At 44.6% G+C, this 141131-nt stretch overlaps 5 protein-coding genes and 2 long non-coding RNA genes across 7 annotated transcripts; 4 read left to right on the top strand and 3 right to left on the bottom strand.

Annotated features, from left to right (window-relative positions):
- Positions 1 to 26916: 26916 nt before the first annotated feature.
- On the top strand, positions 26917 to 48867 carry LOC145548892 (uncharacterized). Its single transcript, XM_081599973.1, has 8 exons — positions 26917 to 26927; positions 32230 to 46037; positions 46146 to 46210; positions 46295 to 46488; positions 46580 to 47238; positions 47947 to 48008; positions 48086 to 48234; positions 48360 to 48867. Exons 1-2 carry the CDS (start codon positions 26917 to 26919, stop codon positions 45896 to 45898), a joined length of 13680 nt encoding a protein of 4559 aa, XP_081456099.1. The 3' UTR covers positions 45899 to 46037; positions 46146 to 46210; positions 46295 to 46488; positions 46580 to 47238; positions 47947 to 48008; positions 48086 to 48234; positions 48360 to 48867.
- A 4097-nt stretch (positions 48868 to 52964) lies between these two features.
- Positions 52965 to 53923, bottom strand: LOC145548586 (uncharacterized). Its single transcript, XR_014084584.1, has 3 exons — positions 53563 to 53923; positions 53252 to 53357; positions 52965 to 53160 (listed from the first exon to the last, which is right to left on the bottom strand). It is a non-coding gene; the product is annotated as an uncharacterized LOC145548586 (long non-coding RNA).
- Positions 53924 to 54632: 709 nt separating this feature from the next.
- LOC103480916 (uncharacterized) lies at positions 54633 to 82017 on the top strand. Its single transcript, XM_081599972.1, has 8 exons — positions 54633 to 54638; positions 74792 to 79766; positions 79883 to 79947; positions 80034 to 80227; positions 80321 to 80709; positions 81406 to 81467; positions 81545 to 81693; positions 81819 to 82017. The coding sequence occupies exons 1-2, from the start codon at positions 54633 to 54635 to the stop codon at positions 79328 to 79330; spliced, it is 4545 nt and encodes a 1514-aa protein (XP_081456098.1). The 3' UTR covers positions 79331 to 79766; positions 79883 to 79947; positions 80034 to 80227; positions 80321 to 80709; positions 81406 to 81467; positions 81545 to 81693; positions 81819 to 82017.
- A 5675-nt stretch (positions 82018 to 87692) lies between these two features.
- On the bottom strand, positions 87693 to 90067 carry LOC145548891 (uncharacterized). The gene is made up of 3 exons (XM_081599971.1): positions 89988 to 90067; positions 88128 to 89875; positions 87693 to 87712 (listed from the first exon to the last, which is right to left on the bottom strand). Exons 2-3 carry the CDS (start codon positions 89305 to 89307, stop codon positions 87693 to 87695), a joined length of 1200 nt encoding a protein of 399 aa, XP_081456097.1. The 5' UTR covers positions 89308 to 89875; positions 89988 to 90067.
- Positions 89864 to 106368, top strand: LOC108167190 (uncharacterized). The gene is made up of 8 exons (XM_081599970.1): positions 89864 to 89877; positions 100106 to 103608; positions 103725 to 103789; positions 103868 to 104061; positions 104155 to 104462; positions 105451 to 105512; positions 105590 to 105738; positions 105864 to 106368. The coding sequence occupies exons 1-2, from the start codon at positions 89864 to 89866 to the stop codon at positions 103467 to 103469; spliced, it is 3378 nt and encodes a 1125-aa protein (XP_081456096.1). The 3' UTR covers positions 103470 to 103608; positions 103725 to 103789; positions 103868 to 104061; positions 104155 to 104462; positions 105451 to 105512; positions 105590 to 105738; positions 105864 to 106368.
- An 8351-nt stretch (positions 106369 to 114719) lies between these two features.
- LOC145548492 (uncharacterized) lies at positions 114720 to 115901 on the bottom strand. The gene is made up of 2 exons (XR_014084504.1): positions 115332 to 115901; positions 114720 to 115215 (listed from the first exon to the last, which is right to left on the bottom strand). It is a non-coding gene; the product is annotated as an uncharacterized LOC145548492 (long non-coding RNA).
- A 1654-nt stretch (positions 115902 to 117555) lies between these two features.
- Positions 117556 to 125601, top strand: LOC103480915 (uncharacterized). The gene is made up of 6 exons (XM_081599969.1): positions 117556 to 117563; positions 122498 to 122622; positions 123163 to 124557; positions 124904 to 124965; positions 125049 to 125197; positions 125485 to 125601. Exons 1-3 carry the CDS (start codon positions 117556 to 117558, stop codon positions 124479 to 124481), a joined length of 1452 nt encoding a protein of 483 aa, XP_081456095.1. The 3' UTR covers positions 124482 to 124557; positions 124904 to 124965; positions 125049 to 125197; positions 125485 to 125601.
- Positions 125602 to 141131: the final 15530 nt, after the last annotated feature.

Genomic DNA, 141131 nt, shown 5'->3' with positions numbered 1-141131 from the left:
TGCTCCAACCACAGCTGCAACAACCACAACCACAGCTGCTCCAACCACAACCACAACTGCTCCAACCACAACCACAGCTGCTCCAACCACCACCACACCAGCTCCAACCACAACCACTGCTGCTCCAACCACAACCACAGCTGCACCAACCACAACCACAGTGACTCTAACTACAACCACAACAGCTCCAACCACAACTACAACCACACCAGCTCCAACTACAACCACAACAGCTCCAACTACAACCACACCAGCTCCAACTACAACCACAACAGCTGAACCAACCACAACCACAGCGGCTCACATCATAACCACAGCTGCACCTACCACAACCACAGCTGTTCCAACCACAACAACAAGGGCTCCAACCACAACCACTGCTGCTCCAACCACAACCACAGCTGCTCCAACCACAACCACAGCTGCTTCAACCACAACCACAGCTGCTCTAACCACAACCACTGCTGCAAGAACCACAACCACAGCTGCTCCAACCACAACCACAGCTGCTCCAACTACAACCACACCAGCTCCAACCACAACCACACCAGCTCCAACCACAACCACAGTAGCTCCAACTACAACCACAACAGCTGAACCAACCACAGCTGCAGCTACCACAACCACAGCTGCACCTACCACAACCACAGCTGTTCCAACCACAACAACAGGGCCTCCAACCACAACCACAACTGCTCCAACCACAACCACAGCTGCTCCAACCACAACTACACCAGCTCCATCCACAACCACAGCTGCTACAACCACAGCCACTGCTGCTCCAACCACAACCACAGCTGCACCAACCACAACCACAGTGACTCTAACTACAACCACAACAGCTCCAACTACAACTACAACCACACCAGCTCCAACTACAACCACATCAGCTCCAACTACAACCACACGAGCTCCAACTACAACCACAACAGCTGAACCAACCACAACCACAGCGGCTCACACCATATCCACAGCTGCACCTACCACAACCACAGCTGTTCCAACCACAACAACAAGGGCTCCAACCACAACCACTGCTGCTCCAACCACAACCACAGCTGCTCCAACCACAACCACAGCTGCTTCAACCACAACCACAGCTGCTCTAACCACAACCACTGCTGCAACAACCACAACCACAGCTGCTCCAACCACAACGACAGCAGCAACCTCAACCACAGCTCCTACAACCACCACAACAGCCACTCCAACCACAACCACAGCTGCTCCAACAACAACAGCAGCGCCAACAACAACCATGGTTGCACCAACCACAACCACAGCTGCTCCAACCACAACCACAGCTGCAACAACCACAACCACAGCTGCTACAACCACAGTAACAGCAGCACCAACAACAACCATGGTTGCACCAACCACAACAACAGCTGCTCCAACCACAACCACAGCTGCTACAACCACAAGCACAGCTGCAACAACCACAACCACAGCTGCTCCAACCACAACCACAGCTGCAACAACCACAACCACAGCTGCTCCAACCACAACCACAGCTGCTCCAAACACAACCACAGCTGCTCCAACTACAACCGCACCAGCTCCAACTACAAACACACCAGCTCCAACTACAACCACAACAGCTCCAACCACAACCACAATAGCTCCAACTACAACCACAACAGCTGAACCAACCACAACCACAGCTGCTCCAACCACAGTAACAGCAGCACCAACAACAACCATGGTTGCACCAACCACAACAACAGTTGCTCCAACCACAACCACAGCTGCAACAACCACAACCACAGCTGCTCCAACCACAACCACAGCTGCTACAACCACAACGACAGCAGCTCCAACCACAACCATGGCTGCACCAACCACAACAACAGTGACTCAAACCACAACCACAGCTGCACCAACCACAACCACAGCGACTCTAACTACAACCACAATAGCTCCAAGTACAACCACACCAGCTCCAACTACAACCACACGAGCTCCAACTACAACCACAACAGCTGCACCTACCACAACCACAGCTGTTCCAAACACAACAACAGGGGCTCCAACCACAACCACTGCTGCTCCAACCACAACCACAGCTGCTGCAACCACAACCACAGCTGCTTCAACCACAACCACAGCAGCACCAACAACAACCATCGTTGCACCAACAACAACCACAGCTGCTACAACCACAACCACAGCTGCAACAACCACAACCACAGCTGCTCCAACCACAACCACAGCTGCAACAACCACAACCACAGCTGCTCCAACCACAACCACACCAGCTCCAACCACAACCACAGCTGCTACAACCACAACCACTGCTGCTCCAACCACAACCACAGCTGCACCAACCACAACCACAGCGACTCTAACTACAACCACAACAGCTCCATCTACAACCACACCAGCTCCAACTACAACCACACGAGCTCCAACTACAACCACAACAGCTGAACCAACCACAACCACAGCGGCTCACACCACAACCACAGGTGCACCTACCACAACCACAGCTGTTCCAACCACAACAACAGGGGCTCCAACCACAACCTCTACTGCTCCAACCACAACCACAGCTGCTCCAACCACAACCACAGCTGCTTCAACCACAACCACAGCTCTTCCAACCACAACAACAACTGCTCCAACCACAACCACAGCTGCTTCAACCACAACCACAGCTGCTCCAACCACAACAGCAGCGCCAACAACAACCATGGTTGCACCAACCACAACCACAGCTGCTACAACCACAGCTGTAACAACCACAACCACAGCTGCTCCAACCACAACCACAGCTGCAACAACCACAACCACAGCTGCTCCAACCACAACCACAGCTGCAACAACCACAACCACAGCTGCTCCAACCACAACCACAGCTGCTCCAACCACAACCACAGCTGCTCCAACCACAACCACAGCTGCTTCAACCACAACCACAGCTCTTCCAACCACAACAACAACTGCTCCAACCACAACCACAGCTGCTCCAACCACAACAGCAGCGCCAACAACAACCATGGTTGCACCAACCACAACCACAGCTGCTACAACCACAACCACAGCTGCTCCAACCACAACCACAGCTGCAACAACCACAACCACAGCTGCTCCAACCACAACCACAGCTGCTCCAACCACAACAACACCAGGTCCAACTACAACCACACCAGCTCCAACCACAATAGCTCCAACTACAACCACAACAGCTGAACCAACCACAATCACACCGGCTCACACCACAACCACAGCTGCAGCTACCACAACAACAGCTGCTCCAACAACAACAACAACAGCTACACCAACCACAACAACAGCTGCACCAACCACAACAGCAGCTCCAACCACAACAGCTGCACCAACCACAACGACAGCAGCACCAACCACAACCACAGCTGCACCAACCACAACAACAGAGGCTCCAACTACAACCACTTATGCTCTAACTACAACAACAGCTGGTCCAACCACAACCACAGCTGCTGCAACCACAACCACAGCATCTATGACATTTTCTACAACAGCAACAACTACAGTTAGCACAACAGTAATTACAAAAGTTCTACGTCGAATGACCTTTAGGTCTCCTGGCGAGAACTTTATCGACGACCTTGCAATTGAGTCTTCTGAAGCTTTTACCCAAAGGTCTCAACTTTTACGTGGTCGTGTAAGTATTGTTCTTCTTATAGCAGTAGTCCATTGTAGTAGATTTCTCCTGTCTTCACCTTGGAGCAAAAGGGTTCCAGTTTAAAATCCCTATTTGTGGCATCCCCACCAACTATTAACAATAAGCCAATGTAGACAATTTTTGAATAGATGAAAAGAAATGTTTAAAATATAGGACTTAGTGGAATTGAGATGCATTTACAAAACTAACATATAACATACAATTAAATATAATTGCCTTAAGGTGTTTTCATACCTCATTTCATATTGAAATCTGGAATGTCATTTTATAACTAAATCTTATATGTTTTTACTTCCCATTCTGATAAATGACATTGCAAAATAGAGAGTACAATTAATTTATTTTACATATTTTTCTGCAGCTTGAGCCACTCTACAGGCAAACATTTAGGGCGTTCCTGAGGTTGATTATTGTATCATTCAGGTAAATGAGCGGAAATCAAAATCTTCATTGAGACTTTTGAATATATTACTGATTATTTTACTACTCTTGCAGGAGAGGATCAATTATCAACACAGTGGACCTTGAATTTGAATCAGCCAATATACCACTTGATCAAGAAATTGAAAATATCTTAATTGAACAGGCCACAAACATTACTGAATTCACAGTTGAAGCGTCGTCAATTACTGTTGGAGGTAAGCAAAGACAACTCTCACTAAGGATGACGTTAATTGTTCTCAAATCTCACAAAACTTTAGTAAAGACTTGGCTTTCTGAAAGCAAAACAAAAGCGTTCTCAGTTAAGAAATAATGATTTACCCTAACTAAACAATCAACAGCTCCACTCAATACAACCACACCTTCTCCAACCACTACAACAGCTGCTCCAACCACAACAACAGCTGCTCCAACCACAACCACAGCTGCTACAACCACAACCACAGCTTCAACAACCACAACCACAGCTGCTCCAACCACAACCACAGCTGCTCCAACCACAACCACAGCTGCTCCAACTACAACCACACCAGCTCCAACTACAACCACACCAGCTCCAACTACAACCACAACTGCGCCAACCATAACCACAATAGCTCCAACTACAACCACAACAGCTGAACCAACCACAACCACAGCTGCAGCTACCACAACCACAGCTGTTCCAACCACAACAACAGGGGCTCCAACCACAACCACTGCTGCTCCAACGACAACCACAGCTGCTCCAACCACAACCACAGCTGCTTCAACCACAACCACAGCAGCACCAACAACAACCATGGTTGCACCAACCACAACCACAGCTGCTCCAACCACAACCACAGCTGCTCCAACTACAACCACACCAGCTCCAACTACAACCACACCAGCTCCAACTACAACCACAACAGCTCCAACCACAGCTGCAGCTACCACAACCACAGCTGCTACAACCACAACCACTGCTGCTCCAACCACAACCACAGCTGCACCAACCACAACCACAGCGACTCTAACTACAACCACAACAGCTCCAACTACAACCACACCAGCTCCAACTACAACCACACAAGCTCCAACCACAACCACAACAGCTGAACCAACCACAACCACAGCGGCTCACACCACAACCACAGCTGCACCTACCACAACCACAGCTGTTCCAACCACAACAACAGGGGTTCCAACTACAACCACAGCTGCAACAACCACAACCACAGCTGCTCCAACCACAACCACAGCTGCTCCAACCACAACCACAGCTGCTCCAACTACAACCACACCAGCTCCAACTACAACCACACCAGCTCCAACTACAACCACAACTGTGCCAACCATAACCACAATAGCTCCAACTACAACCACAACAGCTGAACCAACCACAACCACAGCTGCAGCTACCACAACCACAGCTGTTCCAACCACAACAACAGGGGCTCCAACCACAACCACTGCTGCTCCAACGACAACCACAGCTGCTCCAACCACAACCACAGCTGCTTCAACCACAACCACAGCAGCACCAACAACAACCATGGTTGCACCAACCACAACCACAGCTGCTCCAACCACAACCACAGCTGCTCCAACTACAACCACACCAGCTCCAACTACAACCACACCAGCTCCAACTACAACCACAACAGCTCCAACCACAGCTGCAGCTACCACAACCACAGCTGCTACAACCACAACCACTGCTGCTCCAACCACAACCACAGCTGCACCAACCACAACCACAGCGTCTCTAACTACAACCACAACAGCTCCAACTACAACCACACAAGCTCCAACCACAACCACAACAGCTGAACCAACCACAACCACAGCGGCTCACACCACAACCACAGCTGTTCCAACCACAACAACAGGGGTTCCAACCACAACCACTGCTGCTCCAACCACACCACTTCAAACCACTACAGCTTCTCCGACCACAAGAACAGCTCCTCAAACCAAAACAACAGCGGCTCCAACCATATCAACAGCAGCTCCACCTTCAACAACAGAAACCCCACCTCTACCCACAATTGTTCCCTCAAAACCCCCCACAAATGCCCCCACAGAGACAACTACTTTAAAAACTACAACAGAACCTCCTGCTCCAGTGTATGTTCTTGCAGCAACCATTATTGAACCATATGATGCACAACTAGAAAACAAATCCAGCACATTGTTTAAAGATCTTGAGAAAAAAGTCACAGAAACAGTAAGTACCAAACAGAAATGTGTCTATTTTATTTTTGCAAAGATTCAGTAAACATCGATTTTGAATTATTCAGATTTGTACATTGTTCTTATGGTTGCACTCAATGTTTTGTTCTACAGTATGACATGATCTACAGAAAGAAGTTTGGACTCCTCTTCATTCGTAGTTTTGTCATTGCATTTAGGTAAGATTTAAAATCTTTGATTGTTATGTCTTCTCTTTATACAAGCATTTTTGTGATTTGAATGATGATTTATGTTATTTGAAGAAAAAGAGTCAAAATAATATTGGTTGGTCCTTTTTTATTTTCAGTTTTTTTCTTAACTTTCTTTATTTATGGTTATGTTGCAGAAGTTCTCAACGATTTTTTCTACGAATGAATAGTACTGAAGCAGAAGTGGGATTGGAGTTTAATAAAACTACATCTGCTGAAATTCTCCCAAAAAATGAAGATGTACAACAAACCTTAGTCGAGGCGATAAACAGCACTACTTTCAATGTTACATTCATTCCGAGCACCATTAGTCTAATAAGTAAGTAAAAGAGTTCTACACTGCACAAGAACAGAGCATCGTATCTCTTTTTAGAAGCATTTATATTTGTGTTTTTGACCAGTCTGTCTACTTTTGATGAAAAACAGCAGTGACTTAATTTTTGACAACAAGCAATGGCTGATTTTGTGTTAATTATGTTTCTGGTAGAAACACCTTTGGCAACCGCTGCTCCCACTACGAATACTACAACAACTACTACAACTACGCCAACCACCAATACAACTACTACAACTAAGCCAACCACCACAACAACTACAACTGTGGAGTCAATAGTGACAAAGCGACTGACTTTTAGGTCTGCGGGAGAGATATTTACCAATGACTTGCTCATCACATCATCTACAGCTTTCAAAAATCGAGCTGAACTTTTGAAGACCCATGTAAGTATTATTTGAGATGGTTGTGAAATTTTTGCATTAGTCATTAGTGCCTAAAACATCTTATCTAAAATAAATAATACGTCAAGTTTTCTTTCTTCATATCTGCGTGCTTTGGCAGCAAATATAAAATTTCTATACAATGTCACACAGACTCAAAAACATGTTCCATCTTTATTTTTTGCATGAATCGAAAAACAATGATGAAAAAAAAGAAAATAAAATGGTTTGAATATTACGAGCTTGCAATATGACAGAAAAAAAATGGTCTGGACAGAATTGTATTCCCTTTACTGCTTTTTCACAAGCTTCAAGCCTGATTGGTGCAATTGTATTTGGAAGTACCCAATGTTAAAATTCACCATTAGTAGAAAACTCACACTTTTATTTTTCTTTCTGCAGCTTCTACCACTCTATCAGGCAGCGTTCTCTTCTTTCCGCAGTTTCATTGTGATTTCATTCAGGTAAGAGTTGCAGATAAATTCTGAAGACTGTTTAATATGAATGTGCATAGATTAACTGAAATGTTGTTACGTCTGCAGTAATGGATCAATCATCAACAATATTGGCCTTGAATTTGCAACAGCATCCCAACCTAGTAACACCCAAATCAGAGATGTTTTGGTGAAAGCAAATTCAACCGTCACAGCTTTCAACATTGACATCACTTCAATTTTTGTGGATGGCACACGTAAGCTAAACTACATTCAAACTATAGAAAAAATGTAGATTAAAATGTTAATGATACAAGACCTATGACATCAAGAAGGAGTTTGTTGATGTAAGGTGTTTTTTTTCTTTTACACACAGAAACGTCAAGTGGAGTAAGCCACACAATCAGCCTCATCACTGCATTCAGCTTGGTCCTGTTGTCATGGCTTCTTTCAACACAGCAATAACACTTCTGCTGGTTTCCAGGGGAAAATCTGCATGAAAATGTCAATTATTGCTTGTGGGAACAAGAATGTTGTTCTAATTCACTTCGAACTTTAAACTTTAAAACATTCACTGAAACTTGATAATTTCCTCATGTCAATTTTGTTTTATTTATTTATGAAAAACTAATTATTCTGTGTCATTGAATTAATTTATCATCTTTAAAATTAAACATGAAGGTATTTCTTGATGGATTATTTAGTTTGGTGAAGATTTCTCTCTCAATAAATACTGTAGGATTTACCAAAAATAAGCAACGTCCTGTATGATTGTCCAGTTTTTCCTTTCCTTTTAATTGTATTTATAACACAAAGTATTCTGTAAAGCATATACCTGTCAGTTTAATAAAAAATAATGAAAACACAATAATGCAAGGGAATTGTTTTTATATTTTAAATTATCTTCTTTTCTCCTCCCTGTCTGAAGTTACAAACCAAACTTATCTCGTTTTACCTTAGAATTACCAAAATTATTTCTATTTACTAAACTACATGATTTGTGTCAAGCCTTTGGGGTTTCCTTCCACAAGATTTCACTCAACATTTTGCTGGAGTTCTGGCCCATTCCTCCTGATCACAGAGTTAGTGGGTGGGTCTGAGTCCATTTTGTAGGCCACCTCCCTTGCACACACCTTTTCAGATCTTCCCACAATTTTTCCATAGGAGTGAGATCAGGGCTTTTTGATGGCCACACTAAAACACTGCAAAAAAAAATAAATAAATAAAAAATCAGTAAATTTACGGTAAAAAAATATATAAAATACCTACAGTTGCTGACTGTAACATAAAATGCACTTTATTACCATAGAACATACATGGAATTCAATAACCCAGTAAGCATATATTTCACGTGATTTTGACAGTCAGGAAACAACCCCCCAGACAGAGGGGCAAAAAAGCTGTGTAATATTCTTGATAATTTTGGTCTAATTCAACAACCCACAATCGAGGCCACACACTGGACCTGGTTCTCAGTAAGGGTGTGAATATTTCCAATGTTTCTGTAACTGATGTCGCCCTTTCGGATCACTTCCCTGTTATCTTTGAAAGAAACAACAAAGATTCACTCACTTAGCCAAAAAGCTACTATCACAAAACGTTCTTTCACAGAAAACACAACAGAAACGTTTAATCAAATCTATTCTTCTTCTTCGCCCTTAAGCTTAGTGATGTAGATGAGTTGGTGTATAGCTTTCACTAAATTTTCAGATATCAGATATCATAAACGACAGAGAACAGATTCGAGGTGAGGCAGGCAGTTTTCTTGCCTCATGGCAGGGGGCGCCCATGAGCCCAGACATTAGTCTTGGACTCCACGTCTGCAGAGCTAGAGACAGCGAGCTAGCAAGCAAAGAAGTCAAGTGCAGCGATATATTTATTGTTTTCTCCTCTCTTCGGACGTCAGCATGGATGCCTACATTTTTACACTTGGGCAGTTTTCTCAAGTGGATTTTCAATCGAAGCAGGAAATAAGTAAAGGAAGACCAACACCGGAGCTGAAAGGTCTACTTCAAACTAGAGACAGAAGGGTACCCGCTCGTTTCAAACGGAAAGACTGGCTTTGTGGATGTCCTGTTAGAAAAGGCCTTTTCTGCTTTACTTACCTTCTTTTCTCAACTTGTGGTACTGTGTGGACTCGGATGGGATTTTGTGACTTAAATAATTTGCTAAGAAGCCTCACCAAACACAAGTTGCAGATCAGTTTTGGCTTGGCTTTGGTTGAACTGATACTTTTGTGCAAAATGAACAGCGCATGGACTTCATTTATAAGTAAAGGTAAGACGACAATGTTGTTTTTTTTTTTTAGTTTAATGACAAGTGCGTTTTATTAGCTACAGTTTGTATGTGTAAATAATGGAGAAAAGAAACATAACCCGCAGATTAGCTAATAGCAGCGATAGCTATAATCTACCACATCGGTCACTTATTAACAATCACAAAATAAGCATTAAGCGTAAAAACACACAACTGTAACAAACTGAATGTTGTGTTCTTTGTGTGGGAAATATTTGAGAGTTTTTGGTGTTGAATCCTGGAAAATTTAATGACGTCAGTTTCTATGGCAACGAGTTTCTGTGTGGCTTGGCCAATACAGAGAGCGACAAAGAGGAGGTCTTAAATTGTCCTTCATCTGTGCGTTGCTGTGGAGCATACAACTAAATTAATAATACCTACATTTCCAAGTTTCATTGTGTTAACGGAATTATTTTAACGCGGCAGCGCGGCTATAGTCGTTTTGCCCTCCAGCGTTGTCCGCATGCACGACATTTCCGTATGTAAACAATAACATGCAAAGTGTCTAAATTTGTATAGTTAGTGCCTCACTAGCTCTGAACCTCGCCGCACGTCACTGGTTTGAGTGTAGCATTGATCCTGGATTTAGTGTGGGTGTGCAGATTAAACTTCTGATTTTTAAAAATTTTCTCTTGAAAAAAAAACTGGCAAATTGATTGTAGGCTGTAAAAGATTGAAAATCAGGCGGTAATATTGGGGGGTTTGTGAGCCTGTCAACTGTTGCAAATAAAGCTGGAGCTTTGTCAATAGTTTTTACTTAGGATTTCTACAAAGAATGTTTCTTTTGCATGTTTTAGTGTTGAGTGATAGCTACCCAATTTGTCTTTGTGGATTTCATAATAAACATGAAGTTGAGTTTTACTCTATTTACGTTCGGCTGTCCACTGCTGTCCTAAAATTTCCTAAGCAAATTTTAGGAAATGCGGTAATTTCACATATATTAGAAAATACGGAAAAATACAGGCAGCTGTGGTTGACAGAACTTTACCGTATTTTCTAAACTACGTAAAATAAAGACGAAATTCTTTATTTTTTTTACAGTGCACCGTAAAAGAAGAAAAAATGTGCCCGTAATTTTACGGTTGAATTATGGCAACTCAGCTGCCGGCGTTTTACCGTAAAATCTACGTCTTTTTTTTCTTTAACAGTGAAATGATAAAAAAAAAGACTATGATAATTTACTTTGTGATGCTAACGGGTTGTGTGTATGACCAGATGGTCTTAGACCACACGTGACACGTCCGCACAAAATGACTCTGCAGTTGTTGCCGTCTGTCAGAGATGCTGAGTACAGCGAAGGGCTGCTTTGTAAGCACAGTGAGGGCGCAACCATCTCAGCCGCTGGAAACGCTGAAAATGAAGCCTGTCCCTGTTCTGGGGACATTTCTGGAGCCTCTCAAGGTCATCGTAAAAAGGAAAACTGTTTCACAAGCAAATAACGAAAACCAAAGGAAAGACAAGGTGTCTTCAACCAGAGACTTCTTAAGATCTGGTGTAATACAGAACATTAAATAGATGTTTTGTTGTTTCTAAATTAAGCAAATCTAACCCTTGGGCACTGAATAAAGTAATAAAACAATCCTTAGAAAATGTCTTTCTAAATATTCTGGCATTAAACAAATAGAAAACGAGGAAATAATTATTTTTGTACCCGGTTAGAGTTTAGTCTCATGTAAAGTCAAACTGTCAGGGGAAAAAAAAAGTCATGTTTTTAAAAAGTAAATTTAAAACTTCCAATAGTGCCACCAGGTGGCATTAGTTATTTTCACTTCCAATGTCAAATCAAAGACTCTTTCAGTTGTGCGCCATCTTTCTCAGTCGAAAATCGACATGAAGGCGTCCAATAGGGAATGCCACCTTTTACTCGGCTTTTTCTGAACAGAGGAATCCTTTGTTTGCTGCTGACGTCGTTCACCCGCTCAAGCAAATAAAATATAAATCTCTATACCAGCATTGAAAACATACTTGTGTATTTATGGAATTCTCAGCTGCTGTTGTTACCGTAAGCAGGCTGCTGTCTTGTAGATCTTTCTTCCTGCACGTTTGCGGTGGTTTTGCCAATTTTTCTGCTATTTATATCTCCAGATGAAGACGTTTCCCAAAAATAATTTCTATTTTGAAATATGCAATGACATTGCATATATAAATAAAAAAAATCTTCCTGATAACGTTTGCACATATTTGAAATCAAAGATTTGGTATGTAATTTTAAATGGTTTTGGATTTAAAGTGTCCCGGATATTTCTGGTAAAAATCTTTCATATTGGTATTACAGAAAACAAGTAGATATAAATGTTTTGTTCTTATCACTAAACATATATTTGTCAATATTATTATTATTATTATTATTATTATTATTATTATTATTATTATTATAGTTTAACCACTAAACATCTTAACTAAATTGTATGTATACATGTTATCTTAAATCAGGGGTGTCAAACTCCAGTCCTGAAGGGCCGCTGTCCTGCAGTTTTTAGATGTGCCACAGGTACAAAACACCTGAATCAAATGGCTTAATTACCTCCTCAGTTCTCCAGAGCCTTGCTAATGACTTAATTATTCTATTCAGGTGTGGTGCAGCAGAGGCACTTCTAAAAGTTGCAGGACACCGGCCCTCGAGGACTGGAGTTTGACACCCCTGTCTTAAATGTTGGAAAATATAATATCTTTACGAAATTGTATTCATTCACTTTCGTATTTTTACTTGTTAAGTGGTTTGTGTAACTCTTTTCAAATGTTGTGGAAAATGAAAGATTTACAACTTTTTGAACAGTGGACTTTCTGTTTCTTTTTTGATCCAGCTGATTTAAAACTGTAAGAGCTCAAAATAAAATCTAATGTAGCAAAAACCTTTGTTTTAAACTTGAGGAATGTCTTAGTGACCACGTCTAAAACAGAAACGTCTTCGATTATTACTGTACATTTTATTGTTATACACTTATGCACGTTATAAAATACATTCCAGGATTGCTAGAAGCTGACCTACAACATTATTTTTTGTTGAATATAAAGTTTATTCCATTTAAAAAGTTTGTGCCGATATAAACAAATTTTGTAGTGTTTAAAAAACTAAACATGAGGTGTTAATGCTTGTATTCAATGAAGTGTTCAGTGTGACAGAAACATAACGAAGCAGCCACACCTTTGCATTCTTACCCTTGTTAATACTAGTGACAAAAACACACTTGTAGTTTAAAAGCTATTCATCTTTAACAAGAAGTCTGTTTAAAGGTATTGTTATCTGAGTTAGTTTTTAAATACATCAGACACTTTATATATAACTTAAACCTTTTTACAAAACAGTCTGTTCAACTTTATAGGATATAGATTTCATAGCGTCTTGCTAAAAATAAGAGACATACACATTTCTTTGAAAAGACAAGACGTTTTGGGGAAAATTAAAGTGTAGATTATTAAAACGCCCAAGTCATTCAGTACAATGCCTTATGAAACTATGAAACCCTCTTCTATTAGAAGGTGTTACACCCCGTTCCATGAACAAGACAAGTTAATGACGTCTGGTTTGTTCACTATGATGGAATGGTTAGACAATTGGAATGTGAACCAAACCAAAAATTACCGTTGCTCAAGGGAGTTGTTTTCATTCTTGTGACACCAACAACAGTTCAATTACGAATATTTTAACCTGCGTCATACTTACAATAGAAAGGTGATATATAAGGTTCAGCAGCAGACTGGTTAACCAAGAGTTAGAGGAGAAGCAGGACAGGATTAGAGGAACGTTTTGAAATCAGCTACTGCTTTGGGTAAGTACTTTTCTTTGTCTAATAAATACTGATTTTACATTAATGTACATTAGTACAAGGGTTTTTAATTTACATGTGCATAAGAAAATCAAGGTTTTACGTTTTAGCTTTTCTTTAATAAATAATGTTGATGTTATTTGTTTTTAAGATTCTCACTGTCATTGGTTAGCTGTAGTTTAAATGACTATGTTCCCCTCCCTTCATTCCCCCCAAAAAGACAAAATTCAAAAAGAAAAATGATTTTGCCAATAAATTTCCTATTCTATTTAATGCAAATGTAAACTGGAAGTAACGACTGGAGTTTTACACGTATTTATGTGTATTTAATATTAGCAAGGTCACTAAAAATTTAAAATTTTTCATACATGGTAAAATTGTGACTGGAAAGGGAAATCAGACTTTAAGCTAGATTAAAATATGGCAACAGAGTTTAACAACTTTTAATTAACAATAAAGTGTAAGGGAACTATATTTTGATTACAAAATGTGATCTACAGAATACATTGGCAAACCCTTAAATGACACATTAAAACATTTAGTTCTTAATTTTTAGAAATTTCTAATGAAAGTTTTTTTTTTTTACTTTTAATAAATATGGTAATAGGTACTGCATAAGGAATATTGTGTCTTGTTAAAAACTTGGAAAAAACTAAAAAGAAAGTATTGTAAATAAATAAACCAATGTGATGCGTTTTCTGTTTTGATAATTGTTTCAGGATCAACTCAGATCCTCACAAACTAGAATATATTTCTTTATCTAACTGTCAAGCCAGCTGTAGGCTGCTTTATTTTCTCTTTCTTTATTTAGATAGTTTACTATTTATTATAATTGATTCTATATGATTTATTACAACGTTGTTATTATTCTCAATAGGTCTACATAACAATTATGTTCTTTTGTATGTTTTTAAAAAGGCTGTTTTAAAGGAGGTTCAATTTATCTGTGGATGACTATTTAGATGCTAAAAGTAAATATATTCTGTAAACTTAATATATTTGTTAACATTTTCAGGTCAAACAATAAAAATGGGGGATAAAGGAATCTTGATAATTCTACTCATACTAAAAGGTAAGTTCACAAGTTTAAAAGGATAAAAGATTTGAGTAATTATGAAGCTGCAAAATAACAGTGTAATATTGTAAAACATTTTCAAAAATCTCCAAACAGCAAGTACAACAATGGTGGTGGCACAGAACACAACCACAGCAGCACCAACCACAACCACAACAGCTCCAATCACAACCACACCGGCACCAACCACCACCACAGCTGCACCGACCACAACAACAGCTGTACCAACCACAACTACAGCTGCTCCAACCACAACCACAGTTGCTCCAACCATAACAACAGCTACACCAACCACAACGACAGCAGCTCCAACCACAACGACAGCAGCTCCAACCACAACAACAGCTGCACCAACCACAACCACAGCTGCTCCCACCACAACCACAGCAGCTCCAACCTCAACCACACCTGCACCAACCACAACCACAACTGCACCAATGACAACAGCTGCTCCAACCACAATCACAACAGCTGCACCAACCACAACAACAGCTGCTACAACCACAACAGCTGCTACAACCACAACAGCTGCTCCAACCACAACCACAGCAGCTCCAACCACAACCACTGCTGCTCCTACCACAACAACAGCTGCACCGACGACAACAACAGCTGCTCCAACCACAACAGCTGCACCGACCACAATCACAGCAGCACCAACCACAACCACAACAGCTCCAATCACAACCACACCGGCACCAACCACCACCACAGCTGCACCGACCACAACAACAGCTGCACCAACCACAACTACAGTTGCTCCAACCATAACAACAGCTGCACCAACCACAACTACAGCTGCTCCAACCACAACCACAGTTGCTCCAACCATAACAACAGCTACACCAACCACAACTACAGCTGCTCCAACCACAACGACAGCAGCTCCAACCACAACCACAGTTGCTCCAACCACTACAACAGCTGCTCCCACCACAACCACAGCAGCTCCAACCTCAACCACACCTGCACCAACCACAACCACAACTGCACCAATGACAACAGCTGCTCCAACCACAATCACAACAGCTGCACCAACCACAACAACAGCTGCTACAACCACAACAGCTGCTACAACCACAACAGCTGCTCCAACCACAACCACAGCAGCTCCAACCACAACCACTGCTGCTCCTACCACAACAACAGCTGCACCGACGACAACAACAGCTGCTCCAACCACAACAGCTGCTCCAACCACAACAGCTGCACCGACCACAACCACAGCAGCACCAACCACAACCACAACAGCTCCAATCACAACCACACCGGCACCAACCACCACCACAGCTGCACCGACCACAACAACAGCTGCACCAACCACAACTACAGTTGCTCCAACCATAACAACAGCTGCACCAACCACAACTACAGCTGCTCCAACCACAACCACAGTTGCTCCAACCATAACAACAGCTACACCAACAACAACTACAGCTGCTCCAACCACAACGACAGCAGCTCCAACCACAACCACAGTTGCTCCAACCACAACAACTGCACCAACCACAACCACAGCTGCTCCCACCACAACCACAGCAGCTCCAACCTCAACCACACCTACACCAACCACAACCACAACTGCACCAATGACAACAGCTGCTCCAACCACAATCACAACAGCTGCACCAACCACAACAACAGCTGCTACAACCACAACAGCTGCTCCAACCACAACCACAGCAGCTCCAACCACAACCACTGCTGCTCCTACCACAACAACAGCTGCACCGACGACAACAACAGCTGCTCCAACCACAACAGCTGCACCGACCACAACCACAGCTGCATCGACCACAACCACAGCTGCACCAACCTCAACCACAGCTGCACCAACCTCAACCACAGCTGCACCAACCACAACAACATCTGCTCCAACCACAACAACAGCTGCTCCAACCACAACAGCTGCACCGACCACAACCACAGCTGCATCGACCACAACCACACCGACACCAACCACCACCACAGCTGCAACAACCACAACAACAGCTGCTCCAACCACAACCACAGATGCTCCAACCACAACCACAGCAGCTCCAACCACAACCACAGCTGCTGCAATCACAACCACAGCAGCTCCAACTACAACAGCTGCACCAACCACAACGACAGCTGCTCCAACAACAACTACAGCTGCTCCAACCACAACCACAGCTGCTGCAACCACAACCACAGCTGCTGCAACCACAACCACAGCAGCTCCAACCACAACTACAGCTGCACCAACCACAACTACAGCTGCACCAACCACAACAAGAGCTCCACCAACCACAACCACACCGGCACCAACCTCAACCACAGCTGCACCAACCACAACCACAGCTGCTGCAATCACAACCACAGCAGCTCCAACTACAACAACTGCACCAACCACAACGACAGCTGCTCCAACAACTACAGCTGCTCCAACCACAACTACAGCTGCTCCAACCACAACCACAGCTGCTGCAACCACAACCACAGCAGCTCCAACCACAACAGCTGCACCAACCACAACTACAGCTGCACCAACCACAACAACAGCTGCACCAACCACAACCACACCGGCACCAACCTCAACCACAGCTGCACCAACCACAACAACAGTTGCACCAACGACAACCACACCGACACCAACCACCAGCACAGTTGCACCAACGACAACCACACCGACACCAACCACCAGCACAGCTGCACCAACCACAACAACAGCTGCACCAACCACAACCACAGCAGCTCCAACCACAACTACAACAGCTGCACCAACCACAACTACAGCAGCTCCAACCACAACCACAGCTGCTCCAACCACAACCACAGCAGCTCCAACCACAACTACAACAGCTGCACCAACCACAACTACAGCTGCTCCAACCACAGCAGCTCCAACCACAACCACAGCTGCACCAACCACAACTACAGCTGCTCCAACCACAACCACAACTACAACAGCTGCACCAACCACAATTACTGCAGCTCCAACCACAACTGCTGCACCAACCACAACCACAGCTGCACCATCCACAACAAAAGCTTCACCAACCACAACAACTGCTGCACCAACCACAACTACAGCTGCACCAACCACAACTACAGCTGCACCAACCACAACCACAGCAGCTCCAACCACAAATACAGCTGCACCAACAACAACCACAACAGCTGCACCAACAACAACCACAACAGCTGCACCAACCACAACCACAGTTGCTACAACCACAACCACAGCTGCTGCAATCACAACCACAGCAGCTTCAACTACAACAGCTGCACCAACCTCGACAGCTGCTCCAACCACAACTACAGCTGCGCCAACCACTACAACAGCTGCACCAACCACAACAACAGCTGCTGCAATCACAACCACAGCAGCTCCAACCACTACAACAGCTGCACCAACCACTACAACAGCTGCACCAACCACAACGACAGCTGCTGCAACCACAACCACAGCAGCTCCAACCACAACAGCTGCACCAACAACAACCACAGCTGCACCAACCTCGACAGCTGCTCCAACCACAACTACAGCTGCGCCAACCACTACAACAGCTGCACCAACCACAACAACAGCTGCTGCAATCACAACCACAGCAGCTCCAACCACTACAACAGCTGCTCCAACCACAAGTACAGCTGCTCCAACCACAACCACAGCTGCTGCAACCACAACCACAGCAGCTCCAACCACAACAGCTGCACCAACAACAACCACAGCTGCACCAACCACAACAACAGCTGCACCAACCACAACCACACCGGCACCAACCTCAACCACAGCTGCACCAACCACAACAACAGTTGCACCAATGACAACCACACCGACACCAACCACCACCACAGCTGCACCAACCACAACAACAGCTGCTCCAACCACAACCACAGCAGCTCCAACCACAACTACAACAGCTGCACCAACCACAACTACAGCTGCTCCAACCACAACCACAGCAGCTCCAACCACAACCACAGCTGCTCCAACCACAATTACTGCAGCTCCAACCACAACTGCTGCACCAACCACAACCACAGCTGCACCATCCACAACAACAGCTGCACCAACCACAACAACAGCTGCACCAACCACAACAACAGCTGCACCAACCACAACAACAGCTGCACCAACCACAACAACAGCTGCACCAACGACAACCACACCGACACCAACGACAACCACAGCTGCACCAACCACAACAACAGCTGCTCCAACCACAACTACAACAGCTGCACCAACCACAACTACAGCTGCTCCAACCACAACCACAGCAGCTCCAACCTCAACCACAGCTGCACCAACCACAACTACAGCTGCTCCAACCACAACTACAATGGCTGCACCAACCACAATTACTGCAGCTCCAACCATAACTGCTGCACCAACCACAACCACAGCTGCACCAACCTCAACCACAGCTGCACCAACCACAACAACAGCTTCACCAACCACAACTACAGCTGCTCCAACCACAACTACAGCAGCTCCAACCACAACCACAGCTGCACCAACCACAACCACAGCTGCAACAACCACAACATCAGCTGCACCAACAACAACCACAACAGCTGCACCAACAACAACCACAACAGCTGCACCAACCACAACAACAGCTGCACCAACCACAACAACAGCTGCTCCAACCTCAACCACAGCTGCTCCAAACACAACTACAGCTGCTCCAACCACAACCACAGCTGCTGCAATCACAACCACAGCAGCTCCAACCACAACAGCTGAACCAACCACAACTACAGCTGCTCCAACCATAACTACATCTCCGCCAACCACAACTACAACTGCTCAAACCACAACCACAGCTGCTGCAACCGCAACCACAGCAGCTCCAACCACAACCACACCGGCACCAACCCCAACCACCGCTGCACGTACCACAACAACAGCTGCACCAACGACAACCACACCGACACCAACCACCACCACATCTGCTCCAACCACAACCACAGCAGCTCCAACCACAACTACAACAGCTGCTCCAACCACAACTACGACAGCTGCACCAACCACAATTACACCTGCTCCAACCACAACTACAGCTGCCCCAACCACAACCACAGCAACTCCAACCACAACTACAGCTGCTCCAACCACAACAGCTGCACCAACAACAACCACACCGGCACCAACCTCAAGCACAGCTGCACCAACCACAACAACAGCTGCACCAACCACAACTACATCTGCTCCAACCACATCCAAAGCAGCTCCAACCACAACTACAACAGCTGCACCAACCACAACTACAGCTGCTCCAACCACAACTACAGCAGCTCCAACCACAGCCACAGCTGCTCCAACCACATCCACAGCAGCTCCAACCACAACTACAACAGCTGCACCAACCACAACTACAGCTGCTCCAACCACAACTACAGCAGCTCCAACCACAACAACAGCTGCTCCAACCACATCCAAAGCAGCTCCAACCACAACTACAACAGCTGCACCAACCACAACTACAGCTGCTCCAACCACAACTACAGCAGCTCCAACCACAACCACAGCTGCACCAACCACAACAACAGCTGCTCTAACCACAACCACAGCTGCTCCAACCACAACCTCAGCTGCTCCAACCACAACTACAACAGCTGCACCAACCACAACTACAGCTGCTCCAACCACACCCACAGCTGCTCCAACCACAACCACAGCAGCTCCAACCACAACCACAGCTGCACCAACCACATCCACAGCTGCACCTACCACAACAACAGCTGCACCAACAACAACCACAACCACAGCAGCTCCAACCACAACCACAGCAGCTCCAACCACAACCACAGCAGCTCCAACCACAACCACAGCAGCTCCAACCCCAACCACACCAGCTCCAACCACAACCACTGCTGCTCCAACCACAACCACAGCTGCTCCAACCACAACCACAGCTGCTCCAACCACAACAACAGCTGCACCAACCACAACCACAGCAGCTCAAACCACAACAGCTGCACCAACCACATCCACAGCTGCACCAACCACAACTGCAGCTGCACCAACCACAACCACAGCTGCAACAACCACAACCACAGCTGCACCAACCACAGCTACAGCTGCTCCAACCACAACCACAGCAGCTCCAACCGCAACCACTGCTGCTCCACTAACAACCACAGCTTCTGCAACAACAACTACAGCTGTTCCAACAACCACAGTTGCTCCAACCACAACCACAGCTGCTCCAACCACAACCACAGCTGCTCCAACAACCACAGCTGCTCCAACCACAACCACAACAGCTCCAACCACATCTGCTGCTGCGACCACAACCACAGCTGCTCCAACCACAACCACTGCTGCTCCAACCACAACCACAGCTGCTCCAACCACAACCACAACAGCTCCAACCACATCAGCTGCTCCAACCACAACCACAGCTCCTCCAACAACAAACATAGTTGTTCCAACAACAACCACAGCAGCTCCTACCACAACCACAGCAGCTCCTACCACAACCACAGCAGCTCCAACAACATCCACAGTTGCTCCAACCACAACCACAGTTCCTCCAACAACAACCACAGCTGCTCCAACCAGAACCACAGCTGCTCCAACAACAACCACAGCTGCTCCAACCACAAACATAGTTGTTCCAACAACAACCACAGCAGCTCCTACCACAACCACAGCAGCTCCAACAACATCCACAGCTGCTCCAACCACAACCACAGTTCCTCCAACAACAACCTCAGCTGCTCCAACCACAACCACAGCAGCTCCAACAACATCCACAGCTGCTCCAACCACAACCACAGTTCCTCCAACAACAACCTCAGCTGCTCCAACCATAACCACATCTGCTCCAACCACAACCACAGCGGCTCCAACTACAGCTGCTCCAATAACAACCACAGCAGCTCCAACAACAACCACAGCAGCTACAACCACAACCACAGCCTATCAACCAGTGCCGGCTACTAACACAACTACGCCTACTACAACTGATTCTCCTGCTTCAGTTTATCATGTTGGAGTGGTTGTTTACGAACCATTTGATGAAGATCTCAAAGATGGCAAGAGCCAAAAATTTAAGGATTTTGCTCAAAGGATCACAGCAGTAGTAAGTACCATAGTAAAATTTATCTATATGGTCATATTATCCGACCTTCAATTGAAATATTACAATATTCAATATTCTTATCATGATACTTAATCTTTTGTCCTACAGTATGACATGCTCTACAGGAAGGCTTTTGGAGCCCGCTTCATCCGTAGTTACGTCATTGCATTTAGGTAAGATTAAATATGTATTCAAAAAAAACAAAATTAATACTGTATATGTTTTTCTAAACTTCTTCGTTATGTTTATATTGCAGAGTTACTTTCGCATCCCAAATTCGAATGAATATCACAGAAGTAGAAGTTGCTGTGGAGTTTAACAAAACCACACCACTTGTGGATCTCCCAAAGAACGAAGTAGTACAAAAAACGTTAGCAGATGCTATAGATACAGCCAATAATAACACTATCTTGGATGTCCCATTTTCACCTGGTTCTGTCCAAGTAATAGGTAAGTAAAATGTAGTCTATCACTACACAGAAACAGAGCAATGTAAGTTTTTATTTAAACAGCATTGTCTTTTTTCTTTTCTTTTTCTGGCAGGCTCTCCTTTGCCAACCACACTGCCCACTACAAATTCTACAGTCACTACCATGGCTCCAAACTCAACTACAACTGCTGCAGCTAAACCAACAACCACAGCAGCTACAACCACAACCATAGCAGCTTCTACAACCACAGTAGCTACAACCACAACCACAGCCCATCAACCAGTGCCGGCTACTAACACAACTACGCCTACTACAACTGATTCTCCTGCTTCAGTTTATCATGTTGGAGTGGTTGTTTACGAACCATTTGATGAAGATCTCAAAGATGGCAAGAGCCAAAAATTTAAGGATTTTGCTCAAAGGATCACAACAGTAGTAAGTACCATAGTAAAATGTATCTATATGGTCATATTATCCGATCTTCAATTGAAATATTACAATATTCAATATTCTTATCATGATACTTAATCTTTTGTCCTACAGTATGACATGCTCTACAGGAAGGCTTTTGGAGCCCGCTTCATCCGTAGTTATGTCATTGCATTTAGGTAAGATTAAATATGTATTCAAAAAAAAATTAATACTGTATATGTTTTTCTAAACTTCTTCGTTATGTTTATATTGCAGAGTTACTTTTGCATCCCAAATTCGAATGAATATCACAGAAGTAGAAGTTGCTGTGGAGTTTAACAAAACCACACCACTTGTGGACCTCCCAAAGAACGAAGTAGTACAAAAAACATTAGCAGATGCTATAGATACAGCCAATAATAACACTATCTTGGATGTCCCATTTTCACCTGGTTCTGTCCAAGTAATAAGTAAGTAAAATGTAGTCTATCACTACACAGAAACAGAGCAATGTAAGCTTTTATTTAAACAGCCTTGTCTTTTTTCTTTTCTTTTTCTGGCAGGCTCTCCTTTGCCAACCACACTGCCCACTACAAATTCTACAGTCACTACCATGGCTCCAAACTCAACTACAACTACTGCAGCTGAACCAACAACCAATACCACAACTACAACTACTGCAGCTAAACCAACAACCAATACCACAACTACAACTACTGCAGTTAAACCAACAACCAAAACCACAACTACAACTACTGCAGCTAAACCAACAACCAAAATAACTCCAACTGTGGAGTTAAGATTCACAAGGAAACTGACTTTTAGGTCTCGTGGCGAGACCTTCACCACTGACTTGCTGAACCCATCATCTGCCGCATTTAAAAGTCGAGCTGCACTTATAAAGTCAAATGTAAGTCTTATTTCAGCTGATAGTAAAATATTTGTACGTTGATATTTGCTGTGAGACAGAACCATAAAGCCATATAAATATGTCTAAATTATTTTGTATTCAAAGAATAAAATTTGAATGAAAAAAACTGATTTCTATACCACATGCGGGCAAAGGTTGTTAGGAACGAAAAAATCTACACTTTTCCCTTATGGTGTAATTTTATTCCCCAATTTAGAATTAGAATATACTGTCCGGATCCTAAAAGGGAAGTTGTTTATTTGTTGACAAGCTACTTCCGTCTAAACTGTCAAATACTGGTAAACTTAAATATAACCATATGTGATATAAAATTTTAAAATACATGCAGAAGTGTGAAATTATGAGCAAATTAAAAGACACAAATAAACAAAAACAAATATGTATGTTTGCATAAGTAAGGTAAGGTAATTTTATTTATGCAGCACAATTTCAGCAACAAGGCAATTCAAAATGCTTTATATGAGTTAAACAAAATAACAAACCAAAGGAAAGAAAACTAATCTAATATGTAAACTAAGTGCTCCTGTTCAGGGTTGCTAAGTATCTAATTCCATTTCTAAATGGTTATGTGTCAATATATAAATAAGTCCAGGCTAAATGTAAACGTAAAGTTACTCAGTATTGGATGTTACATAGAACCTTGTAGGTCAATTCTTAATACATATCAGGTGTATTTAAGAAATACACTTTATGACATGCATGGCAATAACGTGGTAAAACAATGTTTCTTCAGTTTGTGAATTCACGTTTTCCTTCAGCAAAAGTTAATATCTAATATTAATGAAATATCACACATACACAGGAGGTGATGATGTATCATGACTTTTTTTTTTTTTTTTGCCTTAAAAAAATTATATTTGGTGTAATTTCAGCATTTGGATGAATGACGTATATAAAAATTACAACTTTAATTTACATAATATTTTCTTTGTCTTCCTGCAGCTTGAACCTCTCTTCCAGCGAGAGTTTTCTACGTTACGCTACTTCGTTTTAACTTCATTCAGGTATGATTTGCAGCCGATTTTAAACACTGTTAAATATAAATGTGGACAAATTAACTAATAGTTTGTTTCATTTTTAGCAACGGATCAATTATCAACAACATGGACCTTCAATTTTCAGCAGCGTCTGTACCTAACAACATCCAAATTGCAGAGGTTTTGCTGAAAGCAGCTTCGACCGTCACAGCTTTCAACATCGACACTGGTTCTATTCTTGTGGATGACACAGGTAAGCTAAATTACATTCAAATAAAAATAAGTTGGCACTGCAATGATACAAAACCTGCAATATAACACTGGAGGGTTTTGTTCTCCTTCAAATAAGGCCATGTGTTTTCTTTTCCTCACTTGCAGCGGTTTCAGGTGGAGTAAGCCACAACATCAGCCTCATCACTGCACTCAGCTTGGTCCTGCTGTCATGGCTTCTTTCAACACAGCAATAACGACTCTGCTGGTTTCCAGAGAAAAATATGCATGAAAATGTCAATTATTGCTTGTTTGAATAACAATGTTGTTCTAATTCCAGATCAAGAGTCACTTAGAATTTTAAACTTTAAAACATTTATTCAAACTTGATCATTTCCTCTTGTAAATGTAATTTTATTTATTTATGCAAAACTAATTATTCTGTGTCATTGAATTAATTTATTATCTTTATCATGAAGGTATTTCTTTAGGGATTATTTAGTTTGGTGAAGATTTCTCCTCAATAAATATTGTAGGATTTACCAAAAATAAGATGTATGAGCAACGTCCTGCATGATTGTGCAGTTTTTATTTTCCTTTAAATTGTATTTATAACACAAAGTATTCTGTATATACCTGTCAGTTTAATAAAAAATAATGAAAACACAATAATGCAATGGAAATGGTTTTATATTTTAAATTATCTTCTTTTCTCCTCCCTGTCTAAAGTTACAAACCAAACTTATCACGTTTTACCTTAGAATTAACAAAATTATTTCCATTTCCTAAACTACATGATTTGTGTCAAGCCTTTGGGGTTTCCTTCCACAAGTTTTCACACAATGTTTTGCTGGACTTCTGGCCCATTCCTCCTGATCAGGGAGTTGGTGGGACTGAGTCCATTTTGTAGGACGCCTCACTTGCACACACATTTTCATATCTTCCCACAATTTCTCCATAGGAATGAAATCAGGGCTTTGTGATGGCCACACTAAAACACTGACTCTGTTCTCCTTTAGCTACTTTGTAACCATTTCGGCTGTAAGCTGAGGGTTGTTGTCCAGTTGGAAGACCTATCTGAGCCCAAGTTGTAAAGTCTGGGCTGATCTTTTTAAATGTTGCTTCAATATTTCCACATAATGTTCTTTCTTTATAATAGTATTTATTTTATGAAGTGCGTCAGTTCTCCTGCAGGAAAACAGCCCCAAAACATGACCCTGCCAACCATAGGCCTGAAGATCTATGTTCCTGTATGCATTTTCAGGCTTGATCATTTCTGTTTCTTTTGAGGGTTTCTTCCTCGCTGAGTGACCTTTCAGCCAATGTTCAATAATGACACTGTCTTACCACCCTGTAAAAAAAACTCCATAAATTTAAGGAAAAAAATTTTAAAATATCAACAGTTACAGACCGTAATATCCGAAACATTTTATTGCTGTAGGAAATACATGGAAATGCCATAAGTCAACACTGCAAAGAAAAAAATCTATAAATTTACGGTAAAAAAATGGAAAATATCTGCAGTTTCTGACTGTAATATAAAATGCACTTTCTTACCATTGAAAATACATGGAATTACATTAACCCAATAAGCATATATTTCAAGTGATTTTGACAATCATGAAATGTAGAAAACACAGAAATCTATTGTAAAAATCTAATTGTAAAATTAATAGAAAAATATTGTTGACCAGTTAATTACCCTAAAGGAAACGGTATTAACCGGACAAAATTTAAAATGTTGTTGATGTAAACATCTATGATGCAAAACCATAAACCAGACTGCAAAAGTAAGTTTTACAAAGAATGTAATGCTGGTGTGATATTTTGGTTTCTTAATAGTCAATGTAATTCATAATGACTGTTCTATATCAAACTGAAATCTCAAAGGTAGCCCAAGGATTGATCTGGTGATTCACCGATTGCAGGGCAAACTCCTTCAGCCGACACCACCATCATTTATGAGAGGCTTTCATTAAATTATGTGTTTGGGATCGTTTCATTTTATGCTACCATAGATTTGTCATGTATGTCAGGCCTTACTGCTTGGACGAAGCTGAAGTTGGTTTCCAATTGTAGCTTCCAATTCGAGAAATGGCTAAAGGGTGATTCCACCTAATTTTTCACTACGTTCAGCATCTTTAATTTACTCTGCCTAAAAAAACACCTAGACTCTTCAAACATGGACTAGATAAATTTTAACTAATAGCATAAAATATAGTGTGGGATTTGTGAAACCTTTGTCTGTTTTGTGAAACTTCAAGAAAGAGCAGTTCTAGTGTCATCCAAAAGCATAAAAATGGTGAAATCAACATTTTTTGTTTAGTTTCACAAATCACACACTTGGTTTTAAATATTATTCTATTAGTTGAGAAAAATCTAGAGAGTTTTTCATTTTTGTTATTGTGTTAAACAGTTAATGGAGTTTCTGTTGTTTGTCATGTAAACAAATAATTATCAAGTCAGGAACTATCTCCCACCAACTCACTCAAACTGGTTCTTTTAAATATTCAATGGTTAACACTAAAACCTTTACTAATTAATGAATTGATTAATCAATTTTTTAATTAATTTAAAAAAGCCTTAAAATGATAAAAATCTGACATTGTTATGTAGATTTATATATTTATTGTGTATATATTCATATATTCTTTATCTTTCTTAAGTTGTAAGGTATTGAAACAGATTGGACAATTTACCAAAATAAAGTGATTGCTTGATTGAATTAATGACTTCATCACCCAGCCTTATATTAATGTTATGTTCCTGACATAAATACCGTAAAACTCAACTTCAAGTTTATTATGAAATTTATAAGACTGGGTAACTATCACTCAACAGCAAAACATGCAAGAGAAACGTTCTTTGTAGAAATAATAAGTAAAAACATTGATAAAGCTCAAGCTTTATTTTCAACAGTTGACAGGCTCACAATCCCTCCAATGATATTACCGTCTGAATTTCAATCTAATGCAGCCTACAACCAATTTACCAGATTTGTTCAAGAGACAAAAAAATTTTGAAGTTTAATCTGGACACCCACACTAAATCCAGGACCAATGCTATACGCAAACCAATCAATGACTTGTGGTGAGGTTTATAGCTGGTGAGGCACTAACTTAATCATAATCGACACCCTGCATGTTATTGTTTATGTACTGTAATTTTGTACATGCGGACAATGCTGGAGGGCAAAAAAATTATTTTACATTTAGTCAAAATGTAATATTTTTCTTCTATAGCTTCTGGGTCATGTGACCCATTTACACTAAATCTGCACAGGCAGGCTGCGAAATGAGATGCAGGTGATCGGTATCGGCAACAAGAGCCAATGATCACCGATCATGCACTTTTTTACGAAAATCGGCCGAATATGATCGGTGACCGATCGATCGGCACACCTCTACTTTTAAGGCATTATGCGAATAAAAATGGCGAATTTGAACAGCGTCCGTTATCTTCCATGCTTCAAGTTTTTTCTTCTCTTTGGGGCGTTTTTTTAAATAAATGAAAGTGTGCAATACCGCCACCATCTGGTCGGGAGTATGAACTGGAGATAATGCTGTTGATTATAAGGTTTTACATCACACATCTGAAAATTGATGGGTACTTTCTTAAAAATTACATCATGATTATCATTTTTTTATTGTATGAAATTTTAATAAACAGTAAAATATTATTAATATTATTAAGGCACTTAAAAATTCATACATATTCATTCATATTTTGTTCACTTAAAGTATACTTTTATTTAATATATTAAAAGTGTATTTTGGTACAATTATGTTTAAGTGTGTTTAAAGTTCTAATTTCGAAATTGGTACAAGTGTATTTTTAGTATACTTCAGATATACTTATAGGTAGTACACTTAATATTTAGTATACTTAAAGTGTACTTTCACAAATTTAAGTATGTTTGAAGTATACTAAAGTATACTTTTTTTTCACCTAAGGGCACATGACCTGGAAGCTATTGAAGAAAAAAATTAACTTTTTAATATTACAATTATTAGAAGTATTGAGTATGACTTAAAAATTGAGAACAGTGGCTCTCGTGTAAAAGAATGAATTTTATGTCGGTCACAAGACAAGACAAGATACTATTTACATTTTTCTTAGGAGTGTTTGGTTCGGAAATTTGCTGACAGTCCTAGTGAACCTCCAGGCGCTTGAGGAGGGAGTGGTAGAGAACGGCTGGCCGAAATTAGCGTTCATAAATCAGATCAACCTTGAGCTAGGCGCCGCTCACTCTGTGGATCTTAATATCCAACTTGAAAACAACTTCGCTGCGGTAGTTTTAACGGCACAAACCTGCACTAACGGAGCACTAACAACTCAGACTATTTGCCGTGGGTGGGATCGACATGAAGGCATCCAATAGGGAATGCCATCTGTTACCCAGCTTTTTTTTTTTTGTTTTTTTTGACCAAAGGAATCTTCTGTTTGCTGTTGACGTCATTCACGCACTCAAGCAAATACAATAGAAATTGCATTTCTATTGTATTTGAAAACATACTTGTGTATTCATGGGATTGCCATCTGATGTTAACGTAAGCAGGCTGCTGTCTTTCTTCATAGATCTTTCTTCCTGCGTGGTGGTTTGACCAGTTTTGCTGCTATTTATATATTGGATGAAGAGATTTCCCAAAAATTTCTATGTCATTACATATTTAAATATGCAATGACATTAGTTACATAAAAAAAATAAATAAATAAAAAAAAAAAAATAAAATCTTGATAACATTTGCACATATTTGAAATCAATGATGTGGTATGTAATTTTGTATGGTTTTGGATTTAAAGTGTACCGGATATTACTGGTAAAGTTTTTCATATTAATATTAGAGAAAACAAGTAGATATAAATGATTTGTTCTTATTACTAAACATATTTATTATTATTATTATTATTATTATTATTATTATTATTAATTATTAATTATTTTAACCACTAAATATCTTCACTACATGAGGCATATGTATACATGTTATCTGAAGTGTTGGGAAATGTAATATATTTATAAAATTTTATTCATTCACTTTCGTATTTGTGTTTTTACTTGTTAAGTGGTTTGTGTAACTCTTTTTAAATATTGTGTAAAATGTAAAATTTAGGGCTTTTTGAACAGGGAACTGTCTGTTTCTTTTTTAACCAGCTGATTTAAAATGGCAATAGCTCAAAATAAAATCTAATGTAGCAAAAACCTTTGTTTTAAATTCGAGAAATCTCTTAGTGACCACATCTCCAAATGAAATGTCTTTGATTGTTACTGTACATTTCACTGCGATACTCTTAGCATTCTAAAATATATTCCAGTATTGGAAGAAGCTGAATTATAACATTGTTTTTTGTTGAATATATAGTTTATTCCAATTAACAAGTTTGTGCCAATATAGACAAATTTTATAGCGTTTTAAAAAAATTAGACATGAGGTCATGATGCTAAATTCGTATTCAATGAAGTGTTCAATGTGAGAGAAACATAATGTTGCAGCCACACCTGTGCATTCTTGGCCTTGTGAATACTATTCACGAAAACACACATGCAGTTTAACCCAAATGGGTCCAACCGAACCCACACCCGTGTCACTTGTCAGGTTAAAACAATTCATCTTCAACAAGAGGTCTGTTTAAAGGCATTTTTCTCTGAATTAGTTTTTAAATACATCAGACACTTTATATATAACTTAAACCTTTGTACAAAACAGTCTGTTCAACTTTATAGGATATAGATTTCATAGCATCTTGCTAAAAATAAGAGACATACACATTTCTTTGAAAAGACAAGAAATTGTGGGGCAAATTAAAGTGTAGATTATTAAAACGCCCAAGTCATTCAGTACAATGCCTTATGAAACTCTGAAACCCTCTTCTATTAGAAGGTGTTACACCCCGTTCCATGAACAATACAAGTTAATGACGTCTGGTTTGTTCAGTATGATGGAATGGTTAGACAATTGGAATGCGAACTAAGCCAAAAATTACCGTTGGTCAAGGGAGTTGTTTTCATTCTTCTGACACCAACAAGTGTTCAAATACGAATATTTCAAGTATAACCTGCGTCATACTTACAATAGACAGGTGATATATAAGGTTCAGCAGCAGACTGGTTAACCAAGAGTTAGAGGAGAAGCAGAACAGGATTAGAGGAGCGTTTTGAAATCAGCTACTGCTTTGAGTAAGTACATTTCTTAGTCTAATAAATACTGATTTTACATTAATGTGCATTAGTACAAGGGTTTTTAATTTACATGTGCATAAAAAAATCAAGGTTTTACGTTTTAGCTTTTCTTTAATGAATAATTTTGATGTGATTTGTTTTTAAGGTTCTCACTGTCATTGGTTAGCTGTAGTTTAAATGACTATGTTCCCCTCCCTTCATTCCCCCCAAAAAGACAAAATTCAAAAACAAAAATGATTTTGCCAATAAATTGTCTGTAAATTGACAGAGAAGTAAAACATATTGATACAGTTAGAAATACATTTCTATTTAATGCAAATGTAAACTGGAAGTAACGACTGGAGTTTTACACGTATTTATGTGTATTTAATATTAGCAAGGTCACTAAAAATGTAAAAGTTTTCATACATGGTAAAATGGTGACTGGAAAGGGAAATCAGACTTTAAGCTAGATTACAATATGGCAACAGAGTTGAACAACTTTTAATTAACAATACAGTGTAGATTATTAATGGGAATTATATTTTGATTACAAAATGTGATCTACAGAATACATTGGTAAACCCTTAAATGAAACATTAAAACATTTAGTTCTTAATTTTTAGAAATTTCTAATGAAAGTTTTTTTTTTTTACTTTTAATAAATATGGTAATAGGTACTGCATAAAGAATATTGTGTCTTGTTAAAAACTTGGAAAAAACTAAAAAGAAAGTATTGTAAATAAATAAACCAATGTGATGCAATTTCTGTTTTGATAATTGTTTCAGGATCGACTGTCAGATCCTCACAAATTGTGCAGAATATATTTCTATATCTAACTGTCAAGCCAGCTGTAGGCTGCTTTATTTTCTCTTTCTTTATTTAGATAGTTTATTATTTATTATAATTGATTCTATACGATTTATTACAACTTTGTTATTATTCTCAATAGGTCTACATAACAATTATGTTCTTCTGTATGTTTTTAAAAAGGCTGTTTTAAAGGAGGTTCAATTTATCTGTGGATGACTATTTAGATGCTAAAAGTAAATATATTCTGTAAACTTAATATATTTGTTAACATTTTCAGGTCAAACAATAAAAATGGGGGATAAAGGAATCTTGATAATTCTACTCATACTAAAAGGTAAGTTCACAAGTTTAAAAGGATAAAAGATTTGAGTAATTATGTAACTGTAAAATAACAGTGTAATATTGTAAAACATTTTCAAAAATCTCCAAACAGCAAGTACAACAATGGTGGTGGCACAGAACCCAACCACAACCACAGCAGCACCAACCACAACCACAACAGCTCCAACCACGGCAGCTTCGACCACAACAGCTGCACCAACCACAACCACAGCAGCTCTAACCACAACGGCTCCAACAACAACAGCTGCACCAACCACAACAACAGCTGCTGCAACCACAACAACAGTGGCTGCAACCAAAACAACAGCTGCACCAACTACGACAACAGCTGCACCAACCACAACAACAGCTGCCCCAACCACAACCACAGAGGCCCCAACCACAACAGCATCAGCTCCAACCACAACAACAGCGGCTCCAACCACAACAACAGCGGCTCCAACCACAACAGCATCAGCTCCAACCACAACAACAGCGGCTCCAACCACAACAACAGCTGCACCAACCACAACCACAGCAGCTGCAACCATAACAACAGCGGCCCCAACCACAACAACAGCGGCCCCAACCACAACAGCATCAGCTCCAACCACAACAACAGCGGCTCCAACCACAACCACAGCAGCTCCAACCACAACAACAGCGGCCCCAACCACAACAGCATCAGCTCCAACCACAACAACAGCGGCTCCAACCACAACAACAGCGGCTCCAACCACAACAACAGCGGCACCAACCACAACAACAGCTGCCCCAACCACAACCACAGCAGCTCCAACCACAACAACAGCGGCTCCAACCACAACGACAGCGGCTCCAACCACAACCACAGCAGCTGCAACCACAACAACAGCGGCTCCAACCACAACAACAGCTGCCCCAACCACAACCACAGCGGCCCCAACCACAACAGCATCAGCTCCAACCACAACAACAGCGGCTCCAACCACAACAACAGCGGCCCCAACCACAACAACAGCGGCCCCAACCACAACAGCATCAGCTCCAACCACAACAACAGCGGCTCCAACCACAACAACAGCTGCACCAACCACAACCACAGCAGCTCCAACCACAACAACAGCGGCTCCAACCACAACAACAGCGGCTCCAACCACAACAGCATCAGCTCCAACCACAACAACAGCGGCTCCAACCACAACAACAGCTGCACCAACCACAACCACAGCAGCTGCAACCATAACAACAGCGGCCCCAACCACAACAACAGCGGCCCCAACCACAACAGCATCAGCTCCAACCACAACAACAGCGGCTCCAACCACAACAACAGCTGCACCAACCACAACCACAGCAGCTGCAACCATAACAACAGCGGCCCCAACCACAACAACAGCGGCCCCAACCACAACAGCATCAGCTCCAACCACAACAACAGCGGCTCCAACCACAACAACAGCGGCTCCAACCACAACAACAGCGGCACCAACCACAACAACAGCGGCTCCAACCACAACAACAGCTGCCCCAACCACAACCACAGCAGCTCCAACCACAACAACAGCGGCTCCAACCACAACAACAGCGGCTCCAACCACAACCACAGCAGCTGCAACCACAACAACAGCGGCCCCAACCACAACAACAGCGGCCCCAACCACAACAGCATCAGCTCCAACCACAACAACAGCGGCTCCAACCACAACAACAGCTGCACCAACCACAACCACAGCAGCTCCAACCACAACAACAGCGGCCCCAACCACAACAGCATCAGCTCCAACCACAACAACAGCGGCTCCAACCACAACAACAGCGGCTCCAACCACAACAACAGCGGCTCCAACCACAACAACAGCTGCCCCAACCACAACCACAGCAGCTCCAACCACAACAACAGCTGCGCCAACCACAACAACAGCTGCACCAATCACAACAACAGCTGCACCAACCACAACCACAGCAGCTCCAACCACAACAACAGCTGCACCAATCACAACAACAGCTACACCGACCACAACAACAGCTACACCAATCACAACAACAGCTACACCGATCACAACCACAGCTGCTCAAACCACCACCACAGCTGCTCCAACCACAACAACAACTACACCGACCACAACAACAGCAGCTTCAACCACAACAACAGCAGCTCCAACCACAACAACAGCTGCTGCAACCACAACAACAGCGGCCCCAACAACCACAACAGCTGCACCAACCACAACCACAGCTGCTCCAACCACCACCACAGCAGCTCCAACCACAACCACAACCACAGCAGCTCCAACCACAACAACAGCTGCACCAACCACAACAACAGCAGCTCCAACCACAACAACAGCTGCGTCAACCACAACAACAGCTGCACCGACCACAACAACAGATGCACCAACCACAACCACAGCAGCTGCAACCACAACAACAGCTGCACCAACCACAACCACAGCAGCTGCAACCACAACAACAGCTGCAACGACCACAACACCAGCTGCACCAACCACAACCACAGCAGCTCCAACCACAACTACAGCAGCTCCAACCACAACTACAGCGGCGCCAACCACAACAAGCGCTGCACCAACCACAACAACAGCGGCTGCAACCACAAATGCTACACCAACCACAACCACAGCTGCACCAACCACAACCACAGCAGCTCCAACCACAACAACAGCTGCACCAACCACAACAACAGCTTCACCAACCAGCACCACAGCGGCTCCAACCACAACAACTGCTGCACCAACCACAACAACAGCAGCTCCAACCACAACAACAGCAGCTCCAACCACAACAACAGCTGCTGCAACCACAACAACAGCGGCCCCAACAACCACAACAGCTGCACCAACCACAACCACAGCTGCTCCAACCACCACCACAGCAGCTCCAACCACAACCACAACCACAGCAGCTCCAACCACAACAACTGCTGCACCAACCACAACAACAGCAGCTCCAACCACAACAACAGCTGCGTCAACCACAACAACAGCTGCGTCAACCACAACAACAGCTGCACCGACCACAACAACAGATGCACCAACCACAACCACAGCAGCTGCAACCACAACAACAGCTGCAACGACCACAACACCAGCTGCACCAACCACAACCACAGCAGCTCCAACCACAACTACAGCAGCTCCAACCACAAAAACAGCGGCCCCAACAACCACAACAGCTGCACCAACCACAACCACAGCTGCTCCAACCACCACCACAGCAGCTCCAACCGCAACCACAACCACAGCAGCTCCAACCACAACAACAGCTGCACCAACCACAACAACAGCAGCTCCAACCACAACAACAGCTGCACCAACCACAACAACAGCAGCTCCAACCACAACAACAGCTGCGTCAACCACAACAACAGCTGCACCGACCACAACAACAGATGCACCAACCACAGCAGCTGCAACCACAACAACAGCTGCACCAACCACAACCACAGCAGCTGCAACCACAACAACAGCTGCAACGACCACAACACCAGCTGGACCAACCACAACCACAGCAGCTCCAACCACAACTACAGCAGCTCCAACCACAACTACAGCGGCGCCAACCACAACAAGCGCTGCACCAACCACAACAACAGCGGCTGCAACCACAAATGCTACACCAACCACAACCACAGCTGCACCAACCACAACCACAGCAGCTCCAACCACAACAACAGCTGCACCAACCACAACAACAGCTTCACCAACCAGCACCACAGCGGCTCCAACCACAACAACACCTGCACCAACCACAACCACAGAAGCTCCAACCACAGCAGCTGCACAAACCACAACCACAGCAGCTGCAACCACAACAACAGCTGCAACGACCACAACAACAGCTGCACCAACCACAACCATAGCAGCTCCAACCACAACTACAGCAGCTCCAATCACAACCACAGCTGCTCCAACCAGCACCACAGCGGCTCCAACCACAACTACAGCAGCTCCAACCACAACAACTGCGGCGCCAACCACAACAAGCGCTGCACCAACCACAACCACAGCTGCACCAACCAGCACCACAGCGGCTCCAACCACAACCACTGCAGCTCCAACCACAACTACAGCAGCTCCAATCACAACCACAGCTGCTCCAACCAGCACCACAGCGGCTCCAACCACAACAACAGCTGCACCGACCACAACAACAGCTGCACCATCCACAACCACAGCAGCTCCAACCACAACAACAGCTGCGCCAACCACAACAGCTGCAACGACCACAACAACAGCTGCACCAACCACAACCACAGCAGCTCCAACCACAACAACAGCTGCGCCAACCACAACAGCTCCAACCACAACAACAGCTGCACCAACCACAACCACAGCATCTGCAACCACAACAACAGCTGCAACGACCACAACCACAGCAGCTCCAACCACAACCACAGGGGCTCCAACCACAACAACACCTGCACCAACCACAACCACAGCTGCACCAACCACAACCACAGCAGCTCCAACCACAACTACAGCTGCAAAGACCACAACAGCAGCTGCACCAACCACAACCACAGCAGCTCCAACCACAACAACAGCTGCACCAACCACAAACACAGCTGCACCAACCACAACCACAGCAGCTCCAACCACAACTACAGCAGCTCCAACCACAACTACAGCGGCGCCAACCACAACCACAGCTGCTCCAACCAGCACCACAGCGGCTCCAACCACAACAACACCTGCACCAACCACAACCACAGCAGCTCCAACCACAGCAGCTGCACAAACCACAACCACAGCAGCTGCAACCACAACAACAGCTGCAACGACCACAACAACAGCTGCACCAACCACAACCATAGCAGCTCCAACCACAACTACACCAGCTCCAATCACAACCACAGCTGCTCCAACCAGCACCACAGCGGCTCCAACCACAACAACACCTGCACCAACCACAACCACAGCAGCTGCAACCACAACAACAGCTGCAACGACAACAACAGCTGCACCGACCACAACAACAGCTGTGCCATCCACAACCACAGCAGCTCCAACCACAACAACAGCTGCGCCAACCACAACAGCTGCAACGACCACAACAACAGCTGCACCAACCACAACCACAAAAGCTCCAACCACAACAACAGCTGCACCAACCACAACCACAGCATCTGCAACCACAACAACAGCTGCAACGACCACAACCACAGCGGCTCCAACCACAACAACAGCTGCATCATCCACAACAACAGCTGCACCATCCACAAACACAGCTGCAGCAACCACAACCACAGCAGCTCCAACCACAACTACAGCAGCTCCAACCACAACTACAGCGGCACCAACCACAACCACAGCTGCTCCAACCAGCACCACAGCGGCTCCAACCACAACACCTGCACCAACCACAACCACAGCAGGTCCAACCACAACAGCTGCACAAACCACAACCACAGCAGCTGCAACGACCACAACAACAGCTGCAACGACCACAACAACAGCTGCACCGACCACAACCACAGCAGCTCCAACCACAACAACAGCTGCACCGACCACAACAACAGCTGCACCATCCACAACCACAGCAGCTCCAACCACAACAACAGCTGCGCCAACCACAACAGCTGCAACGACCACAACAACAGCTGCACCAACCAAAACCACAACAGCTCCAACCACAACAACAGCTGCACCAACCACAACCACAGCAGCTGCAACCACAACAACAGCTGCAACGACCACAACACCAGCTGCACCAACCACAACCACAGCAGCTCCAACCACAACTACAGCAGCTCCAACCACAACAACAGCGGCCCCAACAACCACAACAGCTGCACCAACCACAACCACAGCTGCTCCAACCACCACCACAGCAGCTCCAACCGCAACCACAACCACAGCAGCTCCAACCACAACAACAGCTGCACCAACCACAACAACAGCAGCTCCAACCACAACAACAGCTGCGTCAACCACAACAACAGCTGCACCGACCACAACAACAGATGCACCAACCACAGCAGCTGCAACCACAACAACAGCTGCACCAACCACAACCACAGCAGCTGCAACCACAACAACAGCTGCAACGACCACAACACCAGCTGCACCAACCACAACCACAGCAGCTCCAACCACAACTACAGCAGCTCCAACCACAACTACAGCGGCGCCAACCACAACAAGCGCTGCACCAACCACAACAACAGCGGCTGCAACCACAAATGCTACACCAACCACAACCACAGCTGCACCAACCACAACCACAGCAGCTCCAACCACAACAACAGCTGCACCAACCACAACAACAGCTTCACCAACCAGCACCACAGCGGCTCCAACCACAACAACTGCTGCACCAACCACAACAACAGCAGCTCCAACCACAACAACAGCAGCTCCAACCACAACAACAGCTGCTGCAACCACAACAACAGCGGCCCCAACAACCACAACAGCTGCACCAACCACAACCACAGCTGCTCCAACCACCACCACAGCAGCTCCAACCACAACCACAACCACAGCAGCTCCAACCACAACAACTGCTGCACCAACCACAACAACAGCAGCTCCAACCACAACAACAGCTGCGTCAACCACAACAACAGCTGCGTCAACCACAACAACAGCTGCACCGACCACAACAACAGATGCACCAACCACAACCACAGCAGCTGCAACCACAACAACAGCTGCAACGACCACAACACCAGCTGCACCAACCACAACCACAGCAGCTCCAACCACAACTACAGCAGCTCCAACCACAAAAACAGCGGCCCCAACAACCACAACAGCTGCACCAACCACAACCACAGCTGCTCCAACCACCACCACAGCAGCTCCAACCGCAACCACAACCACAGCAGCTCCAACCACAACAACAGCTGCACCAACCACAACAACAGCAGCTCCAACCACAACAACAGCTGCACCAACCACAACAACAGCAGCTCCAACCACAACAACAGCTGCGTCAACCACAACAACAGCTGCACCGACCACAACAACAGATGCACCAACCACAGCAGCTGCAACCACAACAACAGCTGCACCAACCACAACCACAGCAGCTGCAACCACAACAACAGCTGCAACGACCACAACACCAGCTGGACCAACCACAACCACAGCAGCTCCAACCACAACTACAGCAGCTCCAACCACAACTACAGCGGCGCCAACCACAACAAGCGCTGCACCAACCACAACAACAGCGGCTGCAACCACAAATGCTACACCAACCACAACCACAGCTGCACCAACCACAACCACAGCAGCTCCAACCACAACAACAGCTGCACCAACCACAACAACAGCTTCACCAACCAGCACCACAGCGGCTCCAACCACAACAACACCTGCACCAACCACAACCACAGAAGCTCCAACCACAGCAGCTGCACAAACCACAACCACAGCAGCTGCAACCACAACAACAGCTGCAACGACCACAACAACAGCTGCACCAACCACAACCATAGCAGCTCCAACCACAACTACAGCAGCTCCAATCACAACCACAGCTGCTCCAACCAGCACCACAGCGGCTCCAACCACAACTACAGCAGCTCCAACCACAACAACTGCGGCGCCAACCACAACAAGCGCTGCACCAACAACAACCACAGCTGCACCAACCAGCACCACAGCGGCTCCAACCACAACCACTGCAGCTCCAACCACAACTACAGCAGCTCCAATCACAACCACAGCTGCTCCAACCAGCACCACAGCGGCTCCAACCACAACAACAGCTGCACCGACCACAACAACAGCTGCACCATCCACAACCACAGCAGCTCCAACCACAACAACAGCTGCGCCAACCACAACAGCTGCAACGACCACAACAACAGCTGCACCAACCACAACCACAGCAGCTCCAACCACAACAACAGCTGCGCCAACCACAACAGCTCCAACCACAACAACAGCTGCACCAACCACAACCACAGCATCTGCAACCACAACAACAGCTGCAACGACCACAACCACAGCAGCTCCAACCACAACCACAGGGGCTCCAACCACAACAACACCTGCACCAACCACAACCACAGCTGCACCAACCACAACCACAGCAGCTCCAACCACAACTACAGCTGCAAAGACCACAACAGCAGCTGCACCAACCACAACCACAGCAGCTCCAACCACAACAACAGCTGCACCAACCACAAACACAGCTGCACCAACCACAACCACAGCAGCTCCAACCACAACTACAGCAGCTCCAACCACAACTACAGCGGCGCCAACCACAACCACAGCTGCTCCAACCAGCACCACAGCGGCTCCAACCACAACAACACCTGCACCAACCACAACCACAGCAGCTCCAACCACAGCAGCTGCACAAACCACAACCACAGCAGCTGCAACCACAACAACAGCTGCAACGACCACAACAACAGCTGCACCAACCACAACCATAGCAGCTCCAACCACAACTACACCAGCTCCAATCACAACCACAGCTGCTCCAACCAGCACCACAGCGGCTCCAACCACAACAACACCTGCACCAACCACAACCACAGCAGCTGCAACCACAACAACAGCTGCAACGACAACAACAGCTGCACCGACCACAACAACAGCTGTGCCATCCACAACCACAGCAGCTCCAACCACAACAACAGCTGCGCCAACCACAACAGCTGCAACGACCACAACAACAGCTGCACCAACCACAACCACAAAAGCTCCAACCACAACAACAGCTGCACCAACCACAACCACAGCATCTGCAACCACAACAACAGCTGCAACGACCACAACCACAGCGGCTCCAACCACAACAACAGCTGCATCATCCACAACAACAGCTGCACCATCCACAAACACAGCTGCAGCAACCACAACCACAGCAGCTCCAACCACAACTACAGCAGCTCCAACCACAACTACAGCGGCACCAACCACAACCACAGCTGCTCCAACCAGCACCACAGCGGCTCCAACCACAACACCTGCACCAACCACAACCACAGCAGGTCCAACCACAACAGCTGCACAAACCACAACCACAGCAGCTGCAACGACCACAACAACAGCTGCAACGACCACAACAACAGCTGCACCGACCACAACCACAGCAGCTCCAACCACAACAACAGCTGCACCGACCACAACAACAGCTGCACCATCCACAACCACAGCAGCTCCAACCACAACAACAGCTGCGCCAACCACAACAGCTGCAACGACCACAACAACAGCTGCACCAACCAAAACCACAACAGCTCCAACCACAACAACAGCTGCACCAACCACAACCACAGCATCTGCAACCACATCAACAGCTGCAACGACCACAACCACAGCGGCTCCAACCACAACAGCTGCATCATCCACAACCACAGCTGCTCCAACCACAACCACAGCAGCTCCAGCCACAACTACAGCTGCAACGACCACAACAGCAGCTGCACCAACCACAAACACAGTTGCACCAACCACAACCACAGCAGCTCCGACCACAACTACAGCAGCTCCAACCACAACTACAGCGGCGCCAACCACAACAAGCGCTGCACCAACCACAACCACAGCTGCACCAACCACAACCACAGCAGCTCCAACCACAACAACAGCTGCAACGACCACAACCACAGCAGCTCCAACCACAACAGCTGCAACGACCACAACCACAGCAGCTCCAACCACAACCACAGGGGCTCCAACCACAACAACACCTGCACCAACCACAACCACAGCAGCTCCAACCACAACCACAGCTGCTCCAACCAGCACCACAGCGGCTCCAACCACAACAACAGCTGCACCGACCACAACAACAGCTGCACCATCCATAACCACAGCAGCTCCAACCACAACAACAGCTGCGCCAACCACAACAGCTGCAACAACCACAACAACAGCTGCACCAACCACAACCACAGCAGCTCCAACCACAACAACAGCTGCGCCAACTACAACAGCTCCAACCACAACAACAGCTGCACCAACCACAACCACAGCATCTGCAACCACAACAACAGCTGCAACGACCACAACCACAGCAGCTCCAACCACAACCACAGGGGCTCCAACCACAACAACACCTGCACCAACCACAACAACAGCTGCACCAACCACAACCACAGCTGCACCAACCACAACCACAGCAGCTCCAACCACAACTACAGCTGCAAAGACCACAACAGCAGCTGCACCAACCACAACCACAGCAGCTCCAACCACAACAACAGCTGCACCAACCACAACCATAGCAGCTCCAACCACAACCACAGCTGCTCCAACCAGCACCACAGCTGCACCAACCACAACCATAGCAGCTCCAATCACAACCACAGCTGCTCCAACCAGCACCACAGCGGCTCCAACCACAACAACACCTGCACCAACCACAACCACAGCAGCTGCAACCACAACAACAGCTGCAACGACAACAACAGCTGCACCGACCACAACAACAGCTGCGCCAACCACAACAGCTGCAACGACCACAACAACAGCTGCACCAACCACAACCACAAAAGCTCCAACCACAACAACAGCTGCACCAACCACAACCACAGCATCTGCAACCACAACAACAGCTGCAACGACCACAACCACAGCGGCTCCAACCACAACAACAGCTGCATCATCCACAACAACAGCTGCACCAACCACAAACACAGCTGCAGCAACCACAACCACAGCAGCTCCAACCACAACTACAGCAGCTCCAACCACAACTACAGCGGCACCAACCACAACACCTGCACCAACCACAACCACAGCAGGTCCAACCACAACACCTGCACCAACCACAACCACAGCAGGTCCAACCACAACAGCTGCACAAACCACAACCACAGCAGCTGCAACGACCACAACAACAGCTGCACCGACCACAACCACAGCAGCTCCAACCACAACAACAGCTGCACCAACCACAACAACAGCTGCGCCAACCACAACAGCTGCAACGACCACAACAACAGCTGCACCAACCAAAACCACAACAGCTCCAACCACAACAACAGCTGCACCAACCACAACCACAGCATCTGCAACCACATCAACAGCTGCAACGACCACAACCACAGCGGCTCCAACCACAACAGCTGCATCATCCACAACCACAGCTGCTCCAACCACAACCACAGCAGCTCCAGCCACAACTACAGCTGCAACGACCACAACAGCAGCTGCACCAACCACAAACACAGTTGCACCAACCACAACCACAGCAGCTCCGACCACAACTACAGCAGCTCCAACCACAACTACAGCGGCGCCAACCACAACAAGCGCTGCACCAACCACAACCACAGCTGCACCAACCACAACCACAGCAGCTCCAACCACAACAACAGCTGCAACGACCACAACCACAGCAGCTCCAACCACAACCACAGCAGCTGCAGAAACCACAACCACAGCAGCTGCAACAACAACAATAGCTGCAACGACCACAACAACAGCTGCACCAACCACAACCACAGCAGCTCCAACCACAACCACAGCTGCTCCAACCAGCACTACAGCGGCTCCAACCACAACAACACCTGCACCAACCACAACCACAGCAGCTCCAACCACAACAGCTGCACAAACCACAACCACAGCAGCTGCAACCACAACAACAGCTGCAACGACCACAACAACAGCTGCACCAACCACAACCACAGCAGCTCCAACCACAACAACAGCTGCGCCAACCACAACAACAGCTGCACCGACCACAACCACAGCAGCTCCAACCACAACAACAGCTGCGCCAACCACAACAGCTGCAACGACCACAACAACAGCTGCACCAACCACAACCACAGCAGCTCCAACCACAACAACAGCTGCGCCAACCACAACAGCTGCAATGACCACAACAACAACTGCACCAACCAAAACCACAACAGCTCCAACCACAACAACAGCTGCACAAACCACAACCACAGCATCTGCAACCACAACAACAGCTGCAACGACCACAACCACAGGGGCTCCAACCACAACAACAGCTGCAACCACAACCACAGGGGCTCCAACCAGAACAACACCTGCACCAACCACAACCACAGCTGCAACGACCACAACAGCAGCTGCACCAACCACAAACACAGCTGCACCAACCAAAACCACAGCAGCTCCAACCACAACAGCTGCACAAACCACAACCACAGTAGCTGCAACCACAACAAAAGCTGCACCGACCACAACAACAGCTGCACCATCCACAACCACAGCAGCTCCAACCACAAAAACAGCTGCGCCAACCACAACCACAGCATCTGCAACCACAACAACAGCTGCAACGACCACAACCACAGCGGCTCCAACCACAACCACAGGGGCTCCAACCACAACCACACCTGCACCAACCACAACAACAGCTGCATCTTCCACAACCACAGCAGCTCCAACCACAACCACAGGGGCTCCAACCACAACAACACCTGCACCAACCACAACAGCTGCACCAACCACAACAACAGCTGCACCAACCACAAACACAGCTGCACCAACCACAACCACAGCAGCTCCAACCACAACTACAGCAGCTCCAACCACAACTACAGCGGCGCCAACCACAACAAGCGCTGCACCAACCACAACCACAGCTGCACCAACCACAACCACAGCAGCTCCAACCACAACAACAGCTGCAACGACCACAACCACAGCTGCACAAACCACAACCACAGCAGCTGCAACCACAACAACAGCTGCAACGACCACAACAACAGCTGCACCAACCACAACCACAGCAGCTCCAACCACAACAACAGCTGCGCCAACCACAACAGCTGCAACGACCACAACAATAGCTGCACCAACCACAACCACAGCAGCTCCAACCACAACAACAGCTGCACCAACCACAACCACAGCAGCTCCAACCACAACAACAGCTGCAACGACCACAACAACAGCTGCACCAACCACAACCACAGCAGCTCCAACCACAACAACAGCTGCGCCAACCACAACAGCTGCAACGACCACAACAACAGCTGCACCAACCACAACCACAGCAGCTCCAACCACAACAACAGCTGCACCAACCACAACCACAGCATCTGCAACCACAACAGCTGCAACGACCACAACCACAGCGGCTCCAACCACAACAACAGCTGCACCAACCACAGCAGCTCCAACCACAACAACAGCTGCACCAACCACAACTACAGCTGCTCCAACCACAACAAAAGCGGCTGCAATCACAACAGCTCCACCAACCACAAAAACAGCTGCGTCAACCTCAACAGCAGCTGCACCGACCACAACAACGGCGGCTCCAACCACAACAACACCTGCACCAACCACAGCAACAGCTGCACCGACCACAACCACAGCTGCACCGACCACAACCACAGCTGCTCCAATCACAACAACAGCTGCACCATCCACAAACACAGCTGCTCCAACCACAACAACATCTGCACCAACCTCAACCACAGCAGCTGCAACCACAACAACAGCTGCAACGACCACAACAGCTGCGCCAACCACAACAACAGCTGCACCGACCAGAACAACAGCTGCACCATCCACAACCACAGCTGCTCCAACCACCACCACCACATCAGCTCCAACCACAACATCTGCACCAACCACAGCAGCTGCAACCACAACAGCTGCACCATCCACAAACACAGCTGCTCCAACCACAACAACAGCTGCACCATCCACTACAGCAGCTCCAACCACAACAGCTTCAACAACCACAACCAAAGCAGCTCCAACCACAACAACAACTGCACCAACCACAACCACAGCTTCTCCAACCTCAGACACAGCAGCTCCAACCACCGCAGCTACAACCACAACCACAGCCTATCAACCAGTTCCGGCTATTAACACAACTACGCCTACTACAACTGATTCTCCTGCTTCAGTTTATCATGTTGGAGTGGTTGTTTACGAACCATTTGATGAAGATCTCAAAGATGGCAAGAGCCAAAAATTTAAGGATTTTGCTCAAAGGATCACAGCAGTAGTAAGTACCATAGTAAAATTTATCTATATGGTCATATTATCCGACCTTCAATTGAAATATTACAATATTCAATATTCTTATCATGATACTTAATCTTTTGTCCTACAGTATGACATGCTCTACAGAAAAGCTTTTGGAGCCCGCTTCATCCGTAGTTATGTCATTGCATTTAGGTAAGATTAAATATGTATTCCAAAAAAAACAAAATTAATACTGTATATGTTTTTCTAAACTTCTTCATTATGTTTATATTGCAGAGTTTCTTTAGCATCCCAAATTCGAATGAATATCACAGAAGCAGAAGTTGGCGTGGAGTTTAACAAAACCACACCACTTGTGGACCTCCCAAAGAACGAAGTAGTACAAAAAACGTTAGCAGATGCTATAGATACAGCCAATAATAACACTATCTTGGATGTCCCATTTTCACCTGGTTCTGTCCAAGTAATAAGTAAGTAATATGTAGTTTAACACTACACAAAAACAGCAATGTAAGTTTTTATTTAAACAGCATTGTCTTTTTTCTTTTGTTTTTCTGGCAGGCTCACCTTTGCCAACCACACTGCCCACTACAAATTCTACAGTCACTACCATGGCTCCAAACTCAACTACATCTACTGCAGCTACACCAACAACCAATACCACAACTACAACTACTGCAGCTAAACCAACAACCAAAACCACAACTACAACTACTGCAGCTAAACCAACAACCAATACCACAACTACAACTACTGCAGCTAAACCAACAACCAATACCACAACTACAACTGCTGCAGCTACACCAACAACCAATACCACAACTACAACTACTGCAGCTAAACCAACAACCAAAACCACAACTACAACTACTGCAGCTAAACCAACAACCAATACCACAACTACAACTACTGCAGCTAAACCAACAACCAAAACCACAACTACAACTACTGCAGCTAAACCAACAACCAATACCACAACTACAACTACTGCAGCTAAACCAACAACCAAAACCACAACTACAACTACTGCAGCTAAACCAACAACCAAAACCACAACTACAACTACTGCAGCTAAACCAACAACCAAAATAACTCCTACTGTGGAGTTAAGATTCAAAAGGAAACTGACTTTTAGGTCTCGTGGCGAGACCTTCACCACTGACTTGCTGAACCCATCATCTGCTGCATTTAAAAGTCGAGCTGCACTTATAAAGTCAAATGTAAGTCTTATTTCAGCTGATAGTAAAATATTTGTACGTTGATATTTGCTGTGAGACAGAACCATAAAGCCATATAAATATGTCTAAATTATTTTGTATTCAAAGAATAAAATTTGAATAAAAAAAACAGATTTCTATACCACAGGAGGGCAAAGGTTGTTAGGAACGAAAAAATCTACACTTTTCCCTTATGGTGTAATTGTATTCCCCAATTTAGAATTAGAATATACTGTACGGATCCTAAAAGGGAAGTTGTTTATTTGTTGACAAGCTACTTCCGTCTAAACTGTCAAATACTGGTAAACTTAAATATAACCATATGTGATATAAAAATTTTAAATACATGCATAAGTGTGAAATTATGAGCAAATTAAAAGACACAAATAAACAAAAACAAATATGTATGTTTGCATGAGTAAGGTAAGGTAATTTTATTTATGCAGCACATTTTCAGCAACAAGGTAATTCAAAATGCTTTATATGAGTTAAAAGGAAATACAAACAAAATAACAAACAAAAGGAAAGAAAACTAATCTAATATGTAAACTAAGTGCTCCTGATCAGGGTTGCTAAGTATCTAATATATCGTGACTTTTTTTTTTTTTTTTGCCTTAAAAAAATTATATTTGGTGTAATTTCAGCATTTGGATGAATGACGTATATAAAAATTACAACTTTAATTTACATATTTTCTTTGTCTTCCTGCAGCTTGAACCTCTCTTCCAACGAGAGTTTTCTACGTTACGCTACTTCGTTTTAACTTCATTCAGGTATTATTTGCAGCCGATTTTAAACACTATTAAATATAAATGTGGACAAATTAACTGATATTTTGTTTCATTTTTAGCAACGGATCAATTATCAACAACATGGACATTCAATTTTCAGCAGCGTCTGTACCTAACAACATTCAAATTGCAGAGGTTTTGCTGAAAGCAGCTTCGACCGTCACAGCTTTCAACATAGACACTGGTTCTATTCTTGTGGATGACACGGGTAAGCTAAATTACATTCAAATAAAAATAAGTTGGCATTGCAATGATACAAAACCTGCAATATAACACTGGAGGGTTTTGTTCTCCTTCAAATAAGGCCATGTGTTTTCTTTTCCTCACTTGCAGCGGTTTCAGGTGGAGTAAGCCACAACATCAGCCTCATCACTGCACTCAGCTTGGTCCTGCTGTCATGGCTTCTTTCAACACAGCAATAACGACTCTGCTGGTTTCCAGAGAAAAATATGCATTAAAATGTAAATTATTGCTTGTTTGAATAACAATGTTGTTCTAATTCCAGATCAATAGTTAATTAGAATTTTAAACTTTCAAATATTTATTCAAACTTGATCATTTCCGCATTTAAATGTTATTTTATTTATTTATTTATGCAAAACTAATTATTCTATGTCATTGAATTAATTTATTATCTTTATCATGAAGGTATTTCTTTAGGGATTATTTAGTTTGGTGAAGATTTCTCCTCAATAAATATTGTAGGATTTACCAAAAATAAGATGTATGAGCAACGTCCTGCATGATTGTGCAGTTTTTATTTTCCTTTAAATTGTATTTATAACACAAAGTATTCTGTATATACCTGTCAGTTTAATAAAAAATAATGAAAACACAATAATGCAATGGAAATGGTTTTATATTTTAAATTATCTTTTCTCCTCCCTGTCTAAAGTTACAAACCAAACTTATCACGTTTTACCTTAGAATTACCAAAATTATTTCCATTTACTAAACTACATGATTTGTGTCAAGCCTTTGGAGTTTCCTTCCACAAGTTTTCACACAATGTTTTGCTGGACTTCTGGCCCATTCCTCCTGATCACAGAGTTGGTGGGACTGAGTCCATTTTGTAGGACGCCTCACTTGCACACACATTTTCATATCTTCCCACAATTTCTCCATAGGAATGAAATCAGGGCTTTGTGATGGCCACACTAAAACACTGACTCTGTTCTCCTTTAGCTACTTTGTAACCATTTCAGCTGTAAGCTGAGGGTTGTTGTCCAGTTGGAAGACCTATCTGAGCCCAAGTTGTAAAGTCTGGGCTGATCTTTCTAAATGTTGCTTCAATATTTCCACATAATGTTCTTTCTTTATAATAGTATTTATTTTATGAAGTGCGTCAGTTCTCCTGCAGCAAAACAGCCCCAAAACATGACCCTGCCAACCATAGGCCTGAAGATCTATGTTCCTTGTATTCATTTTCAGGCTTGATCATTTCTGTTTCTTTTGAGGGTTTCTTCCTCGCTGAGTGACCTTTCAGCCAATGTTCAATAATGACACTGTCTTACCACCCTGTAAAAAAAACTCCATAAATTTAAGGAAAAAATTTTTAAATATCAACAGTTACAGACCGTAATATCCGAAACATTTTATTGCTGTAGGAAATACATGGAAATGCCATAAGTCAACATTGCAAAGAAAAAAATCTATAAATTTACGGTAAAAAAAATGGAAAATATCTGCAGTTTCTGACTGTAATATAAAATGCACTTTCTTACCATTGAAAATACATGGAATTACATTAATCCAATAAGCATATATTTCAAGTGATTTTGACAATCATGAAATGTAGAAAACACAGAAATCTATTGTAAAAATCTAAGTAATTGTAAAATTAATAGAAAAATATTGTTGACCAGTTAATTACCCTAAAGGAAACGGTATTAACCGGACAAAATTTAAAATTTTGTTGATGTAAACATCTATGATGCAAAACCATAAACCAGACTGCAAAAGTAAGTTTTACAAAGAATGTAATGTTGGTGTGATATTTTGGTTTCTTAATAGTCAATGTAATTCATAATGACTGTTCTATATCAAACTGAAATCTCAAAGGTAGCCCAAGGATTGATCTGGTGATTCACCGATTGCAGGGCAAACTCCTTCAGCCGACACCACCATCATTTATGAGAGGCTTTCATTAAATTATGTGTTTGGGATCGTTTCATTTTATGCTACCATAGATTTGTCATGTATGTCAGGCCTTACTGCTTGGACGAAGCTGAAGTTGGTTTCCAATTGTAGCTTCCAATTCGAGAAATGGCTAAAGGGCGATTCCACCTAATTTTTCACTACCGTCAGCATCTTAAATTTACTCTGCCTAAAAAAACACCTAGACTCTTCAAACCTGGACTAGATCAATTTTAACTAATAGCATAAAATATAGTGTGGGATTTGTGAAACCTTTATCTGTTTTGTGAAACTTCAAGAAAGAGCAGTTCTAGTGTCATCCAAAAGCATAAAAATGGTGAAATCAACATTTTTGGTTTAGTTTCACAAATCACACACTTGGTTTTAAATATTATTCTATTAGTTGAGAAAAATCTAGAGAGTTTTTCATTTTTGTTATTGTGTTAAACAGTTAATGGAGTTTCTGTTGTTTGTCATGTAAACAAATAATTATCAAGTCAGGAACTATCTCCCACCAACTCACTCAAACTGGTTCTTTTAAATATTCAATGGTTAACACTAAAACCTTTACTAATTAATGAATTGATTAATCAATTTTTTAATTAATTAATTTAAAAAGCCTTAAAATGATTAAATCTGACATTGTTATGTAGATATATATATATATATATGTTAGGTTCAAACCCCAAACATTTTTAAACATCACACTGAAAGGAAGAGCACAGAGACAAGTTATTTGGTTTTACTCGCGAGGAGAGTGCCCGGAGACTTGTACAGTTACAATCTCCCAACACACTCTTGACAAGTCTCCGCTCTGCCTTGCTTTTTATTTCTTTAGGAATGCCCTAATTACACTGTTGTTTCAACCGCTGAAGGTTGGGGGTAACCGGTTGGAACAGGAATATATTTCATTATCAGTACTATGCATATAAGCAAGGTTATAATATTATGCATGCAAGCGAAGGTTATAAGTAGAACATTCCATTCCGCTGATCATGCGGAGAGCGGCCGTGCCCGCTTCCCTATCTTAATGCAACATTCTAACTGTGATAAAAGTATGTATAATTTTTCTAACAATATATATTTATCTTTCATAGGTTGTAAGGTATTGAAACAGATTAGGCAAGAATAAGCTCAGCATCAGTCTATTTCTTTTATGGTAAATTGTGAGTTTGTTTATTGTTTTTTTTCTTGTTTCCTGTTTAATATGGACAATTTACCAAAATAAAATAATTGCTTGATTGAATTAATGACTTCATCACCCAGCCTTATATTAATGTTATGTTCCTGACATAAATACCGTAAAACTCAACTTCACGTTTATTATGAAATTTATAAGACTGGGTAACTATCACTCAACACCAAAACATGCAAGAGAAACGTTCTTTGTAGAAATAATAAGTAAAAACATTGATAAAGCTCGAGCTTTATTTTCAACAGTTGACCGGCTCACAATCCCTCCAATGATATTACCGTCTGAATTTCAATCTAATGCAGCCTACAACCAATTTACCAGGTTTGTTCAAGAGAAAAAAAAAATCTGAAGTTTAATCTGGACACCCACACTAAATCCAGGACCAATGCTATACCCAAACCAATGACTTGTGGTGAGGTTTATAGCTGGTGAGGCACTAACTTAATCATAATCGACACCCTGCATGTTATTGTTTATGTACTGTAATTTTGTGCATGCGGACAATGCTGGACGGCAAAAAAAATATTTTACATTTACATTTAGTCAAAATGTAGTATTTTTCTTCTATAGCTTCTGGGTCATGTGACCCATTTACACTAAATCAGTGTGAAGCCTTTTTCTGATTTGTGAAACTTCAAAAAAGGGCGATTTCACCACTTTTTGTATCTTGGTCACACAAGAACTTCTCTAATTCCAAATCTACAACACCTGGACTCTTCAAACATGGACTAAATTATTCTCAACTAGTAGCAGAATAATTAAAACCATGTTTGGGATTTGTGAAGCCTTCTTCTGATTTGTGAAACTTCATTAAACAGACCACTGCAGAAGAGCTTTCCTTCCAACAGCCATCACCATCTATAATAACTCTTTGAAGAATTCATGAGTTACACCAACATTTAATTTCCCATTGTAATTATACAAGATTATACACTATAGATGACAAATACAAACAAAACAACTAAATTTGGACAAAAAAAATGCTAATAACAAAAAAAGTTTCAAATGCAATAAAATGAGTGTTCCTCATCTCTCGAGTCTGGAAGAACAATTTCACATGGATTTTGAGTCAAAACCCAGGTGAAAAAAAGTATACTTTAGTATACTAAATTTTAACATACTTTAGTATACTTTTATCGATGTACTTAAACTGTACTATTTTGGAACAACTAATTTTGTGCTTAGTATACTTTAGTAGTATTTAAATTGTATTAAATTACAACTAATAGTATAATTTAGTATACTATACATACTTTTTTGTAACAACTTCAAGTGTACTTAGTGTACTTTTTAAATATTTCAGAGCTTTATTATATTTTGATATTATATTTTGAGTGTAATAATTTGTCTCAGAATTATATTAAAAATATATATTTCATATACTTCAAATATATTTTAAATGTACTGTTAATATATTAGTAATGTATTTAAATTACACTTAATTTTTATTATTGATTTCCTGCTATTGATAATAAACTACAATTTTAATTGCTCATGAGTCTTTATTCCTACGTACCTATTTTGTAAATGACATGCATAACACTACAGTACTTACATTGTTTTAGGCTAAAATTACATGGAAAGATTAATTACACAAGATGCCCAAGGTAATTCAAATATTTTGTTTTATTACTGACATTTTAAAATTGACCAATTTTACTCACAACTTTATGAACTTTACATAAATGATTAGTTTACACATCAAAAGTGAACACAATGAACATGAAAATTTAAGTGTGACAATAAAACATGACAGTGAGGATCAACGACAGAACATTCCCGTTCACTGCACCTTACAGAAACCTACAAAAAAAGAACAATAGAGCAATTAAACATAGAAAGCATTTGTATTTAAAGAGAACAGAAAAATGGCAAATAAAAAAATAATACTTACAATTTTAAGACGTTGTGGACTCACCATGTATGTGACGTCATAAGAACTGATGATCATTGGGACTGGATGCCTGAGGTGGAAAAACATTTCTGGGTGTTTTCTTTGCCTGTTTATGTTAGAAGTAGAAAAAAATATATACAAGTCGCAACAAACAGCCTCAATGCAGTTATAACATGAAGCTGAATGATTCCTATTGTAATAATCATACAAGTCACAATAAAATTGATACATTATTTAAGAAACCAACGTAAGATATACATCATTACTGCACTGTTTATAATTAAATGACGATAATTAATAAGCAAACTTACCACCAGCTAGCAAGACTTAGCAGCCTTCATCCCTCCCGGCTCCTTTTGTGACCCACATTTCATTTCCATCGGTTGTTGTCCCGTTGTGTTGTCGTCTAACTCGGATTAGAACGTCACCAGCTTGAATTTACCAAAATTAGTAACTATTGTCAAGGCCTTCTCTACTTTCAAGGCAATATGCGAGTAAAAATGGCGAATTTGAACAGCGTCCGTTATCTTCCCTGCTTCAAGTTTTTTCTTCTCTTTGTGGCGTTTTTTTAAAATAAATGAAAGTGTGCAATACCGCCACCATCTGGTCTGGAGTATGAACTGGAGCTAATGCCATTGATTATAAGATTTTACGTCACACATCTGAAAATGGATTGGACATTTTCTTAAAAATTACGTCATGATTATCCTTTTTTTTGTTGTATGAAATTTTAATATAATAAAATATTATTAAGGCACTTAAAAATTCATAAATATTCATTAATATTTTGAAAGTATACCTTTATTTAATATATTAAAAGTGTATTTTGGTACAATTATGTTTAAGTGTGTTTAAAGTTCTAATTTCGAAATTGATACAAGTGTATTTTTAGTATACTTCAGATATACTTCTAGGTAGTACACTTAATATTTAGTATACTTAACAAATTTAAGTATGTTTGAAGTATACTAAAGTATACTTTTTTACCACCTGGGAAGGGCACATGACCTGGAAGCTATTGAAGAAAAAAAACTTATTACAATTATTGGAAGTAAGAATTGAGAACAGTGGGTCTCGTGTAAAAGAATGAATTTTATGTCGGTCACAAGATAAGATACTATTTACATTTTTCTTTGGAGTGTTTGGTTCGGAAATTTGCTGACAGTCCTAGTGAACCTCCAGGCGCTTGAGGAGGGAGTGGTAGAGAACGGCTGGCCGAAATTAGCGTTCATAAATCAGATCAACCTTGAGCTAGGCGCCGCTCACTCTGTGGATCTTAATATCCAACTTGAAAACAACTTCGCTGCGGTAGTTTTAACGGCACAAACCTGCACTAACGCAGCACTAACAACTCAGACTATTTGCCGTGGGTGGGATCGACATGAAGGCATCCAATAGGGAATGCCATCTGTTACCCAGCCTTTTTTTTTTTTTTTTTTTGACCAAAGGAATCTTCTGTTTGCTGTTGACGTCATTCACGCACTCAAGCAAATACAATAGAAATTTCATTTCTATTGTATTTGAAAACATACTTGTGTATTCATGGGATTGCTTCATTCATGCTTCATGCGTCTTTCTTCATAGATCTTTCTTCCTACGTGGTGGTTTGACCAGTTTTGCTGCTATTTATATATTGGATGAAGAGATTTCCCAAAAATTTCTATGTCATTACATATTTAAAAATGCAATGACATTAGTTACATAAAAAAAAAAAATCCTGATAACATTTGCACATATTTGAAATCAAAGATGTGGTATGTAATTTTGTATGGTTTTGGATTTAAAGTGTACCGGATATTACTGGTAAAGTTTTTCATATTAATATTAGAGAAAGTAGATATAAATGATTTGTTCTTACTACTAAACATATATTTATCAAAAATGTGATTTTGTTATTATTATTATTATTATTATTATTATTATTATTATTATTATTATTATTATTATTATTATTATTATATTTTAACCACTAAATATCTTCACTACATGAGGCATGTTATCTTAAATGTTGGAAAATATAATATTTTTATGAAATTTTATTCATTCACTTTCGTATTTGTGTTTTTACTTGTTAAGTGGTTTGTGTAACTCTTTTTAAATATTGTGTAAAATGTAAAAGTTAGGGCTTTTTGAACAGGGAACTGTCTGTTTCTTTTTTAACCAGCTGATTTAAAATGGCAATAGCTCAAAATAAAATCTAATGTAGGAAAAACCTTTGTTTTAAATTCGAGAAATCTCTTAGTGACCACATCTCCAAATGAATTGTCTTTGATTGTTACTGTACATTTCACTGCGATACTCTTAGCATTCTAAAATATATTCCAGGATTGCAAGAAGCTGAAATAGAACATTGTTTTTTGTTGAATGTATAGTTTATTCCATTTAACAAGTTTGTGCCAATATAGACAAATTTTATAGCATTTTAAAAAAATTAGACATGAGGTCTTGATGCTAAATTCGTATTCAATGAAGTGTTCAATGTGAGAGAAACATAATGTTGCAGCCACACCTGTGCATTCTTGGCCTTGTGAATACTATTCACGAAAACACACATGCAGTTTAACCCAAATGGGTCCAACCGATCCCACACCCGTGTCACTTATATCATTTGCCTCAGTCTTTAAAAAGAAGTCTGTTTAAAGGCATTTTTCTCTGAATTAGTTTTTAAATACATCAGACTCTTTATATATAACTTAAACCTTTGTACAAAAGTCTGTTCAACTTTATAGGATGTAGATTTTATAGCATCTTGCTAAAAATAAGAGACATACACATTTCTTTGAAAAGACAAGACATTTTCAGACAAATTAAAGTGTAGATTATTAAAACGCCCAAGTCATTCAGTACAATGCCTTATGAAACTATGAAACCCTCTTCTATTAGAAGATGTTACACCCCGTTCCATGAACAATACAAGTTCATGGAACTTGTATTGTCTAACCATTCCTATGATGGAATGGTTAGACAATTGGAATGCAAACTAAGCCAAAAATTACCGTTGGTCAAGGGAGTTGTTTTCATTCTTCTGACACCAACAACTGTTCAAATACGAATATTTCAAGTATAACCTGCGTCATACTTACAATAGACAGGTGATATATAAGGTTCAGCAGCAGACTGGTTAACCAAGAGTTAGAGGAGAAGCAGAACAGGATTAAAGTAAATCAGCTACTGCTTTGAGTAAGTACATTTCTTAGTCTAATAAATACTAATTTTACATTAATGTACATTAGTACAAGGGTTTTTAATTTACATGTGCATAAAAAAAAATCAAGGTTTCACGTTTTAGCTTTTCTTTAATAAATAATTTTGATGTGATTTGTTTTTAAGGTTCTCACTGTCATTGGTTAGCTGTAGTTTAAATGACTATGTTCCCCTCCCTTCATTCCCCCCAAAAAGACAAAATTCAAAAACAAAAATGATTTTACCAAAAAATTTCCTGTAAATTGACAGAGAAGTAAAAAATATTGATACAGTCTGAAATAAATTTCTGTTTAATGCAAATGTAAACTGGAAGTAACGACTGGAGTTTTACACGTATTTATGTGTATTTAATATTAGCAAGGTCACTAAAAATTTAAAATTTTTCATACATGGTAAAATGGTGACTGGAAAGGGAAATCAGACTTTAAGCTAGATTAAAATATGGCAACAGAGTTTAACAACTTTTAATTAACAATAAAGTGTAGATTATTAATGGGAACTAAATTTTGATTACAAAATGCGATCTACAGAATACATTGGCAAACCCTTAAATTAAACATTAAAACATTTAGTTCTTAATTTTTAGAAATTTCTAATAAAAGTTTTTTTTTTTTTTTTACTTTTAATAAATATGGTTATAGGTACTGCATAAAGAATATTGTGTCTTGTTAAAAACTTGGAAAAAACTAAAAAGAAAGTATTGTAAATAAATAAACCAATGTGATGCGTTTTCTGTTTTGATAATTGTTTCAGGATCGACTCAGATCCTCACAAACTGTAAAATATATATCTTTATCTAACTGTCAAGCCAGCTGTAGGCTGCTTTATTTTCTCTTTCTTTATTTAGATAGTTTACTATTTATTATAATTGATTCTATACGATTTATTACAACTTTATTATTCTCAATAGGTCTACATAACAATTATGTTCCTCTGTATGTTTTAAAAAAGGCTGTTTGAAAGGAGGTTCAATTTATCTGTGGATGACTATTTAGATGCTAAAAGTAAATATATTCTGTAAACTTAACATATTTGTTAACATTTTTAAGGTCAAACATTGAAAATGGGGGATAAAGGAATCTTGATAATTCTACTCATACTAAAAGGTAAGTTCACAAGTTTAAAAGGATAAAAGATTTGAGTAATTATGTAACTGTAAAATAACAGTGTAATATTGTAAAACATTTTCAAAAATATCCAAACAGCAAGTACAACAATGGTGGTGGCACAGAACCCAACCACAACCACAGCAGCACCAACCACAACCACAGCAGCACCAACCACAACAACAGCTGCACCAACCACAACAACAGCAGCTGCAACCACAACAACAGCTGCATCAACAACCACCACAGCAGCTCCAACCACAACAACAGCTGCACCATCCACAACCACAGCTGGTCCAACCACCACCACAGCAGCTCCAACCACAACAACACCTGCACCAACCACAGCAGCTCCAACCACAACAGCTGCACCAACCACAACAGCTGCACCAACCACAACCACAGCAGCTGCAACCACAACAACACCTGCAACGACCACAACAACAGCAGCTCGAACCACAACAACAGCTGCACCGACCACAACAGCTGCACCAACCACAACCACAGCAGCTCCAACCACAACAACAGCGGCGCCAACCACAACCACAGCGGCTCCAACCACAACAACAGCTGCACCGACCACAACAGCTGCACCAACCACAACCACAGCAGCTCCAACCACAACAACAGCGGCGCCAACCACAACCACAGCGACTCCAACCACAACAACAGCTGCACCAACCACAATCACAGCAGCTCCAACCACAACAACAGCTGCACCAACCACAACCACAGCAGCTCCAACCACAACAACAGCTGCACCAACCACAACAGCTGCACCAACCACAACAGCTGCACCGACCACAACAACTGCACCGATCACTACAACAGTTCTTCCAACCACAACAACAGCTGCTCCAACCACCACCACAGCAGCTCCAACCACAACAGCTGCACCGACCACAACAACAGCTGCATCAACACCAACCATACCTGCACCAACCACAACGGCTCCAACCACAACAACAGCTGCACCGACAACAACCACAGCTGCTCCAACCACCACCACAGCAGCTCCAACCACAACAACAGCTGCACCATCCACAACCACAGCTGCTCCAACCACCACCACAGCAGCTCCAACCACAACAACACCTGCACCAACCACAACAGCTGCACCAACCACAACAGCTGCACCAACCACAACAGCTGCACCAACCACAACCACAGCAGCTCCCACCACAACAACAGCTGCACCAACCACAACCACAGCAGCTGCAAGCACAACAACACCTGCAACGACCACAACAACAGCAGCTCCAACCACAACTACAGCTGCACTAACCACAACCACAGCAGCTCCAACCACAACTACAGCGGCGCCAACCACAACCACAGCGGCTCCAACCACAACAACAGCTGCACCAACCACAACCACAGCAGCTGCAACCACAACAACACCTGCAACGACCACAACAACAGCAGCTCCAACCACAACTACAGCTGCACTAACCACAACCACAGCAGCTCCAACCACAACTACAGCGGCGCCAACCACAACCACAGCGGCTCCAACCACAACAACAGCTGCACCAACCACAACCACAGCAGCTCCAACCACAACAACAGCTGCACCGACCACAACCACAGCGGCGCCAACCACAACCACAGCGGCTCCAACCACAACAACAGCTGCACCAACCACAACCACAGCAGCTCCAACCACAACAACAGCTGCACCGACCACAACCACAGCGGCTCCAACTACAACAACAGCTGCACCAACCACAACAGCTGCACCGACCACAACAACAGCTACTCCAACCACAACAACAGCTGCACCGATCACTACAACAGCTGTTCCAACCACAACCACAGCTGCTCCAACCACCGCCACAGCAGCTCCAACCACAACAACAGCTGCACCAACCACCACCGCAGCAACTCCAACCACAACAGCTGCACCAACCACAACAACAGCAGCTCCCACCACAACAACAGCTCCACCAACCACAACCACATCAGCTCCAACCACAACAACACCTGCACCAACCACAGCAGCTCCAACCACAACAACTGCACCAACCACAACCACAGCAGCTCCCACCACAACAACAGCTGCACCAACCACAACAACAGCAGCTCCAACCACAACTACAGCTGCACTAACCACAACCACAGCAGCTCCAACCACAACCACAGCGGCTCCAACCACAACAACAGCTGCACCAACCACAACCACAGCAGCTCCAACCACAACAACAGCTGCACCAACCACAACCACAGCAGCTCCAACCACAACAACAGCTGCACCGACCACAACAGCTGCACCAACCACAACCACAGCAGCTCCAACCACAACAACAGCTGCACCGACCACAACCACAGCGGCTCCAACCACAACAACAGCTGCACCGACCACAACAGCTGCACCAACCACAACCACAGCAGCTCCTACCACAACAACAGCGGCGCCAACCACAACCACAGCGGCTCCAACCACAACAACAGCTGCACCGACCACAACAGCTGCTCCAACCACAACCACAGCAGCTCCTACCACAACAACAGCGGCTCCAACCACAACAACAGCTGCACCGACCACAACCACAGCGGCTCCAACCACAACAACAGCTGCACCGACCACAACAGCTGCACCAACCACAACCACAGCAGCTCCTACCACAACAACAGCGGCGCCAACCACAACCACAGCGGCTCCAACCACAACAACAGCTGCACCGACCACAACAGCTGCACCAACCACAACCACAGCAGCTCCTACCACAACAACAGCGGCGCCAACCACAACCACAGCGGCTCCAACCACAACAACAGCTGCACCGACCACAACAGCTGCTCCAACCACAACCACAGCAGCTCCTACCACAACAACAGCGGCTCCAACCACAACAACAGCTGCACCGACCACAACCACAGCGGCTCCAACCACAACAACAGCTGCACCGACCACAACAGCTGCACCAACCACAACCACAGCAGCTCCTACCACAACAACAGCGGCGCCAACCACAACCACAGCGGCTCCAACCACAACAACAGCTGCACCGACCACAACAGCTGCACCAACCACAACCACAGCAGCTCCTACCACAACAACAGCGGCTCCAACCACAACAACAGCTGCACCGACCACAACAGCTGCACCAACCACAACCACAGCAGCTCCTACCACAACAACAGCGGCTCCAACCACAACAACAGCTGCACCGACCACAACCACAGCGGCTCCAACTACAACAACAGCTGCACCAACTACAACCACAGCAGCTCCTACCACAACAACAGCGGCTCCAACCACAACAACAGCTGCACCGACCACAACCACAGCGGCTCCAACCATAACAACAGCTGCACCGACCACAACAGCTGCACCAACCACAACCACAGCAGCTCCCACCACAACAACAGCTGCACCAACCACAACCACAGCAGCTGCAACCACAACAACACCTGCAACGACCACAACAACACCTGCAACGACCACAACAACAGCAGCTCCAACCACAACTACAGCTGCACTAACCACAACCACAGCAGCTCCAACCACAACTACAGCGGCTCCAACCACAACAACTGCTGCACCGACCACAACAACAGCTGCACCAACCACAACCACAGCTGCATCAACCACAACCACAGCGGCTCCAACCACAACAACAGCTGCACCAACCACAACCACAGCAGCTCCAACCACAACAACAGCTGCACCGACCACAACAGCTGCAGCAACCACAACCACAGCGGCTGCAACCACAACAGCTGCACCAACCACAACCACAGTGGCTCCAACCACAACAACAGCTGCACCGACCACAACAGCTGCAGCAACCACAACCACAGCGGCTGCAACCACAACAGCTGCACCAACCACAACCACAGTGGCTCCAACCACAACAACAGCTGCACCGACCACAACAGCTGCACCAACCACAACCACAGCAGCTCCTACCACAACAACAGCGGCGCCAACCACAACCACAGCGGCTCCAACCACAACAACAGCTGCACCGACCACAACAGCTGCACCAACCACAACCACAGCAGCTCCTACCACAACAACAGCGGCGCCAACCACAACCACAGCGGCTCCAACCACAGCAACAGCTGCACCGACCACAACAGCTGCACCAACCACAACCACAGCAGCTCCTACCACAACAACAGCGGCTCCAACCACAACAACAGCTGCACCGACCACAACCACAGCGGCTCCAACCACAACAACAGCTGCACCGACCACAACAGCTGCACCAACCACAACCACAGCAGCTCCTACCACAACAACAGCGGCTCCAACCACAACAACAGCTGCACCGACCACAACCACAGCGGCTCCAACCACAACAACAGCTGCACCGACCACAACAGCTGCACCAACCACAACCACAGCAGCTCCTACCACAACAACAGCGGCTCCAACAACAACAACAGCTGCACCGACCACAACCACAGCGGCTCCAACCACAACAACAGCTGCACCGACCACAACAGCTGCACCAACCACAACCACAGCAGCTCCCACCACAGCAACAGCTGCACCAACCACAACCACAGCAGCTGCAACCACAACAACACCTGCAACGACCACAACAACACCTGCAACGACCACAACAACAGCAGCTCCAACCACAACTACAGCTGCACTAACCACAACCACAGCAGCTCCAACCACAACTACAGCGGCTCCAACCACAACAACTGCTGCACCGACCACAACAACAGCTGCACCAACCACAACCACAGCAGCTCCAACCACAACAACAGCTGCACCAACCACAACCACAGCAGCTCCAACCACAACAACAGCTGCACCGACCACAACAGCTGCACCAACCACAACCACAGCGGCTGCAACCACAACAGCTGCACCGACCACAACCACAGTGGCTCCAACCACAACAACAGCTGCACCGACCACAACAGCTGCACCAACCACAACCACAGCAGCTCCTACCACAACAACAGCGGCGCCAACCACAACCACAGCGGCTCCAACCACAGCAACAGCTGCACCGACCACAACAGCTGCACCTACCACAACCACAGCAGCTCCTACCACAACAACAGCGGCTCCAACCACAACAACAGCTGCACCGACCACAACCACAGCGGCTCCAACCACAACAACAGCTGCACCGACCACAACAGCTGCACCAACCACAACCACAGCAGCTCCTACCACAACAACAGCGGCTCCAACCACAACAACAGCTGCACCGACCACAACCACAGCGGCTCCAACCACAACAACAGCTGCACCGACCACAACAGCTGCACCAACCACAACCACAGCAGCTCCTACCACAACAACAGCGGCTCCAACCACAACAACAGCTGCACCGACCACAACCACAGCGGCTCCAACCATAACAACAGCTGCACCGACCACAACAGCTGCACCAAAGACAACAACAGCGGCTCCAACCACAACAACAGCTGCACCGACCACAACCACAGCGGCTCCAACCATAACAACAGCTGCACCGACCACAACAGCTGCACCAACCACAACCACAGCAGCTCCCACCACAACAACAGCTGCACCAACCACAACCACAGCAGCTGCAACCACAACAACACCTGCAACGACCACAACAACACCTGCAACGACCACAACAACAGCAGCTCCAACCTCAACTACAGCTGCACTAACCACAACCACAGCAGCTCCAACCACAACTACAGCGGCTCCAACCACAACAACTGCTGCACCGACCACAACAACAGCTGCACCAACCACAACCACAGCTGCACCAACCACAACCACAGCGGCTCCAACCACAACAACAGCTGCACCAACCACAACCACAGCAGCTCCAACCACAACAACAGCTGCACCAACCACAACCACAGCAGCTCCAACCACAACAACAGCTGCACCGACCACAACAGCTGCACCAACCACAACCACAGCGGCTCCAACCACAACAGCTGCACCGACCACAACCACAGTGGCTCCAACCACAACAACAGCTGCACCGACCACAACAGCAGCACCAACCACAACCACAGTGGCTCCAACCACAACAGCTGCACCGACCACAACCACAGTGGCTCCAACCACAACAACAGCTGCACCGACCACAACAGCTGCACCAACCACAACCACAACAGCTCCTACCACAACAACAGCGGCGCCAACCAAAACCACAGCGGCTCCAACCACAACAATAGCTGCACCGACCACAACAGCTGCACCAACCACAACCACAGCAGCTCCAACCACAACAACAGCTGCACCAACCACAACCACAGCTGCACCAACCACAACCACAGCGGCTCCAACCACAACAACAGCTGCACCAACCACAACCACAGCAGCTCCAACCACAACAACAGCTGCACCAACCACAACCACAGCAGCTCCAACCACAACAACAGCTGCACCGACCACAACAGCTGCACCAACCACAACCACAGCGGCTCCAACCACAACAGCTGCACCGACCACAACCACAGTGGCTCCAACCACAACAACAGCTGCACCGACCACAACAGCTGCACCAACCACAACCACAGCAGCTCCTACCACAACAACAGCGGCGCCAACCAAAACCACAGTGGCTCCAACCACAAAAATAGCTGCACCGACCACAACAGCTGCACCAACCACAACCACAGCAGCTCCTACCACAACAACAGCGGCTCCAACCACAACAACAGCTGCACCGACCACAACCACAGCGGCTCCAACCACAACAACAGCTGCACCGACCACAACAGCTGCACCAACCACAACCACAGCAGCTCCTACAACAACAACAGCGGCGCCAACCACAACCACAGCGGCTCCAACCACAACAACAGCTGCACCAACCACACCCACAGCAGCTCCTACCACAACAACAGCGGCTCCAACAACAACAACAGCTGCACCGACCACAACCACAGCGGCTCCAACCACAACAACAGCTGCACCGACCACAACAGCTGCACCAACCAAAACCACAGCAGCTCCTACCACAACAACAGGGGCGCCAACCACAACCACAGCTGCACCAACCACAACCACAGCTGCTCCAACCACAACAACAGCTGCACCAACCACAACCACAGCAGATCCAACCACAACAACAGCTGCACCAACCACAATCACAGCAGCTCCAACCACAACAACAGCTGCACCGACCACAACAGCTGCACCAACCACAACCACAGCGGCTCCAACCACAACAACAGCTGCAACGACCACAACCACAGCGGCTCCAACCACAACAACAGCTGCACCGACCACAACAGCTGCACCAACCACAACCACAGCAGCTCCTACCACAACAACAGCGGCTCCAACCACAACAACAGCTGCACCGACCACAACCACAGCGGCTCCAACCACAACAACAGCTGCACCGACCACAACAGCTGCACCAACCACAACCACAGCAGCTCCTACCACAACAACAGCGGCTCCAACCACAACAACAGCTGCACCGACCACAACCACAGCGGCTCCAACCACAACAACAGCTGCACCGACCACAACAGCTGCACCAACCACAACCACAGCAGCTCCCACCACAACAACAGCTGCACCAACCACAACCACAGCAGCTGCAACCACAACAACACCTGCAACGACCACAACAACACCTGCAACGACCACAACAACAGCAGCTCCAACCACAACTACAGCTGCACTAACCACAACCACAGCAGCTCCAACCACAACTACAGCGGCTCCAACCACAACAACTGCTGCACCGACCACAACAACAGCTGCACCAACCACAACCACAGCTGCACCAACCACAACCACAGCGGCTCCAACCACAACAACAGCTGCACCAACCACAACCACAGCAGCTCCAACCACAACAACAGCTGCACCAACCACAACCACAGCAGCTCCAACCACAACAACAGCTGCACCGACCACAACAGCTGCACCAACCACAACCACAGCGGCTCCAACCACAACAACAGCTGCACCGACCACAACCACAGCGGCTCCAACCACAACAACAGCTGCACCGACCACAACAGCTGCACCAACCACAACCACAGCAGCTCCTACCACAACAACAGCGGCGCCAACCACAACCACAGCGGCTCCAACCACAACAACAGCTGCACCGACCACAACCACAGCGGCTCCAACCACAACAACAGCTGCACCGACCACAACAGCTGCACCAACCACAACCACAGCAGCTCCTACCACAACAACAGCGGCGCCAACCACAACCACAGCGGCTCCAACCACAACAACAGCTGCACCGACCACAACAGCTGCACCAACCACAACCACAGCAGCTCCTACCACAACAACAGCGGCTCCAACCACAACAACAGCTGCACAGACCACAACCACAGCGGCTCCAACCACAACAACAGCTGCACCGACCACAACAGCTGCACCAACCACAACCACAGCAGCTCCTACCACAACAACAGCTGCACCAACCACAACCACAGCAGCTGCAACCACAACAACACCTGCAACGACCACAACAACAGCAGCTCCAACCACAACTACAGCTGCACTAACCACAACCACAGCAGCTCCAACCACAACTACAGCGGCTCCAACCACAACAACAGCTGCACCGACCACAACAGCTGCACCAACCACAACCACAGCAGCTCCTACCACAACAACAGCGGCGCCAACCACAACCACAGCGGCTCCAACCACAACAACAGCTGCACCGACCACAACAGCTGCACCAACCACAACCACAGCAGCTCCTACCACAACAACAGCGGCGCCAACCACAACCACAGCGGCTCCAACCACAGCAACAGCTGCACCGACCACAACAGCTGCACCAACCACAACCACAGCAGCTCCTACCACAACAACAGCGGCTCCAACCACAACAACAGCTGCACCGACCACAACCACAGCGGCTCCAACCACAACAACAGCTGCACCGACCACAACAGCTGCACCAACCACAACCACAGCAGCTCCTACCACAACAACAGCGGCTCCAACCACAACAACAGCTGCACCGACCACAACCACAGCGGCTCCAACCACAACAACAGCTGCACCGACCACAACAGCTGCACCAACCACAACCACAGCAGCTCCTACCACAACAACAGCGGCTCCAACAACAACAACAGCTGCACCGACCACAACCACAGCGGCTCCAACCATAACAACAGCTGCACCGACCACAACAGCTGCACCAACCACAACCACAGCAGCTCCCACCACAGCAACAGCTGCACCAACCACAACCACAGCAGCTGCAACCACAACAACACCTGTAACGACCACAACAACACCTGCAACGACCACAACAACAGCAGCTCCAACCACAACTACAGCTGCACTAACCACAACCACAGCAGCTCCAACCACAACTACAGCGGCTCCAACCACAACAACTGCTGCACCGACCACAACAACAGCTGCACCAACCACAACCACAGCTGCACCAACCACAACCACAGCGGCTCCAACCACAACAACAGCTGCACCAACCACAACCACAGCAGCTCCAACCACAACAACAGCTGCACCAACCACAACCACAGCAGCTCCAACCACAACAACAGCTGCACCGACCACAACAGCTGCACCAACCACAACCACAGCGGCTGCAACCACAACAGCTGCACCGACCACAACCACAGTGGCTCCAACCACAACAACAGCTGCACCGACCACAACAGCTGCACCAACCACAACCACAGCAGCTCCTACCACAACAACAGCGGCGCCAACCACAACCACAGCGGCTCCAACCACAACAACAGCTGCACCGACCACAACAGCTGCACCTACCACAACCACAGCAGCTCCTACCACAACAACAGCGGCTCCAACCACAACAACAGCTGCACCGACCACAACCACAGCGGCTCCAACCACAACAACAGCTGCACCGACCACAACAGCTGCACCAACCACAACCACAGCAGCTCCTACCACAACAACAGCGGCTCCAACCACAACAACAGCTGCACCGACCACAACCACAGCGGCTCCAACCACAACAACAGCTGCACCGACCACAACAGCTGCACCAACCACAACCACAGCAGCTCCTACCACAACAACAGCGGCTCCAACCACAACAACAGCTGCACCGACCACAACCACAGCGGCTCCAACCATAACAACAGCTGCACCGACCACAACAGCTGCACCAAAGACAACAACAGCGGCTCCAACCACAACAACAGCTGCACCGACCACAACCACAGCGGCTCCAACCATAACAACAGCTGCACCGACCACAACAGCTGCACCAACCACAACCACAGCAGCTCCCACCACAACAACAGCTGCACCAACCACAACCACAGCAGCTGCAACCACAACAACACCTGCAACGACCACAACAACACCTGCAACGACCACAACAACAGCAGCTCCAACCACAACTACAGCTGCACTAACCACAACCACAGCAGCTCCAACCACAACTACAGCGGCTCCAACCACAACAACTGCTGCACCGACCACAACAACAGCTGCACCAACCACAACCACAGCTGCACCAACCACAACCACAGCGGCTCCAACCACAACAACAGCTGCACCAACCACAACCACAGCAGCTCCAACCACAACAACAGCTGCACCAACCACAACCACAGCAGCTCCAACCACAACAACAGCTGCACCGACCACAACAGCTGCACCAACCACAACCACAGCGGCTCCAACCACAACAGCTGCACCGACCACAACCACAGTGGCTCCAACCACAACAACAGCTGCACCGACCACAACAGCTGCACCAACCACAACCACAGCGGCTCCAACCACAACAGCTGCACCGACCACAACCACAGTGGCTCCAACCACAACAACAGCTGCACCGACCACAACAGCTGCACCAACCACAACCACAACAGCTCCTACCACAACAACAGCGGCGCCAACCAAAACCACAGCGGCTCCAACCACAACAATAGCTGCACCGACCACAACAGCTGCACCAACCACAACCACAGCAGCTCCTACCACAACAACAGCTGCACCAACCACAACCACAGCTGCACCAACCACAACCACAGCGGCTCCAACCACAACAACAGCTGCACCAACCACAACCACAGCAGCTCCAACCACAACAACAGCTGCACCAACCACAACCACAGCAGCTCCAACCACAACAACAGCTGCACCGACCACAACAGCTGCACCAACCACAACCACAGCGGCTCCAACCACAACAGCTGCACCGACCACAACCACAGTGGCTCCAACCACAACAACAGCTGCACCGACCACAACAGCTGCACCAACCACAACCACAGCAGCTCCTACCACAACAACAGCGGCGCCAACCAAAACCACAGCGGCTCCAACCACAACAATAGCTGCACCGACCACAACAGCTGCACCAACCACAACCACAGCAGCTCCTACCACAACAACAGCGGCTCCAACCACAACAACAGCTGCACCGACCACAACCACAGCGGCTCCAACCACAACAACAGCTGCACCGACCACAACAGCTGCACCAACCACAACCACAGCAGCTCCTACAACAACAACAGCGGCGCCAACCACAACCACAGCGGCTCCAACCACAACAACAGCTGCACCAACCACACCCACAGCAGCTCCTACCACAACAACAGCGGCTCCAACCACAACAACAGCTGCACCGACCACAACCACAGCGGCTCCAACCACAACAACAGCTGCACCGACCACAACAGCTGCACCAACCAAAACAACAGCAGCTCCTACCACAACAACAGGGGCGCCAACCACAACCACAGCTGCACCAACCACAACCACAGCTGCTCCAACCACAACAACAGCTGCACCAACCACAACCACAGCAGATCCAACCACAACAACAGCTGCACCAACCACAACCACAGCAGCTCCAACCACAACAACAGCTGCACCGACCACAACAGCTGCACCAACCACAACCACAGCGGCTCCAACCACAACAACAGCTGCAACGACCACAACCACAGCGGCTCCAACCACAACAACAGCTGCACCGACCACAACATCTGCACCAACCACAACCACAGCAGCTCCTACCACAACAACAGCGGCTCCAACCACAACAACAGCTGCACCGACCACAACCACAGCGGCTCCAACCACAACAACAGCTGCACCGACCACAACAGCTGCACCAACCACAACCACAGCAGCTCCTACCACAACAACAGCGGCTCCAACCACAACAACAGCTGCACCGACCACAACCACAGCGGCTCCAACCACAACAACAGCTGCACCGACCACAACAGCTGCACCAACCACAACCACAGCAGCTCCCACCACAACAACAGCTGCACCAACCACAACCACAGCAGCTGCAACCACAACAACACCTGCAACGACCACAACAACACCTGCAACGACCACAACAACAGCAGCTCCAACCACAACTACAGCTGCACTAACCACAACCACAGCAGCTCCAACCACAACTACAGCGGCTCCAACCACAACAACTGCTGCACCGACCACAACAACAGCTGCACCAACCACAACCACAGCTGCACCAACCACAACCACAGCGGCTCCAACCACAACAACAGCTGCACCAACCACAACCACAGCAGCTCCAACCACAACAACAGCTGCACCAACCACAACCACAGCAGCTCCAACCACAACAACAGCTGCACCGACCACAACAGCTGCACCAACCACAACCACAGCGGCTCCAACCACAACAACAGCTGCACCGACCACAACCACAGCGGCTCCAACCACAACAACAGCTGCACCGACCACAACAGCTGCACCAACCACAACCACAGCAGCTCCTACCACAACAACAGCGGCGCCAACCACAACCACAGCGGCTCCAACCACAACAACAGCTGCACCGACCACAACCACAGCGGCTCCAACCACAACAACAGCTGCACCGACCACAACAGCTGCACCAACCACAACCACAGCAGCTCCTACCACAACAACAGCGGCGCCAACCACAACCACAGCGGCTCCAACCACAACAACAGCTGCACCGACCACAACAGCTGCACCAACCACAACCACAGCAGCTCCTACCACAACAACAGTGGCTCCAACCACAACAACAGCTGCACCGACCACAACCACAGCGGCTCCAACCACAACAACAGCTGCACCGACCACAACAGCTGCACCAACCACAACCACAGCAGCTCCCACCACAACAACAGCTGCACCAACCACAACCACAGCAGCTGCAACCACAACAACACCTGCAACGACCACAACAACAGCAGCTCCAACCACAACTACAGCTGCACTAACCACAACCACAGCAGTTCCAACCACAACTACAGCGGCTCCAACCACAACAACAGCTGCACCGACCACAACAGCTGCACCAACCACAACCACAGCAGCTCCTACCACAACAACAGCGGCTCCAACCACAACAACAGCTGCACCGACCACAACCACAGCGGCTCCAACCACAACAACAGCTGCACCGACCACAACAGCTGCACCAACCACAACCACAGCAGCTCCCACCACAACAACAGCTGCACCAACCACAACCACAGCAGCTACAACCACAACAACACCTGCAACGACCACAACAACACCTGCAACGACCACAACAACAGCAGCTCCAACCACAACTACAGCTGCACTAACCACAACCACAGCAGCTCCAACCACAACTACAGCGGCTCCAACCTCAACCACAGCGGCTCCAACCACAACAACAGCTGCACCAACCACAACCACAGCAGCTCCAACCACAACAACAGCTGCACCAACCACAACCACAGCAGCTCCAACCACAACAACAGCTGCACCGACCACAACAGCTGCACCAACCACAACCACAGTGGCTCCAACCACAACAACAGCTGCACCGACCACAACCACAGCAGCTCCAACCACAACAACAGCTGCACCAACCACAATCACAGCAGCTCCAACCACAACAACAGCTGCACCGACCACAACAGCTGCACCAACCACAACCACAGTGGCTCCAACCACAACAACAGCTGCACCGACCACAACCACAGCGGCTCCAACCACAACAAAAGCTGCACCGACCACAACAGCTGCACCAACCACAACCACAGCAGCTCCTACCACAAGAACAGCGGCGCCAACCACAACCACAGCGGCTCCAACCACAACAACAGCTGCACCGACCACAACAGCTGCACCAACCACAACCACAGCAGCTCCTACCACAACAACAGCGGCTCCAACCACAACAACAGCTGCACCGACCACAACAGCTGCACCAACCACAACCACAGCAGCTCCTACCACAACAACAGCGGCTCCAACCACAACAACAGCTGCACCAACCACAACCACAGCAGCTCCTACCACAACAACAGCAGCTCCAACCACAACAACAACTGCACCGACCACAACAGCTGCACCAACCACAACCACAGCAGCTCCTACCACAACAACAGCGGCTCCAACCACAACAACAGCGGCGCCAACCACAACCACAGCGGCTCCAACCACAACAACAGCGGCGCCAACCACATCCACAGCGGCTCCAACCACAACAACAGCTGCACCGACCACAACACCTGCACCAACCACAACCACAGCAGCTCCTACCACAACAACAGCGGCTCCAACCACAACAACAGCTGCACCAACCACAACAACAGCTGCACCGACCACAACAGCTGCACCAACCACAACCACAGCAGCTCCTACCACAACAACAGCGGCTCCAACCACAACAACAGCTGCACCAACCACAACCACAGCGGCTCCAACCACAACAACAGCTGCACCGACCACAACAGCTGCACCAACCACAACCACAGCAGCTCCTACCACAACAACAGCTGCACCAACCACAACCACAGCAGCTGCAACCACAACAACACCTGCAACGACCACAACAACAGCAGCTCCAACCACAACTACAGCTGCACTAACCACAACCACAGCAGCTCCAACCACAACTACAGCGGCTCCAACCACAACAACTGCTGCACCGACCACAACAACAGCTGCACCAACCACAACCACAGCTGCACCGACCACAACCACAGCAGCTCCAACCACAACAACAGCTGCACCAACCACAACAGCTCCAACCACAACAACAGCTGCACCAACCACAATCACAGCAGCTCCAACCACAACAACAGCTGCACCGACCACAACAGCTGCACCAACCACAACCACAGCGGCTCCAACCACAACAACAGCTGCACCGACCACAACCACAGCGGCTCCAACCACAACAACAGCTGCACCGACCACAACAGCTGCACCAACCACAACCACAGCAGCTCCTACCACAACAACAGCGGCGCCAACCACAACAACAGCTGCACCGACCACAACCACAGCGGCTCCAACCACAACAACAGCTGCACCGACCACAACAGCTGCACCAACCACAACCACAGCAGCTCATACCACAACAACAGCGGCACCAACCACAACCACAGCGGCTCCAACCACAACAACAGCTGCACCAACCACAACCACAGCAGCTCCAACCACAACAACAGCTGCACCGACCACAACCACAGCGGCTCCAACCACAACAACAGCTGCACTGACCACAACAGCTGCACCAACCACAACCACAGCAGCTCCTACCACAACAACAGCGACGCCAACCACAACCACAGCGGCTCCAACCACAACAACAGCTGCACCAACCACAACCACAGCAGCTCCAACTACAACAACAGCTGCACCAACCACAACAACAGCTGCACCAACCACAACAGCTGCACCGACCACAACAACAGCTTCACCAATCACAACAACAGCTTCTCCAACCACAACAACAGCTGCACTGACCACAACAACAGCTGCACCGACCACAACAACAGCTGCACCTATCACTACAACAGCTGTTCCAACCACAACCACAGCTGCTCCAACCACCACCACAGCAGCTCCAACCACAACAACAGCTGCACCAACCACAACAACAGCTGCATCAACACCAACCACATCAGCTCCAACAACAACAACACCTGCACCAACCACAGGAGCTCCAACCACAACAGCTGCACCAACCACAACCACAGCAACTCCCACCACAACAACAGCTGCACCAACCACAACCACAGCAGCTGCAACCACAACAACCTCTGCAACGACCACAACAACAGCAGCTCCAGCCACAACTACAGCTGCACTAACCACAACCACAGCAGCTCCAACCACAACTACCTCTGCACCGACCACAACAACAGCTGCATCAACCACCACCACAGCAGCTCCAACCACAACAACAGCTGCACCATCCACAACCACAGCTGCTCCAACCACCGCCACAGCTGCACCAACCACAACCACAGCTGCTCCAACCACCACCACAGCAGCTCCAACCACAACCACGGCAGCTTCGACCACAACAGCTGCACCAACCACAACCACAGCAGCTCCAACCACAACCACAACGGCTCCAACAACAACAGCTGCACCAACAACAACAACAGCTGCACCAACAACAATCACAGCTGCTCCAACCACAACCACAGCAGCTCCAACCACAACAACACCTGCACCAACCACAGCAGCTCCAACCACAACAGCTGCACCAACCACAACCATAGCAGCTGCAACCACAACAACAGCTGCATCAACCACAACAACAGCTGCACCAACCACAACCACAGCAGCTGCAACCACAACAACAGCTGCATCAACCACAACCACAGCAGCTCTAACCAAAACTACAGCTGTACTAACCACAACCACAGCAGCTCCAACCACAACTACAGCGGCTCCAACCACAACAACAGCTGCACCGACCACAACAGCTGCACCAACCACAACCACAGCAGCTCCTACCACAACAACAGCTGCACCAACCACAACCACAGCAGCTCCAACCACAACAACAGCTGCACCAACCACAACCACAGCTGCACTAACCACAACCACAGCGGCTCCAACCACAACAACCGCTGCACCAACCACAACAACAGCGGCTGCAAACACAACACCTGCACCAACCACAACAACTGCTGCACCGACCACAACAGCTGTAAAAACCACAACCACAGCAGCTCCAACCACAACAACAGCGGCGCCAACCACAACCATAGCGGCTCCAACCACAACAACAGCTGCACGAACCACAACCACAGCAGCTGCAACCACAACAACACCTGCAACGACCACAACAGCTGCACCAACCCCAACCGCAGGAGCTCCAACCACAACCACAGTTGCAACATCCACAACTACAGCTGCACCAACCACAACCACAGCAGCTCCAACCACAACAACAGCTGCACCAACCACAACCACAGCAGCTGCAACCACAACAACACCTGCAACGACCACAACAGCTGCACCAACACCAACCGCAGGAGCACCAACCACAACCACAGCTGCAACAACCACAACTAGAGCTGCACCAACCACAACCACAGCAGCTCCAACCACAACAACAGCTGCACCAACCACAACAACAGCAGCTCCAACCACAACAACAGCTGCACCAACCACAACCACAGCAGCTGCAACCACAACAACAGCTGCACCAACCACAACAACAGCAGCTCCAACCACAACTACAGCTGCACCAACCACAACAACAGCTACACCAACCACAACCACAGCTGCACCAACCACAACCACAGCAGCTCTAACCACAACAACAGCTGCACCAACCACAACCACAGCAGCTGCAACCACAACAACACCTGTAACGACCACAACAACAGCTGCACCAACCCCAACCACAGCAGCTCCAACCACAACAACAGCAACACCAACCACAACCACAGCTGCACCAACCACAACCACAGCAGCTCCCACCACAACAACAGCTGCACCAACCACAACAACAGCAGCTCCAACCACAACAACAGCTGCACCAACCACAACCACAGCAGCTGCAACCACAACAACAGCTGCACCAACCACAACAACAGCAGCTCCAACCACAACTACAGCTGCACCAACCACAACAACAGCTACACCAACCACAACCACAGCTGCACCAACCACAACCACAGCAGCTCCAACCACAACAACAGCTGCACCAACCACAACCACAGCAGCTGCAACCACAACAACACCTGTAACGACCACAACAACAGCTGCACCAACCCCAACCACAGCAGCTCCAACCACAACAACAGCAACACCAACCACAACCACAGCTGCACCAACCACAACCACAGCAGCTCCAACCACAACAACAGCTGCACCAACCACAACCACAGCAGCACCAACCACAACTACAGCGGCTCCAACCACAACAACAGCTGCACCAACCACAACAGCTGCACCAACCACAACCACAGCATCTCCTACCACAACAACAGCTGCACCAACCACAACCACAGCAGCTCCAACCACAACAACAGCTGCACCAACCACAACCACATCTGCACTAACCACAACCACAGCAGCTCCAACCACAACTACTGCGGCTCCAACCACAACAACCGCTGCACCAACCACAACAACAGCGACTGCAAACACAACTGCTGCACCAACCACAACAACAGCAGCACCAACCACAACCACAGCAGCTCCAACCACAACAACAGCTTCACCGACCACAACAACAGCTGCAACAACCACAGCGGCTCCAACCACAACAACTGCTGCACCGACCACAACCACAGCGGCTCCAACCACAACAACAGCTGCACCGACCACAACAGCTGTACCAACCACAACCACAGCAGCTCCAACCACAACAACAGCGGCGCCAACCACAACCACATCAGCTGCAACCACAACAACACCTGCAACGACCACAACAGCTGCACCAACCCCAACCGCAGGAGCTCCAACCACAACCACAGTTGCAACATCCACAACTACAGCTGCACCAACCACAACCACAGCAGCTCCAACCACAACAACAGCTGCACCAACCACAACCACAGCAGCTCCAACCACAACAACAGCTGCACCAACCACAACCACAGCAGCACCAACCACAACAACAGCTGCACCAACCACAACCACAGCAGCTCCAACAACAACAACAGCTACAACAACCACAACCACAGCTGCACCAACCACAGCAGCTCTAACCACAACTACAGCTGCACCAATCACAACCACAGCAGCTCCAACCACAACAACAGCTGCACCAACCACAACCACAGCAGCTGCAACCACAACAACACCTGTAACGACCACAACAACAGCTGCACCAACCCCAACCACAGCAGCTCCAACCACAACAACAGCAAAACCATCCACAACCACAGCTGCACCAACCACAACCACAGCAGATCCAACCACAACAACCGCTGCACCAACCACAACAACAGCGGCTGCAACAACAACAGCTGGACCAACCACAACCACAGCTGCACGAACCACAACCATAGCAGCTGCAACCACAACAACACCTGCAACGACCACAACAGCTGCACCAACCCCAACCGCAGGAGCTCCAACCACAACCACAGTTGCAACATCCACAACAACACCTGCACCAACCACAACCAAAGCAGCTCTAATCACAACAACAGCGGCGCCAACCACAACCACAGCGGCTCCAACCACAACAACAGCTGCACCAACCACAGCGGCTCCAACCACAATAGCTGCACCGACCACAACCACAGCGGCTCCAACCACAAAAACAGCAGCACCAACCACAACAACAGCTGCACCAACCACAACAATACCTGCACCAACCACAACCACAGCAGCTACAACCACAACATCTGCACCAATCACAACCACAGCAGCTCCAACCACAACAACAGCGGCGCCAATCACAACAACAGCTGCACCAACCACAACCACAGCAGCTCCAACCACAACAACAGCGGCGCCAACCATAACCACAGCAGCTCCAACCACAACAACAACTGCACCAACAACAGCTGCACCAACCACAACCACAGCAGCTCCAACCACAACAGCTGCACCAACCACAACCACAGCAGCTCCAACCACAACAAATGCTGCACCAACCATAACCACAGCTGCACCAACCACAACTACAGCGGCTCCAACCACAACAACCGCTGCACTAACCACAACATCAGCGGCTGCAACCACAACAGCTGCACCAACCACCACAACAGCAGCACCAACCACAACCACAGCAGCTACAACCACAACAGCTGCACCAACCACAACCACAGCAGCTCCAACCACAACAAATGCTGCACCAACCATAACCACAGCTGCACCAACCACAACTACAGCGGCTCCAACCACAACAACCGCTGCACTAACCACAACATCAGCGGCTGCAACCACAACAGCTGCACCAACCACCACAACAGCAGCACCAACCACAACCACAGCAGCTCCAACCACAACAAGAGCTGTGCCAACCACAACAACAACTGCACCAACCAAAACAACAGCTGCACCAACCACAACCACAGCGGCTCCAACAACAACAACAGCTGCACCGACCACAACCACAACGGCTCCAACCACAACAGCTGCACCAATCACAACCACAGCAGCTCCAACCACAACAGCAGCTGCACCATCCACAACCACAGCTGCTCCAACCACCACAACAGCAGCACCAATCACAACCACAGCAGCTCCAACCACAACAACAGCTGCGCCAACCACAACAACAGCTGCACCGACCACAACAACAGCTGCACCAACCACAACCAAAGCAGCTCCAATCACAACAACAGCGGCGCCAACCACAACAACAGCGGCTCCAACCACAACAACAGCTGCACCAACCACAGCGGCTCCAACCACAACAACAGCTGCACCAACCACAACAACAGCGGCTCCAACCACAAAAACAGCAGCTCCAACCACAACAACAGCTGCACCAACCACAACTACAGCAGCTCCAACCACAACACCTGCACCAACCACAACCACAGCAGCTACAACCACAACAGCTGCACCAACCACAACCACAGCTGCACCAACCACAACTACAGCGGCTCCAACCACAACAACCGCTGCACCAACCACAACAACAGCGGCTGCAACCACAACAGCTGCACCAACCACCACAACAGCAGCACCAACCACAACCACAGCAGCTCCAACCACAACAAGAGCTGCGCCAACCACAACAACAGCTGCACCAACCACAACAACAGCTGCACCAACCACAACCACAGCGGCTCCAACAACAACAGCTGCACCGACCACAACCACAACGGCTCCAACCACAACAGCTGCACCAATCACAACCACAGCAGCTCCAACCACAACAACAGCTGCACCATCCACAACCACAGCTGCTCCAACCACAACAGCTGCACCATCCACAACTGCTCCAACCACCACCATATCACCTCCAACCACAACAGCTGCACCAACCACCACAACAGCAGCACCAACCACAACCACAGCAGCTCCAACCACAACAACAGCTGCGCCAACCACAACAACAGCTGCACCGACCACAACAAGAGCTGCACCAACCACAACCACAGCGGCTTCAACCACAACAGCTGCACCAATCACAACCACAGCAGCTCCAACCACAACAACAGCGGCTTCAACCACAACAGCAGCACCAACCACAACCACAGCAGCTCCAACCACAACAACAGCTGCACCAATCACAACCACAGCAGCTCCAACCACAACAACAGCGGCGCCAATCACAACCACAACTGCTCCAACCACCACCACATCACCTCCAACCACAACACCTGCACCAACGACAACCACAGCAGCTCCAACCACAACAACAGCTGCACCAACCACAACCACAGCAGCTCCAACCACAACATCAGCTGCACCAACCACAACCACAGCAGCTCCAACCACAACAAAAGCTGCACCAACCATAACCACAGCTGCACCAACCACAACTACAGCGGCTCTAACCACAACAACCGCTGCACCAACCACAACAACAGCGGCTGCAACCACAACAGCTGCACCAACCACAACAACAGCTGCACCAACCACAACCACAGCTGCTCCAACCACAACAACAGCTGCACCATCCACAACCACAGCTGATCCAACCACCACCACATCAGCTCCAACCATAACAACACCTGCACCAACCACAACAACAGCTGCACCAACCACAAACAAAGCAGCTCCAAACACAACAAAAGCTGCACCAACCATAACCACAGCTGCAGCAACCACAACTACAGCGGCTCCAACCACAACAACCGCTGCACCAACCACAACAACAGCTGCACCAACAACTATAGTGGCTCTAACCACAGCAACAGCTGCACCGACCACAACCACAACCACAGTAGCTACAACCACAACCACAGCCTATCAACCAGTGCCGGCTACTAACACAACTACGCCTACTACAACTGAATCTCCTGCTCCAGTTTATCATGTTCGAGTGGTTGTTTACGAACCATTTGATGAAGATCTCAAAGATGGCAATAGCCAAAAATTTAAGGATTTTGCTCAAAGGATCACATTAGTAGTAAGTACCATAGTAAAATGTATCATTATGGTCATATTATCAGATATTCAATTGAAATAGTAAAATAATCAGTTATACAATATTCTTATCATGATACTTAATCATTTGTCCTACAGTATGACATGCTCTACAGGAAAGCTTTTGGAGCCCGCTTCATCCGTAGTTATGTCATTGCATTTAGGTAAGATTAACTATTTATTTAAAAAAAAAATAATAATAATAATAATATATGTTTTTCTAAACTTCTTCATTATGTTTATATTGCAGAGTTTCTTTAGCATCCCAAATTCGAATGAATGTCACAGAAGCAGAAGTTGGCGTGGAGTTTAACAAAACCACTCCACTTGTGGACCTCCCAGGGAACGAAGTAGTACAAAAAACATTAGCAGATGCTATAGATACAGCCAATAATAACACTATCTTGGATGTCCCATTTTCACCTGGTTCTGTCCAAGTAATAAGTAAGTAAAATGTAGTCTAACACTACACAGAAACAGAGCAATGTAAGTTTTTATTTAAACAGCATTGTCTTTTTTCTTTTCTTTTTCTGGCAGGCTCGCCTTTGCCAACCACACTGCCCACTACAAATTCTACAGTCACTACCATGGCTCCAAACTCAACTACAACTGCTGCAGCTAAACCAACAACCAAAACCACAACTAGTTCAACTACTGCAGCTAAACCAACAACCAAAACCACAACTACAACTACTGCAGCTAAACCAACAACCAAAACCACAACTACAACTACTGCAGCTAAACCAACAACCAAAACCACAACTACAACTACTGCAGCTAAACCAACAACCAAAATAACTCCAACTGTGGAGTTAAGATTCAAAAGGAAACTGACTTTTAGGTCTCGTGGCGAGACCTTCACCACTGACTTGCTGAACCCATCATCTGCTGCATTTAAAAGTCGAGCTGCACTTATAAAGTCAAATGTAAGTCTTATTTCAGCTGATAGTAAAATATTTGTACGTTGATATTTGCTGTGAGACAGAACCATAAAGCCGTATAAATATGTCTAAATTATTTTGTATTCAAAGAATAAAATTTGAATGAAAAAAACTGATTTCTATACCACATGCAGGCAAAGGTTGTTAGGAACGAAAAAATCTACACTTTTCCCGTATGGTGTAAATTTATTCCCCAATTTAGAATTAGAATATACTGTCCGGATCCTAAAAGGGAAGTTGTTTATTTGTTGACAAGCTACTTCCGTCTAAACTGTCAAATACTGGTAAACTTAAATATAACCATATGTGATATAAAATTTTAAAATACATGCATAAGTGTGAAATTATGAGCAAATTAAAAGACACAAATAAACAAAAACAAATATGTATGTTTGCATGAGTAAGGTAAGGTAATTTTATTTATGCAGCACATTTTCAGCAACAAGGCAATTCAAAATGCTTTATATGAGTTAAACAAAATAACAAACCAAAGGAAAGAAAACGAATCTAATATGTAAACTAAGTGCTCCTGATCAGGGTTGCTAAATATCTAATATATCGTGACTTTTTTTTTTTGCCTAAAAAAATTATATTTGGTGTAATTTCAGCATTTGGATGAATGATGTACATGAAAATTACAACTTTAATTTACATAACAATATTTTCTTTGTCTTCCTGCAGCTTGAACCTCTCTTCCAGCGAGAGTTTTCTACGTTACGCTACTTCGTTTTAACTTCATTCAGGTATGATTTGCAGCCGATTTTAAACACTGTTAAATATAAATGTGGACAAATTAACTAATAGTTTGTTTCATTTTTAGCAACGGATCAATTATCAACAACATGGACCTTCAATTTTCAGCAGCGTCTGTACCTAACAACATTCAAATTGCAGAGGTTTTGCTGAAAGCAGCTTCGACCGTCACAGCTTTCAACATCGACACTGGTTCTATTCTTGTGGATGACACAGGTAAGCTAAATTACATTCAAATAAAAATAAGTTGGCATTGCAATGATACAAAACCTGCAATATAACACTGGAGGGTTTTGTTCTCCTTCAAATAAGGCCATGTGTTTTCTTTTCCTCACTTGCAGCGGTTTCAGGTGGAGTAAGCCACAACATCAGCCTCATCACTGCACTCAGCTTGGTCCTGTTGTCATGGCTTCTTTCAACACAGCAATAATGACTCTGCTGGTTTCCAGAGAAAAATATGCATGAAAATGTCAATTATTGCTTGTTTGAATAACAATGTTGTTCTAATTCCAGATCAATAGTTAATTAGAATTTTAAACTTTCAAAACTTTAAACTTGTAAATGTTATTTTATTTATTTATTTATGCAAAACTAATTATTCTATGTCATTGAATTAATTTATTATCTTTATCATGAAGGTATTTCTTTAGGGATTATTTAGTTTGGTGAAGATTTCTCCTCAATAAATATTGTAGGATTTACCAAAAATAAGATGTATGAGCAACGTCCTGCATGATTGTGCAGTTTTTATTTTCCTTTAAATTGTATTTATAACACAAAGTATTCTGTATATACCTGTCAGTTTAATAAAAAATAATGAAAACACAATAATGCAATGGAAATGGTTTTATATTTTAAATTATCTTTTCTCCTCCCTGTCTAAAGTTACAAACCAAACTTATCACGTTTTACCTTAGAATTACCAAAATTATTTCCATTTCCTAAACTACATGATTTGTGTCGAGCCTTTGGAGTTTCCTTCCACAAGTTTTCACACAATGTTTTGCTGGACTTCTGGCCCATTCCTCCTGATCACAGAGTTGGTGGGACTGAATCCATTTTGTAGGACGCCTCACTTGCACACACATTTTCATATCTTCCCACAATTTCTCCATAGGAATGAAATCAGGGCTTTGTGATGGCCACACTAAAACACTAACTCTGTTCTCCTTTAGCTACTTTGTAACCATTTTGGCTGTAAGCTGAGGGTTGTTGTCCAGTTGGAAGACCTATCTGAGCCCAAGTTGTAAAGTCTGGGCTGATCTTTCTAAATGTTGCTTCAATATTTACATTAACCCAATAAGCATATATTTCAAGTGATTTTGACAATCATGAAATGTAGAAAACACAGAAATCTATTGTAAAAATCTAAGTAATTGTAAAATTAATAGAAAAATATTGTTGACCAGTTAATTACCCTAAAGGAAACGGTATTAATCGGCCAAAATTTAAAATGTTGTTGATGTAAACATCTATGATGTAAAACCATAAACCAGACTGCAAAAGTAAGTTTTACAAAGAATGTAATGCTGGTGTGATATTTTGGTTTCTTAATAGTCAATGTAATTCATAATGACTGTTCTATATCAAACTGAAATCTCAAAGGTAGCCCAAGGATTGATCTGGTGATTCACCGATTGCAGGGCAAACTCCTTCAGCCGACACCACCATCATTTATGAGAGGCTTTCATTAAATTATGTGTTTGGGATCGTTTCATTTTATGCTACCATAGATTTGTCATGTATGTCAGGCCTTACTGCTTGGACGAAGCTGAAGTTGGTTTCCAATTGTAGCTTCCAATTCGAGAAATGGCTAAAGGGCGATTCCACCTAATTTTTCACTACCGTCAGCATCTTTAATTTACTCTGCCTAAAGAAACACCTAGACTCTTCAAACCTGGACTAGATCAATTTTAACTAATAGCATAAAATATAGTGTGGGATTTGTGAAACCTTTGTCTGTTTTGTGAAACTTCAAGATAGAGCAGTTCTAGTGTCATCCAAAAGCATAAAAATGGTGAAATCAACATTTTTTGTTTAGTTTCAAAAATAATACACTTGGTTTTAAATATTATTCTATTAGTCATTTTTGTTATTGTGCTAAACAGTTAATGGAGTTTCTGTTATTTGTCATGTAAACAAATAATTATCAAGTCAGGAACTATCTCTGTTGCGAAGAACATAAGGTAGCCGTTGATGTTGTAACTGTTCTTTTATTGCCGAGTGTTTTACGCGGACATGCCGGTTAAACTGTAAATAACGTAACAAAAAAAAGAAAAACAAAACGTCAATACTTAATATTGCAATATTCAAAGGACACAAACTTAAACATAGCCTTTCAGCATTAATATATAACTCACCACAATTGGGCAACACTCATGAACATTGATAAGATTGGTAAGATGTAAATTTATGGAAGGTTCGGCTTGTTAGTGTGGTTGCTAGGCAACCTAAGTACACAACTGGTCCGCCGTTCGTTTCCTTCTTCTACACATTAATCCATGTACCAATACAAAGCAACTATAGAGCCCCCTGGTGGAATGGGAGGAGTGAATCCAACATCCCGGCCCCGATGAACTCTACAAATGTTCATCTCAGGAAAAATTGGTGAACGTAACAACCTTAGATAACTGTTTAATTCGAACCTTGTCATGAAAAACAAAAAACCGTTTCAAATGAAATCTCTACCTTTTCGTCAATTGAACTTAAAGTGGTGACTACCAGTTTACAGTAATCGTGATAAGATTGAGTGAAAGTCATCTGTAACGTATAGAAAAACCCACACAAGCTGAAAAATAAGTAAATCTACTCATCCATATTTCCTTCTAGCAAACACAGTTTGTGTATAGGATGGGTGTATGTGCCTCTATGAGTCTTTACTTGCACTGATCGCACCAGACCATCAGCTCCGATGTTGACATCAGTGACCAAACCAAGAGGCCACTGACTGTGAGGCGTGCATTCATGCAGGATCAGTACAAGATCTCCGACCTGATAATTTCTGGAACGGTGATTCCACTTCTGCCTCTGCTGCAGGTTGGGTAGGTACTCCTTCACCCACCGAGTCCAGAAAATGTCTGCTAAATACTGGACTTGGCGCCAACGTCGACGGTACAGGTCCTGTTTTACAAAGTGACCAGGAGGCAGAGTGCACTCTGATCTCAGCAGTAGCAAGTCATTGGGAGACAAAGGTTGACCATCCCTAGGGTCATCTGACAACTTTGTTAGTGGTCTCCCATTGATGATGTTTTCAATGATACAGAAAAGTGTCATTAATCCTTCATCATCCAAAGTCTGTTGTCCTGCAACGCTCATGAGAATTGAGCGCACAGAACGAATCTGTCTCTCCCATACACCCGGAGAGGCGGCAGGAGGATTAAACTTCCACTGCGTTTCTCGCTGGAGTAGATGATCCTCAATCCTCTGCTGGTTCCATCCTTCCAGAGCCTTCCGTAATTCGTGACGGGCACCAACAAAGTTCATCCCGTTGTCTGAGCGTATCAGTTGAGGCGTCCCACGATGAGCCATAAATCGTTGAAGAGCATTTATGAATGATTCTGTGTCCAAGCTGTGCGCCACCTCCAAGTGGATGGCCCTGGTAGTTAGGCAAGTGAATAGACAGCCATATCTCTTCACCTCACTCCGTCCTCTTTTGATGGTAATGGGCCCAAAATAATCAATTCCGACGTGAGTGAAAGGCGGCTTACATGGAGTCACACGATCAATGGGCAAGTCAGCCATGCACTGAGTACTGAGTGGAGCCTTTTGTCTTTTGCAAGGTACACACTGTGCTAGGACTTGCTTCACTGCTATGCGGCCTCTGACAATCCAAAAGAATTGTCTAATCTCAGCAAGCACCCTTTCAACTCCAGAATAACCTGTGAGTTTGTGAAAATCCTATATGATAAGTTTGCTAATCTGGTGGTTTCGAGGCAAAATTGCTGGGTGTTTGGCAGCTTCGGCTATTGGAGCATTGGTGAGCCTTCCTCCAACGCGGAGTAATCCATCACTGAGTCGTACTGGAGTTAACTTCCTGATGACTTCTCCTTTCATTGGGCAAGTCAAGTGAGTGCGTTGAACGTAGTCAATGATAGCAATCTCTGCCAGTTTCATTTCGGTTAGTGTTATTGGAGCATATAGTCTGAGTTCAGACTTCTTCAGAAGGATATTCTTAGATCGCAGAATCAACACAATAGCTCGCTTGAGTTTGTGCCAGGAGGAATACCTCTGAATGAAACAGTTGATTGCTGATTGAATGGTGAGCTTAGAAGACATTGCGTATGTCTGACTTGACTTCTTTACCTCTGCTTCAGGAGGTAAGCTTCCTAGTTCAGGCTGGCAAGGCCATAACTCTTCTTCCTGCCACAGGAAGGCAGGGCCTTTGAGCCATCGCTCACTGTTTGTGAGTTCTTCAGCAGACAGTCCTCTTGAAACATCATCCGCAGGGTTTAGTTCTGTGCAGACATGTTTCCATTGTGAGGCGTGTGAGACTTCTCGGATCTGTGAAACTCTATTGGCAACAAAGGTTTGGTACCTTTTCTCTTCGTTTCTTATGTAATGCAGAACAATAGTGCTGTCTGTCCAGAAGACAGAATCCAGGAGGGGTAGCTCAAAGCTTTCACGGATCTTCTGATCAAGCTGTACCGCTACTACAGCTGCTGCCAGTTCTAGTCTTGGAATAGTGCTTGGTTTGACAGGAGCTAGCCTATTCCTAGAGAGAACAATATTACAGTACATGTTATTGTTGCTTACAACCCTAAGATAGCTAACAGCACCATAACCCAATTCAGAAGCATCACTGAAGTGATGAAGTTGCATGGTGACTGAATCTGCAGTAAAACCTTCAGGTCTGAGACACCGAGGCACCTGTAGTCTGCAGAGTTTTGGTAGGTAATTTAACCATCGGCCCCATTGCTCAGCAATGTCACTTGGGATGGTTTCATCCCAACCTAGCTTCAAACGACATAGTGCCTGAAACAGTGCCTTTCCCCTTAAAATAAATGGGCCAACTAATCCCAGGGGGTCGTAAACTGAGCTTATTGTACTTAGCATGCCTCTTTTAGTGTTGGGTTTGTTCTTGACCTTGATGATGAAGGTGATACAGTAATTTGTTATGTCCCAGAACAACCCCAGAGCTCTTTCCAAAGATGGATCTCCATCTAGGTCCAACAATGGTACTTGATTAGCATGTTCCTCCTCTGGGATAGACTGTAGAACCTCAGTTGAATTGCTTGTCCATTTAGTCAAGCAAAACCCTCCTTGCATGAGTAGGTCGATAAGCTGTGCTGCTAGACGGATGGCTTGTTGGGGTGTGTCTGAGGATTTCAGGCAATCATCCACGTAGAAGTTTCTTTCTACAGTGGAGATAGTATCTGCATCATATAGATGTGCATGATCTGATGCACACCTCCTCAATGCAAAGCTTGCTGCGCTTGGAGACCACACTCCGCCAAAGAGGTGGGATGTCATCCGGTAAGTAACTACCTCATTATTAGAATCGTGGTCCTTCCACCACAGGAACCGTAGCACATCTCTGTGTTCTGGAGTTACATATCTCTGATTGAACATGCCCTCGATGTCCGCCATTATGGCAACAGGACCTTGTCGGAAGCGGATCAGCACATTTATTAATTTGTTTGTTAGATCTGGGCCCTGGTGGATGACGTCATTGAGAGATATTCCATCATATTTTGCTGCACAGTCAAAGACGACTCGTACCTTTCCAGGCTTGCGAGGATGAGTTACTGGATGATGTGGGAGATACCAAACTTTGTCATCATTGTGGTTGAGCGACAAGGCTGGAACTTCTTCTGCATATCCTTTATCAATGGTTGACTTCATTGCCTTAACATACTTGTCCTTCAGATCTGGGTCCTTTGTTAATCTACGTTCCAGTAGTTGTAGTCTCCGTGTTGCTAAGTTGATATTGTTAGGCAGTGTCACTACTTCATTCTTAAAAGGTATGCCTAAGGTATAGTGTGAGCCTTCTTTGGTAACGGAGTTTTCCCACAGCTCAATCCCTTTGTGGTCATTGATTGACAGATTGTTCTCTTGAGCTGGGTCGTCAAGTTTCCAAAATCTTTCCACCTGTGTATGCAGACTTTGATCTGACTTGAGGAAGTAGGTTTTAGCTTTCCTAACTTCTTTGTAATCAATGGGTCCATTTATGGCCCAGCCGAGTACTGTTCTGGTAGCGCAAGGGTCATTATCACCTCCTACGTGGTACTCTTCAGCTCTGAGAAGACGGGGAGCATCTTGTCCAATGACAAGGTGCACATCATTGGACTTGATGCTAAGAATAGGGAAATCTGCTAAGTGATCCCATCTGGGTGCCTCGTCAGGTGTCGCGAGACAGCTAAGTCCTATGTTTAATTTCTTAAGTGTTTTCACATTATTAAGTGTGTAGATGCTGCCATCGTGCAGAGAGTCAATCTCAAGATCCACACTTCGAGTAATTAAGCCTTCTTGACTTCCTCCTACAGTATCAAGGTCTAACCTTGTAGGCTTGCCTTTGACCTTTAACTTCTTGGTCAGTTCTTCTGACACTAAACTGGTGTTGGCTCCGGGATCAAGTAATGCATATGTAACAGGACTGATGTTTGTAGCTTTTCCCCTAACAACCACAGGAACAATAGGTAAACAGACTTTACCATTTGCAGCTCCAGCGAATCCACATGTGACATTGGGTGATCTGATAGGCTGTGTTTGTTGGGTAGTTTTATTGTCATCAGTGGTGTCCTGGTCTGCTGTTTCTGTCTGTTGTGTTTCTGTCCACAGCCGGGCACGTTGCACACCCAGTTGCGCGTGCAAATCTCGGCACTGTGCCCAATCATGAAACAGTTTTGGCACAGGTTTTTTTTCTTGAACAAACACCAGGCGCTCTGGCACTGTTAGTGATCGAAAGCCTGGGGACTGGTTTAAGAAATGGTGCTCTGAGCATTTAAGACATTTTAAATAAGTTGGCTGCTTGGTACGTGTGGTCTTATTCTCATGGACTGCAGCCGCTTTGACAGTGGTGGGGTAGTTTTGACGATGTTTCTTTGAGACTTTGGTAGGTGATGTAAAACTGTTTGGCTTCTCATGTTTCTTGAAGCCAATTAACCCACCAAAGACTGGATCAGATCTCTTTTCAGCTTCTATCTCCACAAAGCTGACAACGTCGTTGAGATTCGGTAGACGTCCTTCCTTTGTGATGTCGTAGTTTTTATTTAGCCACTTGGCCCTGAGATCTGAAGGTAGCTTGCTGATTATCTCAAATAATGTGTGGCGGCCACTGAGCTCTTCCTCACATTTCATGGCAGCAAGTGTGTCCTTACAGCCTCTCAGCTGATCTGCGAAGTCTCTGAGTTGCATATTGTCTCTTATCTCTTTAAAGTTCAAAGCCTTTTCAACCCAAGCTTGGGAGATGGAATGAGGATTTCCAAATCTTGACTTTAGTCGGTCAAGTGCTTCCTTGAAACCTTCGCTGGGATTGGAGTTGTATAGACAGTGACTAATAGCATCTTGAGCCTTTCCTTCTGTGTACTGGTGCAGACGGGTTAACTTTTCTTCAGCAGGAACAGACTCTTTGTCCACCATTGCAGTGAAAAGCCTCATGAACTTCCAATACTGGAGGGGGTCACCATCGAACTTGATCAGGTCTGTTGGTGGGAGCCTGAGAGTGTCTACTTGGGCTTGATACTGCTGCCTTGAGAACTCTAGCAGTTGTGAGATTGAATCATCTGCCATCTGGAAAGGTGAGGGTCGTGGTGTAGTAGGAATTTGGCCAGTTTTAGGTGTAGAATGGAGATCTGCTGTTAGGGCTTGAATCCTTTGCTGATTATGTAGCATCTGTGCATCCAGCTCAGCCTTGTGATGTAGTCGCTGAAGTTCTAGCTTAAATTCCTCCTTGTTTCACTGTTGGAGATTCACTGAACAAATTAACTTGTGCAGTTACATCCAACTCCTCATCAACGTCTGGATTAACACTAGCTTCATCTTCCTCATCTTGCAGCCAGGCTGGATCTTCATGACGCACGTCATGAACGTTCCTTAAGATAAGCTTCTCATAAGCATCAGACTCTTCTCTGTCGATATCATCAGTGAGCCGAGAATGATAACATTTATGTGCCTCCTGAAGATGTGCAAGGGCTAAGTCGAGGCTCTGCAGCACTGACTTTAATTCTTCTGGCTTATTTTCTCTGATTTTTTCGTTTGCCAATGTTATCATCTTAGTTACAGCTGCTTTAGCTTGTCCTCTCTTCCTCTTTAGCGTAGCAAGGTCTATTTCTCCCGCAGAATCTCCGGTTATAGACATAATTGCCGCTGTGTTTAACTTTATGTTGCGAAGAATATAAATTAACCGTTGATGTAACTGTTCTTTTATTGCCGAGTGCTTTACGCGGACATGCCGGTTAAACTGTAAATAACTTAACAAAAAAAAAAGAAAAACAAAACGTCAATACTTAATATTTCAATATTCAAAGGACACAAACTTAAACATAACCTTACAGCATTAATATATAACTCACCACATTGGGCAACACTCATGAACATTGATAAGATTGGTAAGATGTAAATTTATGGCAGGTTCGGCTTGCTGGTGTGGTTGCTAGGCAACCTAAGTACACAACTGGCCCGCCGTTCGTTTCCTTCTTCTACACATTAATCCATGTACCAATACAAAGCAACTATAGAGCCCCCTGGTGGAATGGGAGGAGTGAATCCAACAATGTCACTCAAACTGGTTCTTTTAAATATTTGATTGTGTGATGGCCAAATCCATGGCAACACTCTGAAGTCGGTACCTTTTATGCACAATTTATTTTTTCATTCAAACACAACAACACTTTAGTTTCAGTAAAACATTTATTAGTTGATTGGGATACATTTGTTCTTTATGTTAGCGCGCACATTTAGTTAGTATGTGTATTTATGTCTACTTAGTTTAATTTGTTTGCTTGAGACTGACCTTTTGTTTGTGTTTTGCCGGTACTTGCCTGCCTTGGAGTGGCCTGACAAAAGACGGGGGCCAGGGCTCAGCAGGCTTAAATGCTGATTGGACTACACCACTAGTTCTTGCTGGCAGGGGAAATTTGTAGTTTCTTTGTTTAGATAAGTTTTGTATTTAAGTAAATATTAGTATTTAAACTTTAATATTTCTGATTTTCATTTTGTGAGACTTTAGTTTAGCCAAACTTAGCTGTAATGTTATTTGTTTTTGTGTTTGTAATTGTATTCTGTTTAGTTACCCCTATTGTGTCTTAATTGGTGTGATCAGCCAGTATATAAACCCCTGTGTGTCATTCCTTTGTTAGGTCAGTTATGTTTGTGCAACCAATTTGTTTACATTTTTGCCTGAGTTCAGTTTTGTTTCTTTGACCTCTTTTATGAGCTCAGTTAATCTTTTTGTCATTTTATAATCTTTGGGTTAAAATAAAAAACCCTATTTGGGGCCTGCCTATAGCAATGCATAGGGAGAGCAGTGATGGACTGCATGGCAGGCACCTATTGTTCTTCACCTAATAGAATGTCTCTATATTATTATTTATTTTTCTTCCGTCACCGTTAATGCGGCCCGAACCGCTGCGTGCACCCCCGCAAATGTATCAAAAATTGCAGCTCGATCACTGGAGGGGAGATATTATTTCTGGTGGGATTCGGAGTTACCACGGCAACACAAATTGGGTCTGAAGACCCCCAAAAACCCCATTCATTTCAATGGAGCGAGATCCTAAAAATACCCTATTTTTGAGCAATAACTGTGTCATCATAAATTCATGTAGAAATTCCATTCAAACTTCAGTTTGTAGATACGCCCGTCATCTTATCTAAAGTGAAGACGGTACGTCGATACGAATTACGGATTGTCCACAACTTGTCTCCAAGCGACCTAAAGTCAGTGGCGCAAAAAGTGGGTATGCAGGGTATGCAACGCATAGGGGCGCAGCACCAGAGGGGGCGCCAAAACCCCGTCTGGAGGGGGCGGCGCGCCGATGATGTTTTCCCGTACACTAATGCGCGCCTTACGCTCCTTCACCTCGCGCATATAACGAGGTAAACGTAGCGAGTTTTACCCCTCACTTTTCGTCGCCTCGGGGGGGGGGTGAGCGTCGCTCTTTCACCCTGACGCGTCCCGTCCCTCGGTCGGGGGGGGCATCTATGTTTTTGCATCCACCTGAATAATGTGTAGTTGCGCCACTGCCTAAAGTTTTCAATTTTTTGAAAAGTTAGAGTGCGAGTGCCTCTCCGCTAGAGTGTGGGAGAGAGTGGATTTCTGACCCCAAAATAATTTCTAACTCGCCCACAAATATCGTCCGATTTGCCTAAAAGTCGGTCAGGAGGTAGATACGCATGCCTGCTTCGGTAAAATGTTTTCAAAATTTCCCTAGGGTTTACGGTTTTCTCTCCAGGTGCTTTTGACCGATGTGGCGCAACAGGATAAACTCACGCTCAGACATATCTTTTCCCATATATTTCTGAAAAATGTCAGACCTGAGCGCACATCATCTTTCTCTCATCGCTGTTAATACTGTGAGTGAGGTATAGATATGAAACGCGGGAATGTCTGAGAAGACAAATAGACCTCTCATATGCTTCGAAGGGTTTTCGAATACGTGTTACGGTTCCTGAACGGGAAGGAGTTGTTCAAATGCTTTTTTTGTGAGAGACAGGCTTGTTTTAAACAGAGAATTCTCTCACCCACTGTGCCGCCAACAGGTGCAGGGAATTAATTACCATAGCAACGGAACACACCAGAGGAGCTGCTTAGAATTACAGAGGAGCTCCTTAGGACTACAAACACGCCATCATTGTAGTTCTAACTATGTCTGAACACTCAGTTATTAACAGGGGGTTGAGCAGAATGTCAGAACTACAACCTGGTGGAACTGTCTGTTACTAGAGAGGAGGACTTGGTTGGTATTGAGAACTACTCCTGTTTTGAGCATTATATAACTGATTTAACCCAATTATTATTACACATGGGATTAGTGTGGCCATTTCAAATGAAGCTTAATGAAAATTTCAAAATAAAAGCCTCAATAATCCTCTCAGGTAAGTGATATTAGCTTTTATTATCGTTTCCACTCAAATTAGTTATATTAGATTAAAAGATAATATAAAATATAATATTAAAATGTTTTCAAAATGTTGCTAGAGATTATGGGGTTTTTTTGTCAGGGTCCTTCAGACCGACGCTGAGTGTCTCAAGTATAGAATGACTCCAGCAAACTGTCTGACAGAGAGAGTGAGCCCAAGTCCAGATTATTAATTACCATAGCAACGGCTTCCAGAGAGACAGTGAGTAGTCTCACAAAGAGACGCGGAGGTAGGTCTCACAATGCATTGTGGGAAGAATAAATATTTCCTGTGACTATTCATATTTTGCTTGAATAAATTTAGTATTTCTTTGAATTTTTTAATGTGAATTAAAATTTTCGAGAAATAAACAATTACCCACTGTCTTTATTTTATTTATTTTCTTATTATTTCAGACCGTGAGTGAGAAAACCATGTGCGAAGTTTATAGTCGTCAGTCTGGAGCATAATTTTAAGTGAAAACTGGGTTCAGCTGATGTACTGTTGCAGTGTACCAGATCAGTCAGAAACATGGTGGTGGACTTGGCAAGATTTTCAGACATTGGTTATCAGTAGCATACAACCCATCATTGTGTGTAATACTTACTTGCAATATTCCACTCAAACTGAGTGAGTCAGTGCATTACTATAGGCAGGGCAATAGTATCTGCTTTTTATCACAGGGTTTAGAACTTACTTTTGACAGCCAGAGCGTCAGTATTTTTGGACTACAATTTAGCTCATTGATGCTAATATTAAGCATCGGAACACTTTTCTTACTTATTAGCAACATTTCGTATAGTGAATGGAGTAAGTAATGACAGACAACATGCCAGTGATGCTCCACATGCTACTGATAGCATTCATGCTATTATTAGCATTTTGGCTCATTTTAGCTTATGCAACATACTAAATGGTACGAGTACAGCTTAGTGAACATGCTTCTGACTCCCCGCAGGTTATTGACTACATTGCAGCTTTCTTTAGGATTATTGCTCATTTTTGCATCAGAACGCTATATTAAAAATCTGACGGGCACACTTTGGCAGGCCCTGTAAAATTTCTGCAGGAATTTTCGAGTAGTTCATTTATTTTTCTTCCGTCACCGTTAATGCAGCCCGAACCGCTGCGTCCACCCCCACAAAAGAGGTATCAAAACGTTCAGCTTGATCCCGAGAAGGGAGCTATTGCTTTTAGTGAGATTCTGAGTTAAAATGATGACATAAATTGATAAAGACGAGAAAAATCGATGCCGAGTGTCTCACAGAATCAGTAAACTTTCTCTCTGAAACATACTAACAGCACAGTGGATTTCTGACTCCAAAACTCTTTTAACTCCCCCTCACAGGCACAAATATCGCCCTGTTGGTCTAAAAGTCTGACATGACATAGATACAGAATCTTGAATTTATAATGTTTTGGAATTGGGCCCTGCCATGGCAGTGCATAGGCAGGCACCTATTGTTCTACACCTCAAAGTAACTGCCTCTTCCTTAATGTGGCTCGTACCGCTGCATGTCCCCTTCACAATATATACATCAAAATGTGTGGCTCGATCCCATGTGGGGAGCAATTGCTTTTGTTTGCATTTCGAGTAACTGTGGCGACATAGTTAACACAAAACGAGCCAAATTCAACTCAGAACAAAAGTCTGACACAAAACAGTGGCGTTCAAAATAGACGTAGACTTTTGTCTGCCCCTCAGAGCTGCTCTTTAGAACTACAGACATGGTGGAACACTCCGTTACTAGACCTTTTCCTTTTGCGTTTTATTTACCATTGTCATAGCAACTGAACCATCGGGCCCTGGGAGGAAAAAGAGCGACTGCGGTTCTAGTTAGCTGAGGTATAAACCTACTGTGCAGGAGCTGAATTGCGATCTGTTTATATGTACAGATTTCTTAATACACCGTCAGTTATCAGCTTTGAAATAAAATGGTTCTGGAAGTTTTTGGAAAGTATTTAAATTTCTTCAGAAATGTTCTAGTTTTCTAATTAATATCCTGTGACTCCTCCTGTTTTTAACTCGATCCATTACAGATGGTTAACAATAAAAGCTTTACTAATTAATTAATTGATTGATTAATCAATTTATTAAATTAATTTAAAAAAGCCTTAAAATGTAAAATGATAAAATCTTACGTTGTTATGTAGATTTATATATTATTGTGTATATATATATATATATATATATATATATATATATATATTTATCTTTCATAGGTTGTAAGGTATTGAAACAGATTAGGCAAGAATAAGCTCAGCATCTGTCTATTCCTTTTATGGTAAATTGTGAGTTTTTTTTCTTGTTTCCTGTTTAATGTGGACAATTTACCAAAATAAAATGATTGCTTGATTGAATTAATGACTTCATCACCCAGCCTTATATTAATGTTATGTTCCTGACAGAAACATGGTTGGATGACAATACTGAATCACCTGTACTAATTTAATTTTTAAGTGAGAATAGGAAACATAAAAAAGGGGGAGGTGTAGCTTCTATATTCAAGAATATCATAAATTGTAATACATTCTCTTTGGCTCATTTCACTTCTTGAATATCTGTGCATTGAGGTTAAAGGTCATAAACAAACTTTGACACTAACTTTACACAAAACTGAAAACTTCTTTGCTGATTTTAATGAAATTGTATCTCTCGTATTGATTATGATTGTTTGATAATTGTCTGTGACTTCAACATTCTTATTGACAACCCCCAAGACAGAGGGGCAAAAAAAGCTGTGCAATATTCTTGATAATTTTGGTTTAATTCAACACATTAACCAAATAACATACAATCGAGGCCACACACTGGACCTGGTTATCAGTAAGGGTGTGAGTATTTCCAATGTTTCCGTAACTGATGTTGCCCTCTCGGATCACTTCGCTGTTATTTTAAAGCACAAACTTTGACTCACTTAGCCAAAAAGCTACTATCACAAAACGTTCTTTCACAGAAAACACAGCAGAAACATTTAATCAAATCTATTCATCTTCCTCGCCCTTAAGCTGTAGTGATGTAGATGAGTTGGTAAATAGCTATAATCTAAAATCTCAGATGTCATTGAATTCCATTGCCCCCATTAAAGTGAATGTTGTGTCTGGTAGGATCAAGTCTCCATGGAGAAATGCACAAACAGTTCAATCTGCAAGACAACTCTGCTGTAGAAACGAACGTAAATAGCGGAAAACTCAACTTCACGTTTATTATGAAATTTGTAAGACTGGGTAGCTATCACTCAACATTGTAGAAATCATAATTAAAAACATTAACAAAGCTTGAGTTTTATTTGCAAACTCAAGCAAAGCTTGATTAATAAAAACTTTGCAAATAATGAGGTTTGAGGCTCACAAACCCTCCAATGATATTACCGTCTGAATTTCAATCTAATGCAGCCTACAACCAATTTGCCAGGTTTTTTTCAAGAGAAAAAAAAAATTCTGAAGTTTAATCTGGACACCCACACTAAATCCAGGACCAATGCTATACCCAAACCAATGACTTGTGGTGAGGTTTATAGCTGGTGAGGCACTAACTTAATCATAATCGACACCCTGCATGTTATTGTTTATGTACTGTAATTTTGTGCATGCGGACAATGTTGGACGGCAAAAAAACAATTTTACATTTACATTTAGTCAAAATGTTGTATTTTTATTCTATAGCTTCTGGGTCATGTGACCCATTTACACTAAATCAGTGTGAAACCTTTTTCTGATTTGTGAAGCTTCAAAAAAGGGCAATTTCACCACTTTTTGTATCTTGGTCACACAAGAACTTCTCTAATTCCAAATCTACAACACCTGGACTCTTCAATTAAAACCATGTTTGGGATTTGTGAAGCCTTTTTCTGATTTGTGAAACTTCACTTAACCGGCCGCTGCAGAAGAGCTTTCCTTCCAACAGCCATCACCATCTATAATAACTGTTTGAAGAATTCATGAGTTACACCAACATTTAATTTCCCATTGTAATTATACAAGATTATACACTATAGAAGAAAAATACAAACAAGGCAACTAAATTTTGACAAGAAAAATGCTAAAACAATATCAAAGAGGTTAAAATGCAATAAAAATGAGTGTACCTCATCTCTCGAGTCTGGAAGAACAGTTTCACATGGATTTTGAGTAAAAAGAGCACATGACCTGGAAGCTATTGAAGAAAACAAATTACTTTTTAATATTACAGTTATTAAAAGTATTGAGTATGACTTAAAAATTCACTAGAGAACAGTGTGTCTCGTGTAACAGCATGAATTTTGTGTCAGTTGGTCATAAGACAAGTTATCTATCTGCATTTTTCTTAGGAGTGTTTGGTTCGGAAATTTGCTGACAGTCCTAGTGAACCTCCAGGCGCTTGAGGAGGGAGTGGTAGAGAACGGCTGGCCGAAATTAGCGTTCATAAATCAGATCAACCTTGAGCTAGGCGCCGCTCACTCTGTGGATCTTAATATCCAACTTGAAAACAACTTCGCTGCGGTAGTTTTAACGGCACAAACCTGCACTAACGCAGCACTAACAACTCAGACTATTTGCCGTGGGTGGGATCGACATGAAGGCATCCAATAGGGAATGCCATCTGTTACCCAGCTTTTTTTTTTTTTTGACCAAAGGAATCTTCTGTTTCCTGTTGACGTCATTCACGCACTCAAGCAAATACAATAGAAATTGCATTTATATTGTATTTGAAAACAATCCCATGAATACTTGTGTATTCATGGGATTGCCATCTGATGTTAACGTAAGCAGGCTGCTGTCTTGCTTCATAGATCTTTCTTCCTGCGTGGTAGTTTGACCAGTTTGCTGCTATTTATATATTGGATGAAGAGATTTCCCAAAAACAATTTCTACGTCATTACATATTTAAATATGCAATGACGTTAGATACATAAAAAAAATAAAAATCCTGATAACATTTGCACATATTTGAAATCAATGATGTGGTATTTAATTTTGTATGGTTTTGGATTTAAAGTGTACCGGTAAAGTTTTTCATATTAATATTAGAGAAAACAAGTAGATATAAATGATTTGTTCTTATTACTAAACATATTTATTATTATTATTATTATTATTATTATTATTATTATTATTATTATTATTATTATTATTATTATTATTATTATTATTATTAATTATTTTAACCACTAAATATCTTCACTACATGATGCATATGTATACATGTTATCTGAAGTGTTGGGAAATGTAATATATTTATAAAATTTTATTCATTCACTTTCGTATTTGTGTTTTTACTTGTTAAGTGGTTTGTGTAACTCTTTTTAAATATTGTGTAAAATGTAAAAGTTAGGGCTTTTTGAACAGGGAACTGTCTGTTTCTTTTTTAACCAGCTGATTTAAAATGGCAATAGCTCAAAATAAAATCTAATGTAGCAAAAACCTTTGTTTTAAATTCGAGAAATCTCTTAGTGACCACATCTCCAAATGAAATGTCTTTGATTGTTACTGTACATTTCACTGCGATACTCTTATGCATTCTAAAATATATTCCAGGATTGCAAGAAGCTGAATTATAACATTGTTTTTTGTTGAATATATAGTTTATTCCATTTAACAAGTTTGTGCCAATATAGACAAATTTTATAGCGTTTAAAAAAAATTAGACATGAGGTCTTGATGCTAAATTCGTATTCAATGAAGTGTTCAATGTGAGAGAAACATAATGTTGCAGCCACACCTGTGCATTCTTGGCCTTGTGAATACTATTCACGAAAACACACATGCAGTTTATGGGTCCAACCGAACCCACACCCGTGTCACTTGTATCATTTGCCTCAGTCCTCGCACAAAGGTTAAAACAATTCATCTTTAACAAGAGGTCTGTTTAAAGGCATTTTTCTCTGAATTAGTTTTTAAATACATCACACACACTTTATATATAACTTAAACCTTTGTACCAAACAGTCTGTTCAACTTTATAAGATGTAGATTTTATAGCATCTTGCTAAAAATAAGACACATACACATTTATTTGAAAAGACAAGAAATTGTGGGGCAAATTAAAGTGTAGATTATTAAAACGCCCAAGTTATTCAGTACAATGCCTTATGAAACTATGAAACCCTCTTCTATTAGTAAGTGTTACACCCTTTCCGTGAACAAGGCAAGTTAATGACGCCTGGTTTGTTCAGTTCAGAGGTATAATTAGACAATAGGAATGCAAACCAAATTACAGTTGTTCAGTGAGATGTTTTGACACAAACAGTTCAAAAATGATTTTTTAACCTGCGTCATACTTGAAATAGACAAGTGAGATATAAGGTTCAGCAGCAGACTGGTTAACCAAGAGTTAGAGGAGAAGCAGGAGAGGATTAGAGGAACGTTTTGAAATCAGCTACTGCTTTGGGTAAGTACATTTCTTAGTTTAAAAAAGACCGATTTTTCGGTAAAATCAGTCTTTGTAATATAAATGTCCATGAAAAATCAAGGTTTTGGCTTTTCTTTGATAAATTATTTTGATGCAACTTGTGTTTAAGGTTCTCACCGTCATTGTTTAGGTGTAGTTTAAATAACGATGTTTCCCTTCCCTCTTCTCCCCAAAAAAGACAAAATTCAAAAACAAAAAAGCTTGCTGTGTGAATTTCTTTTGCCAATAAATTTTCTATAAATTGACAGAAAAGTAAAAAAATATTGGTACAGTCAGAAATACATTTCTATATAATGGAAATACAAATTGGTATTAGTGACTATATTTTTCCACGTATTTATGTATCTTTAATACTGGCAAGCTCATTAAAATTTTCCACACAAGATTAAATGGTGACTGGGAAGGGAAATCAGACGTTAAGTTAGATTAGATTATGCCAAAACAGTCTAACAACTTTTAATTAGCAATAAAGTGTAGATTTTCACTGGGAACTAAATTTTGTTGACAAAATATAATGAACAGAATACCTCGGTAAACCCTTAAATTAAACATTATCAAGTTTAGTTCTTAATTATTTAAAATTTAAGGTTATTTTTAACAACATAATTATGGCAATATGTACTGCTTATTTGAATTTGAAATATTTAAAGAATATTGTTTTTGTTAAAAACCTAAAAGAAACCTAAGATTTGATTTCTGTTTTGATAATTGTTTAAGGATCAACTGTCAGATAGTCACAGCTTCTGTTGAATATTTTTCTTTGTCTTTTTGTTCTTCAGTTGTAGGCTGCTTTATTTTGTCTGCCTTTATTTAAACAGTTTATTTAGAATAATTGATTAATTGCAATTTATTGCAACTTAATTATAACTTATAATTTACAATTAATCTAAAAACCTTTCAATTGTTTTCTTGTTAATGTTTTTAAAATGACTGCTTTAAAGGAGATTCATTGGATTTGCAAATGACTTCAGTTACTAGAAGTCAGTAAACTTGCAACTGTTGATGTGTTTAACTTTTTCAGGGCAAAGATTGAAAATGGGAACTAAAGGAGTCTTGTTTATTCTACTCATACTTAAAGGTAAGTTCACAAGAGTAAAACTTTAAAAGATTTGTTTAAATATTAAGCCGTAAAATAACAGTGTAATATAATAAAACTTTCTAAAAATAACCATCCAACAGCAAGTACAATGAAAACGGTGGCACAGAACCCAACAACAACCACAGCTGCTACAACAACCACAGCTTCTCCAACCACAACCACAGCTGCTCCAACCACAACCACAGCTGCTCCAACCACAACCACAGCTGCTCCAACCACAACCACAGCTACTCCAACAACAACCACAGCTGCTACAACAACAACCACGGCTGCTCCAACAACAACCACAGCTGCTCCAACAACAACCACAGCTGCTCCAACCACAACCACAGCTACTCCAACAACAACCACAGCTGCTACAACAACAACCACGGCTGCTACAACAACAACCACGGCTGCTCCAACCACAACCACAGCTGCTACAACAACAACCACAGCTGCTCCAACCACAACCACAGCTGCTCCAACCACAACCACAGCTGCTCCAACAACAACCACAGCTGCTCCAACCACAACCACAGCTACTCCAACAACAACCACAGCTGCTCCAACAACAACCACGGCTGCTCCAACAACAACCACAGCTGCTCCAACAACAACCACAGCTGCTCCAACAACAACCACAGCTGCTCCAACAACAACCACAGCTGCTCCAACAACAACCACAGCTGCTCCAACCACAACCACAGCTGCTCCAACCACAACCACAGCTGCTCCAACAACAACCACAGCTGCTCCAACAACAACCACAGCTGCTCCAACAACAACCACAGCTGCTCCAACAACAACCACAGCTGCTCCAACAACAACCACAGCTGCTCCAACAACAACCACAGCTGCCCCAACCACAACAACTGTTACTCCAACCACAACCACAGCTGCACCAACCACAACCACAGCAGCTCCAACAACAATAGTTGCACCAACCACAACAGCTGCACCAACCACAACCACAGCTGCTACAACAACAACCACAGCTGCTCCAACAACAACCACAGCTGCTCCAACAACAACCACAGCTGCTACAACAACCACAGCTGCTACAACAACAACCACAGCTGCTCCAACCACAAGCACAGCTGCTCCAACCACAACCACAGCTGCTACAACAACAACCACAGCTGCTCCAACAACAACCACGGCTGTTCCAACAACAACCACAGCTGCTCCAACCACAACAACTGTTGCTCCAACCACAACCACAGCTGCACCAACCACAACCACAGCAGCTCCAACAACAACAGTTGCACCAACCACCACAACAGCTGCACCAACCACAACCACAGCTGCTCCAACCACAACCACAGCTGCTCCAACAACAACCACAGCTGCTCCAACAACAACCACAGCTGCTACAACAACAACCACAACTGCTACAACAACAACCACAGCTGCTACAACAACAACCACAGCTGCTCCAACAACAACCACAGCTGCTCCAACAACAACCACAGCTGCTCCAACCACAACCACAGCTGCTCCAACCACAACCACAGCTGCTCCAACCACAACCACAGCTGCTCCAACCACAACCACAGCTGCTCCAACAACAACCACAGCTGCTCCAACAACAACCACAGCTGCTCCAACCACAACCACAGTTGCTCCAACCACAACCACAACTGCTCCAACCACAACCACAGCTGCTACAACAACAACCACAGTTGCTCCAACCACAACCACAGCTGCTCCAACAACAACCACAGCTGCTCCAACAACAACCACAGCTGCTCCAACCACAACCACTGTTGCTCCAACAACAACCACTGTTGCTCCAACATCAACCACAACTGCTCCAACCACAACCACAGCTGCTCCAACCACAACCACAGCTGCTCCAACAACAACCACAGCTGCTCCAACAACAACCACAGCTGCTCCAACCACAACCACAGCTGCTCCAACCACAACCACAGCTGCTCCAACCACAACCACAGCTGCTCCAACCACAACCACAGCTGCTCCAACAACAACCACAACTGCTCCAACCACAACCACAGCTGCTCCAACCACAACCACAGCTGCTCCAACCACAACCACAACTGCTCCAACCACAACCACAGCTGCTCCACCCACAATCGTAGCAGTTCAAACCACAACAGTTGTTCCAACTACAACCACAGCTGCTCCAACAACAACCACAGCTGCTCCACCCACAATCGTAGCAGTTCAAACCACAACAGTTGTTCCAACAACAACCACCGCTGCTCCAACAACAACCACCGCTGCTCCAACAACAACAACAGCTGCTCCAACAACAACCACAGCTGCTCCAACCACGACCACAGCTGCTCCACCCACAATCGTAGCAGTTCAAACTACAACAGTTGTTCCAACTACAACCACAGCTGCTCCAACAACAACCACCGCTACTCCAACAACAACCACCGCTGCTCCAACAACAACCACAGCTGCTACAACCACAACCACCGCTGCTACAACAACAACCACAGCTTCTCCAACAACCACAGCTGCTCCAACAACAACCACAGCTTCTACTACAACAACCACAGCTGCTCCAACAACAACCACAGTTGCTCCAACCACAACCACAGCTGCTACAACAACAACCACAGCTGCTCCAACAACAACCACAGCTGCTACAACAACAACCACAGCTGCTACAACAACAACCACAGCTGCTACAACAACAACCACAGCTGCTCCAACAACAACCACAGCTGCTCCAACAACAACCACAGCTGCTCCAACAACAACCACAGCTGCTCCAACAACAACCACAGCTGCTCCAACAACAACCACAGCTGCTCCAACAACAACCACAGCTGCTCCAACCACAACCACAGCTGCTACAACAACAACCACCGCTGCTCCAACAACAACCACAGCTGCTACAACCACAACCACCGCTGCTCCAACAACAACCACAGCTGCTACAACAACAACCACAGCTGCTACAACAACAACCACAGCTGCTACAACCACAACCACCGCTGCTACAACAACAACCACAGCTGCTACAACAGCAACCACAGCTGCTCCAACAACAACCACAGCTGCTCCAACCACAACCTCACCTGCTCCAACCACAACCACAGCTGCTCCAACAATATCCACAGCTGCTCCAACCACAACCACAGCTCCTCCAACAACCACAGCTGCTCCAATAACAGCCACAGCCGCTCCAACCACAACCACAGCGGCTCCAACTACAGCTGCTGCAACTACAACCACAGCTTCTCCAACCACAGCTGCTACAACAACAACCACAGCTGCTCCAACAACAACCACAGTCGTTCCAACTACAACCACAGCTGCTCCAACCACAGCTGCTCCATCCACAATCACATCAGCTCCATCCTCAGCTTCGTCAACCACAGCTTCTACAACCACAGCAGCTACAACCACAACCCCAACAACTACAACCACAACCACAGCAGCAACAACCACAACCACAGCCTATCAACCAGTCCCAGCTACTAACACAACTACGCCTACTACAACTGAATCTCCTGCTCCAGTTTATCATGTTGGAGTGGTTGTTTACAAACCATTTGATGAAGATCTCAAAAATGAAAAGAGCCAAAAATTTAAGGATTTTGCACAAAATATCACAGCAGTAGTAAGTACCATAGTAAAATAGATCATTATGGTCATATTATCCGACCTTCAATTGAAATATTAAAATATTCAGTTATACAATTTTCTTATCATGGTACTTAATCTTTTGTCCTACAGTATGACATGCTCTACAGGAAGGCTTTTGGAGTCCACTTCATCCGTAGTTATGTCATTGCATTTAGGTAAGATTAAATATATATTCAAAAAAAGCAAACTTAATATATGTTTTTCTAAACTTCTTCGTTATGTTTATATTGCAGAGTTACTTTCGCATCCCAAATTCAAATGAATATCACAGAAGTAGAGGTTGCTGTGGAGTTTAACAAAACCACTCCACTTGTGGACCTCCCAAAGAACGAAGTAGTACAAAGAACATTAGCAGATGCTATAGATACAGCCAATAATAACACTATCTTGGATGTCCCATTTTCACCTGGTTCTGTCCAAGTAATAAGTAAGTAAAATGTAGTCTAACACTACACAGAAACAGAGCAATGTAAGTTTTTATTTAAACAGCATTGTCTTTTTTCTTTTCTTTTTCTGGCAGGCTCACCTTTGCCAACCACACTGCCCACTACAAATTCTACAGTCACTACCATGGCTCCAAACTCAACTACAACTACTGCAGCTAAACCAACAACTAAAACCACAACTACAACTACTGCAGCTAAACCAACAACCAAAGCCTCAGCTACAACTACTGCAGCTAAACCAACAACCAAAATAACTCCAACTGTGGAGTTAAGATTCACAAGGAAACTGACTTTTAGGTCTCGTGGCGAGACCTTCACCACTGACTTGCTGAACCCATCATCTGCTGCATTTAAACGTCGAGCTGCACTTATAAAGTCAAATGTAAGTCTTATTTCAGCTGATAGTAAAATATTTGTACGTTGATATTTGCTGTGTGACAGAACCATAAAGCCGTATAAATATGTCTAAATTATTTTGTATTCAAAGAATAAAATTTGAATGAAAAAAACAGATTTCTATACCACAGGAGGGCAAAGGTTGTTAGGAACGAAAAAATCTACACTTTTCCCTTATGGTGTAAATTTATTCCCCAATTTAGAATTAGAATATACTGTACGGATCCTAAAAGGGAAGTTGTTTATTTGTTGACAAGCTACTTCCGTCTAAACTGTCAAATACTGGTAAACTTAAATATAACCATATGTGATATAAAAATTTTAAATACATGCATAAGTGTGAAATTATGAGCAAATTAAAAGACACAAATAAACAAAAACAAATATGTATGCTTGCATGAGTAAGGTAAGGTAATTTTATTTATGCAGCACAATTTCAGCAACAAGGCTATTCAAAATGCTTTACATGAGTTAAAAGCAAATACAAACAAAATAACAAACCAAAGGAAAGAAAACTAATCTAATATGTAAACTAAGTGCTCCTGTTCAGGGTTGCTAAGTATCTAATTCCATTTCTAAATGGGTATGTGTCAATATATAAATAAGTCCAGGCTAAATGTAAACGTAAAGTTACTCAGTATTGGATGTTACATAGAACCTTGTAGGTCAATTCTTAATACATATAAGGTGTATTTAAGAAATACTTTATGACATGCATGGCAATAAAGTGGTAAAACAATGTTTCTCAGTTTGTGTATTCACGTTTTCCTTTAGCAAAAGTTAGTGATATCTAATATCAGTGAAATACCACACATACACATGAGGTCATGCTGTATCGTGATTTTTTTTTTTAAATCACAATACTCAATATATTTTTTTAAATTCATATTTGGTGTAATTTCAGCATTTGGATGAATGACGTATATAAAAATTACAACTTTAATTTACATAATATTTTCTTTGTCTTCCTGCAGCTTGAACCTCTCTTCCAGCGAGAGTTTTCTACGTTACGCTACTTCGTTTTAACTTCATTCAGGTATGATTTGCAGCCAATTTTAAACACTATTAAATATAAATGTGGACAAATTAACTGATATTTTGTTTCATTTTTAGCAACGGATCAATTATCAACAACATGGACCTTCAATTTTCAGCAGCGTCTGTACCTAACAACATTCAAATTGCAGAGGTTTTGCTGAAAGCAGCTTCGACCGTCACAGCTTTCAACATCGACACTGGTTCTATTCTTGTGGATGACACAGGTAAGCTAAATTACATTCAAATAAAAATAAGTTGGCACTGCAATGATACAAAACCTGCAATATAACACTGGAGGGTTTTGTTCTCCTTCAAATAAGGTCATGTGTTTTCTTTTCCTCACTTGCAGCGGTTTCAGGTGGAGTAAGCCACAACATCAGCCTCATCACTGCACTCAGCTTGGTCCTGTTGTCATGGCTTCTTTCAACACAGCAATAACGACTCTGCTGGTTTCCAGAGAAAAATATGCATGAAAATGTCAATTATTGCTTGTTTGAATAACAATGTTGTTCTAATTCCAGATCAATAGTTAATTAGAATTTTAAACTTTCAAACATTTATTCAGACTTGATCATTTTCCCATGTAAATGTTATTTTATTTATTTATGCAAAACTAATTATTCTTTGTCGTTGAATTAATTTATTATCTTTATCATGAAGGTATTTCTTTTGGGATTATTTAGTTTGGTGAAGATTTTTCTCTCTATAAATATTGTAGGATTTACCAAAAATAAGCTGTATGAGCAACATCCTGCATGATTGTGCAGTTTTTATTTTCTTTTAAATTGTATTTATAACACAAAGTATTCCGTATATACTTGTCAGTTTAATAAAAAATAACGAAAACACAATAATGCAATGGAAATGGTTTTATATTTTAAATTATCTTCTTTTCTTCTCCCTGTCTAAAGTTACAAACCAAACTTGCCTCGTTTTACTTTAGTTAGAATTACCAAAATTATTTCTATTTTCTAAACTACATGATTTGTGTCAAGCCTTTGGGGTTTCCTTCCACATGTTTTTACACAATGTTTTGCTGGACTTCTGGCCCATTCTTCTTGATCAGGGAGTTGGTGGGACTGAATCCATTTTGTAGGCCGCCTCACTTTCAGATCTTCCCACAACTTCTCCATAGGAAGGAGATCAGGACTTTTTGATGGCCACACTAAAACACTGACTTTATGCTCTTTTAGCTACTTTGTAACCATTTTGGCTGTAAGCTGAAGGTTGTTGTCCATTTGGACATGTCACTGGGGTAAATGCTGGTTGGACATTTATATCACATCTATACTTGCAAATAATTGTGTGGATAGATTAACCCCTCAAGCATCAGTAAATTGTTCCTCAAGATGAACCTTGCAAAGCTGCAAGATTCTCTTCATGATATCGTGGTTGATTTCTTTTGACTTTCCCATCATGTCAAACAAGAAAGCAGCATGTTTCAGGCATGGCCTTAAAATACATGTGGCCTCTCTTCCTGAAGAGTTACCTACATAAAACAATAAAAAATTATAATAAAAGAAGTTCACACTGTACGTAAGAAGCCAAACAAAGGGAAGTGTGTATTGCTTACACACAATCATAAGTGAAAAGTGTTCTGTTTGATCATTAAGGGGTAATGTCTTAATACTTTTCTTACTATGAATTTGCAAACGGCACAAATCCCAACACATTAAATATTTCATTTCATACTTTCAGCCGCCACAGACACATAACAGGCAGCGGGAAACGACAGAGTGACCTGCCGACATCAGAAAGTGGTTAGTGGGAAAACACACTCCACGCCAGCTGAGCCTGCATCTGCTTTGACCCGTTAGCAGAGCTACGCTGCTCCGAAAACTCCGGAGCACATTTCAGAGAAACCTCATTTTGGATTAACTGAGTGATAGATGAAGCTAAGAAGACTACTTTCTCGCCTAAAAACGTTTTACAATTTATGGTACACATCTGTAATTACCGCTTACATTTCTTGTTTTTACTGAGGTCCTGGTCCGAAATGATTTGTTCTCTGTTCGACTCCCCCTACTGGTTTGGAGTACGTCTGTTTTGTGGAACGAGTTTGCAGTTGTTTTTGCTATTTGCTGCATGTCTCTGCCTTGCTCCTTTTTCTTGTGATTGCACCATTTTATTAGTGTTTGCAGGATTTTTTGTGATTACAGCTTTTTATTTGTAATTTCAGCATGTTGTTTGCAGTGGTGGAGAAAGTACTCAAAAAAAATTACTTAAGTAAAAGTACAAATACACAGACAAAAATGTACTCAAGTACAAGTAAAACTACCACATTAACATTTGTACTTAAGTAAAAGTAAAAAAGTACTGGCTTTTAAAAATACTTAAGTATCATTAAGTGTACCGATTGTATTTAATTTTAATACATTAGAAATGTGCCATTTTAATGAACAATGCCACAGATAAAGCATGTTTTTATTGTGTTTACTATGCAGCATAGTTTAGACTTACATATGTGATTGTATGCATCATAATTTCAGGGATGGAAGCATCTTGTCTCCTGTCCAAACATAACACGAACTTCACTTTTTTTGCCACTAGTGGCATCATTTTTAAAGAAATCCAACAGAAAGGGGATGGAAAGAAGGTGGGTGGGAGAGGACAGGCAACCAAGGAGCCAGTAGCAGAGTTGTAGTCAAGACCACCTACCCAAGACCAAGTCAAGACCAGCACCCCACGCTACGTGACACAAAAAAAATTTACTTTTACCTATCAAAATTGCTTCTCAAATTGAATTTTACGGCGCCACCTTAAGTTCCTGAACAAGTACTTGTAGAAGTAGAAGTACAAGTACTTGTACTTGTAACGAAGTACAAGTAGCTACTTCGTTACTTCCCACCAGGGTCGGATCTAGCGGGGTGGCAGTTGCCACCCCAATCGAGAGCCTCGCCACCCCTGTTGCCACCCCAGCTAGCGACAATGAATTCAATAAATAGTTATGGCAAATCGGACATTAAGCGCATGAAACTCTTTTTCCCCGACAACATTGAATGCAACACAGTGTAACCTGACACCTACTGAAAAGTAGCGGGAAGTGCAGAGAGAAGGACAGAGCGCGAGGCAGCAGCATTGATAGATGTACTGGACTGGACATTATGTGATTTATCGTAAGTCACACATGCGCCATTGCTGTCCATTCAGTCAGGAATATTGGTGGTCAGGAAACTACTACAATCACGCAAAGAATCAGAACAACGGACACAATGTTTAGTAGTTAATTCAACCATAGATAATGGTAATAAGGGCTTCAGATTTCACAGGTGAGGAAAACTTTTAATTTAAAGAAAATATTGAACAAGTGAGCAGTGGGTCAGGTATTCTAGCCTAACTGTTAGCCTGCTACTGACTTTGATAACCTTAACATGTGCTGCACAGTTCGGTGTGTTTTGGTTCTGTTGGCACTAAAACAGGTCAACCCGCCCACCAAGTCATCAGTATAACAGCTGTTTAAATCAGCTAATCAACCACCGCTGTGCTCAGGCGAAATCTTATTAATAATCACGTAACCTGGTTGTAATTCTCTTTTATTATAATTACACAAAATGTCTTCTTTTGGTTATTTGTCTTGTTCCTTATCTTACTGAAACACCTCTGTCATTGTTTTAACCGTGTTACTTTAAGATTGAAAGCCCCTCCCTTTTATCTCTTCTTCTGTGGTATTGTCTTTAAATTGTTTGCGCCCTTTAGCCCCTCCCCTTTTGACATGTCCTGCGGGAGAGGTGTGTGCTTTTCATTTTTCCGTCTAAATACATTCAGTTTATTTATAGATCTATTAAGTAAATTTTTGTTATATACTTTTGTTTTGTGTAGGACTTGGAGCGGGCAGCCTATAACACGGTTGTTTTGTCTGTATTTTTGTCAGAAATAAACCGAGAATCATCCGCTTGAAAGAAACTGTGTCACGGTCCATTGACTCAAAAACCAGCACAACGCAGAAAAGGGTCCGGTTGCACTCACAATATAGACAATGTTCTGTTTTAGTGTTTTTGCTACTTTTTTGTGTGGGAAATGTTTGTTTTTTGGTGTTGATTCCCCTGATCGGTAATCTCTGCTCTATGTGCTCGTTGAGCTGTTGTCTGTCGGTTGCCAAGGCAACGGGTCCGCGTAAAGCCGACAGACACACTGAGCGAGAAAAGGCAGAATAAAAGTTGTTGGAGCTATTTTTTCATTATCCATTTGAATTTTGTTACTTTATTCTTAAATTTCTATTTTTTGTATTATTTACAGAGTTTATTTGTAGGTTGATAATTGTTGATTTTATTTATTTTCTTGTTTTATTATTTTATTATTTATTTTCTAAATTTAGACAGGAAGTAATGTGGGTCAGTCCACATAGATAAGTGCAGGGGCCTGGAGAAGGACCAGCAGGCATTTGGGTTCGGGGCCGATGGTTTTTAAGAGTGGTAGCATGAGAACAAATGAAAGTTTGATCTCAGTAATTGTTTGGTGAAAGAGGAAAATAAATCACCAAGAACAATCAATAAGTTTGGACATTAAACCTTCTTTTGCCTGTGTCGAGAATCATGACCCCAGTGCCTTAGTAGTGGCTTGGTGGAACTTTTATTCGATGTTTGGCTTTGCGAACAGTCAGAAGTGGTTCTGTTTGGTTCTTCACCTGTTTATCAGCTTTATTGTGGCGCACTGCAGCCGCTGCAATTCCTAAAACAATCGACAAAAACTGAGCTAATCCCTTGTGGTCTAAAAACATGGTGATATTTATAACAGTTGTCAAACTACGGCTCCTACAGCATATTTAAAATAAAACGATTGACCAATATAAGTAGATATTCGTCCTTTCTTGTACTTGACAGAACTAACAGAAACTAAACTGTTTATAGATTTATATCATGGAGAATTGATCAAACATCAGTTTTCTAATCTTTATTTTAAGTCGTATTTAATAGATATATCAAAAAATAAATGATGGCGCTACTAATATTTTTGTGACAGATTTCTCCTTGTCCTGTATTGGGATAAAATGGTTTTCTGGACACAATGCATGTCAATTGATATGCATATCAATTAGCAGGAGTACGAAATATGTGAAAATAATTAACTATACTACATTAAGAAATTGTATTTAAGCCTCTTTGCTACATGAAGCTCATTTTGAAACAATGCAAGTTAAAAACAATATTTGGTATTGTTTTTAATACAAAATATTAGAACTATATATATTAGAACTATATATATATATATATATATATATATATATATATATATATATATACACCCTCTTGCCACCCCATAAATATTTTTCTAGATCCGCCCCTGAGTCAGCCATTTGGGGAATCATAAAAGAGCGGGAAACCTTCTCCCAGTGAGTCGAGTCATAAACTCTAAGCTATTTTTTTTTTTTTAGCTTTTCGCTGTAGCGTTTCTTACATGATCTGTTGTTTCTTGCCCACATCTATGTATAAAATAAAAATAAGAATCTACATATCATTCTGTAATTATTTTCTGTTTTCTATCAGGTGTTCAAAGTTTCACACATTGCAGACTACATTGTATCAATAGTCATTAAACAACCAAAACAGAAAAGTTTGTTTAAGAAAAACCAAGTACAACAATAAAACTTGGAATATGTGTAAAATGTGTAAAAGCCTAGATTGCATTGCCCATGACTGTAATGCTTACATCAGTCATTCATTCAGAATCCCCAGACTTCTACTAAAAGTCTTCTAGCACCTCCTTGTGGTTTATGTTTGTATATTTTGGTGTAAATACACTGGAGAGCATTTCACGCATAATGCATAGAGCTGATGTTGAATTTTCTTTTCTGTTTAATTAATAATTAATTTGACATTTTAGAAGCACGTATGGAGCCAATATTAATATTCTTATCCAATGTTGGATCTCAAGTCTCGGGAGAGAAGATATCACATAAGTTTCTCTGTCGTGTCATTCTTGTGCTTTGCACGTCCTATGGCATACATTTCTCAAAGCAATAGTGCCATCTAGTGCACATTTCTTGCACACCTAAATGCAGAATGACAGTCATATTCAATAAATTAGAATATTAAGAAAAAGTATTTCAGTAACTCAGCTCACAAGTAAAACACATTATAAGTTTAATTACACTTAGACTGATGTTTTAATTTAAAGCTCAATTTCAGTTAATTATGATGATTTGCTTTTTAAAACTAATGGAAACATGACATTCAAGATTAGAATGTTACATCAGACCAATAAAACAAATGTTAATGCAGAATTGTGGGTCTAATGACAAATATGTTTAATTTTACAAACGAGACTAAGCATAATCCATATTCTAATTTATTGAATATGACTAAATTTGATCTAAGCACATGATATGCAATTAATTAATATAATTGACTCATAATCACCCATTCACTTTGACTCTTCTCCATTAAGTAACAACAGGTGAATTTTAAAACTTTTAAATGTCTTTTTGTTCTTCATTCTATTTGTGTTCATGTTTCTTTTTACTCTGTTAGCAGAAAAATCTTCTGCTTTAGTGATGAACAAACCGATTCTCCTTGAGTTGCCGATGACCTTCAGTTCTGCTGATACTTAAACTTAAGCAATCTGAAGTCACTTGAGTTTAAGTATCTCCAGTTCATGAATGAGGGGAGAAATGGAGGGGATAATTGATCAATTGTGCTGGATCTGTAGTGATGTGGACTCGGTCCTGGTTTGTTAGTCTGAAGAGGGAGGTGACTCAAAAGGCCAAGCTCACAATTTACTGGTCGAGATACGGCCCAACCCTCCTCTGCACTTTTTCTGTCTGTAATCAGACATTAAAGTGACTTGAAACCATTCCTCCCTCCTGGGCACCTCCCCGGGCCGGGGGGCAACCCCCCCATAGCTCCGCCCCTGGTCTGGACTCTCCCTTAGAAACAGGAGACAAGGTGAAGCTCGGTCATCCGGGAGGGACTCAGAGTAGAGCTGCTGCTTCTCCACATTGACACAAGCCAGTGGCGGAGGTTCTGGACACGTCCCACCAGGAGGAGACCCAGAAGTAGACCTAAGACACACTGAAGGGATGATGCGCCTCTGCTGGCTTCGAAACACCGATGGAAGGATGGAAAATGCTTTAGGAATGATTCACTGTACCTGACATACTTTTGAATGGAAACAACCAAAAACAACATCCTACTTCTGTTATTCATAATTCCAGTCATAGATCAGTCATTTTAATCTGGGGCTCAGTGGTCTTTTTATTAAATGCAGCTAACTGTGACGTGGCAAGATTATACCTGTCTGCATATGACGCATAGCAAAAGAAATCCAAGCATTTACTGATGTTAGTTTCCTCTTGGATTTTTCTTGTGGTTGAATGGATGTACTTGTTAAAATATTTTTCTATGCAGTTAAACGTCTAAATCAAACACGTGTGAATTGTAATTTCACACATCGTAATTAATAAAGAATTACACATTAAAGTTTATTGTAAAACGTTTGACTGTTCGTAAATGTATTTTACAATTACATTCTCAACGGACATTGGGGACTTTAACAATGGAACAATGTCGCTTTTTGACTCAGAATATTTTTAAAATACATTTCAAATAGTTTTGAATTTCTCATGTATGTTTTGTTACAGTGTGGCTCCACATGTTATGACATAACTTTTGTAAGACCTTACACAAAAAACAAGTTCTCATTTAAGGATCACAAAATGTGGACTTCTTGTGATCCCTTTTGTGAACCTAAGCACGGTTTGTTTTGAACCTGATCCGACCTGTCAAATAAGAATTTCACAAGTTAACAATGGATTTCTGAACAATGCGTCTATTCTAAATTTGGATTCTCTAAAGCTCCAAGCATTGCACAACAGATGGCATTACAGCCACACCTCTGGCATTTTTTTCACTCACAATTTGCATTCAATAAATTTGCTGCGCATCTTAGCAAAATTAAACTAAGCCAAAAAAATATATATTTTCACCGTTTTTATTCGCAACAATGTCTTATCTTTATATTTTGACATACACATCCACAAATAAAAGCAAAAACATCTGAATTGTTTATTTGGGTGGAATGAAGTAATATCACTGAGCTGAGTGTGGTATAGATGAAGGAAACTTGGAAAACAAAGGGTAGTTGCACAGCCAGATTTTTTACCTCGCCATTCCTGAAATACTTATATTGTTTCAAAAGAAGCTTCATATCTGCGTCATTCTAGTAATAACTAAGAGCTAATATATAAGGCAGAGCAAGCTCAAGAATAACAAGTTTCAGGAGCAGCAAGAGAGATTTTAGGAACCTTTGGATTGATTTACTGCTCTGGGTAAGTACATTTCAGAGTGTGGCGTTAAGATTTAAAGGTTTAAATACAATAAACCTTAAAAACTGGCACTTTTTTTTTTTTGAAAGATTTGCCTTTTAGATCTGATTTATTGACAGATTTGTTTTTAGATATTCAGAGACTAGTTTTGAATTGAGGAATTTGTAAACATTTAAAACTAGTTTGCACTGATTCAAGGGCATTCCATATAATGAGTAAAATAGGCAAAAATTATGTCAAAGTTCCACCACATTAAGGAGTATCAAAACATAATTTTACTTTTAGTTCATTTTTATATATATTATCAAAATTACAGAAGTTGGAAAAAACATTTTTTTTGCTTTTTCTCACTTTTTCATAAAAACGGCTTTTGTTTAGAAGTCATGAGTACCTTTTCCCATTTTTTGTTAAATTCTTACTTTAGCAGTCATTCTAAAAGTATATTTTAAAAAATATTTTGTGCTTTGTGGACCTTATAGTAACAGCTTAAAATAGGTACCAAACAATATTCTAATATGTGGAGTTTATATTCACATTTTATTTCAGATTAATCCCAGAGTTCAGCCCTCTCTGATCTGTATTGACCTGATATTGACCTGAATATGAATGTCAGTACAGTAGCCATTTTCAGATTGGCAAAAGAGGCTTTTTTCTTTCTTTTTTTTTTTTTTTATGTCTCCGGATCTGTTTTGATCGTTGACTTGAATTTGACCACTTGGGCAGGATCATTATCTGAGCTCTCCATCCATTCGGAGAGATGAAGGCAGAATCACAGAGTACCAAAAATACCTGTCTCTTCATTCTTGTTCATTCTCCTGGAAACATTGTAACACTTTTCGCGTTGGCATATTTAACACCTCCATTTTTAAGACAGACCTTTCAAACTGTTTTACAAAATACCCCACTACAAATAGTGTTGAAAGAAAACAATATAAGGAGATTACATACTTTGTGAGTTTATGTCAAAGACAAAGATGGCCTTTATTAAAACCTACTCTATCATGTAGGATGTAATGCATGATGGGATGAGCTGAGGCAAAATAAATAAATAAATTTAAAGATCAAAATTAGGAGTCACATTCTAGATGCAATTTAACAAGTGTAATTGAGAAACAAGCCAACCCAGAATAGCATCTTGTTATTCTTTATAGACAACTTTCAGATAATTAGCTGCTTGAGGAACTGCTTTTTCAACTGACAGACAAGATTATAGCTCCAAATGTTCATCTTTTGTTAAAAAAAAAAAAGTTTTTACCTCTAATTCAGTTTTTTCTCAATAAAATTGGAACAAGATAGGTCTCAGTCCTGACATCCACCTTGTGGACTTTGGGAGTGAATAGCTCACTAATCAAAGAGTTGATGTAGCTCCATCAATTATAAATGGTAGAATTGATGGTTTAACAACTCACAACGCGTTGCAATCATCCCTGGTTTCCCTTGCCTGCAACAGGGAAAAAAAATCAATTAGAATATAGTTAATTACTTATTTACTTATATGACATTATTTCTCTCTAAAACACACACAGGACAGTGAAGAATAAATTTGGTTAAATTTGCCTGCAGGGTTCCAGTAGCGTTTCCAACTTCTGCTGTCTGTCCACTTCAGCTGTAATTGGTGTTGTGTGTGGTGAGGACATCCCTGAGTTTCTGCGGATTCATTTTATCAGGTCCTAGTCGAATTCCATCTGGATGGGAATATTTATTTTGTCCGTGTTCAGTTTATTGCTCCCGCGTTCAAAGTTGCCCTAACCGTTTCTTCATTTATCCAAAACATTGCCGAATGCACTGTTAAAAAGGGATACCGTGACAGGACGCCGGAGAAAGCTGCGCGACGCATTAGATTTCTTGGCATTATCTAGGGTAACTGAACTGGCTTCATGAAAACGCCAGTTTCAGCAAAATGTCTTTAAAGTTTCCCGGTGTTACGTCAATCCGCGTTTCCCCATCAGATACGGTTCCCCCTGCGTCTTCTTGCCGCTCCGCACCGCACAGGCGGCAAAATACGCGGTGCTCGTTATGAGCACTGAGAAAGCACGCGCGTAGCAAGCACGCGCTTGTTCGGCGCGCTTGTCTGGGGAACTACGGACACCGAAAGCTCAAACAACATGTTTCGGCCAAGTTGTCACACTTTCTTCACGTTTTTGCGGGAAACTAATAGTAATAATACTAATAACAATAACAACAACAACAACAATAATAATAATAAAATAATAGTAATGATAAATACATATATGTCACATATATATTACAATTATTATAAATGTGTATAGATAGATAGATAGATAGATAGATAGATAGATAGATAGATAGATAGATAGATAGATAGATAGATAGATAGATAGATAGATAGATAGATAGATAGATAGATAGATAGATAGATAGATAGATAGATAGATAGATAGATAGATAGATAGATAGATAGATAGATAGATAGATAGATAGATAGATAGATGAAGTAAAAACAGGGCAATGCATTTTAATGCTCAATATTACCCATCAGATACCGTTCACCCTCTGGTAAAGTGAGGGACCGGTATCTGATGACCGAAAATCACCCATCAGATACCGTTCCGCCACTGTAAAACAAGGGGAACGGTATCTGATGGGTGAAATATGGAAACGTTTCTCAAAATTATGATTTCAAAGTCAGAATTTTGTTTTTCAGTGGTCCTAACCCTCTTCCATATACTACCTGAGACCTTTTTTTTTAAATCAAAATTTCTTTGAGATAATTATGGATTATTTTTATTCAACAGACATGTCTCCAGTTGTATTAGAATGTTTAACATACATAAAAACATGTAGCCTTCCACACACGAGGCTCCGGTTCAAATTATTAATATTTTAGGCTTCTGTGAGTGTGACGTGGAGATTTTTATCTAGTTTTGAACCTTCCTCTCGCGGCTGAGGTTTTACAGGAGTCTCTACATTTAATTCATACCTATTTTTAAGGTGCAGCAGTGAGGAGGAAACTGGTATCAATGTCAAGCGAGATCTAACTTTGAAACACTGCAGCCACTTGGTTACCAGTATCCAAGCATTAACCATCAGATTCAGACCTGCTCTAATTATAACTCCCGCAAGTAAATGTGCACTGTAAGTCTCTCTGGTAGAAACAGCTGAGAGGAGAGGGCACAGAGGTAGTCTGTGGATTCGAGAGTGAACCGAAGGCTGTACCTGCAGCTTGAGGTTGTTTCTCAGGTGATGCACAGCTGGCTGACTCAGAACGGAGCGACTAATTGAAGCTGCTTATTTTCCCCTGCTTACCTGTAACGCAACGAGCATTTTATGTAGAACGGCTCAACAAACTGAAGACAGAAGTTTTGATGCGAGGGCATATAACATTCATGGTCTTAACCAATTCTTGTAGGGGTAGTTAGAAGACCAATAAATATTTTCATTAATATTGTACATTACAGTTGCTGTCGCACTGCAACATTGTATCTTCCCATCACATCAGCCCATTTCATCTTTTTTTATTGAAGCATCAGATTTTCTCATGATTGTGAAGCTTGTGTTTTATGTTCTGCTTCTGTACTGGGTTGTGTCTGTTTACTGACAAAATATGTACATTTTTCAGCACGCACCTGCATAAGGGAAAACTAGAGGAATTAAGCATTAATTTTTATTTCTCCGTGTTCAACAATTGAATCATCCTCTGTGAAACCTCAGTGCTGTGCACATTGCCTGAGTGCCTCTAAGTGGTCAAATATATGTTAACCAAATTAATCAGAAAATTATTCAAACTGTCCAGTAATTGGAGACACTTAAAGTACTGAATATGCCGAGGTAAGCATAAGTGCAGTACAGAGAAGCCAACTCTGTGCTAAGTAACAGTGTAGTAAATTTTGTTACATTTCACATACATTTATAAAAAATAAATCAAAAATTGCAGTTAAAAATATGATGTTTCAAAGTTGAATTTTTTTTTTTAACTTTCTAAATTATAAACATTTTTTTTTTAAAACAGAGTCAAAGATTATTGAAAATGCAGCTCAGTCATACCTTTTTTTATTTTAATTTTTTAATTTTTATTTTTACCAATTGCTAATCCAAAGCTGCATGCGGCCATCATCTTTGCAGCTTACCGATACTTACGTAGTAAAGCTGCTGGAGTTGAAAACCTACATAAGTGTTTTGAAAAATTACACTAAATACTTCACCACATTTATAATTGAATTTTAGAATATGAAAAATTGTATGAAAGTCTCAGAAATTGCTGTAAATAATAATAAACCTTACTTATATGTTTTTAATTACCATAACCATTTATGTATTTAATAAAATGACTTCACAGCTTAAATTAAGCAAGCAATAGTATAAGTAAATACCTATGAATAGGAAAGCAGATATGTCTACTATTTCCAAGTCTTTCTGACTTGGAAATGTCTCAATGTTAAATGACAATAAGTACTGATTAAATATTTTCCTGATTCACTAATGTTTGAATGAGTTGTTTGTTTGTTTTGCCTAAAATTACAGCATTAAGATTGAAAAAGTATGGGTCCTGAAAAAGTGCTACCACTGCTACTAATACTAACAGGTACGTATAATATTACAAATTCAGTGTCTAAATAAAACAGCATATGATGCAAATATTGATTATTTAAAATGTTTCCACTCTAAAAAATAAACAGCTCAGAAGATGATGCCTGTACAGACATCTACACATCTTACTTCCTTGACAAACAAACAACTACAACAGCAGCTCCCATCACAACCACAGCAGCACCAAAGAAAAATAAGAGCTGCTCCAAACACAACCACTTCACCTCCAACCACAACGGCCAAAAACACAACCAGAGCAGCTCCAACAACAACTGCAGCTCCAATAACAACAACTACAGCCTCAAACATAACAACAGCTGCTCCAACCACAACCACTGCAGTTCCAACCACAACCACAAGTTCTCCAACTACATCTACAGCAGCTCCAACAACAACAGCGGCTCCAACCACAACCACAGCAGCTCCATCCAGGGATGTTCCACCCACAACCACTGGTGCTCCAACTGCAACTACATCAGCTCCAACAACAACCTCTGTTGCTCCAACAACAACTACAGCAGCTCCAACATTAATACGGCAACTGACCTTTAGGTCTAATGAAACATTTACTTCTGAGTTGAAAGACCCATCATCATCAGCATTCCAAACACGCTCTGAAAACATTAAGAATAGTGTATGTTTCCAATTCTTACTCCTTTTCCATTGTCATGTTGAAAAACAAAGTTTACTGCAGAATTTAGTAACTTTTTCATTATAAAGGCTACTTTGTATATCTGTGCAAACTAAAAACAGGAAGTTTTTTACAATTTAAATAAAGACATAGAAATCTACTAAAGATTATTAATCCTGTAGCTTAGCTAGAATATGGTCTCAATTTTCCTGCCGTAATACACCAAATCATTTGAGTTATTTAAAGAACTTTGGTTGATTTATTCCGAAAACTATTAAAACAAAAGTTTTAATTATGCTAATGTTTTAGTAAGTAATATTCTGAAAAAAAAAATTGTCTTAAACCTAAAATACTTTAAATTCTTTTTTATGTAGCTTGGGCCACTCTTCCGAAGCACAGTACCGTCCTTCTTAAGGGTGGGAGACATTATGTTCAGGTAATTTCTTTGTATTTTTCCCCCGAAATCATGAACATCATTGTAAGGAACTTGTAGACGTTAACTAACTGTACTACACTTTTACAGTGAGGGATCAATCATCAGCTCTGTGGACCTGGAATTTCAGCCATCATCTACTCCTAATGATACACTTATCTCAGAGACTTTGGTTAACGAGGCTTCAAATATTAGAGAATTTAACATAGATCCATCGACCGTTTCAGTCAGCAACCCAGGTAAGAAAAAAATAATACATTCAAGAAAATCAAATATGTGTGCGACTAATGAAAATAAACAACCACTGACAGAGATGTTTATGAAGATAAGTTATAATGGAATTGAGTTACATCACTTCAATCATTGTAGAAAACATCAACCAAACTTTAATTAGTATGAAAAATTTGTAAAATGATGAATAAAATCAAACAACAAACTTTGAAAGAATGAATTGTTTATTTCTTCATCTAAACTGTGACTTCATACTAACTACAATAAATATTACAGTGACTCCAACAACAACCACAGCTGCTCCAACTACAACCACAGAGGCTCCAACCACAACAGCAGCTCCAACCACAACAACAATGGCTCCAACCACAACAGCAGCCACAACCACAATCACAGCAGCTGAAACCACAACAGCTCCAACCACAATTACAACCGCACCGACTACAACTACAGCAGCTCCAACCACAGCGGCTCCAACCACAACAACAGTGGCTCCAACCACAACAACAGCTGCTCTGACCACAACAGCAGCTCCAACCACAACCACTGGTGCTCCAACCACAACCACAGCACCTCCAACCACAACTACAGTGGCTCCAACCACAACCACAGTGGAACCAACCACAACCACAGTGGCTGCAACCAGCACCACAGCTTCTCCAACCACAACCACAGTTGCTCCAACTACAACCACAGAGGCTCCAACCACAACCACAGCTGCTCCAACCACAACCACAGAGGCTCCAACCACAACTACAACTGCACCAACCACAACCACTGGTGCTCCAACCACAACCACAGTGGCTCCAACCACAACCACACTGGCTGCAGACACAACCACAGCAGCTCCTACCACAACCACTGCTGCTCCAACCACAACCACCACGGCTCCAACCACAACTACAGTGGCTCCAACCACAACTACAGCGGCTCCAACAACAACTACATCGGCTCAAACCACAACAGCAGCCACAACCACAACCACAGCAGCTCAAACCACAACAGCTCCAACCACAATTACAACTGCACCGACTACAACTACAGCAGCTCCTACCACAACCACAGCTTCTTCCACAACTACAGCAGCTCCAACCACAACTACAACTGCACCAACCACAACCACTGGTGCTCCAACCACAACCACAGTGGCTCCAACCACAACCACACTGGCTGCAGCCACCACCACAGCAGCTCCTACCACAACCACTGCTGCTCCAACCACAACCACAACCACCACGGCTCCAACCACAACTACAGTGGCTCCAACCACAACTACAGCGGCTCCAACAACAACTACAGCGGCTCCAACAACAACTACAGCGGCTCAAACCACAACAACAGCCACAACCACAACCACAGCAGCTCAAACCACAACAGCTCCAACCACAATTACAACTGCACCGACTACAACTACAGCAGCCCCAACCACAACCACAGCTTCTTCCACAACTACAGCAGCTCCAACCACAACCACAGCGGCTCCAACCACAACTACAGTGGCTGCAACCACAACAACAGCTGCTCTGACCACAACAGCAGCTCCAACCACAACCACTGGTGCTCCAACCACAACCACAGCACCTCCAACCACAACTACAGTGGCTCCAACCACAACCACAGCTTCTCCAACCACAACCACAATTGCTCCAACTACAACCACAGAGGCTCCAACCACAACTACAACTGCACCAACCACAACCACTGCTGCTCCAAACACAACCACAACCACCACGGCTCCAACCACAACTACAGCGGCTCCAACAACAACTATATCGGCTCAAACCACAACAGCAGCCACAACCACAACCACAGCAGCTCAAACCACAATTACAACTGCACCGACTACAACTACAACAGCTACAACCACAGCTCCTTCCACAACTACAGCAGCTCCAACCACAACCACAGCAGCTCAAACCACAACTACAGTGGCTGCAACCACAACAACAGCTGCTCTGACCACAACAGCAGCTCCAACCACAACCACTGGTGCTCCAACCACAACCACAGCACCTCCAACCACAACTACAGTGGCTCCTTCCACAACCACAGCTTCTCCAACCACAACCACAATTGCTCCAACTACAACCACAGAGGCTCCAACCACAACTACAACTGCACCAACCACAACCACTGCTGCTCCAAACACAACCACAACCACCACGGCTCCAACCACAACTACAGCGGCTCCAACAACAACTACATCGGCTCAAACCACAACAGCAGCCACAACCACAACCACAGCAGCTCAAACCACAATTACAACTGCACCGACTACAACTACAGCAGCTACAACCACAGCTTCTTCCACAACTACAGCAGTTCCAACCACAACCACAGCAGCTCTAACCACAACTACAGTGGCTCCAACCACAACCACAGTGGAAGCGACCACAACCACAGTGGCTGCAACCACAACCACAGAGGCTCCAACCACAACCACGGAGGCTCCAACCACAACCACAGCTGCTCCAACCACAACCACAGAGGCTCCAACCACAACCACGGAGGCTCCAACCACAACCACAGAGGCTCCAACCACAACCACAGCTGCTCCAACCACAACTACAACTGCACCAACCTCAACCACATTGGATACTACCACAACCACTGGTGCTCCAACCACAACCACAGCACCTCCAACCACAACCACAGTGGATCCAACTTCAACCACAGTGGCTGCAACCAGCACCACAGCTTCTCCAACCACAACCACAGCTGCACCAACCACAACCACTGCTCCTCCAACCACCACAAGAGCTCCAACCACAACCACAGCTGCACCAACCTCAACAACAGCGGCTCCATCTGCAACAACAGCGGCTCCAACCACAACCACAGTTGCACCAACCACAACTTCTGCTCCAACAACAACCACAGCTTCTCCAACCACAACAACAGTGGCTGCAAGCACAGCTACATTGGGTCCAACAACAACTACAGCGGCTCCAACCACAACCACTGCAACTCCAATCACAACAACTGCGGCGCCAACCACAACAACAGTTTCTCAAACCACAATTACAACTGCACCGACTACAACTACTGAAGCTCCAACCACAACCACAGCGGGTCCAACCACAACTATAGTGGCTCCAACGACAACAACAGCTGCTCTGACCACAAGAGCTCCAACCACAACCACAGCTGCACCAACCTCAACAGCAGCTCCAACCACAACAACAGCGGCTCCAACCACAACCACAGTTGCACCAACCACAACTTCTGATCCAACTACAACTACAGCTTCTCCAACCACAACAACAGTGGCTGCAACCACAACTACAGTGGGTCCAACAACAACTACTGCTGTTCCAACCACAACCACTGCAACTCCAACCACAACAACTGCGGCGCCAACCACAGCAACAGTTTCTCAAACCACAATTACAACTGCACCGACTACAACTACTGAAGCTCCAGCCACAACCACAGCGGGTCCAACCACAACTACAGTGGCTCCAACGACAACAACAGCTGCTCTGACCACAATAGCAGCTCCAACCACAACCACTGGTGCTCCAACCACAACCATAGCACCTGAGACCACAAATACAGTAGCTCCAACCGCAACCACACTGGCTGCAGCCCCCACCACAGCTTCTCCAACCACAACCACAGCAGCTCCTACCACAACCACTGCTGCACCAACCACAACCACCACGGCTCCAACCACAACTACAGTTGCTCCAACCACAACCACAGCAGCTCCGACCACAACCACTGCTGCTCCAACCACAACCACCACAACTCCAACCACAAGTACAGTGGCTCAAACCACAACTACAGCGGCTCCAACAACAACTACAGCGGCTCAAACCACATCCACTGCATCTGCAACCACAACAACTGCGGCGCCATCCACAACAACAGCTTCTCCAACAACAGTTTCTCCAACCACAACAACAGCTTCTCCAACCACAACAACAGCTTCTCCAACCACAACAACAGCTTCTCCAACCACAACTTCAGCGGCTCCGACCACAACAACAGCAGCTCCAACCACAACCACCGCTGCTCTGACCACAACCACAGCAGCTCCGACTACGACAGTTGCTCCGACCACAACAACAGCAACTCTTACCACAACCACAGCAAGTCCAACCACAACCACCGCTGCTCCACCCACAACCTCGGTGGCTCCAACCACAACCACAGCTGCTCCAACCACAATCACTGCTGGTCCAACCACAACAACAGTGGCTCCGACCACGACAACAGCGACTCCAACCACATCAACAGCGGCTCCAACCACAACCACAGCAGCTCCTACCACAACCACTGCTGCTCCAACCACAACCACCACGGCTCCAACCACAACTACAGCGACTCCAACAACAACTACTGTGGCTCAAACCACAACCCTTGCAACTCCAACCACAACAACAGCGTTGCCAACCACAACAACAGCTTCTCCAACAACAGTTACTCCAACCACAACAACAGCAACTCCAACCACAACCACCGCTGCTCTGACCACAACCACAGCAGTTCCTACCACAACCACTGCAAGTCCAACCACCATCACTGCTGCTCCAACCACAACAACAGCGGCTCCGACCACAACAACAGCGGCTCCAACCACAACCAGAGCAGCTCCAACCACAACTACAGCAGTTCCAGCCACAACCACCGCTGCTCGAACCACAACCACAGCAGCTCCAACCACAACCACCGCTGCACCAACCACAACTACAGCTGCACCAACAACAACCACAGCTTCTCCAACCACAGTGGCTCCAACCACACCCACAACCGCAACCACATATGCAACAACTACTGTTTCTCCAACCACAACAACAGCAGCTCTATCCACAATGACTGGAGCTCCAGCATTAATAAGGTTGCTGACTTTTACGTCTGATGAACAATTCACGGCAGATCTGGCAGACTCATCAACATCAACATACCTAACACGTTCTGGACACATAAGGAATCGTGTATGTTTACCCCTTTTACTCACATAAAAATTTCTATCCTACTTTTTTTAAAATAATTCTAGTAGATAAATCAACAGCCTATTGTTTTCCTATGAAAGATATTTTGTGTGTCTCTTCAACCTAAAAATGTGAAATAAGTCTTTTTCTAAGTAAAACAAAATACAAAGTCCTGCTAAATTTGAATGTGGTCTTATGTATCATCAAGCGTCAAACCACATGACTTCGATTTTTTTCATTTAAATGTGTGTGTAGATTCTCTCCTTGAACCATTAAAAAACCCACATATTTATTCTATTACTGTTTTGAATAACTATATTCTGAGATATACATTCTTTTTTTCATGTAGCTTGACGCACTTTTCAGAAGAGTGTTCTCTTCATTCCTAAAGACGGGAGCTATAAAATTCAGGTAATTTCTTTGTACTTTGCCCAAGAATAAACTTCATTGTAAGGCACTTGTAGACGTTAACTAACTGTACTACACTTTTACAGTGAGGGATCAATCATCAACTCTGTTGACCTGGAATTTCAGCCATCATCTACTCCTAATGATACACTTATCTCAGAGTCTTTGGTTAACGAGGCTTCAAATATTAGAGAATTTAACATAGATCCATCGACCGTTTCTGTCAGCAACCCAGGTAAGAAAAAAAAAATACATTAAAGAAAATCAAATATTTGTGCGACTAATGAAAATAAAAAACAACCCCAGACAGAAATGTTTATGAACAATGTTTATGAACATTAGAAGTAATAATGGAATTGAGTTACATCACTTCAAGCTTTGTAGAAAACATCAACCAAACTTTAATTAGTATGAAAAATTTGTAAAATGATGAATAAAATCAAACAACAAACTTTGAAAGAATGAATTGTTTATTTCTTCATCTAAACTGTGACTTCATACTAACTACAATAAATATTACAGTGACTCCAACTACAACCACAGAGGCTCCAACCACAACCACAGCAGCGACAACCACAACTAGAGCTGCAACAACCACAACAACAGCGGCTCAAACCACAACCACAGCTGCACCAACAACCACAGCTTCTCGAACTACAAACTCAGCTGCACAAACCACAACAACTGCTGAACCAACCACAACCACTGCTGCTCCAACAAGAACAACAGCAGCTCCAATCACCACAACTACTGCTCCAACCACAACTACAGTTTCTCCAACCACAACAACAACAGCTCCAACCACAACCACATCAGCTCCAACCCCAACAGCAGCTGTCCCAACCACAACAACAGCTGCACCAACCACAACAACAGCAGGTCCCACCACAACTACAGCAACTTCAACCCCAACAACAGCTGTGCAAACCACAACAGCAGCTCCAATCACAACAAAAACAGCTCCGACCACAACAACAGCTGTCCTGACCACAACAACAGCTGTCCTGACCACAACAACAGCTGTCCCAACCACAACAACAGCTGTCCCAACCACAACAACAGCAGGTCCAACCACAACCACTGCTTCACCAACCACATCAGCAGTAGCTCCAACCACAACCACAGCTGCACCAACGGCAAATACAGCTGCACCAACCACAACCACAGCTTCTCCTACCACAACCACTGCTGCTCCAACCACAACCACCGCTGCCCCGACCACAACCACTGGTACTCCAACCACAACCACCGCTGCGCCGACCGCGACTACAGCAGCTCCAACCACAAGCACAGCAGCTCCAACCACCACAACCACTGCTCCAACCACAACAACAGCTGATCCAACCACAACTACGGCTGCTCCAACCACAACAACTAGTCCAACCACGACAACAGTTGTCCCAACCACAACAACAGCTGTCCCAACCACAACATCGGCTACTCCAACCACAACAACAGCAGCTCCAACCATAACAACAGCGGCACCCACCACATCAACATCAGCTCCAACAACAACAGCTCTCCCAACCACAACCACAGCAGCTCCAACCACAACCACAGCGGCTCCAACCACAACAACGGCTGCTCCAACCACAACTACGGCTGCTCCAACCACAACTACGGCTGCTTCAACCACAACAACGGCTGCTCCAACCACAACTACGGCAGCTCCAACAACCACAACGACTGGTCCAACCACAACAACAGCAGCTCCAACCACAACCACAGCAGCTCCAACCACAACCACAGCGGCTCCAACCACAACAACGGCTGCTCCAACCACAACTACGGCTGCTCCAACCACAACTACGGCTGCTTCAACCACAACAACGGCTGCGCCAACCACAACTACGGCTGCTCCAACAACCACAACGACTAGTCCAACCACAACAACAGCAGCTCCAACCACAACCACAGCAGCTCCAACCACAACCACAGCGGCTCCAATCACAACAACGGCTGCTCCAACCACAACTACGGCTGCTCCACCCACAACAACGGTTGTTAAAACAACAACAACGGCTGATCCAACCACAACTACGGCTGCTCTACACACAACAACGAGTAGTCCAACCACGACAACAGCTGTCCCAACCACAACAACTGCTGTTCCAACCACAACATCGGCTACTCCAACCACAACAACAGCAGCTCCAACCACAACAACAGCGGCACCCACCACATCAACACCAGCTCAAACAACAACAGCTCTCCAAACCACAACCACAGCAGTTCCAACCACAACCAGAGCGGCTCCAACCACAACAATGGCTGCTCCAACCACAACTACGGCTGCTCCAACCACAACTACTGCTGCTCCAACCACAACAACGGCTGCTCCAACCACAACTACGGCTGCTCCATCAACCACAACGACTAGTCCAACCACAACAACAGCAGCTCCAACCACAACCACAGCAGCTCCAACCACAACCACAGCGGCTCCAACCACAACAACGGCTGCTCCAACCACAACAACGGCTGCTCCAACCACAACTACGGCTGCTCCAACCACAACAACGGTTGTTCCAACCACAACAACGGCTGATCCAACCACAACTACGGCTGCTCCAACCACAACAACTAGTCCAACCACGACAACAGCTGTCCCAACCACAACAACTGCTGTTCCAAGCACAACATCGGCTATTCCAACCACAACAACAGCAGCTCCAACCACAACAACAGCGGCACCCACCACATCAACAGCAGCTCCAACAACAACAGCTCTCCCAACCACAACCACAGCAGCTCCAATCACAAGCACAGCGGCTCCAACCACAACAACGGCTGCTCCAACCACAACTACGGCTGCTCCAACCACAACAACGGCTACTCCAACCACAACTACGGCTGCTCCAACAACCACAACGACTATTCCAACCACAACAACAGCTGTCCCAACCACAACAACAGCTGTCCCAACCACGACATCGGCTACTCCAACCACAACAACAGCAGCTCCAACCACAACCACAGCAGCTCCAACCACAACCACAACGACTATTCCAACCACAACAACAGCTGTCCCAACCACAACAACAGCTGTCCCAACCACGACATCGGCTACTCCAACCACAACAACAGCAGCTCCAACCACAACAACAGCGGCACCCACCACATCAACACCATCTCAAACAACAACAGCTCTCCCAACCACAACCACAGCAGTTCCCACCACAACCACAGCGGCTCCAACCACAACAATGGCTGCTCCAACCACAACTACGGCTGCTCCAACCACAACTACTGCTGCTCCAACCACAACAACGGCTGCTCCAACCACAACTACGGCTGCTCCAACAACCACAACGACTAGTCCAACCACAACAACAGCAGCTCCAACCACAACAACAGCTGCTCCAACCACAACCACAGCGGCTCCAACCACAACAACGGCTGCTCCAACCACAACAACGGCTGCTCCAACCACAACAACGGCTGCTCCAACCACAACAACGGCTGCTCCAACCACAACAACGGCTGATCCAACCACCACTACGGCTGCTCTAACCACAACAACTAGTCCAACCACGACAACAGCTGTCCCAACCACAACAACTGCTGTTCCAAGCACAACATCGGCTATTCCAACCACAACAACAGCAGCTCCAACCACAACAACAGCGGCACCCACCACATCAACAGCAGCTCCAACAACAACAGCTCTCCCAACCACAACCACAGCAGCTCCAATCACAAGCACAGCGGCTCCAACCACAACAACGGCTGCTCCAACCACAACTACGGCTGCTCCAACCACAACAACGGCTACTCCAACCACAACTACGGCTGCTCCAACAACCACAACGACTATTCCAACCACAACAACAGCTGTCCCAACCACAACAACAGCTGTCCCAACCACGACATCGGCTACTCCAACCACAACAACAGCAGCTCCAACCACAACCACAGCAGCTCCAACCACAACCACAACGACTATTCCAACCACAACAACAGCTGTCCCAACCACAACAACAGCTGTCCCAACCACGACATCGGCTACTCCAACCACAACAACAGCAGCTCCAACCACAACAACAGCGGCACCCACCACATCAACACCATCTCAAACAACAACAGCTCTCCCAACCACAACCACAGCAGTTCCCACCACAACCACAGCGGCTCCAACCACAACAATGGCTGCTCCAACCACAACTACGGCTGCTCCGACCACAACTACTGCTGCTCCAACCACAACAACGGCTGCTCCAACCACAACTACGGCTGCTCCAACAACCACAACGACTAGTCCAACCACAACAACAGCAGCTCCAACCACAACCACAGCAGCTCCAACCACAACCACAGCGGCTCCAACCACAACAACGGCTGCTCCAACCACAACTACGGCTGCTCCAACCACAACAACGGATGTTGTAACCACAACAACGGCTGATCCAACCACAACTACGGCTGCTCCAACCACAACAACTAGTCCAACCATGACAACAGCTGTCCCAACCACAACAACTGCTGTTCCAACCACAACATCGGCTATTCCAACCACAACAACAGCAGCTCCAACCACAACAACAGCGGCACCCACCACATCAACAGCAGCTCCAACAACAACAGCTCTCCCAACCACAACCACAGCAGCTCCAATCACAAGCACAGCGGCTCCAACCACAACAACGGCTGCTCCAACCACAACTACGGCTGCTCCAACCACAACAACGGCTACTCCAACCACAACTACGGCTGCTCCAACAACCACAACGACTAGTCCAACCACAACAACAGCTGTCCCAACCACAACAACAGCTGTCCCAACCACAACATCGGCTACTCCAACCACAACAACAGCAGCTCCAACCACAACAACAGCGGCACCCACCACATCAACAGCAGCTCCAACAACAACAGCTCTCCCAACCACAACCACAGCAGCTCCAACCACAACCACAGCGGCTCCAACCACAACAACGGCTGCTCCAACCACAACTACGGCTGCTCCAACCACAACTACGGCTGCTTCAACCACAACAACGGCTGCTCCAACCACAACTACGGCTGCTCCAACCACAACAACAACTAGTCCAACCACGACAACAGCTGTCCCAACCACAACAATTGCTGTTCCAACCACAACATCGGCTACTCCAACCACAACAACAGCAGCTCCAACCACAACAACAGCGGCACCCACCACATCAACAGCAGCTCCAACAACAACAGCTCTCCCAACCACAACCACAGCAGCTCCAACCACAACCACAGCGGCTCCAACCACAACAACGGCTGCTCCAACCACAACTACGGCTGCTCCAACCACAACTACGGCTGCTTCAACCACAACAACGGCTGCTCCAACCACAACTACGGCAGCTCCAACAACCACAACGACTAGTCCAACCACAACAACAGCAGCTCCAACCACAACCACAGCAGCTCCAACCACAACCACAGCGGCTCCAACCACAACAACGGCTGCTCCAACCACAACTACGGCTGCTCCAACCACAACTACGGCTGCTCCAACCACAACAACGGCTGCGCCAACCACAACTACGGCTGCTCCAACAACCACAACGACTAGTCCAACCACAACAACAGCAGCTCCAACCACAACCACAGCAGCTCCAACCACAACCACAGCGGCTCCAACCACAACAACGGCTGCTCCAACCACAACTACGGCTGCTCCAACCACAACAATGGTTGTTCCAACCACAACAACGGCTGATCCAACCACAACTACGGCTGCTCCAACCACAACAACTAGTCCAACCACGACAACAGCTGTCCCAACCACAACAACTGCTGTTCCAAGCACAACATCGGCTATTCCAACCACAACAACAGCAGCTCCAACCACAACAACAGCGGCACCCACCACATCAACAGCAGCTCCAACAACAACAGCTCTCCCAACCACAACCACAGCAGCTCCAATCACAAGCACAGCGGCTCCAACCACAACAACGGCTGCTCCAACCACAACTACGGCTGCTCCAACCACAACAACGGCTACTCCAACCACAACTACGGCTGCTCCAACAACCACAACGACTAGTCCAACCACAACAACAGCTGTCCCAACCACAACATCGGCTACTCCAACCACAACAACAGCAGCTCCAACCACAACAACAGCGGCACCCACCAAATCAACAGCAGCTCCAACAACAACAGCTCTCCCAACCACAACCACAGCAGCTCCAACCACAACCACAGCGGCTCCAACCACAACAACGGCTGCTCCAACCACAACTACGGCTGCTCCAACCACAACTACGGCTGCTTCAACCACAACAACGGCTGCTCCAACCACAACTACGGCTGCTCCAACCACAACAACAACTGGTCCAACCACGACAACAGCTGTCCCAACCACAACAATTGCTGTTCCAACCACAACATCGGCTACTCCAACCACAACAACAGCAGCTCCAACCACAACAATAGCGGCACCCACCACATCAACAGCAGCTCCAACAACAACAGCTCTCCCAACCACAACCACAGCAGCTCCAACCACAACCACAGCGGCTCCAACCACAACAACGGCTGATCCAACCACAACTACGGCTGCTCCAACCACAACTACGGCTGCTTCAACCACAACAACGGCTGCTCCAACCACAACTACGGCTGCTCCAAAAACCACAACGACTAGTCCAACCACAACAACAGCTGTCCCAACCACAACCACTGCTGTCCCAACCACAACATCGGCTACTCCAACCACAACAACAGCAGCTCCAACCACAACAATAGCGGCACCCACCACATCAACAGCAGCTCCAACAACAACAGCTCTCCCAACCACAACCACAGCAGCTCCAACCACAACCACAGCGGCTCCAACCACAACAACGGCTGCTCCAACCACAACTACGGCTGCTCCAACCACAACTACGGCTGCTTCAACCACAACAACGGCTGCTCCAACCACAACTACGGCAGCTCCAACAACCACAACGACTAGTCCAACCACAACAACAGCAGCTCCAACCACAACCACAGCAGCTCCAACCACAACCACAGCGGCTCCAACCACAACAACGGCTGCTCCAACCACAACTACGGCTGCTCCAACCACAACTACGGCTGCTTCAACCACAACAACGGCTGCGCCAACCACAACTACGGCTGCTCCAACAACCACAACGACTAGTCCAACCACAACAACAGCAGCTCCAACCACAACCACAGCAGCTCCAACCACAACCACAGCGGCTCCAACCACAACAACGGCTGCTCCAACCACAACTACGGCTGCTCCAACCACAACAACGGTTGTTCCAACCACAACAACGGCTGATCCAACCACAACTACGGCTGCTCCAACCACAACAACTAGTCCAACCACGACAACAGCTGTCCCAACCACAACAACTGCTGTTCCAAGCACAACATCGGCTATTCCAACCACAACAACAGCAGCTCCAACCACAACAACAGCGGCACCCACCACATCAACAGCAGCTCCAACAACAACAGCTCTCCCAACCACAACCACAGCAGCTCCAATCACAAGCACAGCGGCTCCAACCACAACAACGGCTGCTCCAACCACAACAACAGCTGTTCCAATCACAACATCGGCTACTCCAACCACAACAACAGCAGCTCCAACCACAACAACAGCGGCACCCACCACATCAACAGCAGCTCCAACAACAACAGCTCTCCAAACCACAACCACAGCAGCTCCAATCACAACCACAGCGGCTCCAACCACAACAACGGCTGCTCCAACCACAACTACGGCTGCTCCAACCACAACAACAGCTACACCAAGCACAACTACGGATGCTCCAACAACCACAACGACTAGTCCAACCACAACAACAGCTGTCCCAACCACAACAACAGCTGTCCCAACCACAACATCGGCTACTCCAACCACAACAACAGCAGCTCCAACCACAACAACAGCGGCACCCACCACATCAACAGCAGCTCCAACAACACCAGCTCTCCCAACCACAACCACAGCAGCTCCAACCACAAACACAGCGGCTCCAACCACAACAACGGCTGCTCCAACCACAACTACGGCTGCTCCAACAACCACAACAACTGCTGTCCCAACCACAACATCGGCTACTCCAACCACAACAACAGCAGCTCCAACCACAACAACAGCAGCTCCAACCACAACCACAGCAGCTCCAACCACAACCACAGCGGCTCCAACCACAACAACGGCTGCTCCAACCACAACTACGGCTGCTCCAACCACAACAACGGTTGTTCCAACCACAACAACGGCTGATCCAACCACATCTACGGCTGCTCCAACCACAACAACGACCAGTCCAACCACGACAACAGCTGTCCAAACCACAACAACTGCGGTTCCAACCACAACATCGGCGACTCCAACCACAACAACAGCAGCTCCAACCACAACAACAGTGGCACCCACCACATCAACAGCAGCTCCAACAACAACATCTCTCCCAACCACAACCAAGGCAGCTCCAACCACAACCACAGCGGCTCCAACCACCACAACGGCTGCTCCAACCACAACTACGGCTGCTCCAACCACAACAACGGCTGCTCCAACCACAACAACAGTGGCACCAACCACATCAACAGCAGCTCCAACAACAACAGCTGTCCCAACCACAACCACAGCAGCTCCAACCACAACCACAGCGGCTCCAACCACAACAACGGCTGTCCCAACCACAACATCGGCTACTCCAACCACAACAACAGCAGCTCCAACAACAACAACAGCAGCTCCAACCACAACCACAGCAGCTCCAACCACAACCACAGCGGCTCCAACCACAACTACGGCTGCTCCAACCACAACAACGGTTGTTCCAACCACAACAACGGCTGATCCAACCACATCTATGGCTGCTCCAACCACAACAACGACTAGTCCAACCACGACAACAGCTGTCCCAACCACAACAACTGCTATCCCAACCACAACATCGGCTTCTCCAACCACAACAACAGCAGCTCCAACCACAACAACAGCGGCTCCCACCACATCAACAGCAGCTCCAACAACAACAGCTCTCCCAACCACAACCACAGCAGCTCCAACCACAACCACAGCGGCTCCAACCACAACCACAGCAGCTCCAACCACAACCACAGCAGCTCCAACCACAACCACAGCAGCTCCAACCACAACCACAGCAGCTCCAACCACAACTTCGGACGCTCCAACCACAACTACGGCTGCTCCAACCACAACAACGGCTGCTCCAACCACAACTACGGCTGCTCCAACAACCACAACGACTAGTCCAACCACAACAACAGCAGCTCCAACCACAACCACAGCAGCTCCAACCACAACCACAGCGGCTCCAACCACAACAACGGCTGCTCCAACCACAACTACGGCTGCTCCAACCACAACAACGGTTGTTCCAACCACAACAACGGCTGATCCAACCACAACTACGGCTGCTCCAACCACAACAACAACTAGTCCAACCACGACAACAGCTGTCCCAACCACAACAACTGCTGTTCCAACCACAACATCGGCTACTCCAACCACAACAACAGCAGCTCCAACCACAACAACAGCGGCACCCACCACATCAACAGCAGCTCCAACAACAACAGCTCTCCCAACCACAACCACAGCAGCTCCAACCACAACCACAGCGGCTCCAACCACAACAACGGCTGCTCCAACCACAACTACGGCTGCTCCAACCACAACAACGGTTGTTCCAACCACAACAACGGCTGATCCAACCACAACTACGGCTGCTCCAACAACAACAACAACTAGTCCAACCACGACAACAGCTGTCCCAACCACAACAACTGCTGTTCCAACCACAACATCGGCTACTCCAACCACAACAACAGCAGCTCCAACCACAACAACAGCGGCACCCACCACATCAACAGCAGCTCCAACAACAACAGCTCTCCCAACCACATCCACAGCTGCTCCAATCACAACCACAGTGGCTCCAACCACAACAACGGCTGCTCCAACCACAACTACGGCTGCTCCAACCACAACTACGGCTGCTTCAACCACAACAACGGCTGCTCCAACCACAACCACAGCGGCTCCAACCACAACTACGGCTGCTCCAACCACAACAACGGTTGTTCCAACCACAACAACGGCTGATCCAACCACATCTACGGCTGCTCCAACCACAACAACGACTAGTCCAACCACGACAACAGCTGTCCAAACCACAACAACTGCTGTTCCAACCACAACATCGGCTACTCCAACCACAACAACAGCAGCTCCAACCACAACAACAGCGGCACCCACCACATCAACAGCAGCTCCAACAACAACAGCTCTCCCAACCACAACCACAGCAGCTCCAACCACAACCACAGCGGCTCCAACCACAACAACGGCTGCTCCAACCACAACTACGGCTGCTCCAACCACAACAACGGCTGCTCCAACCACAACTACGGCTGCTCCAACCACAACAACAACTAGTCCAACCACGACAACAGCTGTCCCAACCACAACAACTGCTATCCCAACCACAACATCGGCTTCTCCAACCACAACAACAGCAGCTCCAACCACAACAACAGCGGCTCCCACCACATCAACAGCAGCTCCAACAACAACAGCTCTCCCAACAACAACAACTGCAGTTCCCAGCACCACAACTAGTCCAATCACAATATCGGCTACTCCAACCACAACAACAGCAGCTCCAACCTCAACAACAACTGCTCCAACCACAACAATGACTGCTCCAACCACAACAAGGACTGCTCCAACCACAACATCGGCTGCTCAACCCAAAACAGCGGCTCCAACCACAACAATAGCTGCTCCAACCACAACAACAGCTGCTCCCACCACAATAACAGCAGCTCCAACCACGACAACAGCTGTCCCAACCACAACAACAGCAGCTCCAACCACAATAACAGCGGCACCCACCACATCAACAGCAACTCCAACAACAACAGCTCTCCCAACCACAACAGCAGCAGCTCCCACTACAACTAGTCCAACCACAACATCGGCTACTCCAACCACAACCACAGCAGCACCAACCACAACAACAGTAACTCCAACCACAATAACAGCTGCTCCAACCACAACAACAACAGCTCCAACCACTACAGGTGCTCCAACCACAACGGCTGCTCCAACCACAACAACGGCTGCTCCAACCACAACAACGGCTGCTCCAACCACAACAACGACTGCTCCAACCACAACAACGACTGCTCCAACCACAACAACGGCTGCTCCAACCACAACAACGACTGCTCCAACCACAACATCGGCTGCTCAAACCACAACAGCTGCTCCAACCACAACAACAGCTGCTCCAACCACAACAGCGGCTGCTCCAACCACAACAACAGCAGCTCCAACCACAACAACTGCTCCAACCACAACAACATCAACTCCATCCACACCAACAGCAACTCCAACCACAACAACAGCAACTCCAACCACAACTACAGCAGCTCTGACCACAACAACAGCAGCTCCAACAACAACGGCTGTTCCTTCCACCACCACAATTTCTACAACAGCAACAACTACCGTTGGCACAACTGAAATGAGAGTTGTCCGCCGGATGACCTTCAGGTCTCCTGATGATACCTTTTCCAGCGATCTTGAAATCAGTTCTTCAACTGCTTTCAACAATCGGTCCCAACGTTTGTGGAATCGTGTAAGTTTTACTTTCTTAATCTCCCAATTTTTTCTACTTTTTTCTTATCAGATAACATTATACTGTCTAACATTGGTATAACAACAGTCCTCGTATTGTGATCTTGTATCAATAATACCCTTCTTCAGAATTTAGATAGGCAAGGCAGATCTTTTTATCAAGACTAAGGAAGTATAAACATTCTTTAGAGAACATGGCCATTTGGACCCCAGTTTTTTTCCCCAAAACAAAATAATGTAATAAGAAAATACAATGATCCTTTTCCACTCAAATAATGTAATTGATGGTGTTAATTACATACTTTCTCAATGTTTTGAAATCAGATGACAACATGTTTTTACTACTTCAAATTCTGAGATATAACATTGTAAAACAGAAAGGAAATAATTAATTTCACATCATTTCTTTGCAGCTTTATGCCCTCTACAGACAAGCATTTTCATCATTCTTGAGGTTGACAATTGTGTCATTCAGGTACTGAAATAAAAAAAACACATTTATGTATTCTAAATGAGACTTGTGTCTAAATTAGTTTTTGTTTCTATATATTTGCAGAAGAGGATCAGTTATCAACACGCTGGACCTTGAATTTCAAGCAACAAATCTTCCTAGTGATCAAGATATCGAAAATGTTTTAATAAATGAGGCACCAAACATAGCTGAATTCTCGGTGCAAGCGTCAACGGTTCGCATTGGAGAATATGGTAAGCAAAGTACAATATACCCATCCATTTCTAATTCTGTACATTACCAAAATTCTTGAAATTTAGAGTGATTCAATGCTGCCTCACTAATGCTCATATCAAACTACATCCACAGTTCCTCCGACGACAACACTTTCTCCCGCCACAACCACACCTGCTCCAACCACAACAACAGAAGCTTCAACCACGACTACATTTGCTGCAACCACAACCACAGCTGTCCAAATTACAACAGCAACTCCAACCACATCAACAGCGGCTCCAACCACAACAGCATCTCTTACCACAACAACAGCAGCTCCAACCACAACAGCAGCAGCTCTAACCACAACAACAACTGGTCCAACCACAACAACAGCGGCTCCAACCACAACAGCATCTCTTACCACAACAACAGCAACTCCAACCACAACAACAGCAGCTCTAACCACAACAACAACTGGTCCAACCACAACAACAGCGGCTACAACCACAACGGCTCCAACCACAACCACTGCTGTCCCAACCACAACAACAGCAGCTCCAACCACAACAACAGCAACTCCAACCACAACAGCAGCTCCAACCACAACAGCAGCAGCTCCAACCACAACAACAGCAACTCCAACCACAACAACAGCTGCTCCAACCACAACTACAGCTGTCCCAACCACAACAACTGCTCCAACCACAACAACAGCAGCTCCAACCACAACAACAGCTGTTGCAGCCACAACAGCAGCTTCTACCACAACCACAGCTGATCCAACCACAACAACAGCTGCTCCAACCACAACAAAAGCTGTTCCAACCACAACAACAGCGGCTACAACCACAACGGCTCCAACCACAACCACTGCTGTCCCAACCACAACAACAGCAACTCCAACCACAACAGCAGCACCAACCACAACAGCAGCAGCTCCAACCACAATAACAGCAACTCCAACCACAACAACAGCTGCTCCAACCACAACTACAGCTGTCCCAACCACAACAACTGCTCCAACCACAACAACAGCAGCTCCAACCACAACAACAGCTGTTGCAGCCACAACAGCAGCTTCTACCACAACCACAGCTGATGCAACCACAACAACAGCTGCTCCAACCACAACAACAGCTGCTCCAACCACAACAACAGCTGTTCCAACCACAACAACAGCGGCTACAACCACAACGGCTCCAACCACAACCACTGCTGTCCCAACCACTACAACAGCAACTCCAACCACAACAGCAGCTCCAACCACAACAGCAGCAGCTCCAACCACAATAACAGCAACTCCAACCACAACAACAGCTGCTCCAACCACAACTACAGCTGTCCCAACCACAACAACTGCTCCAACCACAACAACAGCAGCTCCAACCACAACAACAGCTGTTGCAGCCACAACAGCAGCTTCTACCACAACCACAGCTGATCCAACCACAACAACAGCTGCTCCAACCACAACAACAGCTGCTCCAACCACAACAACAGCTGCTCCAACCACAACAACAGCTGCTCCAACCACAACAGCAGCTCCAACCACAACAACAGCTGCTCCAACCACAACAACAGCTGCTCCAACCACAACAACAGCAGCTCCAACCACAACAACAGCTGCTCCAACCACAACAACAGCTGCTCCAACCACAACAACAGCTGCCCCAACCACAACCACAGCGGCATCAACCAAAACCACTGTAGGGCCAACCACAACAGCTGTTCCAACCAAAACAACAGCTGTCTCAACCACAACAGCTGTCTCAACCGCAACCACAGCTGCCCTAACCACAACAACTGCTCCAACCACAACAAGAGCTGTTCCAACCACAACAACAGCTGTCCCAACTACAACAACAGCAAGTCCAACCAAAACAACAGCTGCTCCAACCACAACTACAGCTGTCCCAACCACAACAACAGCTCCAACCACAATAACAGCTGCTCCAGCCACAACTACAGCTGCCCTAACCACAACAACTGCTCCAACCACAACAAGAGCTGTTCCAACCACAACAACAGCTGTCCCAACTACAACAACAGCAAGTCCAACCAAAACAACAGCTGCTCCAACAACAACTACAGCTGTCCCAACCACAACAACAGCTCCAACCACAATAACAGCTGCTCCAGCCACAACCACAGCTACCCCAACCACAACCAAAGCGGCATCAACCACAACCACAGTAGCTCCAACCACAACATCTGTTCCAACCACAACCACAGCTGATCCAACCACAACAACAGCTGCTCCAACCACAACAACAGCTGTTCCAACCACAACAACAGCGGCTACAACCACAACGGCTCCAACCACAACCACTGCTGTCCCAACCACAACAACAGCAACTCCAACCACAACAGCAGCACCAACCACAACAGCAGCAGCTCCAACCACAACAACAGCAACTCCAACCACAACAACAGCTGCTCCAACCACAACTACAGCTGTCCCAACCACAACAACTGCTCCAACCACAACAACAGCAGCTCCAACCACAACAACAGCTGATGCAACCACAACAACAGCTGCTCCAACCACAACAACAGCTGCTCCAACCACAACAACAGCGGCTACAACCACAACGGCTCCAACCACAACCACTGCTGTCCCAACCACAACAACAGCAACTCCAACCACAACAGCAGCTCCAACCACAACAGCAGCAGCTCCAACCACAATAACAGCAACTCCAACCACAACAACAGCTGCTCCAACCACAACTACAGCTGTCCCAACCACAACAACTGCTCCAACCACAACAACAGCAGCTCCAACCACAACAACAGCTGTTGCAGCCACAACAGCAGCTTCTACCACAACCACAGCTGATCCAACCACAACAACAGCTGCTCCAACCACAACAACAGCTGTTCCAACCACAACAACAGCGGCTACAACCACAACGGCTCCAACCACAACCACTGCTGTCCCAACCACAACAACAGCAACTCCAACCACAACAGCAGCACCAACCACAACAGCAGCAGCTCCAACCACAATAACAGCAACTCCAACCACAACAACAGCTGCTCCAACCACAACTACAGCTGTCCCAACCACAACAACTGCTCCAACCACAACAACAGCAGCTCCAACCACAACAACAGCTGTTGCAGCCACAACAGCAGCTTCTACCACAACCACAGCTGATGCAACCACAACAACAGCTGCTCCAACCACAACAACAGCTGCTCCAACCACAACTACAGCTGTCCCAACCACAACAACAGCTCCAACCACAATAACAGCTGCTCCAGCCACAACCACAGCTACCCCAACCACAACCAAAGCGGCATCAACCACAACCACAGTAGCTCCAACCACAACATCTGTTCCAACCACAACCACAGCTGATCCAACCACAACAACAGCTGCTCCAACCACAACAACAGCTGTTCCAACCACAACAACAGCGGCTACAACCACAACGGCTCCAACCACAACCACTGCTGTCCCAACCACAACAACAGCAACTCCAACCACAACAGCAGCACCAACCACAACAGCAGCAGCTCCAACCACAATAACAGCAACTCCAACCACAACAACAGCTGCTCCAACCACAACTACAGCTGTCCCAACCACAACAACTGCTCCAACCACAACAACAGCAGCTCCAACCACAACAACAGCTGTTGCAGCCACAACAGCAGCTTCTACCACAACCACAGCTGATGCAACCACAACAACAGCTGCTCCAACCACAACAACAGCTGTTCCAACCACAACAACAGCGGCTACAACCACAACGGCTCCAACCACAACCACTGCTGTCCCAACCACAACAACAGCAGCTCCAACCACAACAACAGCTGCTCCAACCACAACAACAGAAACTCCAACCACAACAACAGCTGCTCCAA

The sequence above is a fragment of the Poecilia reticulata genome, chromosome 18 (genome assembly GCF_904066995.2).
Source record: "Poecilia reticulata chromosome 18, P_reticulata-male-v2, whole genome shotgun sequence".
Taxonomy (NCBI): domain Eukaryota; kingdom Metazoa; phylum Chordata; class Actinopteri; order Cyprinodontiformes; family Poeciliidae; genus Poecilia; species Poecilia reticulata.
This window is presented reverse-complemented; position numbering and strand designations above follow the sequence as displayed.

Bases quoted from the DNA above. Each gene is read 5' to 3' on its own strand.
- LOC145548891 (XM_081599971.1), bottom strand. From the start codon at position 89,307: ATGCTACATAATCAGCAAAGGATTCAAGCCCTAACAGCAGATCTCCAT. The intron at 87,713-88,127 runs GTAAAGTCTGTT...CCGTCTTCTCAG, and splicing joins ATTCGCTGGAGCTGCAAATG to AGCTGAAGAGTACCACGTAG.
- LOC103480915 (XM_081599969.1), top strand. The intron at 122,623-123,162 runs GTTTCTCAAACC...ATAGCACCTGAG, and splicing joins CGGCGCCAACCACAACAACA to ACCACAAATACAGTAGCTCC.